Source organism: Simochromis diagramma, unplaced genomic scaffold (assembly GCF_900408965.1).
Source record: "Simochromis diagramma unplaced genomic scaffold, fSimDia1.1 OVJJ01000320.1, whole genome shotgun sequence".
In the NCBI taxonomy this organism is placed as follows: Eukaryota; Metazoa; Chordata; class Actinopteri; order Cichliformes; family Cichlidae; genus Simochromis; species Simochromis diagramma.
The window spans coordinates 1,707,732-1,822,230 of record NW_024386773.1 but is presented as its reverse complement, the minus strand read 5'-3'; the positions used below and the strand labels follow the sequence as shown (position 1 = coordinate 1,822,230).

General features: G+C 40.4%; 1 protein-coding gene and 2 long non-coding RNA genes across 6 annotated transcripts; 2 read left to right on the top strand and 1 right to left on the bottom strand.

Moving 5' to 3' along the window:
• Positions 1-1,246: 1,246 nt before the first annotated feature.
• On the bottom strand, positions 1,247-113,583 carry ca16b (carbonic anhydrase XVI b). 4 transcript variants are annotated; one of them, XM_040002356.1, is made up of 29 exons: positions 113,513-113,583; positions 87,017-87,112; positions 58,069-58,248; positions 44,073-44,221; positions 36,442-36,537; positions 33,867-33,933; positions 31,405-31,562; positions 30,063-30,255; positions 25,445-25,629; positions 22,744-22,852; positions 22,589-22,638; positions 21,745-22,477; positions 20,672-20,810; positions 18,175-18,266; positions 16,418-16,509; positions 14,807-14,903; positions 14,610-14,692; positions 14,058-14,192; positions 13,828-13,962; positions 12,589-12,761; positions 12,325-12,460; positions 10,503-10,649; positions 9,969-10,062; positions 9,483-9,559; positions 4,741-4,869; positions 4,433-4,579; positions 4,125-4,267; positions 2,386-2,521; positions 1,247-1,518 (listed from the first exon to the last, which is right to left on the bottom strand). In XM_040002356.1, exons 2-29 carry the CDS (start codon positions 87,060-87,062, stop codon positions 1,372-1,374), a joined length of 4,068 nt encoding a protein of 1,355 aa, XP_039858290.1. In that variant the 5' UTR covers positions 87,063-87,112; positions 113,513-113,583; the 3' UTR covers positions 1,247-1,371. The 4 variants fall into 4 exon arrangements, with proteins under 4 accessions (XP_039858290.1, XP_039858270.1, XP_039858299.1 ...); XM_040002336.1 differs by lacking the exon at positions 113,513-113,583 and adding an exon at positions 112,406-113,434; XM_040002365.1 differs by lacking the exon at positions 113,513-113,583 and adding an exon at positions 97,617-97,621.
• LOC120715591 lies at positions 67,692-69,986 on the top strand. The gene is made up of 3 exons (XR_005691680.1): positions 67,692-67,877; positions 68,208-68,212; positions 69,975-69,986. It is a non-coding gene; the product is annotated as an uncharacterized LOC120715591 (long non-coding RNA).
• LOC120715594 lies at positions 83,277-103,851 on the top strand. Its single transcript, XR_005691681.1, has 3 exons — positions 83,277-83,287; positions 86,057-86,066; positions 103,753-103,851. It is a non-coding gene; the product is annotated as an uncharacterized LOC120715594 (long non-coding RNA).
• Positions 113,584-114,499: the final 916 nt, after the last annotated feature.

The window sequence follows — 114,499 nt, the reverse complement described above, 5'->3', positions numbered from 1 at the left end:
ATATCTATATGGAGAGAGAGAGAGAGAGAGAGAGAGAGAGAGAGAGAGTGTCCAGATTAAGTCTTGAAAAACTGGCAGTTTGCTCACATCAGCTTGGCAGGATTATAAAGGACAACAAAACTGCAGTATCTTTATCCACAAAACTGATGTGCACATATCCTCAAATGACTCAACCCAACCAACTTATACATGCTGCCAAAGATCCCTCTGTGAATGTGGCCTTGAAGTCCTTGAACGTTTGTGCAGAAAAATGTGGGATTTGGATTTTAAATGTTGAAGACGAATCCGCTGCCAGTTGTTTTCACTTTGACGTGAATTTTATTTATTCATTTATTCAATTTTGGTGTTGATCAGCGTCAAAAATAAATTCTCGTTACATCCACTGCATTGCAAAAACACATGGAAAAAAAAAAATGATGTAGAGCGATTACATTTTGTTGGTACAGATGTTTAACAGCTGAGCTTGGACCTCTTGGGTTAGAAAAGCTCAAAGAAATGCTGAAAAAAAAAAAAAAAAAAGAAAGAAAAAAAAAAAGAAAAACACAGCTGGAGATTTGTAGGCAATACATGACAAGCTACAGATCTCCATTTATTTAAAAAAAAAAAAAAAAAAAAGTAAGTTTACACCAAGGCAGGTGGACAAATAAGAAAAACAAAACAAAAACAATCATTGGCTGGCTATTAGGGATATAATATTTATAGATATATTTATATATATTACAAAACAATTTAACAATATAACAATATAAATCCCTGTAAAAAGCAATAAATGTTCACATTAGATGTTGTAACACACTTTAACAAAATAAGCCATAGGTACATTTTACAAGACAGCAGTGAGATACTGGGGAAATAATATATAGGCAGGTGTGAGTCTCTCACGAGATAAAAAGCTTCACCCCTGTGGAGCGGAGCCTCAAAACAGTTAGTCTGACTGAAGTGATAAAGTGACATAATTCATGCTTGTAAAATGAAGTGAAGTTTTGTTCCGAGACAATCAGGAAGCGGATCGCTTCAGCGCATCCCGGCCTTCGTGCCTCGCGTTTGTCTCAGCGCGGTCCAAGATCCGAGTTTCCTCGCGATGCCAGGATTTAATGATGTCATACTTTTGCTCACTGGATTTTAGGCAGTAACACTGATAGTATAGTGCAAACTGGACAGAGCTGCTTATTCCTCGTGTCAACTTAAAACAGGTGCAAACGCTCAGCAGGATAACATTTAAGACAAGAAATAAAGGACAAAAACATAAATATCAAAAAACTTTTATCAGTATAAAAAGTAATAAGGTTATTCATTTTAATCAATAGTCTGGCAAAAAGGCCTCAGAAATGTTCTCGGATTTTTACAAATTAAGTGCCTGTAAGAATGTCCTCAGACGAGCGACTCCATGCTCTCTGCGGGGTCCGACTCGTCTGCGATCACCACCGCCCCATTAGTGTCCATGTGCATGGGGCTCAGGCCACACTCTCGGTTACTGACCAGGCTGAGCATGGCTTTGTAAAGGTACTGGTACTGCTCCTGTGCACACAAACACAAAAATAGGCACCAAGTTCACTCTAAAGATCACTTATTTTTTTTAATATAATCACAAGCATGTCTACGTACCACCATCAAAGGACGTTTCTGTTACAAACAGTTGAATGAAAGTGACTTTTGCAGTGAGTCACCTAAAAAGTAGAAACATCCAGTTCGCCAGCCTTTTTGCCCAAATGATCCATTTATGTATTCTCACCACATACCATAGAAAGCTTTAAAAAAATAATACTAGATGGTGAACACCATGAGGCATTTAACAGCTAAAGCCGAAGACATTTTGTCAGGAATTGGTGAAGAAAACAGAGCTTAAGGAAAACTGGACAAAGCCAAGAATACTAATGGAGCTCCATCTCTGCTGAATGAAAAGTGTGCTTGATGTGAAGACACCTGGCAATTTGTGTATCTGCCAGCCTGTTTTTCTGCCTGCTGTTGACAAGAAAATAATCAATGCAGCAGTAAATGCAGCTTAAGGCAGTATTAATTGACTTTCTGGCCACTTGGGGGCAGCAGAACAAGCTGTAAACGCAACAATGTCAATCGCAAGCTAATGAAGTTGATATGCAAAAGGTGTTAGCAACCCAATCCAAATCTATTTATACTTCCGGCAGATACAGAGCAACATTTAGCATTAATTCAGAGGCCCATTCGGAGCAGATACTCGTTTTTAGTTGGGTTTTATGGAAAATGGTGACAGTAGACTACACAGTAAAGCACTGTGCAAGGAGATAATCCACTTCAACTTCAAAGGTGTTTGACATGCTTGTTAAAGGGAAAAAAATGATAAAAAATATTTGACAATTGTAACACAAAATTTTAGGCACTCGATGTTTTACCACAGTGTGAACTTACTATGTCAGTGAAGACTCCTGGCCGCATGAGATTGATCATCTTAGCCACCTGATAGATGTCGACAACACCCTCGTTCTCCAGCTGCTGGGACAGCGTGGTGAGGGCACAGAGCATTCCTGCTGACACCGCTCCATACCTGAGAGGAGATACCCAGAATCAGCTCTGCTGGCTGTTTTCCTATTTTTGTGTTATCGCCTTAATGACTGCATATATAGGGCTAATTTCTTGTATGTCGCTTTATAGCTTGAATACAGCTACTACAAATAAGCTGCTGACGTTATGCATAGTCACTGCTGGTTTCTGGACTACTGTTTTGGTTTTGTTTGTTTTTTTTAAACCACAAACACTACACGTTCATTCTGCAGCAACTTATCAAGTAAAATGTTGCCAGGCCTAAAAGTAAACTTTGCTTTCTTATTTATTCAACTCTAATTGGGACAAAATGAACATCATGTTCTATTAAGCAAGACTTGATTGTAGCGCTTGTGACCACAAACTCATACCAAAGGGTTAATTAGGCATGGCAAAATTATTAAGTGTCATAAATTGTTATTTTTGCCCTGCACATGCGTACCAGTGTCCTCTTGGATCATAAGCATTTCTGGTTCAAAGACATCGGAAAGGTTCTTCCTCCCTCCCCCAAAGTTAACTGTTTCACTTTGCCATGTCCCTTTCACATTGAATAGTTCCTTGTGCTTATATCACTCTTAAACTGAGGTTAGATCATTGTGATCTTCATTGTGTGCTCTAAAGACTGACATGTCACAACACAGTATCACTCAAGGTTATCGGACACTGAGAGAAAGGGCTGTCAGCGAGTACACTTGAATCACAATGCCTCGGCAGCCTCTGCACTAGAATCCAGTTGAACTGCATAATGTTTGATTGAATGGTTTAACATTACCAGTTAAGAGTCATGCATGCAGTTGCATATAGAAAGCACTGATGGAGGTCACAACTACATTTGCCACCACTGTAAATAACTGAATAAGTAAAAGTGAGAAAAACGTCAAATTAATTAATATAAAATAAAAGGTACAGTGCCAATTTAAGGGCAAAGTTGTAAGCAAATTAAATTAATTGGGCAGTAAGATATGTTTCCCACTGACCTCTAATACTACTGGGTGTCTTTCTGCAAGACTCACAACAAGTTAATTTATAAAGAAAAAAAATCATCACTGCACTGAATCAAAGAAAGCAGAAACCTGGCTGCATACAGCTTCCTTTGTCAGTCATAAGCATCCCATCATGTTCACACCTAGTATAGAAATGAGTGGGGGAACACTGGGGCTGTTTTTTTGTTCTTTGACAACTACAGGGAGCAAACAGATTTATTTTTCATTGTGAGGACATTGTGCAATGAGAACTATTCTGATAGGCGCTGCTGTTACCAACAGCAGCTAAGGATTTGTACAGACGTCTGGAGGAAAGACATCAGCTGGGAACATGGAAAACGTTTTGGTTGCCTGGTTACTAAAAACACTTCTGGCGTTTTGGTTTATCCTCCAAGTGCACACACTTAAGGACTTTTCAAAGCCCAAGCCATGGAAAGCACTCCATCTGTATCCCACTCGTGAAGACCCTACAATGTCACCACACCTACCAAAATATAATTTAACATCTGAGGAGACCTTCCCTTCTGAACTCTTCACATTTAGATTAACTTAACTTGAACCTTAACCCAAAGATTATTTAGTCTTTTCTCATCACAAAAGCCATAAAGGTAAATATAAACATACTCATCATGCACAATAGTGGGGCCATCTCGAGTCATGGCTTCCTCCTTGATGACACTAATGAGCTCGAAGGTGCTGCTGAGAGGGGCATCAGGGTTTGGCCATTTAGGGCACTGGAAATGCCTCACCTCCAGAACGTAATCGTCCTGTTGGAGAAGAAGAGTGCACACCCATGACATGTTTAATTAGGATTCTACACATTACAGCATTTCCCCACTGAAATAAAATGTAATAAAGACGATGAACTCCTGACGTGATGCGTCATGTAATAATAACCCAACACTGATGTAATGAGGCAGAGGAGCAGCTACCTGTGTGGCCTCTAGAATGAAGTCATGGATGATGATCTGCTCCTCGTTGGAGAGGCACAGTCTGTCCTTACTGATGAGTGTGACAGTGAAGGCGATGCAGTTCATGGCCTCTTCGCGACTCGGCCAGTAAACAAATTCATCCTCAGCCTGCAGGGAAACCATGAAAGAAACCTGGTATTTACTTTTTCACTAATGATTCATTTTCATTCTAAATGTTCACGTACAAACGGCGCACGTCCATCAGAAACTGCGGGACAGACAAATAAGAAACTTCAGAGAAAAATGTATAATCTTCCTCCATTACTTACCAGGCCGTGGTTGTCGGGCAACATGACAATAATTTGAGCGTTATGGTCCCAAATCATTCTCCAGAAGTCTGTGGTGGTATGAGGCAAAGGATGCTGGGTAATGATGAACTCATTGCTCCTGTAGTAGCCCTGAAATGACACAGTGAGCTTTTAGTTTTTCTCAAGGCCACAGCACTCATGCATATAAAATATTTCCCACACCAAAAAAAACCCCCCTTAAACGTAGTTAGTAGGGGTGCAACGATACACAAAATTCACGGTTCGGTTCGATACTTTGGTGTCACGGTTCGATATTTTTTCGATACAAAAAAAATGTTCATTTATTAAAATTATAAATATATATTTTAACTCAAAAGTACAGTTTTTAAATTTAATGTTGCTGAAACAAAAGTAATTAAAAAAATAAATATATCTCAGGGCTCTCAAAATTTCAAAATCCCTGGTAGCCCTTCGGGCAGGGACTCTTCAGTTTTTGGTAGCCCAAAATAAATGTAAGTAGCCCGAATAAAAAAAAGAGAGCAATTTTTTGATTGATGTTTTGTTTCCTGTTTTGTTTCCTTTACAATATTATACATTAAAGTATAATATTGTAAAGGAAACAAAACATTAATCAAAAAATTGTTGAAACACAAATTACAACATTGTATAAAAATTACAATCATCAACTCAAATACTTGGTTCTAATTGAACAGAAATTTCTATGAACTTGTAAGAACTGTGTAGGACATGAATCAGTCTGTGTCAGATCCTGAATTTGAAATTTCCGCTGAAGTCACGGGTAAGAGGCAAGTGGAACCAAGATCTAGGCCATTTGCTTTTTGAAGTTTGCAAAGACTGCTAAATTTTGCCAGTGGTAGTTCACTCTTTGCAACATAGTACGCTGTTCTAAACAGATTTTTCAGGTTTATTTTTAGTATGTTATTTGCAATTGGTGTTTGTTCTGGGAAAGATATTGCAGACTGAGCAATAATGCATTTCTTGCATTTCTCATGGGTTCTAATGGGGGCCTTTCTTAAAATGACTGGTCCCAGTAACAAAGGCGCTTGTCGACTCAGAAATCGAGAGAAAACCAACAACACACCCGGCAGAACATTATGTTATTTACACGGGTGCACATAAGTGGTCCGCATGTGCGCATTCGCTGTCAAAATAAAAGACGCGCACCAGATAAGAAGTTGCAACGCGCGTTTGCGTCCATATAAAAAGCACTGTTTTTGTCCGCTAGAGTGGGATTTTCACGGCACATTCCGCAACACATCTCTGTGCGTTCATCATTTGTTTGAAGCCAGCTCACCTCCTGCAACCACTTTTCCGAGAATACGCGCTTCTTTTGTGGTTCGGACTCTTTCTGACATTTCTTTGGAGGTAGAGGAACACCAAAGTAATTGCTTAAAGGAGCTTCTTCGACATCTTTAAGAGTTTTAAACAAATGTCTGTCCTCCTCCAGAAAATCTTATGTATGCAAACACGCGTTGCAACTTCATATCTTGTGCACGGTTTTTGTCTTTTTTTGACAGCGAATGCGCACCTGCGGACCACTTATGTGCAGCCCTGGTTATATAGCTCGTCATATTGCAGCCACAGAAATTCTTTTGTCCATGAAACCATAAAGCTGCACTTTCTTTTTGCCTTATAGTCTGATTTGTCATAACTTTTCCGTTTTGTGGTAAGCTTTTCTTTGGCTGTCACTTCTTCACCCTGACCTCTCTTATTTGGCTCAGCAGAACTAAAATATATATCCTGCTGCTTTTACACACGCACTCACATAATGGTCAGCGATTCTCTGCGTGATCAACCTCTGTTGTTGGTTTACCAATCAGTACTGTTTCGCCTCTCTCTACACAGTTCGCGCGATTGCAAAGTGAAAGCAAAAACAGCGCAAATTCAAACGCGAATTTCATATGTCACCTATTGACAGTGGCTCACCGATGCCCAATGACATAATTACCCAGTAATTTCCGAAAGCATGCAACAGCCATTGACATATATTTTTCCTTCCTACACTAGCCCGACGGGCGGGGCAGAGATAGATTTCTGGGTAGCGACGACTGGAAAAAAAAATCGCAAGCCCCGGGCGTCGGGGGCTTAGCGATTTTTGCAAGCCCTGTAATCTGATTGCGGGGACATCACTCATCTTTGGAAAAGAGAGTTATTACAGAGAAATGCTCTTTCCAAAGAAAAGCTAATACTATACGCTTCTTCTGGCCTATATTCTCAGCAGCATATTGTAGCGGGTCAGGGCTGTTCGGGGTTCTGTTTGTACAGTTATGTTTTGTTTATGTTGCCATAGTGACGGGTGACGCCCCTCTCGCTGCGACGGTGTGTCCTTCGGGGTCAGAGGGCGCCCTGTGTGTTGTTGTTGTTGCTGTGCGGTTGTCGCGCTGAGCAGTTAGCTAGCGGCAGTGTTCTTCTGCAGATGTCAATAAACTGCTGTGCTCCCTGGCTAGCTCACGGGAAGCAAGACCAAACGACACCTCCGTCTCCTCGTTGTCTGAGCTCGCCACATTGGTGTCAGAAGTGGGATGATGGTGGCACCCCATGTTCTGACCCCAGTGACTTTTCCCCCGCCGGTCGTGACCGGCCGGTGCGCCAAAAGAAGGCACCTGGACATTTGCAGGACTTTGTGTGGGGTAATGGGGTCGTCGGGGACGACTGACCCCTTAGGTGGGGGCTATGTAGCGGGTCAGGGCTGTTCGGGGTTCTGTTTGTACAGTTATGTTTTGTTTATGTTGCCATAGTGACGGGTGACGCCCTCTCGCTGCGACGGTGTGTCCTTCCGGGGTCAGAGGGCGCTCTGTGTGTTGCTGTTGCTGTGCGGTTGCCGGGCTGAGCAGTTAGCTAGCGGCAGTGTTCTTCTGCAGATGTCAATAAACGGCTGTGCTCCCTGGCTAGCTCACGGGAAGCAAGACCAAACGATACCTCCGTCTCCTCCTTGTCTGAGCTCGCCACAATATTAAACATATCAGGTCCCCATAAGGAGAATCATGTGCTAACGGCTGTCTAAATGACTCGGGTAAAGTTTGTAGCATGCATGCTCGTTGTTTTTGTCTGCTTCCACTTGTCTTTGCACTAGGATGATGTCAGCGTAAATGTGCAGTCATGTTCATTGTGTTCCCACTAGTGCTGTCAGCGTTTATCTCGTTGAAATGACGTTAACGCCACAACACGGCAAATCTCCGTTAACGAGCTACCCCTGCGTGGGGCTAGACGGCCAACACGTTAACGAGCTAACTGTGCTAACACACTAGTTCCCACCCATGTAATTGAGCATTGGGTGGCACATCCAACATACTGTTTTACTTTAGTCCATGACGCGCTTACCTTCAGGGTCATACGTCACATGAAAACCAAAATAATTCCAAACGCCAGATCTGAATGAGGGTGGGGGAGGTTCAATTTGCCATGTTGCAAGGAGAGCTTAACTTCTGTCTCGCTAGCTTGCCCTGCGCTCTTCCTTCTGACGATGCTGTCTGTGTTGAACGCTCAGTGGATCTGCGCTCCTAGGCGGAGTAGTCGAACGCAGATTCACTGAGCGCTCAACACAGACAGCATCATCAGAAGGAAAGTTGATAAAATAAATTACAAATTTTGTATTGTTCAATACATATGCGTACTGAACCGAAAGCACTGTATCGAACGGTTCAATATCGATACGAGTATCGTTGCACCCCTAGTAGTTAGGTCCATAATTTGTGGAAAAAGTAATTTTGCCTCTGTACACCACCACAGGTGATTTTAAATCAAACAACTGAAATGTGAATGAAATGCAGATTTGAGTTCAGCTGAAATTAAATTTCGAATTAAATGTTTAAGAATTCCAGCCATGTTAATACAAGAGATCCAAAATTTAGTAAAGAATTGACTGACGACCACATTTCATGTCCAGGTGAAGCTTTGTACGACAAATGAAGAAGACATAACATCTGAAGCCGATTCAATGTGGTTAGTTTTGCAGTTTTTCCTTGTAATTTGAAATAAACAATCAGGAGATGCTTTCATGAATGTAAATACAGAGGGTTTACGACATGGTGCAAACCACTGGTTACGCTCAGGAACAAGAAGAGCAGATCAGACTTTGTCGGGAAACATTTAAAAGAACTCAGAAACAAAGACTTCAGACCGATGAACCGAGACTAATGTACCAGCATGATGGCGAGAGAGGAATACGGAGAAGGAGAGAAACAAGCATGACACGTCATCTGTCAAACAGGGTGGAGGCAATGTTAATGGCATGGGCATGTATGGCTGGAAATGGAACTCAGTCCCTAGTTCTTATTGATGATGTGACTGCTGATAGAAGCAGCAGGATGAAATGTGACATGTTCAGGGCTATACTCTGCTCAGATTCAGCCAAATGCTGCAGAACTGATCACATAGTAAAGACAATGTGGTGGTTTTGTGAGGTAGAACTATAAAATTCATGTCTCTGCTCAACAAATTATGGACCTACTTGTAACCTCCACATCACAATCACCATCATTGTCATTTAAATATAGATCGCTCTTTCAGAACTAGCCAGGGACACAGCTACAAACTAGTCTATAGCTCCAACTCTGGTTCATTTATAGCTATTTTCTCAGACACTCAGCACTGTCCCTGTCAAACAATTGCAAGACAGGAAACATCAGTCAATAAAATTCTTCAAAAAAAGACCCCCCAAAACACACAAAAAAAAAAAAACAAACCACAATGACAAAGAGTAAACAAACAAAAAAAATCTCTCAGGAGCTATCACACTGTACCATTATGTAGGATGCATTAATGTAATCTGTTCCTTTCATGCCAGGCAGAGTGGCGAGTCCAACCCTTGCTCGCTCCGCTGTTGAGAGGCAGAGATAGAAAAACACATTTTGAATCAGAACCCCGGCCTCTGTAATATTGCACTGACTGATAATGCACACATTTATTACCAGTCCCGACTGTTGCTATAGCAACAAGGACCTCCTTTTCCATCATCAGGGTTTCACCAAGGCATGGAAAGATTAACTTATAGGACTACGGCAACAGATTTTAATGTTGGAAATATGAATAAAGAGAGGCTGCAAAATCTGCCATAAGCAAATCTGAGTCCAATTTTCATTTCCTTTCATTTACAAAATTAACCAACACAAGATTGATACGATTCGTGGAAGATTATTTAAACACGTTCTTGCCGAGAGCTTGTTCGACATGACCTTGGTTCGCCGAAGCCTCGGCTTCATGTCAAGTATGCTGTTGTAAATACTCACAGGGAACCACTGAGGAATTGCGGTTCTTTTCCTTGTTGCAGTCTTTGTGGGCGCTGAAGCACTCCACAAAGCGTGTGTTGCACTGAGTCAGCAGCTGGCGAGAGAGAAGGCAAAATTAGATTTTAGTCCGGAGAGTCGCTGTAAATTAAAATCAAACACATAAAAACTAAGATATAATACTGTTTAAACCCCAAAATTAACAGCAAGTCTTTCACATTAATAACAAGCATGTGAATCTCAGGAGGAAGTGACATTATGTGGGAGCAATTAGTTTGTCTCTCCTGATGTTGAAAGAGCAGGAGCTTAATGAAACATTCATCAAGCTTTGCATAAGGCGGCAGGGGTGACAGACATGACTTTATTAGCATCAACATCAGAGACGCTCTCAATTTATTTCTGTCTGCGAGTGGAAAGCCGCCTGCGTGTTGCTAACAAGCTTCAGAGTCAAAGACCACCTCAAATGCAGCTGATGGAGCCACTGCTGATGCAGACAGCTCGTCTAACGCGACTAGTTAGACTTGCGCGCTTACTAACCCTGAACTGCTTCTCCAGCCGTGTGCGGCCTGTTGAGTTGGGTGTAAGGACGCTGTTGACATAGCTGTGAAGCTGCCAAGCGGGCACCTCCGTCTCTCTGCTCAGGATAGCCTCCATTAAAGCATCGTGGATGAAAACATACTGCTCCTGGTGGGAGACAAAAGGTATACAGCATTCAGAAATGTTTCAATGTATCTTTATATTTTGCTTCCAAGGAGCCAGATTTTTTTTTTAGAGTAGTCTCCAGCAATATCTCTCCAGGCTTTTTGAAGGTGTTTCAAAGTTTTTATTTTGACAACGCTCTCTTTTCGCTCATTTTCAGTCCAGTCGTTTTACCAAAACAGTCTCACAGGAATTTTTTGTTTTGTTTGTTAAGTCACTTGACACTGACCTACGAATCATTCAAACATAAAAAGGCACCAAACTCAAAGGATGAATCAGTGATGTGTCAACACATAAAAGACAACGCAGCAAAGAACTGATTTTAAATTGTATCTTTAGGCACTTTGCTACTGGTAACCTGCTGCAAAAGCACAAAATTTGTTCCCATTTGTTTTGTTGAATATGTGAAAAAAAGCCAGAGACAACAGGCACAAAATAGTGTTTTCCCTCCAACCAGATGATTCCCAAAGAGTTTTTAAAAAAAACAGAGGAAGATGGACATGTGAAGAACAAAGGAGCCATTCAAGGAGCCATTCTTACCAGAAAAAGCTGATGTATCCCAAATTACGTAAGAACTAGACCAGTTATAGCCACCAAGCAGATTTACTTTTATTGACAAAAAGTGAGTTTATTAATTAAAATGCTTATTTAAAATGATTGTTAGGAAAAAAACATTATTATTATTATACATTTTTAATTCCAAGTACTCTTCCATGCCAAGTTTTAGCATTGTTTACTGAAGATAAAAATCAGACATTTACAGACATTATAAAAACAATATATTTAATTAAAATATAAATGATTAGATAATAAATATTGGATTCTGCAGAGTAACTAGTAGAGTCAGTCAAAAGAAATAAAAAAACAAAACAAAACATTTAATCTGAATTTGTCCGATTCCCCTTTAAAAGTTGCTTCCTGGAAATCTTTCACTGCAGACGTCAAACTGACAGCAGGCAGAAACTTCTCTGTCAAACTGAACCTTTCACGGTGAGGATCATCAGTGCTGATCAGAGCTGGGTCTGCCGCTATGAGCCCGATACCAAAAGGCAGTTTTCAGTTTGAAGAGTTTGCAGGTCAGGAGCGTGACCAGGAGTCTGCTTTTTGTTGGACATTCTCAGGGTTGTATGCCGTGAGGTGGGTCAGCCTGTCATTGTGGACTTCTCATGTAACATCCAAATCTTTGACAGTGAAATCAAAACTACAATACCTGCCTCTAACATTTAGTGAGGGTATTAAGATAAAATATGTAATAACTGGTTAAATTAACTGTTTTTTCCAAGGTAAACTGGTACTAAAAAGCTTACATGAAACCGTGGAAGAGACAACAACATCACATTTCCTGACAGTTGTCTGTGAACTGATCTCATAGAAAAGATAGCAGGAATATAAATGGATAGGGGCAGCAGGTAACTATGACCAATCATCCCATAGTTAAAAAATGACTAAAGTGCTGCCAGAGGACAGCCAGTATGGACTCATTCTGGTCTCACCACATCACATTTTGCTCTGCGTGTTGCACTGAAACTGCAGGAAGCGTGACCTTTACCTGAGCTTAGAGTATCAAAGTGAACAGCTTTCATAACTCCCTATCCATCTTTAATCAGAGATGACCTTTAGAGACATTTCCCAGAGTAACTGATTATTTAGTGCTTCTTACCTCAGTCTGGACTAGGTAGTTGCGTTGTGTGCGGATATGTTTGAGAAAATCCAGGACGCTGACTGTGCTTTTGTCCTTGATTTGTTGCAGCATGCTGTCAATGACAATGTATGTTCCGGTGCGCCCCACGCCTGCACTGAAGAGCAGAGTGACAAGCAATATAAGCAAACCCGTACAGGAAGCTTTTGGCCAGGTCAGCAAATATGAGCCTAATGCTAATAAGTAACACTCATCTAGCCCAGGAGCTAAGTAATAATGATGTACCTGCAGTGCACCAGGACAGGGCCCATGTCTGCAGCACGAGCTGCAGACGAGCGGTTGATGAAGGTGAGGACAGGAAGGGTGTACTCCGGTACTCCCATGTCAGGCCACTGAGTGTAGTGATACTGGACCACAATGCGCTCATTTAGTTTCCCTTTCGGGTTCCCCTTCTGCCCCTGAAAGACATCAGAAACAACATTTCTGAGCACGGAACAAAATAGTCGGGAGATAAACAGCATAGCATTTGAAATCTCCCACTCAGCATTTCTAAACAGAAAATAAAGCCTTTATTTGTTCTTTACAACATTATAATGCGTGTCCTAGCGTAAGCATGTACAAAAAACTCTGGATCTCCCCGTGGTTACCCATGAACTGTGTACGGCTGGATACTGAAAGAAAAAATGGGTGATGAATGAATAGAAAAACTCGCACCGTTCACCTTTACACAAGGACATCCTGTGACTGCTCTGCGCTGTTTGGGTCCACATAATCCCTTAGAGGGTAGGGATACTACAAATCAATATTTCTCAGTGATTGCTTTTATTCTGTCCTGACGCAAATTTGGCACGGCCTCCGTTCACAGGACATGAGGGCTCACTAATGGTTTGATGAATATGACATTTTACTCTGTAACCTGCCCACAATCACTTAAAGTTCTATCCCCACAACAAAAACAAGTTCTAATATTAAGAATAGTTGTTACTAAATATTCGTTTCCAGGAAATGACTGGTGCAAGGTAGTCGCTATGGTTACTGAATGTCTGGGAGTGGGGGGGAACCATACCAAAATGAATGATAATGAAAGCTGAGTTAAGATTTAACAGTCAGAGAGAACATGTTGGATAAATGTGACCTGATAAATCTGATTACCCTTATAAATCTGTCCTGATTTCATTTTTTGGGAAGGTTTTTAATTATAATCCACAAACCCCCGCGCCCCCCTCCAAAAAAACATGACGCATCTCATGTTACACATGGATACAACCTTGGCTTGATCCGTTGATCTGTTCAGTGTAATCAGATGTTTCCCATTAATTCCAAATTGGAACAATATTAATAATTTTCAGAGTACACAAAAATTCTCTGCCATTAGAGCAGATTCATATTTACGAAATACATTTCTGAAGCAGGCAGATGTCGACCAGTGTTTTCTTTTGACTGGACCGTGATGTCGATGTTTCAGTATTTCAGCAGGTTCAACCCACTAAGACAAAGTTTATTATAGTGCAAGTGTCTGGTTACCTTTTTAACTTTAGTGTTCCTAATGAGGAAACGGCGCAATGTGTAGCAAGCGTGCACTTTGGTGCTTTTCAGGGTCACCACGATGCTTCCATACTGCTCGCTGTTCTCTGTTGGCCAGTACTGGTCACATTTCCTCTGAAACACACAGCATGCACCGAGTTACATTTGAACCTATCTGAATTACAGTCAAATGTTTGCTTCGATTATGTGATAGATCAAAGTGAACCTACTCTTCCTTTCTCCACAAGGTTCGTGATCATGACTATGACTCCAGTGTTCTGCTCCCACACCATCCTCCAGAAGTCCTCGAATGTAGACTTGAGAGGGCCCTGAGCAGCTATATAAGCTCTGGGCTGGTTGTAGCCCTGAAAACAGGAGAGTGGAGGGAGTGTTGTTTACTGGTAAGATGCAATCACTCCTCTATCAATATTCCTGATATAGCTGATGCAACCGATTTACTGGCGAAACATTTGCCGGTCATGAAATTCACTCCTTGAGCTGACAGTAATGATACGTATTCATGCATGAATACATTTCTCAAATATAAATTTAAAATTTTTTATTACTATCTGTCAGGTTTATGACTTGGACACCTCGATTGATATTTTAAACAAAGCTGTCAGCAAGCTGTTTAGCACTGCCAATAACTCTTTCACATCACACTATTGCTTCATTCAAGTCGCTGTTCAGCTGAAGCGGTTCAGACTCGCAACCTTTCCATTTCAAAAACAAAAAAAAGAAAAGTAAACCTTCGACAATGTTAAGTGGCTGGTTGAACTCACATCCACATAGTTGGCATTAATGTAATCCGAATGTTTGGCATCTTTTCCTGCCAAAGCCCGTAATTTCACCCGGCTGTGGTCGTCTAAGGGGAAGCATTGACATATTTGTGAGAATTATTAAAAAGATGAAAACCCGTTTTATGAACATTATTGGAATCCAAAGCGGCAGACGTAATCAGATTTTACAGCTGACTCACAGGCCACAATGTTGATGTATCTGTTTTTGTGCTTGTTGTCAGGATGATTGGAATGTTCTGCTGTGATTTTCAGGTCGGCTGTGGAGCGTTGGACCTCCTGCAGGGAGGAAAAAAAACAAACAGAAATTGATTTTATTAAGGAGGCTAGATCTAACAGAATTACATTTACTCAAAATCTCAGTGTTCTTTCTGATACTATATTGTTGGGGAAGTTTTATTTTTTTGCACCCTACAGATCTCCCCTGTGCTCAGCTCATAGCCCCCAATTTAAAGCCGAACCTCTAGCATGGATTCTGTGTCTTATTCAAGGACGCTTCAGAGCAGATGCTTGCTGCAACTGGGGCTTGAACTCGAGCCTCTAGTAGAACAGCCTTCTTCTTTTCTACAGCACGATGCATTCAGTCACCCCCCCCCCCCAAAAAAAACCCCAATCACGTCCAAAACGGCATCGTCGTGGTGCATTTGAACATTGCGCACACAGGCATCACATTACATGACCCCAATTAGAAGGAATACACTGGGGGTGAAGCTTTTGCCTCCTTTCTTAACCTAGTTACACAGAGAGTGTTCCCGTCCGGTCAACCGGCAGACAGACCTTCTCTAATTAACCTTCATCACTCTGGTCTCTCTCTCCATCTTTCTCTCAACCATCTGTTCAAAATTAGCAACCCCGCGCACGAGTGTGTGCATGATATAATGTCCAACCATTGTTCAGATTTGGCAGGCCCATTTGGAGAGAGCGTGCACAAAAGATAAATTCTGTGCTCAGTAGTTTAACAGTACCAGCACTAGTTTATGTGCTTTTACGCAAATTTACGTAATTTTTTTCTTTTTCTTTTTTTCTTTTTTTTTTTTTTACTTCAAAGAAAATCTGGAAACTTCTCATTTGGTTTGTTGGGTTTGGACTGGTGTGAAAACCCCTTAGTAGATGCATCTATAAAATAATGGAAAGTGAAGATTGCAGTCACAAGATTTTCATAAAGCTTGACCTCTGACCTTTAGATTGATCGAACTTGCCTGAGATTACATTAGATACAGATACACAGCCTGTCTGACTCGGTGACAACAACATACCATCGGCCTTTTATGGCTGAGCGGTAAACTACACAGAGGAAGACTACGAGGAAAGTTCCTCCCTCGAGCAGAGTGTGGCGAGGTTTGTGGCGTGAAAGCAAAGCAGATCCACTGGATTGGCTCGATTTTATGGTTCTTTGTCTAAGTGAAAGAAATATATAAAATGCAGCAACAACACAGTAATTATTTTAAAAAGCTTTTCGTACCCTTTCCACTCGCTCATCTCCATTCATGATGATGCTCTTTATCAATAAACCTTCAGGACCTTTTCTTTTGTAAATACAAATGAGTAGTAAAGGACTGCAAGACCTGCTGTCAGCACAGAGTTGTCAAAACTGCCCAATCAAAGAGCTGCATGTTGGCATACATGACCTCTTGTTTAGTTTGTAGGTAACGTAAAGCAGAGTAGAACTAAAAGGCAACAATGGATGTTTTAGCTCCTTCATGCAGACCAACAAAACCCAGCTCTGATGTAAAACACCACTCTGTACGCAGCGAGGGTTAACAATGCTTCACAATGTTGTGTCAAAAGAGTACCTCAAACTCCTCAGCAAAACCCTGCATGTTGTTTTTGTAGAGCTCCATGACGTGTTTCACAAACTGCTTAACAGGGATGGCCTCCATGTCATCTGCAGGGGAAGCAGTAAAAACAGCAAGTGCCCATTATGTCATCGCTTTTTTACTCACTAACAGAAATTAAAGAAATTTGTGACTTTGTTTACTTTTATGCGGCATCACTACATCAGTGAGACTGGTAGATTATTTTTAACAAAAGGAAAAGATAAAAAAAAAATAACCAAGTGACCTCTATCACAAACACCTAGATTTTGGCATTTTGAGCTGTACAGGAAGACACATCTGTCTCATCTGAGCCAAATCAGCTCCAAATCACACATGAAAGATCTTTGATAAGGCTGGTCAGCATCACACAGGGACAGTGCAGGAGACCCAGCTGTCAACACTGACGATTCTGGCCAATGTCTTAACTAATACACACTAGCAGCTGCGGCCTCCGAGGCTTTTACTTGCCTCAGTGGCTACAGCATAGAGGTGAATTCTTGCCTATTAATCTGGTCATTTATCAAAGTGTCTTTTTTCCATCTATATTAGTGTCAAGAGACTTATCAGCCTGATCAGTTCATCAGAGTAGCTCTGGGTGAAATGTGGCTTTGTGGCAGCTAGAAAGTGTAATAGACTAAGGCTGATTAGGCCCATTCTTGACAGGACATAAAGCTGAACAAAAGGTGGGCTTAAAGGTCCCACGGCTCCATTTCAAACTTCTGAATCACTACAAATATACACAAATAGATAAGCAGAGGGAAAATATAGTGGGGGAAAAAAGAGAGGAACAAACAAACAAACAACAAGAGAAACAAGGGAAGAAACAAAGAAAGAGCAATAAAAACAGAGTGCATGCAGAGTCAATACTAGCATCATGATTATAGCTCGACTGATGTCACAGCCTTGAAATGTCCCTGAGCTTAAAGCGACTGTGAAAGTAAAGTCTGATATCGACTAGCTGCCACTCCACTGCTGCCTGGGACAATAAGGGCTAAGAAAAGCCAGTCACACAACTTCTACAGTGCTGTTTCCGGAGTCAATTCACATGTAAATGAACAGAAACTGCAAAGCAGACATTAAGGTAATACAGAAAACCCTTTGAAAAGATTTAATGACGCCTTGTAAATGTGCAATACATCAGTAGACATAAATCGATAAAAGTCAGTCAAGATTCCATTAGTCCTCTATTTGTCTTAAAAAAACACTATTTTTAAGGTTAAAGAACAGATTTAATAAACTAAATTTAAGTTTTGTCCTAAATCTTTTTATGGTTAAAGAACAGATTTATTAGATCAGACTCAAAATTTCTGCAATGGGAACATCTGCAACAGTGATTCCTTATATTTGTAGTCTGATAAATTACCTCTTCACTGGCACCATCATGTACCTGAACCATTTATGGATTACCTTTAGCAAACAAATGCTGATCTGCTACTGTTAGCCTAAAGCGGTGGAGAACTTGAGAAAACACTTCAGCCATTACGGTACTTTATTTTTTGGTTCATTTAAATCACTTTTAGCAAACTTCAACTTGCTTGTTGTCCAACTTTTTTTTTTTTTTGCACATTAACTAATACAATACAGTACTTTTGTAAAGCCACAACCTCACATACAAATCGTACCAAACAGGCTTCATGCAAGTCCCGTTTCAGTCTGATGTGTGACAAAGTACACGCTGGCTCGTTAAAACTGATAAATTAAATTTCTGACACAGTATAGAAAACATAGCTCACCTGGTATAGGGATGACTGGGATATTCTCATTGGCCACCACCCGTGGAGAGCTGCTCTCCTCCACATAAAAGTGAGCTGTCTGGAAAAATCTCCTGCAGGGACCCAGAGAGATAAGTATAGTGAATGTGGCACAGTAAACCCACCCACTATCAGCTCAAATGATGCAGCCAAGTGTATTGAGGGAGTCGTTAGCCGGTTGTTCTCAGATCCGGTCCGTCAACATCAGCATAGAAATGTTGAACAGAATGACAACAGCAGAAAACTCCTAATGAAAACCCCAGAGAAGTTAGGACACAGCTGATCGCACACAGAGTGAGTGGCTCCTGGAAACAGAGCCTTCGCTGACTATAGGGACCAGGTAAACAACTCACGGTGACACGCTGCAGCGCCGAGCCGAGTTTGGCTCTTTATGCAAACCGAAGACAACTAATCCAAACACATTTTCTCTTCTCAGGGCCTCTTTCAGGGGACTTTGAGGACAAGGAAATCAACTTCAAGATGCATTTTCTGGAGTAAATACTCATTGTTGGCAGCAGCTGCTGCCTCTGCTGCTGCTCAAAAAGCTGTTTCAAAAAGCCTGGATCTTTGCAAATACTGCCAGGACAATTCAATCAAAATTTTCATACAGCCTGAAGTTCAGAGTTCACAGAGTGACAAACTGCAAGCAGCCATGCTCTTTCGTAAGCATTGAGGTTATTTATCTGGTGATATTAAAACAGATTTGTAAAAAGGTCAGCTGTGCATTAAAAATAATCAGCAGCTCTAGCGTGACTGACAACAACCAGTGAGGAACCGGAACACCTGGTATACCGACTCACATGCAATCTGTCCTATAAGACCCACGTTTCATCCCAGTGCTAACATACCCCAGCTTTAACCCTACCTGTACGCCATGCAGAGGAGGGAGCAGATGCTAGTCATTCTTAGAGAGATGAAACCGAAACAAAAAGGTGGAACTGCATTTAAAAAGAAAATGCACAAAGAGAGGAGCCAAACAGAGACGGTGACAGAGAGAATTGATAGAGAGAAAAGAGAGCGGGAGAGAGGAAAGGTGAAAACAAACGGGGGAGGAGCGCTCCCCCCGGTTTCAGTCGCAGCCTCCCGCTCTAATGGCCTCCTTTGAGGGCAGATGTGGTCCTGCTAACTAATCGGCATCGTCCATGTCGTCTTCCTGACTCTCAGAAGAGCAGCTTGCATTAAGGCCAGTTTAACAGCTTTATTAATGAATTCCAATTAAGAAGAAAAAGAAAAGAGGTGGGACTGGGTTTGTTCTCGGTTTTATATCTGTCAGTTTTCAGCCAACACCTTGAGCCTCACAGGCTTCCAGATGGGCAACACTAGCAATTAACACCAGACTCATAACCTCAGATAAACCCAAACAGGGAAGCTTTAATAGATAATTCACCAGCCACACATTTCTCCATAGACGCCTCTAAAAATCAAATGTATGGTGGAATTAAGTCGATATGATAATAAACAAAACATCTGGAACCAGAGAAACTCACGGGTTTAGCCTCTGTGTCACTAAGAGAGACCACGCAGAGGATGAAGAGTAAACGGCTTGATTTCATCTTTCACCGTAGCCTTTTCCCTAAGGGAAACAGGCATTGTCTGTGAACTGTCTGAGCTGTCACAACAGCAGCTGCGATGGCCATTTCAAATCTCAAAGCTGCCCCTGCTTTTCTACTCAAATACCCAAACTCTCGCTAACCGAATCTGTACAGTCATCTTGCTTTCAGCTCTGGTTTTTTACACCTCTGTGGAGCCAATAACCCTGCTTTTAATTATATCTCACTGTTTTATTATCTGTCACAGCAAGGTGATATAAACATTTGCTGTAGCGATCAAATCAAAAAAAAAAAAAAAAAACCCATTTAAATGCATTTAACACATTTCAAATATTTATTTCTAAAGAGTCTATAAACAAATAAAATCCTTTACAAGTAGCGGCAGTAAATATACACAGGACCAGCTGAGGAAGTAGCCTACAGTGCCATTTGTTACTCATTAACCAGCCGACATGTGCTTGTGGCCTGGCCTGTGTAATTACTCGGGCTCCAATAGCATGGCTGGAAATTAGCCCAGCAGATGAAGACACAGCTGGGACCCATGCTGGCATTGCGGGGCCTTCAGGTCTCCTGCCCCTCACCCAAGTGGGTGATGGGCAAAATGTACAAAGCAAAGGGAAGAAAGCAGCATTAGAACCCTTGCTAAGCCCAAACCATGCTGAGGACACTTAAACGCAGGTGGTTTACTTAGTAGAAAACATGAACAGAGAAAAAAAAAATGCATTCAAGAGGTCCAGTGTGAGTGAGGGGCAGCTGTATTTTTATTTTTATACCTCTAAAGGAGGAATCAGAGACATCATCATCCCCACACCCAGTAAAGATAAGGCTTTTTATTTTTAATAAAAGGCTACAGCACTTCATCATAGCAATTTACTGTTCTAACAAACTAAGATGGAGCCCCGGGAATGAGGTTGTGAACTCTCTCTCACCTCCAGTAGACCATCACAATTAGCAGCATGATGAGGCACAGCAGAGTGAGAGCAGACACCACCACCAAGGGGACAATCCACACCATCCTGCCCATCCCCGGGTGAGGTGGCGGCATCCCATTGGACATGGTGGTTCTGTCTGAAAGACAAAAACACATGTTAACTGTCTAAATATGTCGTACCGACTTATACAGTTTCATCTGTGCTCTTATAAAGTGCCTCCGTGAATATATTTAAAGGCTATTCTGATGTTTTGTTTGCAGATAAAATGGAAATCTTGGAACAGAGTAGGGTTAGTCTTTGCGTCTTCTCTTCAGTTAAACGCTGGGACACTATGCTAGGCTTTTCTCCATTAATTCTTAATGTTCACAAAATAAATTGTTTCCGAAAATTAAAAGCCTAGACAGAAGTCATTATGGAAAAAAACAAAAACAAACAAATCAAGGAGAGAACAAACACATTTTACAAGAGCTCAAGATTAACTCTAATTAGATGATTAAAACAATGTGATTGGGTTGGTTGATCAGATTCAAAAGAAAACCGCAGTGTTGTTTGTTTATATTGTTATTGATAATCACTAATGGCAACTGCCTTTTTGCATTTTTCAGTGCCACTTCTAGTATTTTCATGGTTTGTTGAGGGGGAAATAAGACAAAAAAAAAAAAAAAAGAGGCAAAGACATCTTCATAAATGCTCTCCCTCGAAACAAACTCTTTTAAAACATGCTTAAAGGAATTCCTTGAGGCGCAGTCCCTCTGGCAGACAGCCTACTTCTTCCTTCAGGTCTCTGTGTTGTAGTGACACAAACGCCTGGGGCTCCGTCTTTGACCGAGATGGTAACCAGTGTAGTTAGCGTCTTATATCAAGTTATTTGTTCTGCTAAACTGGTCTCTGTAAGTGCTGGTGGTGTTTACAGAACTGTGCTTTGGAAAGACGTCTTGCCTGGCACAACAGCCGACAACAAGGGAAAAAAGGCTTAACAAGAGTTCAAAAGATTTTTCAGTATGAGGAGGGGAAAAAAAAAAAAAAAGAAATAAAAGACAACAACAGAGGAATCGAAAGGTCCTGCTCACCAGTGTGGACAGAGAAAGGCCAGCTGTTTGCATTTTCGTTTTCAGTGGGGATCTTTGTAGGTAAATTCTTGGGAATTTGCGTCTTTACGCTGCTATTACGCGGCTCCTGAGTGGACACTGGGTTTACACCTGTAGGGTTGCTCTCCACGTCTTCACCAGTGCTCGGAGGTACTGTGGTGCCTTTAACTGTAGGTTTCCCTTCTCCTTTCTCTTTGGCTGTGGATGCGGGGGTGGGGATTAAAGGTTTTTTGGCCAGAGTGCTGTTTGCTTGTTTCTCCCCATTGTCAGTTCCAGTCTTTTCCTTCTTCTTCTTCTGCTCTTCCTCCTCCTCCTTCTCCCCATCTTTCTCGCCTTCCTCCCCCTCCTCTTCACCCTCGTGCGGAGCATTATTCTCCTCAGACGCGTTGTCTGTCTCGGAGCCCTGAGGTGGCGTCTGCTCGTTGTTGGACTTTGCGGGCGCGGTGGATGGACGTGTGGGGTTCTGAGTGGCTTGAGGCGCCTGCGTGGGCCAAACAGAGCTGGGCATGGAGGAGATGACCCCTCCGCCGACACCCAAGCCTGCCAGCAAGGTGCTCGTCACTACAGATGCCACCGTGGCCTGGCTGCCACTAGAAGAGGGGCCCATCCCTGTTGCCATGGAGACAATGGAGAAGTGGATACCAGAGGACGTCCACGTGGAGGAACCAGAACTGATTGGAGCCATGTCTGCTGAGGACGCAGGAGAAACTGTGGGCTGAGGGAGATGGGCAGAGAGGGGGGGGGAAATGGTTACCCAACAGAATATGACATGAACGTCACTGAGATGCAAAAAGAAATGTGCACTGCCATCTTCTGGTCAACTAACCATCCCAGTCTTCACAATTCGAGATCCTTCAAAAATTCTTGTAGTATTAGCTGTGAAACAAAAGAGGGAGGGACATAAAATATTTATATATCCATCTATTAGTGCATTTGAAGAAAGAACAAAGGCCTTAGAGTACAGCTGCTGTGGCCACATACCTCTGAACAACAGTGTTTGGCTAAAATCACTGCGCAGATCATGTTGACACACTGCCTGCACTCTGAACAGGTACAGGATGTCAGGAGAAACGTTAGTGATGACTGCTTTCTGTAAGAGAAAACACACATAAAATACTGTCAATTCTAACTGAAATTGCATCGTAATAGATGAACACATTTGAAAAGGCAGATGCTAATAATTCAAATAGCCTCCAATGAACGCTTTCCATTTTAAACTACTGCTTGGCCAATAGTCTGTGGCCCACAACTTCCAAGCTGTTTAGAAAGGTTATTTTCTGTTTAATTTAATTGTGTTTTTGCAGGTTGCAGATGGCTTAACTTGTATTCAAAGTGCCCTCAGAATAGGTGGGTGATTGCCTCTGGTGTTGCAGAGCCAGTATTTCTCCAAAATAATTCAGATAAAGGTGTCCAGAGATAGAAACTGAAAATTGAAATGGAAATGAAGTGAGCAAAATAAGGACTTTAGTGCAGAGAGGGAGAAGTGGACAGAATAATGTGAGAAAAAGAGGCTGATCGACTGTATTAATGGAGTGTAACTGCACGGACAGAGCACCACACGGACACTATAATCACTCTCTCAGTCAGCCATTTGAAATCAAAGCACAATGCAAATTTACAGGTCTCCCACTTCACCACGACAAATAAATCATGTTATTACATTAATGCATTCCACGCAAAATAGTCACTTAGCCTCACGAGCCCAACATGGTTCACCAGTCACATCATGGGTAATACATCTTCCGTAACAAAGTTTAGATGACACTTGATATCTAAGTAAGCATTTTCACAGTGCAGCGGCCTTTATGGAGAACGCGCTGCTCTTTTGTGGCCACAGAGTACAGAAAATGAAGACTGTAGAGTTATAAGAAGAACATCAGGGTGCAGTAATCACTAACAGAGAGCTAAAAAAAGATGCCAAAATTCACAAATAATGAGAGAAAGCTATGGGTAACATCAGGTATAAATATTGTTGCTGCAAGTGAGATGTGAACGTCTGTCCACAATGAGCGGCAATAATTCAACAAAGGGAATAATATTAACTTATGGTATGTTTTCTGATGAGAATAACAGTTTATTTTGTGGAGGAGTTCTTGACTGCCAGAAGCCTGGTTGCATATTGATTTCAGCTCACTTGTCCATCATTTTCTAAGCTTCAGTAGCTACATTCGAAGCTCAAGTTCTCCTCCAGGCATGTTTTAGGAAACACAGTATTAAAGATAAGCTGCGCGGAATAATAATTTGTGTCTGAAGTGTTTTTACCCTCACAAAGTAGTTCAATTACCTGGTTTAAAATTCTTAAAATTACATCTCCTCCTCCTTTCTCCCAGAATCTATGAATATGCAAATCATTGTTCATTGTGTAACTGCTGAACACAACGCGTCTCCTTATTCACAGAGTGTGTGCGCGCACCGGAGGCATCGAACTCGTGCAAGTTCCACGCTGCAAAATTTGCTTCATAATGTCATGAAATCATCCTGTAGAACGATTGTTTAAAAAAAAATTTCAGTGCCAGACTCTGCAATTGGATCCTTCTGCACAGTGAAGGTTAAACATCAAAGTGAGGCAAACACGCTTGAGTGAAGGGGGTTATTACCTTAAAGGATTAGCCAGCTCTTGCTCTCAGATCTCACCCCTTCTGTGCAGTTACCCACACCAAATAGGAGTCGCTAGTGCAGCAACATTACAAGATCCCTCACGAGCTTCCAGCCCATGACAACTGTGTTTATTGGAATGCGCCAAGCTGGAGGTAGCATTGCCACCAGGGAACTGATCCCAGGTCTCTGAACTGGTGAGATGAGATTTTTCTCCTCTGCACTGTTTATATCAAAAAGCCAGTCATGCAGACTATAAAAACAGCTGGGGGTCAGTGGGCTTTAAAGAGATGCACAGCTGGGTGTTGGATTTCCACAAATGCAAAAATATGTGACCAGAGAGAAGAATATATAGAGTGAAAAAGAACAGCCCTGTAGGTGCAACCTCCTGCAGAGGGAGGATATATCTGTGGACACCACTGAATACTCTGCTGAAAAGCTACAGTAAGAACCGAAGTGTGCTAACTCACTGTTTAAGCCAGCGAGATGAATTATATGATCAGTGGAGCAAAGATCTAAAAGGGTACATTTGCTCTGCATATGTTACTAACAGAAGTTTCTGTTGAAAGAGCCGCTTGTACTGCCTGAAAACTGAAGATTTTTTTAAATGATTGCTTTTTAAATTGGGAAAATAAGAGCGAATATATTATTTTGTTTACGCCGCCTCGGTCTGTATGCGTTTTTTTTTTTTTGTTCACCCTGTAATAGAGGTGCCTACTTCTGAGGCTGATTCAAACCTAAATGCAAATAAACAGAGGGGTAAATGCTACACCTGGATAAAGGCCACAGCTGCAATTTTGAACACATTATATATACAGTATCTCAGTGTGACACGTCAAAGTTTGTGACGGGCCTGTGCTTCTATTCTTAGACAGGTGAGTGACAGCAGAGTGTCTGGGCCCTCATATCAGCCAACAGCCACATGCAGAGTTCATCATAACCTGTCACCTCCAATACACACCGTCACTGATCTGGCCAACCTCTGATCCTGACAGATACATCTGAGGCTCTGCACACCAATCGGAGCTGTTTATGCAACATTTATTGTAAAAGAAATAAATAAAAGCTTTTAAACAGCCACACTCACCATGCTCTGATCCCCGGTCTTGGTGAAGGTCTTTTCATCAGCGACATCACGTTTCACCCAGCTGTAGGAGACCATGTAACTGGTGATAGGTGGGTGGTAGACTGTCAGAGGGCGTTCCCAGCTCACCATCAATGCAGTCTGGTTTAGCGGCTGGATCTTCATGCTCACTGGGGCACTGCTGCACACTAAAAAGACCAGAGAGGAAAAAAAGAAAAAAAAGAAGGGTATGAGAACAAGGCAGCATGAAAAGAAAGAAAAGGGGAGGAGGGGGACGAAAAAAAGATTGACAAGGAAGTAAACAGTGGTGTCACTTTTTCACTGACTGAATACAGCTCGGTGAAGATGGAAGACTGTGATTGGGATGACTGCTTGACCACATGTGTTTTTGTCTGTCGACATGTGTGGGTAGAATGAAGGTTGCCTTTTAACGGGCTTATTACAAAATCCCGCTCGCTTTGACTCAAAGCCATTTCCACTTGAGAAACACCCAGAAGTGCACAAAGCTAAAGTAACTCAATAACAAAAATACTCCTGAAGGCTTCAGTTGGGTCACGCACAACCTCCGGCGTGTGCAGATTGTCAATCAGGACACATTGTGCCTTTTTCATGCCAAAAAAAGAAGAAGGGGGAAAAAAAAGCACAGGCAAAATATAAAAGAACCAAGCGCCGCGTGGCGGGCATGTGGTACAGATTATCTAGCAGCAACATGCCCATACCCAATTTGTCAGATTAAACACTACGCACAAAGGAGACAAAAGATAATCTGTAAATCGTCCTCAAGGTGGCAGTGCAGGCTGCAGCAAGGATATTTACACAGGGCTCCATCAGTATGGGTAAGGGACAATCTGGACATGCTTCTCAGCAGATCAGGGCAACAGCAGTCAGGAAATAGTGTCAAATGATTATGTGCTCTCAGAGTTTCTGCCAAATTGAAATTGTCACCACAGTTTTCTCCATTTGCACACTGAAGCTATGACACAAATTATGCACCACGATATGTGAAAGGGAGAAAAGGGAGACAGGGTGGAAAGAAATCAGTCAAGAGAACACGGGGGAAAAAACAAAAGGAAGAAAATCTCGGGGTGTTGATTAGATGTGACAGGTGCGAAATGTATTATAAACCTGTCGGATGTGTGTTGTCAACCTCAACAATGATAATTTAATAGCAGCTGAAGATGTCACTGCGGTTTTACTGCCTGCATCACTTCTGTCATGGCAATCATCATCCTTTTAACAATCAGCACGCACGTATTAGTAACCATCTCAGCTTCTCCCGTTCTGCATATTGCAAAGAAAACTTGAAAAAACAACAAAAAAAAACGATTCTTCTCCTAAAAATGTGTCATCTGAGCAACCTTTTCTTAAATGTAGTCAAGTTATGAGCAAACGCAGCGACCCAGGCACTGATTTCAAACTTAGATGTGCACGTGTTCGTTTTATGAAAGCTGCACTTGGTAAAAACCGGCGCAGAGCAGGATCGAGTGGAAACAAAACCTTAAGCTGACAATAAAATGTACATACTGTTTTAAAAGTGGAGGAATTCTTTTAAACGCTGTAACCTTCAAAATTCGTTTTTCATAGAGGTTCCACCTCGGTCTACAACACCACTCAGCACAGAGCATGAATCTTTCTCCCGACACTGTCTACCGAGCGGTGATGAATCGACGGTTGTCAACAAACAGCAGTTCCAAAGCGTCTCACTTCTAAAGCCTTTACAGTATTTTTTTAAAAGAAGCTGTTTGCAGCGTTGAATGATCGAGGAGACAAGGATTTTACTCTAAACACAAAGAGGGGGGGGGGACAAAACTATTCATTGTGAACTCTGCAGGCGAGCTGAGTAATGAGAGTCATCTCAACCACCAAAAACCAACGCAGTAACTACAATAATCATTTAACGGTGATGCTCACTGTCTATAGCTTTAACCATAATCTTAACACCTACTGATTTTTTTTTAAGACTAATGCTCCTTTAATTAAAATGAAAGGCTGACTGGGTGAAAATCGAGTAACTGCCTACTGTAGGAGTAAAATGCCAAACATTCTTCGGTTATAATTGTTCCGGAACAAGGACATGGCAGCCTTTCTCCACTTCATATCTTTATACATTCATTACTTTTCAGTTCTGTGCTGTAAGTGACAACACAAGAAAGTTTAAAGCATCATTGTGGGTTCTTGGAAACTGTCGCTGTCATTTTCTATAGTTTCGAAACATATTATCGCCAGTTCCCTAACCTGAGAATATAATGAACACAGCAATCTGATAAGACATAAAAAGCATTATCACCATCGTCTCAATTAATTAAATTTTAAATGGAGGGTATGGCTTTGGCAGAGCTGGGGGGGGGGTTGTTGTTGTTTTTTTACACATGCAAAGACACACCAAAGATAAAATAAATTGTGCCCTATATATCTTGGCATTATTACTGGACAAACAATGACAGTGCACCACCACAAACTAATCTGCAATCTCTATTTTGCATCTGAAAGGTTAGCTCTGCATTTGTAATGGCCAAACAAATTCCATTGCCATAAAAGCCACAGCGGTGGAGCATTCAGTGAAGGCGCGGCCCTGGCTCTCATACGCCATTTACAAGCAAAGCCATCATTTATTGTGCGCGGACAAACAGCCCCCGTTGCACAACCTTGACAGATGTCATCCTTGCAGATGAGACTGACAGTGTTTAAACCTCCATTCGCCTATACATTCTTACACAAAAATATTCTTTGATAAAAATGCAGATTAGATTTTGCAAAACGGAAAATAAATAAATAAATAAAAAGACGAGGGAGGGGTAAACAAAAAATTAAAAGACACTGGTTCCCATTCATTCTGCCTACTGACATAATGCCACAAAAGCAATTTCACAACTTAATTTGTATGGGTCTATTTTAGCTGTACCACATATTAATGATGATTGCTGATCGGCCCCGTTAGAGTGCTCCAACTTCATCACAAGCATTCCCAATCAATTCTCCCTGCCAGACACCAACAACACCACTTTAAGGAGCAGCAGCCTTTCTCATTAGTCTCCATAGTTCCTGTACTGTTCGGTTAAAGCCAGCACGGCAAGATGCACACATAAAAGAGAAAGACAAACAAAGATACTCTGATCAAGCACTGCATGAGGTCCGTGCCTGGTATTAATATGTGCTTTGAAGAATCAGTTGTATCAGTGAGAGAATCAAATATGCCAAGTTTTACCCAAAAAGCTCCTGAAATTGGAATTATTACATTAAACTACTGATTTCTCCTCTGTTCGACTTTTATCTAACAAAATACGAGAAAAAAAAACAAAAAAAAAAACCACAATAAAATTGTCCCTTTACTGAGAGACTGATTTTAGCCGAGCTCTATGATTGGTTCCCTATGGCTTCATAGTGTAGCGGTTTAGATATTTGACTAACAAACAAAAGATCACCCGTTTGATCCCGAGAGAAGAGACAAATCCTTTTGGGGGTTGTGTAAGGAAGCGCATCCGGCATATGCCAAATCAGACATGCGGCGCCGCGCGCTATGGCAACACCTTGTGCATAAAATAGCAGCTGAAAAATATTTTTTTCTCTGATTAGTTCCTGATCTCCCAGGATTCATGTTCTCTAAATTCTAACGATGCTAATGTTAGCCTGATTAGCTAGTTAGATACAGCAAATAAAATCTGCCTCTATAATTTCAGTTGGCAAAAATCAACACTTGCCAGCTAACAAACTCTTTTATCCGTTAGAATCTAGGAACAAAATCCAAACAATGCATAAACTAATTTAAATAAAGCACTTTATTCATATTAGTCATTTTATTTACGTGTATGCACCGAGTCTGCTGCCCTCTTTGCACATTTCATTTAATAATATCGATCAGTATAGACAGTTTCACACACGCCCAGGCACACAGGATTGTTAGACTTTAAGTCGAAATCATTATGTAGCTGGGCGGCTATTTCAGTGATTTGGTAGTTTGTGACTTGGTTTCCAATGTGCGTGTGTACACACACACACACACACACACACACACACACACACACACATATAAATTAGGGCCCATATTGCATAGTGAATGGACTCAGTTCTTAAAAATCTGAAAATTAAGTGTTTTTCATTAGCATGTTAACATTTACTGAGCCAATCAAGTATAAAATTAACAGGTTTAGATTAATGCCCACTTATCTTGCCAGTATATATTTAGGTAGACTGTGATTGAAATTAACCCACCGAGATAGTTTAAACACTCATCTCCCATTTAAAAAAAAAAAAAAAAAAAAAAAAAAAAAAGCATAAAAACCCATCATCATATTTAAAACCCTGATAGAAGTCCTTATATTTAGTTTGCCCTTTCTAAGCATTTTCCTGCTTTTCAGTTTTTTTACTTGTATGACTTGTAAGACTGTTTCTATCACAGATCTTGGCCCATGCAACATTGGCTTAATGTCAACACTACTCTGCACAGTGTGCATTTATAACATTAATCCACGCTGCAATATTAGCTACCAATTCAAGCAACTATTCACCGCTGAAAAAGTAAGTAATAATTGTAATTATGGGAGCTCCGTGGATTAAGCAAATCCTTTTATAGTAGTGCTGCAGCTGAGAAAAATCTAAAAATCATAGAGAAAACAAAGCTTACCTTTTGAAGCCTCGGTGCTATGAGGGCTTCCCAGGATCTCGGTCAAATCCCTCTGCCATGCATTTTCTACAGCAGACTTAAAAACTTTGCGATTGCCCAGGTCCTGCAGGGGCCTGAAGTTGTTCCTCAGGTACTCGACAGACTTGACGTGGTCCTGTTGCTCTGTTGTAAAGATGGAGTAGAAAGCCTCCAGCTGGATAGAAAGAAACAAAGAATAGCTATTGAGGCAAATTCAAGTGCTATTGTGCATATGTATATGCGTCTGTCCACGCGCTTTCAATATATCATGCAGAACTGCATTTGTAGCTGCATGCCAGTAGCTGACTCTTCACAACTGGAGTACAGCATTTGCAAGTAACATTCACACCACAGGCACCAGTAGGCACAGACTTCAATCATCACCCTGGGCTGCACGCTGGGCTGTAACTTCTCAATGGGGCAAATTTGTGGCCATTGATTGCCATGAATGATCTCCTGCAGTGTGCTGTAATGACTACACATTACAGATACTGTGGAATCAATGTGTCCTATGCGTGCTTGGAGAAATGAATTACAGGTTCATAAAAGACTATCTGTGAGCGTCACAAACATTGTAAAGGTGGGTCAATATTCTTGCAGGAGAAGTCATTTCTGAACAAAAGATTTGTCCTCTTGCAAGATGATGGAAATTCCACTGAGCCTTGCAAATTTCTACAGCACAGAATTCTCTAGAGGATATGCAGCTGGGTAACCTAAGAATTGTTTGTATAAAAGATGCAGCAAAGGACTGTGTATGGGATCAGCAGAAAGCACTGGGCATGGCTTGGCATATATTATCTCTCAAATCAAAACAGCAAAAACCGTGGGAGGCAAGATGCTGTAAAGCACATAAATGAATAGTTTAGAGGTATTTTTTTCATTACACGTGTCAAACTTTTACTTCAGGTAAATGAGAATTTAAATTGATGAACCTGAACAACTTTAATAATATGATAGCCAGCTTCCACACAGAGCAGTATTCCATTTAGGAGTCTTTAGTCAATGTCTCACACTAACAGCACAATATATGCATAGGTGCTATCTCACACTTACTATCATTCAAATGCCAGTAATTGGCTCTCCCTTCCTGCTTAATCATCCACTATATAGGCAGTGATGGTTTCATATGCAGAGGAGTTGGAGAGGAACGAAGGAAAAGGGAATAAGGAGGGGAGGCAGATGAGGGGAAAAATTGCTTGTGCACTGACACCGTGGGACAGCAAGCGATCCACTGACTGTGCGCAAATGGGATCTGACTGTGCGTGGAGAATAGAGCTGTATGGACAAGTGTGTGTGTGCGTGCGCGTATGTGAACTTGACGCACCTGTGAGTGGGACAGATACACAGGCCTGGAGAAGATGATCCACTCCACTACCTTGCTGCAGGGCGGAGTGGTCAGAGAGCCGGTGTATCTGTAATAACTGTCCACCGACGATGGCAGCAGATCCCTCAAGACAAACGACCTGAGGTAGGTCTCCTTTTCTGTGTAAAGAGATCAAAACCTGTCAATACACAGCGCTGTAAAGCATATCGCTCGGCGCACTAAAACCCTTAATGTGTCAAGTTACAATTACACCAACATTAACAAGGTTGTTTCATTTCATTCCCGGTGTGGCATAATTACTGCTTTCCTGAAACCTCCACGAGTGGAATGGCAGTAGTTAAAAGCCTCACCACTTGTTATCACTCTGGCCAGATCTCTGTACTCAGATGGACTGTGAGAAGAGCAAAGGGAGAGGAGTGTGATAAAATGGCCAGCTCTGACAGCTGATCTGTGGCTGGGTGGTAGCGTGCTCTGCTCTGTGCAGCAACTGTGGCATGGGCCATGGGAATTACGACAGATCATAATGATTGCTGGATCTCTTCAGTCCTCTGATCAGAATCAGGTAAAGCTGTGCAGAAAAACAAACACTCAGCAACAAAAAAAAAAAAAAAAAAAGCAGAAGCATCTTTTAGAGGAAAATTCCTATATGTCCTGCGATTATGTAAAGTGGATTATGCAAGTCGGTTTGATTGTTTTTTTTCTCCTTGAATTATGATGACAAATATCAACATAAAGCCAAACTTAATTCAGATATAATCTCTCGTAGCTCATGGGTTTAGGGTGTGGTTTATATTCAGGCTGGTGAGGTACGGGAAGCTTCGCCCCTGATGCCTCATCTCTACTCCGACTGAAATTCAGCGCGCACAGCCTTTCCTCTCTCCGTCTTCAGACAGTGTACGTGCCCTATCGCTCATGGGCCACCGAGATGTTGATGGATGGATGACTGTGGGATAACGAGCTAGTTGAAAAACCAAGCATCCTAACAGGGGAGAAGGCACGGAGGAAGACAGGCCAAAAACCACCACACCCACACCAGGCTCTCTTTCAGTCAGGAAATGAAATAATGTGGTGCAAGCATGGACATCTGTGCAGTCCAGGCACTTGGAGACTCAAAATAATCAAGTATATGCAACATGTTTGATAATCTGTCTTTATCGAGGTTATATAACAAAAGAAAAAGGGAGCTTAACTACATCTTTGGAAAATAACCACACGCACACACGTTATCCTGGTTTAAGGCTAATCAGAATATAGTTATTTAAAATTTGCCAAAACAAAGTGACCCCTTTCCTGGTTCTGAGGCCAAATTCCATGTGTTCCTGTAGCCTCCAGTGTTTTGCTATGGTCAAATTTTTACCCTTATACATTTATCTTTAGCAAAAAGAAAACCGCTAATATTTTTTTCCCCTCCAACGTGAATGCCAAATGTCATAACCTCGCTAGCCCACAATGCAAAACATCGAAACGCCTATCTCCAGAAAGTTGAGGTTGTTGAATTATAATTAGAATCGATTCAGTGAAGCCCAGCGCTGGTCTTTCAAATCCAGCGTGAGTGAAGAGCAATTATGCTGCGCTTCTATATATCCTCATACTCTTACATGTCCTTGTCTGTTTACGATTATGGTCACAAAAAGACCGTCAGCTGCAGGCTGTAAAACAAGTCAAACGTGTCCGTGTAAACAGAGCTGTTGTGCCCTCATCTGTAGTAAAGGATTACACACTCGTGATAAAACATATGCTTATAGACTGCATAAGCCATGAATCCCGTGACGCCGGCCCAGCAGCAGTAATTTAAAACAATATGCCATGAAGAATTGTGCCATAGCACAAAACACAAGACATTAATAGCTTAAATATGAATATAAGCCTATGCAGGAGCTGCAGTCCATGAGAGCTCATAGATTTACATTTGAGCCTGACTAAAACAAAGGGCTGTCTAATTAAGGCTGAGATGTAATTAATAGTTCTTTCTCTGTGAGTGAAGCTCCTTGGAGGTCTCCTACTGTGGAGCCACAGTAGCACGGCAGAGGCGGGATCTTACAAATTTTATCTCCTTTTGAAGTTAAACTCTGCTCATAGCTTGTGTTTAGACTCATTTGGAATTTTTAAAATAATAGTGCTTAAGCAGCTGGATGCAAGAGCGTTGACAGTTTGTTCCTGGAGGAGGAGGAACGGCACCATATCTGCAATGGCAAAAGGATTTTACCTCTGCGGATAAATCAAAACATCTATTACGAAAACATCAGAGGGATTTTGTAAGGGTCAATTGCTTTTCGAAGATCCCATTAGAACTTTATTTCCCCAAATGTAATGTTTTTTTTGCGAGATTGAGAGATTATGGAATTAAAGTTAAAACTATATGAAATAAACAAAAGCATCGCAGCTCAACAAAGAATGACGAGCACTCATGGGCATGAAAACTATTCTTCTACGGAAAGTAGAGTGTGTCAGGGGTTACTTACCATGATGCACTACTCCCTTCAATCCCTGGATGATGGGGTCCACAGCTGGGTTGTCTTTTTGCCCCAGCTGCAGGAAACATCCAGAGACAAAGGATTAGAAAAGGGATTAACAGACTTCTATAATAATCCAAATAAAATACCAAAAGACAATCGACATCAGCGGACTAAACTGCAGCACCAGAAGCCATCTTTTTCCATTCTGCTTCTTGTAATGGTTTTTGTTTCGCGGTTTGATTGTTCTGGTTTACTTGGAAAATAACCACCAAAAATCTGAACCTATCATCACACAGTTTTAAAAATGTGTTACAAAATAACCTCGATGTTTATGTGCAGTACCCACTCGCCAACATAACCATAAACTAAGTCTCCAATTCCTATGTACAGTAAAACCTGCACTACTTTAAAAGACAGTCACATCTGCTGCAAACGTGATTTAAAGCAAACTAAATTAAATCTCAGCTACAAAACATGCTTTCAACAAAGTTTCATACGTCTGTTACTAAGGTTCTTTGGATTGAACTTTTCTAATTAAAAAGTATTCACAGCACAGGTCTGATAGAGTGACTTCATATCAAATGTCTTTGCTCATCTGATAGGATTTTCATTATGATGTAGATGCATGAAAATCATTTTTAATAGTGTACATTTTACAGATGAAGGTAGGGAGGATGAGCTCACGAGTGTGCTTCCTAATGCTACGAAACTCAATAGAACGAAATGGTGGCAAAAATAACTCAATATCTGTCTGCTGAGGCACAGGTTTGCCGAGGACTCGGTGCTTTTACAGTCGAGTCGCAGAGTATACGGATAAATTCTGTGTGAGAGAGCTGTCTCATCCATTTTCCCAAATGCCAAATATTTTTCCAAACAAATGCACATTTTCTGGTCTTTGCAGATCTACGGGTAGTATCCATGTGTGGCCTGTGACCTAGAATGTAGATCACACACAAAAGGGGGAAAATGGGAAAAAGAAAACTAGAGATGAACATTGTGATGTTCACTGAGCAACATTCAGGGAGACACTTTCTGAAACTTTTTCCGATTTTTGAAAAATCCACATCTGAATTTCTTTTTTTCCAGATGATTTAAAATGTTTTAATGACCACAGCAGTTCTCCTCCTGTGCCGTCTCCAGAGGACTGGTGATGATGCCTTCTTTATCTGTTGGGCTGGCAGTTCATTGTTTGAAATGACAAAAGATGAGCAATATTGCTCAGTCCAACGCTTTTAAATATTCCCAGCGTCCCACTTAAGAGACAAGACTGGACAAAAACAGTGTTGGGATGCGGGGACCAATAATACCTTGCTCGACATTAATTCAGGTCAGTCAGAGGAGAGTAATTGTTTGGAGTTGAATGCTGAATGTGGATAATATGCACACCTTAGAGGCCATTAATAGGCCTTTGGGGAGCAGAGGAAGAATACTTTTCATTGATTAGAAATAGTAAATCTGAGCCAGTGTGTGCATGCCCGCTTAAAAACCTTCACACTGTAAACTGTTTTTCCAACAAATTGTGTATGGTGGTGCTAATTGCAGTAAGCAATAGGGCTGTCAGGACCCAGCGGAGCCATTTAGGTCCTCGTGCACACGCGGTTCATCATTGTCTAAGAGCAGACCTACATTGCAAACACCTGTGTCCCGATTCCAGCCTACCTCAGTCGAAGAACAGAACCTTTTCTATAAACTATTAAGGTGAAGGTTCGCAGATATTCATCAGCTGCTACCAACTGTAAAGTTGCCGCTAATAGAAATTAGTCTAACAGAGATAGAAACCGCGGCGTTCTCAGTGCTGCTGCTTAAATCTTGGAGGTGTTTGCACACCTAATAGAAATTAGGACCATTGTTGCCCATTAAGAGCTTACGTGCTCAGATCTTCAGGGGACAATTTGTAGTATCTCAGCAAACAATCTGCTGTGTGCCACAGAACAAGAAATACAATCAGCAACCAGCTGGAGAGGAAATTTCCTATCGCAACGTAGGTGCCAAAGATCATTCCTAATAAATATTTATCATTTACGGACTTGAAAAATTTACATGATTACCTTTCTCAAAATTGGACCAAAAACAATCCCAATCTTAAATCCATAGTTCCAATGCCCCGTTTTAATCCTCTTTGACTCCTACAGGCAGCTTCCTTTTATCTATTCCATTTATTCACTCATCTCCTTGGTTTTGTAAATGATCTCTTACAGCTGGCAGTAAGTCATTTCATACAACAGTGAAAAAGGATATTTTCCATCAATATTTCCAGCAACTACACCCAGAGCTACTACAATGAGGTTTTACTCTTCTGAGACCTCCGATGAGGAAACTAAGCTGTGCTATGAAGGATGCACACTCATAAGGCTGATAGTAATGTCAGTAACTTTTACTGATATCTGCTCATAAAACACCAATGATGCCATCCATCACAGTTCAGCTGAGAGGAACTTGAATGTGTATTAAATTTCATGGTAGGTCATCAATTGGGTATTTAGTCTGGACCTAAACGGTTGCCCAGTCCAAAAGACAAGTGCTGCAGTGCATTGTTGGATTTTCTTGTGCACCTCAAACTCCAACTCTGCTGATACTTTACCTCGAAGAAGATGGCCATGGCAGCAACGATGCGTCTTTCCTTAATGGCAGCACTGAGGCTGTCAAAGTCATCCGGATTGTAAAGGTAGATCTGCATCTGGGGTGGGAAACAGAGCATAAACAGCTTAAGGAGTGGACAAGGAGAGCGAACAGTCCTGTCATCAATCACTTGGACACACTGCTGAGGAGCTGATGAAAAGCTGTTTTGAGGGGCATAAAAGAGGGTGTATTTATCACTCCTATAAATCTCCCATAATCTGTGTCATTCCTTTTTGTGTGCTGCCACTCCTGGAGGATGTTAGAGAAATACAGCATCCCATTCCTCAGGGTGACTGTCCTAACAGACAGTCACGAGCAGAGAGGAGAAACTGGAGGAACGTGATCCCCCTTGTGCTGAGATCTAACAGAATGGCATTCTTCTGATCACTGCTTAAATTACCTTAAATCACCCACAAACACCGCTTCGGATTTCAAAACAAAGCTTTGGGCGTGTGGGTTGTAACGGAAAACCAGCATACAGAGAATACACCATATATAGCATGTACCATGCCTTGGGTTTTCAATTAAAAAGAAAAAAAAAAAAAACCCTCTTCTTTTCATATTTCAAAGCAGACATAACCGTAATGCTGACCAGAATCAGCAAATGATTCTAAAAGTAGCAATTGGAGCTGTCTATCATCGCACATTCAAGCCTCTTTAAATTGAAAAACCCTTTCATGTCACTGAACCGAGTTAATTGGCAATAAGAAAAAGGTCCTAGATGTTGATTTAATTAAAGGGTATGCACGTCTTTTTTCTTTTCAAAGGAAAATTACGAGAAGCCACAAACCACACGTGGCTGTGCTGACAACAGATTCAAAAAGTCAAAGTAAATAAGTGTATAAATCCATTAATGCTAACCATCAGCTTTAACCAGGTACAAAATTACTCAGATAATTTAAGTTAATCAGTTTCCTTCAGAGTTCCTTTAACTGCAGCCTTTAATGGAACTAATTTGTTGTCTGAGAACTCAGCAAGAAAGAGCACCGGCCATTCATCACCCTTCAGATGTTATTAACTACTTTACCCAATTAAGCTCACCCCCTTAGGCTTCATTTACTCAGAGAGACTGGCTCATGTGACCTGCTCTTGTTAACAGCACACTTTGGAAAACTGGATTCTTCATCGCAGTGAAAACCGTAAAGGAATTTCAATTATTTGATTGCAGAATTACAACATTTTGTTTTTAGGTTTGTCAGAATCCCTGCTCTTTAGAGTGAGCTTTATCCACGCTTACAGATGGCGCTCAAAGTCGTTGAAAAAGGAGCAGATGTGGGGTCTGACCAATCTTTAAGCTATGAGTAATGCATAGAGATATGCTGTCCACATACTCTGAGCCTCCATCTATAGCAACCCATTTTTTTTCGCCACCAAGTGAGTGTGAACACAAGTGCTGAAAGCTGTTCTGCAATCCCGAATTCCATTTAGGCGCACACAGGTGAAAAACAAAGTCATGTTTGGCGTGATTTCCCAAGACGGCAAAATATTGAGGCAAGACACAAAATCTACAAGAAATAAGTTTGTTGGCGGAGGGAGCTTAGATGTTATCACAGTATCACAAATGCATTTCTTCTTTCCTTTACAACAAGTGTGCTACCGCAGCATTTTGTCATTAACAGATAAATCTCTCCATTCTTGCACTCAAATTGCACATGATCATCTACGTTATCATTTTACTTGGGCACCTACAAAGTGCTAGAGATTTCATTTTCAAGACGAATAAAGTGTCAATAAAGTGTTAATTTGCACAGTAGGTGCTGCTGAACAACTAAATTAAACTTAGTATTTCACATTACAAATGACTGACAGAACTTTATAGACAAAGTAAAAGACAGCACATGATGGAAATCTGTGAACTGTATCTAAAAGATGGAAGTGTCAACTATGACGCCGTTTCACATAACTTGTTACTGACAAATAGTCAGCGAGCCAGCACACCCCGTTTGACTCTAATAATGACCGTGACATACAAAATAAATTGAATTTTAGTCAATATGACCTGAAAATAGTGATTTAGACTATAAAGTCAACAGAAAAATGTTTACTGAGGTTATAAATCATAGAAACTGGGTGCAACTTTTCATAAGCATCTATAAAAATTAAGCACCTTGGCAACCAGCAGCTTCTCAGCCAGAGAAGCTAAGCTCATCCAGTCTATGTAACTAATGCTGTGTCTCAAATTGCGCATTTCCATGCTTAACACAGTGCTAATAGTGAGCGTAAGTGTATTCACACTGACAAATACAACTACATGAGGGACCTGTAGAGGTACCCAAATGAAATGATGCAACTCATAATGGCCATATAACTGTGTGTGCTTTGCCCCTTTAACTCACCCATCTCGGCTGTGAAGCAGAAGGGAAGGGACCAGCCAGGAGGGGGAGAAGCTGCTGTCAGCGACAATACTGAATCCAATGCTAAGCAAGCGGCTAACTTTTTATCTCCATCCATTAAAGTAACATTTGTGGTGGTGTTGCTTGGTGTTTATGCGTGTTGAAAGGTAGTCTTCGTTGTAGGAAAATCTACTATTATACGAGTAGTCAGACGACTGAACAAGATGCTCACGAAATGCAGCAGCCATGGAGCAAATGAGTCGAGTCGGCACTATCCTGTCAGAATTTGTTTCGTAAGAATGCGTGTTGTGTAGTTAGTCTCTTGAGTTATTCAAAACAAGACAATATGTGTGTCAGTAAGTGCAGGCATCACTGATGTACATTTAAAACGACAGCAACTGAACTAATTGTTTGCTAGAGTAAGAGTGGAACAAATATATCTCCACTTCAATGTAAAAGACTTACCAAGTACATACAGTACAATCTATACTATAGCTAGCTATCTAGCTCTCTATTTCTAAACTTTATTCACATATAAATATACACACATCCATATTCTTTTCTTGTAACACTATCTGGATTTGTTTGCAATTTTTGTAATTGGGTGTGTGTGTGTGTGTGTGTGTGTGTGTGTGTGTGTGTGTGTGTGTGTGTGTCCTCTTTTAAACATCTTTTGCTTATTTGAGTTATCTCAGTGGTGCAGTACACTGAGATTTCAGGCTCAGCATACATCGGCTGGCCAATATTATCGACTGTTTCTGGCCTATTGAGGGGCTTTACTTGGCCCAGAAGATAATTCAGCAAAATATGCTCAAGGAAACGTTGCATCAGAGATTGTTAAGCAAAACACGCTCTGACTGCATTATTTCTGATCATCTCAGCACTGTCTGCAGCACAGAGTACCAGAGTAGGATCCATTTAGAGTCACTGTAAGTTACTTTTTCTTTTTTTTTTCTTTTTTCTTTTTTTATTAATACGCATATTGCTGTAAAGCAATTAACTGTGATCCTTTTAGTATAACATCCAACCACTAAAAACAAACTTTTCTTTTCAGGAAATTGGCATCTTAATCAAAATCTAAATAAATAATGCCAGCCAATATCTGGACCGGCCCCATCCTTAAATCTTTTCCAGTAGTTATTAGGGAGCTGAGGATATCTAATGGAGTGGCCCTTCGCTCGTTGGACACTCATCTTTACTCAACTTCTCCCTTTCTTACTGTACACTCACCTCAACACTTTTCATACATCCCTAGTACTGTGTGCAAACGCATACCCTTCGAAGGTGTGATTTGTAATCCATGTATAATTAATCTAACCTTGGTGACACCCTCATATATTATTAGAAAAGATCTCCCTATGGTACCCTGAGGGAGAAAAAAAATTCCAGTTTCATTTTTCACTCCGCTGTTTGAGCGAACAGGTGGTCCATCTATCGATTTCCCCACTTCACTCCCACGAAAAAGACCGCGGTTAGATTAATGTCAAGCTCAGGAGCCCATTGTTTTGTTTCCCCCCTTTACTTTTTTAAAATAACCATGGTACAAAGCCAGACCTGCTCTATAATACAGCTCGTTGAATTCAAATTTTGTGTTTCGACCCTCTGGACACATGTGAACTACATTTGTATACACTTTAGAGCTTCTGGGCAGGTGGGACAGTAAATCTCCCCCCCCCTCCTTTTTTAACACTGAAAAAGCAAAAGCTTTATGCACAGTGTTATATGTGAGTCAGAGCTCAAAGTGACGCATTTGTGGAGAGATAATTAGACGACAGCAGATTGGAAAACTGTCTCTGTTTAGCAGAGACAAATAAGCCCTGGAGCTCAACCTCCAAGGTCATACTGTTCAACTCTTGAAGAACAAAAACATATACACAACAAAAGCCAGCCTCTGCTATAAACGATCACTGGGTACATCAAGCACAAACATTTATACATAGGCTGTAACACGCAGGGATTGGCTGCACACATCGTGTCAGGTTTGATATCATCGTAAATACATCAAATTCTGCCAAGTCATATTAAAAAAAAAAGGAAAAAAAGAAAAAGGAAATGGCTAAGGGCTATATCCTACACAACCTCATTTCCCTTCAAAACATATCATTTTATTTCATGTTTGCTTTCTGGTATCTGAGGTAATCTATCATTTCTGATGTACAGTATGCCAGCTGACTTTTTGATAAGAGGGGGGAAAAAACAAAAGACCTCCAACTCAGAGCCGCTTTTGTGCTGCACCTTGTACATACATTTCCTTTTCCTATACAGATGGATGTATTTGCTGATGTCTGGAATATTCCTTTTTGTACTTCCTATAGGAAATGTCATCGGGAACAGCACATTCTGATACAATACAGTCACTATTTGTAGTTACGAGTGGCTTTTGGTGAGCCTACACCCCCCAACACACACACACACACACTCCCCATTATACTGTGCCAAGTCAGTCCTATCTGGGTTGCATGTTCTTGACATGCTTGTTCAAAGAAGACATGGCACAAGAAGAGGGTCACCCATTATTTAAGTTGCAGTGCCCATCCAGAGAGAGCTTCTTTTGAATGAGCCGACAGCACACTTGCTCTGATAAAACCACTGCAGTGATAAAATAGAAAACAGAAAGTAGGACAGCTGATAGCTACAAAGATTTGAGTTCAGAAAAAAAAAAAAAATTGCAAACAGTGTACATATATCACATTCACAATCAAATATGAGAGAGCCCTCCTTTCTACTGCCGTGCCCAACTTTTCTACAGTTTTATTATGTCTGTGAAGGTTCTCGGTCATCCAGGTCATCGTAGTCAAAGGAGCTTGTAAAGAAAAGCAGGAATTCGCATGATAAGGTGGGGCCAGGTTTCACAATGAGCTCACCCGAAACCCTGGCTTATTGGGACCCACACCCATTTTCACACCTTGGCTCAGGCGATTAGAGGATCATCAGGGGGTCCTTTTGTCCCTCTTTGGGGGGACACTCCCACTAGGTTTAAATCTGGGACTCCCCACCATTTCACCTCAGAACTGAAGAAGCTTCTCGGATGAGAGGTGAAACGTCTTCAAGCAACTTAAGTCCAGACGCTTTTCTTTACAAGCTCCTTTGACTACAGTTTTATTAATTAACCTCTGCTGTTGGGTGGTGCGTCATCAGTCACATGTGGCACCACCTATCAGCAGAGGTTAATTAATAAGCATACCCTAGATGTAGCTACAGTTTTTAAATCTAAATAGCCTTACATGCCTGTTGGTAGACACTACAATGTTGGGACTATCAGTGTTCAATAATGCAATCTATCAGTACAAGCTACAATTAACTGAAGTTCCTGAAATACTTCACATGCAGATGGTAACAGAAAACAACTGACAGCCACTTTACATTCAACACCCCACTTCCTTTCATCCCCAGCAGTGTGAAATAGACTGTAAGAAGATTTGCTGAGAAATACAAAGGACCCGCATGCACACATACAGAGACTCCTTCATTTATTAGTGAGATAAAGGCTATAGCAGATGTCCTTTGCAAATGGCAAGAGTTTCATTCTTGATTGCTGCCACACATTAAGGAGCATTCAGTCTAGGGTGCCAGTACCATACCCACATTTTTGCAATTTCACTGTCGGCAGACAATTATTCAGTAATTGTAGATGTTTAGCTTTATTTTCCGCGTGTTTGATGATGGATGTGTGTGCTGGCATTACAGCAGAAGTTTATCTGGTGCAGCTGTAACAATATTTTTTTAACCTCTGTATGCATGTATATATTTCTATGACTTTGGAATTTTTCCACTTAATTATTATATCATTTATGTGTATTTAACTGGTTCCAAGGCTGGTATGCTTTATGCTTATTTATAAAGGGAAACACATATTAGCTTTGGAATCCATGTTCTTTGACAGAGGATTCAATGCAAAACCTTGGCGTACAAAAAAAAAAAAAAAGTATACTAAGCTACAAATCTATATTTCTCATCTATAAATTGTATTACTGAAAGAAATGCTTTGTTTTCCAACAGCTGTTCAAATTGGCTATTAAAGTAAATTCTTCAGTCTTATTAGGTAGCACACCATCAAAGGAGCCATATGCACAACAGCTTTATAATGGCTGTACATTATCCGGTGCCCTTTAACACTACACTGAACACAAAATTATGTGGCAAAAATAAATCTAATTACCCAGCCATTCAGCATCAAAAGCTGTGCCTGCAGAGATGGCTCCAAAGAGGAGGGCCAAGAAACAAACACAGGAGGCTTCTAGCTGTGTGTTTGGAGATAGGACAGAAAGGCTCACTAACAGCCACTTCCTGTTTTCATATGCTGCTAAATTTAAACTAATTATCAACAATTTGACATAAGAGGGGGTAAAAACCGTATTCTATGACCCCACTCTGCAAGAAGAGCATTACACAACTGCAATTCCAATTTTAGACGGCGACTAGGAATGGCTGGCATAAATGATGCATTCAAAGTCACTAATACCTCAATCTATGCACGATATTAAACGTGAAATTTGTGCTTTAATACGTGGAGACAATCAATAATTCAGAGGGGCGTCAGTCTTTACAGCCATGTTACAGGAACTGAACCACTTCCAGTCAGTTTTCTCATGTTAAGCCAGTTCCGTAATGCGATCGTAAGACGCTCCCTATCGCATAAAATCCCATGTGTTTTGAACAACATAATCCCAATTTATTAAAAAGCCTTTCTGTATTACAAATGTCATAGGCTGTCAAAATGAGGCAAGACACAGATTTCTATCATCAGGGGTACTTTCTCACCAATTATGGCATACGGCTATTTTCTAGTAGACGTGTGAAGACAATCTGTAGCAATGTGGCAGCTAGCAAAAGATTATTTAAATAAATGCAAACTAAAGACGATGCACTGTTTCTCATTTTCCTTGGATCCAGAATTTACTTTAAAATATGAAGAGGATTTACTTTGATCCAATGATCTGCCTCAAACTAGTATCGTGTCTTGACTTGAAAACTAATGTTTTTGTGCATCAATATGTTCCCTTAGCTCAGTACAAAGGCTTATGACAGAAATACCTGCAAATTTTTTTAAAGAACTACCAAATCCTTGTCATAAATAATTTGGATAAATATGGGGGGGGGGGACTTAGATGCTGGTGTTTATGGATAAAAAAAAAAATGCTATAAAAATAGTTCAAGCATAAACTTAAATTCACTAATCTCTCTCCAACATTCATTGTTGACCTTCAACACTCCATATCGCACATTTATCAGATTGCATGGTAGCAACATGGCGTTTTACCTCTACAGGGAATCTTCTGCCATTTATGCTGTGTTCTGAGCCTGCTGATCCATTACTCTGGCCCCAGTGAAACTCCATCTTCTCAGCCTTAAAGCGCCCTGGCAGTCCAGCCCCAGCTACAAAGTACTCATCCTTCAGGAGTATAGCAACTGGAGAAAAAAAGAAAAGAGGTAGAAAAAAAAAAAGAGAGAATCGAATCAAACAAGGGAAGAAAATAAGCACACTTGTGTTAAGGCAGGGCAAAGCAGATTACTCATCAAAGAACATGGTCTACAGAAGCTCAGATGGGCAGTCTAAAGTTAGAAAAATAATTTCTGTGCCTATTATTATTACCCGAATCCTGATTTGTCTTTTATTTTATTTTTTCCCCCAATGACAACTAACTCAGTGGCGAGACCAATGTGACAAATCAAACTTGCAAAGAGTAGCTAAGTAGCTGTGATTTGCTTTAATGATTAATGCTCGGATGAACTGTCCAAACTCAACAATTCTTTTCTACAACTTGCATTTATTAAACGGATTAACTAAGCTGCGTAGACTGCAGACTTATTCTGAAATAATTAAACTAAAAAAATATATATTCATTAAAAACTAAACTATCTGGCAATAAGAAATGTAAAAACCTCAAAGTATCTTAATCCTTTGGGGAGTGACTGATGCAGGAGACATTTTCTAACAGTCAGCTCATAAATTGTCATGATTTGTTTTTGTAAGACCTGTAATGCATTTATTAGTGTTCAGACCCTTTCACATTTTCCACAATTTCAAATTTATTACACAAAAAACACATTTTGAGACTATTTTTAAAATATTAAAGATATAAGAATGAAATTTTCAATTTCCTTAACATAATTAGCAAGTGTAGACACCGCTCTATACAGTGTGCCATAGTGAAATGGATGTATAAGAATGAAAACAAATAATTGAGGGTAGGAGAACTCCACGGGTTTGACAGGATTGTGAAAAGGTACAGATCTAGAGAAAGACATCATATTTCTGCAGCAGTGAAAGTGCCACAGAGCTCTGTATCCTCAAATCATCTTCAAGTTTTGCAGCCACCAGTCATCCTCAGTGTGAGTTTTGCAGGCTAACAGGAACACAACAGTAACTCTTTTGTGCAGACTGGAGAACCTTAATGAACAACAACCATCAGTGCAGCACTCAGCTAATCAGGCATTAATGGTAAAGTGGCCAGAAGGAATCCATACTTCACTAAAAGGTAGACTGAACTCCCAACGTGCGCAGAAGAAGCCAGGCACTGAGCACCGCCTCATTAATACATTCCCTACAGTCAAACACGGTGGTGACAGGATCGTGCAAGGAGCGGGAGACTAATCAGGATGGAAGTAAAGATATATGCAGCAATCTTAAGTGAAAATCGTTTCCAGAAGCAGTCGTGATCTCGGACCGAGCGAAAGCTCTAGAAAAAGTTGTACCCAGCTAGATCTCAAACATTAACCTGCCAAAGCATCTGTAGAAAGAACAGCAGTGCATCGATGCTGCCCCTCCAGCATTGTTGAGCTTTATCAATTGTGCCAAGAAGAATGAGAAAAACTTGCAAAAGAAAAGTCTGCCAACCTTGTACAATCATTCCAAGAACACTGCTACTTAAAGCAAAAAAAAAAAAAAAAAAAAAAAAAAAAAATCAACCCTATGATTAATTATCTAAATACTATGTCAACTCCATGCTAATAAACAAAAACTTGTTTTTCCATTGAGCATTGTGTGTATGCAGATTAATAAGAAAAAACTCTGCCTCTATAGAATGATTCATAAATGAATCTGCAGAATTCGGTGGTGAGCAGATGAGCAATGATCACAATGACGCATCTCAGAGAAAGCTTGCACCGGCCGCCTCCGCTGACCTCGACATTCCACTAATCGACTCCAAGACGCCGCTTTAAAAGTAAAAGCCAGAGTTTCTTTAAGTTGTTGCATGACTCGCTAAAAGACACAACAGCCTTCTCTCGCATTGTGAGCTTCTTCCATGCGCTAGCTTTTCACAAGGCTTTAATGCCATTGCCTTTTCTTAATAGCAGCCATTATTGCATTCTCTCTCAAAGGATTATAAACAGTTTCTGCAAGCAAACTTTAATTACATTTTGTGGGGAAAATTAAGCTTTTTGTAGCATTTTAAATCGTTCTATATTAGATAAGTTCATTACAATACTATTTAAGTAAAAGAATTTAATTAGCTTACATACATTGATGTGACTTTAACAGGTCTACAATTATAAATTCCCCCCCCCCCAAAAAGAAAAATCAGTTAATCTATTTCTAGAAGCTCATCTGAATGTTGCTGCTACCTCTTTGAATTTACATCTGAACTTGTGATTTTATTGCAGAATGAACTAGCACATTCCCTACAAGCCTGCCATTTCTATCAGGGTTTTCATGCAGGATGTAATTAACTCACAGCGGTATTCAATACAGACATTTTTTTTTGCCTCAGTTCTCTGAACTGAGTATCAAAAGCCTAAGAGACAGAAAATGAAGCAGTATAAAAATATTTCCAGCTTGAGAACTTTATGCAAAGTTAAACTATGTAGAAAATTACTTAAACATCGAGAATATCATACTCAAAAACTGATACTTATGGACCATGTTGGTATTTGAGAGAGAAAAAAAAGAAAGCTGGTTGTATCAAAAGTCTCACACGGGTAGCCCACCAAAAATTTTCAATGTGGAAATTCTACACCTTTTAACAAACTACTTGTCAATAAGGTCATGTGACACAGTTGCTGTAGATTTGTTGGAGCCACATCCATGAATCCTTTGTTCCGCCAAATCTCAAAGGTGCTCTGTCAGATTGAGATCTGGCGATTGTGGATGGCATTTGTGGACAGTGATGTTCATGTTCAAGAAACTAGTGTGAGATCATTTAAACTTGGTGAATGCCGTTTTATCCTGCTGGATGCAAGGTCATGAACACAGTTACCAACAATACTCAGGTAAGTGTTTAAATCATGTTCAGTTGGTACCAAGGGTCCGGAAACGTGTGCCAAGAAAACATCCCACACACTATTACACCATCGTCCTCAGCCTCCATCCATGCTTTTATGTCGTTTATGCCGCATTCTGACCCCACCATCCGAATGTTACGGCTGAAATCCAGACTCATCATCAACGTTTTTCCTATTTTCTATTGTCCAATTTTGGTGAGCATGTACAAATTGTAGCCTCAGTTTCATATTCGCAGAGACGCTCTTCTGCATACCCTGGTTGTTATGACTGGTTATTTGAGTTGCTGTTACCGTCCTTTCAGCTTGAAGCAGCCCGTCCATTCTCCTCTGACCTCAGCAAGCCATTTTCAAACTGCCGCTCACTGGATATTTTCTCTTTTTCGCACCATTTTCTGTAAACTCTAGAAATAGTCAGACCACCCCATCTACCACCAACAACCATGATGAATTTAAAGTGACTTAAATCACCTTTCTTCCTCAATCTGCACAGTTTAATGTTCAGCAGGTCATCCTCTCCATGTCCACATGCCTAAATGCATTGAGCTGCAGATGTGTGATTGGCCGATTCATTCAATTCAATTTTATTCATATGGCACCAAATTACAGTCGTCTCAAGGCACCTTATATTGTGAGGTAAAGACCCTACAGAAGAAAATGAACCTAATGAAGTGACTGGAAAGTACAGATTGCTCAGATTATAACCTTACGCATCAATGGAAACGTTAAATATGTAACTCAAAGGCTGATGTGCGAGTGGAAGATCTGCAACCCTTCTTCAGAAGTTAAAAAAATGTTCTTATGTTTTCATACATCCGCAGCTACTGGGATTCACCTTAAAAATTCAGACTATCTGCCCGCTGTTACACTCAGAAAGATCGTGTAATGTTGAGTTTAAGCTGTGTTAAATTTCCACAGCATCTGAAACACCATGGCACAGCAGATTATCATCCCTCCCACTGTCCTGGCTGAGGTTATATGCTAATGCTTCTACAGCCCTTTACCACATCTATGTTTGACATCATTAGCCAGATTAGACCTGATGCTCCGTCAGTTGATCCCTCTAGTTACAGAGGATTTAGTCAGCCTGTGAATAAGAAAAGCCCACTTTTAATCATTTCACAAAGCAAACTAGGAGGATGAGCATCTGAACAAGCAAACACAGACTGTCAGTAAACAGATAACATGGCGAACAAGTTGTCCTGAGCGAATGAATGGAATCAAAGTAAGTCAAACAGACCAGTGACAGGTAGCAGGAAGAAAAGGAGTACGAGATCTTGAGAAAAAGAACCAAGAGACAAGACGATCTGAAGAGAGGAGAACATTGTGTGATGAGGGATGATCCGAGCCCCTGTCGTGAGGCAAGAAAGAATCTGCCAGCAGCATTAACGTGCCAGTGCCGCTTAAGCTGAAGGCCCACAGCATGAAGGAGAAGAAATGATGCCGGAGATTTCCAAGACTGAAAGCATCAGGTCAAAGTGAAGGATCAATCTGCACAGGAAATAACTACCCACGGCATTATCATAATAGTGCAACTGCTTTGCAAAACCGCAAAAAACATTTACATAGATGGTAATAAATCCCTGTTACTGCCGTTGTTGAAGTAGTGTAATCCTGTGTGCAACACAAGAAAGCCAAGAAAAGGGGTTGCTGGCTGGCCTTGGGAGTTTCATTAAAAATGCGGCCCTGCGTGTGTTTGAACCCTCCAACAGCAGAGGAGGAATTAGAAGCTAAGCCAAAAAGACCTTGAATCACAGCCTGTGAAAGAAGGGGAGTGTGTGTGAAAGTAAATCCTTGATCAATGCAAATGTCTCTGGGGCCTTCCGATTCCCCATGAATTTGGTTGGGAGTTGTTTGAAATTTTACTGAGAAATGTTTTGTTGAGGAATACTGCTTGAATGGCAGCCAATCAGCCCGATCTCAAAGCAGGTCAAGGCACAAGGGAATGCCATGAAATCAATCGCAATGAACTTTTAAGATCTATTCACTTACTTCTTAATTACAACACTGACTTTTAAATAGTGTAACGTTAAAGCCACTCCCTGGAGGAACTCAGCACTTTGATTCCAGCACCTCCTGGTGGCGATGATGGGTTGAAAAACGCAACGCTCGAAAGAGTCGGGCCATCGATCTCGAGAAAAATGCTAAAATTGCTCGAATACTTTGCACAAGTATTGGATTTTAAACGCCAATTTCAAAACTTAAGGTATTTGTGCCATTAAATCAATTATAATGTGTCAAATAACACAAAAGCCAAACATGACAACATGAAGAGTCAATAAAAATGACAAACGTGCCTGAAATCTGCAGCTGCCTTTCCCTTCACAGAGCTCTATACAAAGTGTCAGCTTTTGTTGAGCTTTCATTCTTGAGACTTTAATGTTTTGTTCAGTTTTCAGCATCAGCAGGCAACTGCTTTCAGCAAAAACACTGTGAAACATACTACACTCCACCAGCTCAGCTCCAAATGACAGGAACAGTTAGCGGCTAGCTGATGAACATGGTGGAACAATCGGCTCCTAAGAACAAGATATTTCTTTTAGAGGGAAAATAAAACAAGTTTGGCCAATTTGAAAACGCTCCAACTTCAGGATGTCTTCGCATGGACAGAGATGGAGCAGACTTGGTGTATAGACCTAATGTAGTTATAATCCATGATATCAACAACTAGGATGACAAAAAGGGAAATGTAAAGAGGTTATCACGGATCAAAATGATGATTTAGAACATCTTAACCTTCATGAGAACATAGCAAAAAAAAAAAAAAAAAGTTTGCCAATCTCACCTTCGTTCACAAAAAGCAGTTGAAGACTGCAGCACGGCCAAAATTACGCTAACTGTTTGTGATAATGCAGCTATTAAATGTGATAAATCAGCTAAAAATCGCAAATCTGTAGCAGTCTGTTCCAAATGTATTGCCAACTACACATACAGAAATTCACATTACCTTGCTTTTATCTTGGAATATAACCAGAAGACAACTAGCTGCGACCAGTTGAGTCCAATCCCCGATTGCAAGGAGACGTGTCAGACAAGTCGTGCTCATTGGTACAGGCTGAATTTGATGGTGACTATTTGCAGACCTTTGCCAATGTCAGTGAGTGTGACCACAGGCAGTCTGAGTCGGACCACGATTACAGTGGTCCCTCGCTATAAGGTGGTCTCGCTGTTTCGCTGATTTTTATTTATTTATTTTTTGGTGCAATTTTGCTTTTTAGCTTTTTGTTTTTAAACACCACATTGTGTTCTGCGTCCTGATTGGCTGTAGACCAGCGGTCCTCAACCCCCGGGCCTCGGACCGGTACCAGTCCGTGAGTCGTTTGGTACTGGGCCAGGAGAGTTGAGGCTCAGGTGTGAAATTAATAGTTTTCAGGGTTTTTATCGGTTTTCAGCGTTATTTTGTTATCGTTTACTCTGTTTTTCTTGGTCTTTTCACGTGTGTTATGAATAAATTCTTTTTTTCGGTACCGGTACTAGTTTTATTTTGTTGTATTTATTCGCGACACCTTAAAGGCCGGTCCGTGAAAATATTGTCGGGCATAAACCGGTCCGTGGCGCAAAAAAGGTTGGGGACCGCTGCTGTAGACCATTGTCAATCAATCTCGTGCCGTGTCTCCTGTACAGTACAGAAACCGTTCAGCTTGTCAAATTTACATAAATCTTCGATCGCTAGCAGTGTGACTTTGAAGTGCTGTACTGTATATTGTAAGTTATCTCCCCAACAAACACAATGTCCACGAAACGTTTTGCACTGTCAGAGGCAGCTGCAGTAGCACCAAAGAGTGTTTAAACAACAGAGAAAAGTGTCAACAACAACAACAACAACAACAACAATCTTTATTTATAGAGCACATTAAAAGCCAGGGGCATGCCAAAGTGCTTTAAATAAAACAATAAAATGATTTACACTAAAACATCGGAGTCATATAAGTGTGGGATTATGTTCACAGGTAAAAACCACTAATAGGAATAATCTATAGCACACAGCTATAGCAAAGTAGAACTGTACCATCATACACAGTGATAGAGAACATAGACAACGCAACAATAAAATAATTAGCACTATAACGTCAGAGTCATATAAGTGTGAGATTATGTTCACAGGTAAAGACCACTAATAAGAATACACTATAGCACACAGCTATAGCAGAGTAAAGCTGTACCATCAAACACAGTGATAGAAAACATTGACAGCGCAGGACAACGCAAAACAACCAGACACATTAATAGAATAACTCACTAGAAGCCAGGCGAGAATTTAACTAGTAGAAAAAGCAAGTTCAAACAAATATGTTTTAAGCCGTGATTTAAAAGATTGAATAGAATCAGACGCCCGGATGCCAATCGGGAGATTGTTCCACAGCTCAGGTGCAGCTAGAGCAAACGCTCGATCACCTCTAGACTTCAAGCGAGATCTGGGCTGAACCAACAATGACTATGAGGAAGATCTTAAGGCCCTCGTAGGAAGATATGAATTTAAGAGTTCCTTAAGATAACTTGGCCCTGTGTTATTAGTAATTTTAAAAGTAAACAACAGAATTTTAAATTGAATACGAAATTTCACAGGCAACCAGTGCAGATCAGCAAGGACGGGAGTGATGTGTGTGAAGGTGTTCATGCCTGTCTGAGAAAAGTGTATAAAGTGTTTAGTGAGGGGTTTCACAGCCTTAAAACAGCTATAATAATTGTAAAAAATAAAGTTGACTACTTTTCGGATTTCACCGATAACAGGTTATTGTTAGAACTTAACTCCCGAGGGGCCACTGTATTTGTTAGGTTGCCTCCCAAAAGACGACCTGTCCAACTGCCTTGCTATCAAAGGTGATCAACAGTGTTGCGGGCTCAGCCTCTGGGCAACCAGTTGGTCGACTGGCTATCCGTCTCTGACGGTCTCCATTTTATTTTTAAATAAATAAAAACAAAATACATATGATCACAAGGAAACCATTGAGTTTTCCTAGTTGCAAGGAGGCTGACGTTCTGTTTTTACACTAGTGTGACTGAGCCATAAGCAAAGAGGATGAAACTATCAAAAATTAACAACACAGTAAAAAGCTATCGCTAAAGATCAAAGGTCCTAAGCAGAGGTTACAACTTTATAGTAGTTTCATTTAGTGCGTGTCTATATGCCAAATGTAAATGCTAAAAAGGAAAATTTTAAAGTTACTTGAAACACTGACAAAAAAAATGAATGGAATTGACGATATTTTTATTTGCTCATTAAAAAAAAATAAATATCCATGTTAACATAAAACTGCTATGACTATTGCGTATTGTGTTAGCTTTATGTTCAAAATTTGTTTCCGTTGATAAAACTGGCTAAGAAAAAGCAGAACTAACAAAATTAGAAGTAGATCATTTAAAAAAAAATCGTATTAATACAAGCCTTTTTTTTTTTTTTACTGGCGTTAAACATCACTTATTCACACAAAATGGCCATATGGTAATGCACTTTTGACTGAAGGTTATTCCACTGAGACTAATGATTTGACAATAATGCTACCTCCTGCTTTAGTCTTTTGAAGCAGACCTTGAAAACTGAAGCGCCTCGAATAAAAACTGTGATAATCTAACAGGCAAAAAGAAATGTCATATTGCAGCCAAGCGGAGAAGGGATACAAAATACGAACATTTGACACAGGTCAGGAATAAAGGACCGCTCTACTTATTAAGATGAGTTAGTGGCAATAACAAGAAACCAAGACCCACAGCACCATTACAATCAATGCACTTGATAAACTTTGTCATCTTAGGCATAGGCTGAATTGAGAACCATCAAAAGAACAAAAAATTGTATTCCTGCTATTCTGTTGACTGAACTAGACCGAGTAAACAACAAATCAAGGATGCAACAAGTAATGATGTGGAAAACAAAAGATGATGAATGTGAAGGCCAAAAAGTAATCTTCATGCACAGCTTTGCTGAATAGTTGGATCAATAAAGTATTAACAACCTCACCCTGTGAAAATATTTCAAGTGATGATTTCAAGGCCTCTGAGAAGCTAATAAAAGTTTACACACTGATTTTAAACATGCTCTGAGCTTCTCTTTTATTTATTTATTTATTTATTTATTTATCTCTCTCTATATATATATTTTAGGGTTGAAAGAAATCTATACCTCCATCCATACAAATCTGATTTTCACACATTTCAAAAGAAAAATCATGTACAGTGCTATTCAAAAGTCTTGAGCTGCTCTTCATTTCTTTAAATTTGGTAGGAAAAATAGGAAATTGGTGCAGCAATTATTCAAAAATGTGGTAAATGTTAATACAATTTATGAGACAAAAAAAAAAAAAAAAAAAAAAAACAGTAACGAAGAGAAGATATAATTTAAAATTGGTTCTTTGCTAAGTTTTCTGTTATGTGTAAACACAACACTTGTTCATCCATTGAGTCAGGTGGGGGGTTTTATGTTTGAGTGTTTCATGGGTCACTGTTAAGTGGCTTAACAAACAAAAAAAAAAAAAACCAAGAAAAAAAAAACCCACAGTCCTCTTAATATGGTCAGGAACAAGGACTCGACTGAAAATGAGTGAAACTTTTTCTTTGGAACTTGACTATCTTTTCAAAGACCTTCAGAAAGTCTATTGATGAGACTATTTAAAAAAATAAATAAATAATACAAGAGTGTGGTGCCTTGAAAACAAAATATAAAGAAATGAGTGGCTTTAGATACTGGCATAGTACTATATCTATATTTCATCTTGGAAATGTAATATTTTCAGTAATTCATCAGTCAAGTCAACCTGTCCTCTCACTAAAAATCCAAAAACCTCCATTCAAGTGAAACTGATTAAATCAAATTTCATGAGACAATGACATGAATTTGCTAAAAAAAAAAAAAAATTAAGTAGACCTCATCCAACTAGCTTTTGCACTGTAATATTCTGTGGCAGTATAGTTTCATTTTCCTGATTTGGACAGTGCTTTAACAATGCAAAATACCCTTTGTACTGTAAACGTCCAAAAATTGCACTCAGCCGTGTTAGTTCCATTTTTGTAAATAAGCACCCCGCAGCCCTGCTCAGCTGTGTCAGTGGCCTTGGTTGTCATGGAGGCTAAAAACTCTTATTATGATCAAATGCAAAGGATGACATTACTCGCAGAGAGAAACCGTGCCAAAAGCGCAGATATCAATTAGGGTCAAGGTTTTCACACCAGTGGTCCACGGATTTGCTCAGTGGGGGGATAAAAAAAAAAATTAAGTTCACGGTTTGAAGTAGCAGTCAACAAGTAAACTTCAAAATGCATCTGTAAACAAGGCACTGAACACAAAGAGAATGAGCAGAGCAGAGGAGGAGGACAGTAGAGCCAATAACAAAGAAATCTCTGGATCCACTGATAGATGTACAGAAATCTTGGCAGATACTACTGAGCGTAATTTCAGTGTTTGTGCTGCTGTGGTTTGAAATTTGACATTTCAAGTATAAAATCTCTGAAATCCACATGCTTAAATTCCTGTGCATGTACATATGCAATTTTTTTAATCACTTAAAGATTTACATTTTGATATCATATTGGATAACTTCAGTCTTGCATCACATCAGTGAAATTATATTTTAAAGCAGTTTCCAGACATAATGACCACATTTTGACTAATCTAGTGATTACATGCAAAGTGAAGCTACATGATTACAATGATCCTACAAATCAGAGTCCCATATTTCCAGATGAGGATTTTCCTGCTGTATGAGAGTAGCATCACTCCCAATGGTCATAAACAACTACAGATAAAACACATTAAAGCAATCTTAAGTCATGTTGTATAATATAACCGTAGTATGGAAAACTCTGGGTTTCCCTGGTCAGTAATTCCCGTTACTGTAAAGAGCTAAGTGAGTAGAAGATGAATGATTTCCACATACTGTAAAGTAAAAGATAATTTGCATTTTTTTAAGCACAGGAGAGAGAAAAAAATAGAGCCCCACATAACCGTCTCTACACCCTGAGAGATTTGAGCTCTCCGATATCTTTTATCAAGGTCTCGGAGATAAATTAGCTTTTTAGGGATTTGGCTTTTTCACAATCATCCTTAGGAAAGGCCAGGTGATTTAAATATCAAAGCTTTAACTATACAGCGACTCTTCAAACCTTGTCCCAACAATCAGAAGCAATTGGCTCCTCCAAGCAGCGTTTTAGTATGCTAAAAGCTAAAATCCTCCACAAAGCAGGAGAAGGAAAGAAACAAAGGGTTTTCATGTAGCCACTTCCTCAGTTCATGATATAATTAAGAAATAGCAGTGAACAGGAACCGTAGGGTCAATATAAGTTCAGAAAACTTTTTTTTTTTTTCCCCCCCAGAAAGAACTGCTATAAGAATGTGAGCTTTATGGAAATGTCAGGTGGGAAAAATAAACTTTCATGCATCATTATCAGAAAAGTCAGCTTTGGAAATCTGCAAATAAACAGCTAAACAAGCATTTTAGAGACGAGTTCTGTGGACTGGAAAAGTAAAAAAAAAAAAAAAAAAATCATTTTGAGGCTGCAATAAGCAAAGCTGTTTTGTGCAGGATTTCATAAAAAAAAATGCACTACAGTAGCAACTGCTAAGCAAGGGGATAGATCGATCATACTTTTGGCTTGCGTTTCAGCCAGTGGCACGGGAAACATTTCGGTGGTAGAGAGAAGAATGGATTCAATGAAATACCAGCAAATTCTGCAAGCAAACATGAGACCATCTGTATAGATGCTGTAGTAGGAAAGAGGATGGCTTCTACAACAGGATAATGATCCTAAACACACTTTAAAATCCGCAGTGGAGTATCTCAAGAAGCACAGGCCCTGACAGCCACCCCAACTGTGGATCACAAAAGAAAAGACGGTCAAAGACTCTCACAGAACTTTTGTAAAGAAAAGGGTTGAAAAAGCACACCTAAAATGAAAGACTCTAAGCTGGCTGAAAAATGTGTTTACAAACTACGATACTTGCCAGAAGGGGTGTTACTAAGAGCTGACCGTGCTCAGTCTCATGCTTCAGGTTCGTGTTTCTCCTCTATTTTGAACAATAGATGATGGAAATGATTAAATAATCCTGCCCAAATTATCAAAGAAATGTATCTGGTTTGAAAATCAGGTCATCTATTACTCACTTTGTGTATTCACGGGAAGAGAAATTTTAACCAGGGGTACCAAAATCTGCAAGCCACTGTATATAGTCAGGGATTCAATTATTTCAACTCCAGCTGATTTTGTAGGTCAGTCTAGAATTTCAATGGAAGGTTTATTTGAACAGTGAGAGACAGGAACAATACCACCCCCTCAAAAAAAAACAAAAATCCAGAAAAATGCATTTCAAAAAGTTCCATGAACAAAATAAGTATTTGATCAATCAGCAAGATTTATGGCTCCTAGGTGTATTTTATACAGGTAACGAGCTGACATTGGGAGCCTTCCCAACTCGTTACCTGCATAAAAGACAGCCGTCCATAGAAGCAATCATTCTATCTAGATTCCAAACTCTGCACCATAGCCAAGGCCAGAGAGCATTCCAAGCATGTCAGAGACAAGATTGTGAACCAACGCAAGGCTGGAATGGGCTACAAGACCATCACAAAGCAGCTGGGTGAGAAGGTGAAAACAGATGGCGCGATTATTCGCAGATGGAAGAACCATAAAATAACTGCAGACTTCCCTCAGTCTGGAGCTCCATGCAAGATCTCACACGTTTCAATGATAATGAGAACGGTGAGGAACCAGGCCAGAACTACTTGGGAGGAACTTGTCAATGATCTCAAGGCTGCTGGGACCATAGTCACCAACACACTACGCCGAGAAGGACTGAAATCGTGCAGTGCCCGCACAGTCCCCCTGCTCAACAAAGCACACGTACAAGCCTGTTTGAAGTTTTCCACTGAACATCTCGATGATTCAGAGGAGGACTGGGTGAAATTGTTGTGGTCAGATGAGACCAAAATTGAGCTATTTTGGCCTCAACTCAACTTGCCGTGTTTGGAGGAGGAAGAAAGCTGCATATGACTCCAAGAACACAGTACCCACCGTCGAACACGGAGGTGGAAACATTATGCTTTGGGGGTGTTTTTCTGCCAAGGGGACAGGACAACTGCACCGCATCAAAGGGAGAATGGATGGGGCCATGTCAGCTCTTGAGTGAGAACCTCCTTCCCTCAGCCAAGGCATTGTAAATGGGTCGTGGGTCAGTATTCCACCATGACAGTGACACACGGCCAAGGCAACAAAATATTGGCTCAAGAAGAAGCATATTAAGGTCTTGTAGTGGCCAAGTCAGTCCCCAGACCTTAATATGGTAAATGGCCTGTATTTGTACAGCGCTTTACTTAGTCCCCATGGACCACAAAGCGCTTTACACTACATTCAGTCATCTACCCATTCACACACACATTCACACACTGGTGATGGCAAGCTACATTGTAGCCACAGCCACCCTGGGGCGCACTGACAGAGGCGAGGCTGCCGGACACTGGCGACCAAGACTGTCGGAGCCGGGGCTCGAACCGGCAACCTTCCGATTACAAGACGAACTGCCAACTCTTGAGCCACGATCGCCCCATCAAATACCATCAAAAATCTGTGGAGGGGGCTTCGAGTTGTCAAACATCAGCCACGAAACATTGATGACCAAGTCATGGAGAGGATCCGCAAAGAGGAGTGGGACAAAATCCCCCCTGAGATGTGAGCAAGACTTGTGACCAACTGTAAGACTGGTCCGACCTCTATGATTACCAACAATTGTTTTTCCACCAAGTACTACAGCATGTTTTGCAAATACTTATTTCACTCATGCAAATGCAAATTAATTTATAACCTTTCTGAAATGCATTTTTCTGGATTTTATGGTTATTGTTTAAATAAACCCACATCTGAAATCATAGACTGATCATTTGTTAGTGGGCAAACTTACAAAATCAGCTGGGGTTCAAATCGTTTTTTTCCCTGACTGTGTAACCATCACATGTCATGTCTCAAAATAGCAGTCGTGGAAATTAAAGGTGATTGGTATTGCTGCTGCATTGCTTTTCGAATGAGGGATAAACAAATTCTCTACTGCAAACCTGTCTTTCCAGTGTTCTTCATCGTGGTCTGGTTGGAGGACTCTGTGTTGAACTTGTCAAGCTCCAGCTTCAGGTACTCCTGAGAAATCTGAGCTTGTTCATCTGCAATGTCCACAGGTGATTGGTTGTTTCCGGCACATTCTGGGTATAAGGCTGCCCAGCCTCGAGGTCCATGGCTTCCTGCAGAAATAAAAGACACAAGATGTATGATGATTATGCACAATGCAGACTAGCCCCTAGAAATCACATCTGTCTAAGCATACTGGCTCTGACACACACATAGAAACCCTGACAATATTACTGGAACAGCAGCAATAAGAGTTCTGTGCTATATTCACCGAGCTGCAGTGCCTTCAAAATCTGTTCGCACCCCACCCTGCCACTGCAGGGAAAACATGTAAACATTATGAAAATTCATCATCTGGGTAAAGGCAATTCCAGTCTTAATTGTCTATGTATATGATATACATATCCATAGGAAGCATAATCCCATCGTGCTGCACTAATTGAAATTGAGCCTACAGTGGGCACAGAATTGATGGGTGCCCCATCTCTCCTTCCATCCTTAAAACAAAGCAAAATATAGAAGAAAATGGGGGGGGGGGACCAACAACAAATATTTAAACATATTCAACAGAAAATACTTCAGATTAACCATTAATCTGCTGTGTGTGCTGAAAACGAACTTCCTGTAACATCATCATCCACTGTCTGCACTTTTCTAATCCTCTATCCCCTACAGTGGCGGCGCTACAAAGGAATAATCCACAACCGACAGGGGTCCCCTTGATCTCTTCTCGGGTACAATTGGCCAATGCAACAACAAAAGCTGAGGGGATCAAGGGAACAAGGAAGCATGCATGGATTTTAACTTTTCTGGGTTAACACAATATTCATGATCCCATTCCCCACAGTCATAGGGCAACTTTGCTACAGGCTTATGAAAAAGATATAAGAACTCCCCTTCATGAGAAGACGCCGAATCAAGGGTGGCTTTAGGGCTTGCTGCATTGAAATACCTTGCAGCCAATGAGGCTGTTCTCAAGTCTCTTAAAATGATAGTGTGACATTTAAGATTATTTGGAAATAATCAGTGTTTTAACATATCGACCAGAGGACAAATATGCACTTGAAGTGTGTGCAGATCCAGAAAGAGAAGTTGCTTTATTAATCGCTCAAATAAAAAGGGCCAGGTTCTTAAAAGTGCACTAAAATCAAGGAAATATCTTTGATTTGTCCACCAAATTCACAAGACCACCTACAAGAGTATAGAATAATAAGGTCTGAATAATAGTGAAATATTTAAATGGATTGGAGCTACATTTCTAACTAATGAGTACATCTACAGAGCGGGATTATATTTATCAGTCATGATTGTAGACTCACCAATATATTTGTACCAATATCAAGCCTAATATTTCATAAAATGAAAGGGGACTCCATTATGAAAAACCAGTAATACTATGAAGCAAGTGAAAGCTGCTTGCCAAACAAATCCCGAAAGGATTTGCATAAAATGGGAGCAAATGTCGACCATGATGCAATACAATGTTACGTGCACAGAAGTTTGTTAAGCCTTTGTGTAAAAATGTACATTTTTCCCTTATCATGTTTAACTTGTATTTTAAGGTAGTTACTACCTTGCTATCTAAATGGAAAGTGTATCAAGACCAATGTTTTTAAAAAGCTAATTTTTAAATGAAAGTTCTGTAATTATTAAATTTCCCATCAACAATGAAACAACTGCTTCCTAAAAGCTCCTTGTTACTAAGGCAAACCACCAAATATCTAGCAATTCAAAGTGATTTTATACAGCAACCACAGCAAAAACATCCTCGGGATCACAAAGCAGTTGGATTCTCATATTGCTTCATTTTAAAAAAGAAAACAAAAAAAATTCTAATGCTTAGAATCAAAAAATTATTTCACTGGTTAAACAAAATCCATCTAACTCAATCTAAATCAAGACAACCTTTCAAGTAGGTAATCTCGTTCAAAATTCTAACAATCACTTCCAAGAAGGTGCAAACCACTGGTTACACTCAAGAACAGGAAGGACAGATTAGACTTAGACAACTTGTAGCTTCTGTCAGAATGATAGGAAGAGAAAAGAACGGAGAAGCAAAAGAACAGCTCATGATTGAAAGCATAACACATCAATCTGTCAATCATATTGGAGGCAATGTTATGGCACTGGCATGCATGACTGCCAACAAAACCAGTCTGTTAACAGAAGTAGAAGGATGAATTCTGAAGTGTACAGGGCTATGCTCTCTGCTCAGATTCATCCAAAAGCTACAAAAACTGATTGGACAGAGCTTCACGGGGTAAATGGATAAGACCCAAAAGACACTGCAAAACCAACCCAAGAGCTTCTCTGTGCATAAAAAAAAAGTCATGATATTCTTCAGCAGCCAAGTCAGTCACGTGATGTCAACCCAACAGAGCTCGCTTTTCAGTTAGTGAAGACAAGTTGAAGGCAGAGAGATGTTCAAACAACCATCAACTGAAGGTGGCTGCAGTGAAAGCCTAACAGAGCATCTCAAGGAGGTTCACTGACAGTCACTGAAAGCTAAGAATTTTCATCCAAGTATTAAAAACAATTCCTACATTTAAAATGGGTAATTTTGTCCATTTAAGCTGCCGGAAATGGAAATGTATCAAAATTGTACCGTGCAATTTCTAAATAGTTCCAGTAATGTTTTGTTTAAACCTCCTAAGTTAAAGCTGAAAATCTACAGTTCAATCACATCTTGGCTGTTTGATTTTAAAATCAACTGTGGTTGTCTGCAGAGGTGTAATTATAAATGGTTTTCAGATTGAAAATTTGTTTGGTTACCAATGTTGCTGATAAAATTACACATTACACACACAATTACACAAGTACACATTTGAGGTAGTCGTACAGTTGGCTACGACTTGCTTCAGTCTCATTTGTGTTTGCAGAAAATGTATGTTTTCTTTGGCAGAGCGGTCTCCAAAGAAAATGTCTCCAACTGCTCTGAATGCTTACCATTTCCCTAACTGATAAAAGCGAGCTATGGGGGCTAGCAAAGCTACAGATAAAAAAAAAATTAAATAAAAAAATCCATCACCCTAAAAACTGCTCTGGTTCTGCAGTGGGCAATTTCAACCCTCATTCTCTTGCTTTCCCATTCTCCCCCTTTAGTGAATCGTTTCAAACGACAACAAATTTCAGATGTTACTGAGATCCACAAGGCTTCACAGACCTTGATAACATATTTCAAAATGAGTAAGTCACGGAATATAAAAACAACTTTGAATTATTGTTGGTAAGCAATATGATATTCAGTCATAAAGTTCAGGTGTAAATGTTATTAAACTAGCACATTGGATTGACTGTTGTTTCACAGGTTTCTTTCATTTGAAGTGTAAAACTGTGTAATCTTTTGCTAATTTTCCAGTGAAACAAACATTACATCCCATTTACTGCAAGAGAAATAATTCAGCCTTTCAAGAAGAGAAAGGGAGGAGCAGTGCTAAAATCAGATAAGTGCGGGTTACACAGCAGTCGATTAATCTGTCTCATCACCATCCATCAGAATGACTATAATCCTAGTGGTTAAGCCTTTCTCATTGCAGCCTTGCCTCTCTATAAGGCTGAGGTGAAGAAATTTTAAAAAAAAGGTACTGGTTCCAAAATGCGGTGAAATGATTTATCTGAAACATTACACACTATAGGTATTTTCAACTACACCGAGTACGTGGCTGTGAGAAGAGCTCCTGCAATATGCTACATGTCACATTTATTCTACTGAAAATCTTTTGTGCCGTCAGGTAGTTCAATGAGTATGCTGGATTTTATGAGCATATATTTGACAAACAAAAATAAATGACTTGCGCTTATGTAAAAGCTCCTATCTCAGGAATATCTCCAGCTTAAACGGAAAATCACAGCATGGTTCAACAGCTATGAATCACCGCTCACATTTACAGTTCGCCGTGGGATTCAAGAAGGGGGAAAGAATGAAACTAAATGGCAGTTCAGCTGGTAACTGCAGGCGTGATTAGAAGCATGGTTGTGTGACTTTTCGAGACCAGTTGCAAGTTAGAAATATCAAGTTCTTCAGTTCTACAGAATAAGCTAGACGCTGCTCAGATGCTGCGCTGATACTAAATTAATAAATACCCAGTGGTATCAAAACAAAAGCTCACAAACGTGATCATATGGTAAAAAAGAAAGAAAGAAAGAAAGAAAGTAGAAGCTAAATCATCAAAAAAAAAATGTTTTATTTGGTCAGCTATTTCTAATTCTTTGCAAGAAAAGGGATGGTGATGAGTGACAAGTGGCTCATTTATGCAGTTTGGGGTCTTTGAGGGATTTGCAACACACTGCATTCTTAGGGGGCATATTGTATGCAATAACTGCTTAACAATTAACTAATGATTATAGGTTATTATAAGGTGTAATCTTGGTTCAGAAAATTCAATGCACACAGCAGCAAACAAAACCTCTGACAAGAAAGAATAAATAGCCGAACAGCAATCAGCTCAAAACATGCTGAAAAAGCCTCACCAAGGTAAAACTATTTTTATTCCTGCAGGTTTAATGCTAAAATGTCTATATGCCGACATTTTTTTCTGATGGGTTAAAATGCAGGCTTACTGCTAAAACATCACCTCTAAATATGGATTTTATGTAATCAAGCCTTCATCGGGCTACTTACAATCTTCGCTAGACGTAAGATGGGTGAGGCCTATAACATTCTTCACTCATTTTTGTTAATCCGAGCTGTTCCGGGCTTAGCTCTGTGTGATGTGACTCCGCTCTCTGCTATCTACTTGTTTTTAAGTAAAACAGGCACATGTTTCTCTCAATCTGGCACTTTCAGTTCCAGGCGTCATCCCATTAACCTTGGGATAAACAGCCGTGCCTGTGCTACCATGGCAATGCTGACAGAATGGCGATTGCCTTGTCATTTCCGTTTTGTCCCCTGCAGTGAAAGCACGCATGCTGTATGCCGGCTGGCAGACCTCCCAGAATTGGCACACTAGCACTTGCAAAAATCTACGCCGATCAGTCCATATGCATGAGTACCACTGACAACAAAACATGGCCAGAAGATAGAAGGCACAGTGTCAGCAGTAAGGAGGGTCACAGCGGTTGTATAGATGGAGAAGCGCAAAAGAAGATCATCCTATGTGTGTGCTGCCTAATCTGTTCAGTGAATGCAGGCGCATCGGATAACATTTCGAACAACGCTCCTGCTGTCAGTTTCAATATGCTGATAACACTCCAGAGGGTGGAGCCGCACATGCTGCAGCACTCAGGAGTATCAAATGTCCAGGTTAGACAAGCGATGAGCTCACGGCTTGTATGATGTTCAGACAAGCCAAAGGAACAGACCGAGTCGCTAATCAGACAACGGCTGCCAAGGATGATTTCTTTTTTTTCCTTGTGCCCTCACAAAATAATGGTGTGGTAACATTAACGTTGTTTAATGTAATATCGTACTGTGTGAGATTAGACCCAACACAGTAAAATCGTGCACATGGTGTACACGTTAAACTAGATTATTTTGGCAACATATTAAACTAACTGAAGCTAAAACATAAAGTATATCATTACCAAATACCTAAAAGGTTATGGACCAGCCAATGGACTTGCTCAATATTGCCATTTACAGAATGGTGTCATCAGCACAGCTCATGTATATATACTTGTTTGTTTTTTTTAACCTTCAAATTAAGATACTGATTCACAGTGAGGTTAATCTAATTATACATAGCTTTTGAAGCCTGGATGGGGCCCTCGCTGAGGATGCAGAGCGTTTAAGGGTTTCTATATTAAAAATGAACTTTTAGGCACGGCAAGTAAAAAGCACTAGTCTGTCACACTACGTGCATTTTACAGTCCTATCTTCAGTAAACTGCTAAGCCGGAGCTCCTTTGCATAAAACAAACCGACAGACTTTATCCCTTTGTTCCACTTTCCCTGTGTCAGGCAGATCTCCTTACATGCTTCCTGGCAGCTCTGTGACCTAATGGCTGGGATGTGATGTGATGAAGGAAAGAGAGCGAGTTCAGAGCAAAAGCTGAAACAACTGAGGGAAGGGTGGGGGGCAAAAAAAAAACAAAAAAAACAAAAAAACAATTCAGTTTACTGAATGATGCTGATTGTGAGTGTTTAGCAATTAAGATACAAACTCCCACTGCACCAACTATAAGCTGCCAGGAACGGTCTGCAGTTCATTGTCATTTCTTGGATTTGCTACAGTGGGGCTCGGCCTAACACCTTTATTTTCTATGCAATGTGGGATTTTGGTATCATTGTAAAACACAAGAGGCTTCTTTGAAAGAAAGAGAACAGAGGGGAAGATCTACCATAAAGCTCTGATTGCAAATGAGTCTGAATACATTTGAAACTGTATCAGACAGCATGCAACTACAATCAAAGTGAGGAAACTCATTCTGGCAAAACTGGGGCAGCCAATTTTGGTGACTGACTGTTCCAGTCTAAATGGGGTCATGCTGCCAAAACTACCAATGTTACACCACAGTGAAACAACATTTCAAGCGGAGACAGAGTCCTTTTTGCTGGTGTTCAACAAGAGAAATGTAATGAATAAAAACGGGTACTCTTAGAAGTTTCAATACGTCCACAGATGTCTTACCCAGACATATAATGGAAACTTTCAGGTAACTGGAAAGGTGTTTATCAAAGTGAATCATTAGTTGCAACAATTAAGATTTGCATTTCCTGTACTCTCAAAAGGAGTTTCTTGTCAGAATCCTTTACTGGCTAATCTGCATAAGACGACTCAATTATCAGTGAACCATGAAGGTACAAACCATAATGCCCTCAGTGGACGTCGGGATGCTTCAAAGAAAAGTGAAGAAATACGTGAATAAGAACAGTCAACCCAGGAATTGCAAAACAAGAAAATAATTGCAGTCGGCCTACCCACTTTTAAAACATTTTTCTCAGCGTTCTCAACCAATATCCACTTCTTAGTGAGATCTAGTACTTGTATATCAGTGCAGTTGGCGAGAATGGGGGAAAAAAAGGCGTCTGGGGGTCACTGTAGGGGTACGTAGAGGGTGAAGCATGAGTGAGTCTTCAGTTACACTTCACCAAATTAAATGTGCATTTGCTTGACCTTGTCAATTCTGTGATGAACAAAGAGGTAGAGGAAAGCAAGTACACCAAAAATGTCTCTGTTCACAGTACTGTAGTGGCACTGGCTCAACTAGGAGAATTAGAAAGCCTCAGAAAGCTAATACAATATGGCAACAATTGGGCCTCCAGGAAGAAGGGGAAAAAAAGAATCAGCAACAAAGCATGCATCTTTAAACTTTAGTTTACATTTTCACAAATGATCACCAGATTTTTATTTTGCGTTTATATGTAGGGCTGTGCGATATGACAAAAATCTCATATCGCGATATAAGACATTTATCGTCCTGACAACGATATAAATCACAAAAAATGTAACATTTTCTGTCAATTCTGTGAATCTCGGGCAGCTCGACTTGAGTGAAGTTTTTCCAGCTGGGCGTCCTTTACCTGGATTCGAGTGTTTTAACCGATGCATGAAACAAGACATTTTTAGACATAAGTTGTAACGGCCGCCATTTTCTTTCAAAGTTTAAGGTTTATTTTTTAGCACCTGACGGCTCTTTCCCCCCCCTTCTTCTTTTCATCTCATCCGTAAACTGCATACTCTTTCACGTGATTCAGTTTATTTTGAAAAGTCTCAATAGGATCTTGAGCTTTATTGTGAAAGGTTTATGTGGAAAACAAACAAGCGGACAGCGGAGCCACACGATGGTTTTACCGTCATTGTTACTAACGACAACCCATAAAAACAGGCGCTTGTCCGTCCATAGTGTGGTTATATTTAATATAAGAGAAAGAGAGAACTTTAAGAAATTAATACAGTGACCATCAAAACGATGAAAAAAATATTGCCGTAAACAGTTTATTTTACGACACCACGAAACAAACGATAGCGTAATAGGAAACGATAGATGTTTTCATATCGTCATCCGATATATATCGTTATATCAAACAACCCTATTTACATACACCGTATTTAATGCAGGTGATAGTTGTACATGTTGGTACATGCAGACTCTGAGGATCTCTATGTAAAAAACTAAAATAAAAGTTGAGTCGTTTTATAACAGATTAGTGCAACAACAACATTTGCAACTGGTAATTGAACATCACAGGGCTGCGTTATTTTAATCTGAATTTTAAATGTTCAAATGTTAAGATTCTGCAGACGCTACAGAGGAGGATTTTTTTTTTCAAGCTTGTCAAAAGGAAGAAAAAAGTAATCAAAAAGCAAATAAAAGTAAATTAAGCAAGCAAGCAATTACATTTTTTATTACAGATTAAATCATACCAGGTTTGGTTCCTTCTCATGATACGTTCACAGCTATTAGATTTCTGTAAGTTCAATATATGCAGTGTTTTAAAATGTATAAAAGTAATGTGAAATGTAACATTTACTTGTAATAGAAGCTTTATTATGAAATAAACCAAATTCAATTGTGTATGTGCCTACATAAATAATTCATTCAACTCTATACTTTGTTTCCATGTTAAATAGATTTACATTTTTAACAATAACACTGTAAAAGTAACAACTTACAGGCTTAAAATGATCTAATTAACTGTAGAAATGCATTTTAGCAGATAAGACAAAGTTAAATTGTGCTGCTACCCCCTAGAAAGCATTTGAAAATATTCAACTAACAGACACAGTAAACATTTTTTTTCCCTCTGTGAGAGAAATATTTCATCACTCATTCCAATGACTTACTCAGTTTCAGGTGACTGCAGGTTTCTCCAACCTTATAAACAGTACTTTAACATAACGACCAAAAACTAGCACCACTGACTAACAATGAGCTGAATTCAATTTTATGATCATTAATATGCAAATTGTCATGACCACTGATCAATGGCCCAGAGTGCCATTCACAGAATGTTAGGAAATAGCTGCAATCACAGCATCGTAAGATGGTAAAAGATGTACCCTTAGGCCCCCTCCTCAGTTAATGGCTTCCTTGACTCCCTGCTCAAACCAGTGATCCTCCCTATCCAGGATATCTACATCCTCAATACTGAAAGAGTGGCCACTGGACATTAGGTGTAATAAGACTGCGGAGTCCTGGACTGATAAGGAAGCTCTTCTGTGCTCCACCATCTTCTTAGCCAGAGGTTGTTTGGTTTCCCCCATGTATAATTCACGGCAATCCTCCTGGCACTTAACCGCGTACACTGTATTACTCTGTTTGTGTCGGGAGACCCGATCCTTGGAGTGCACCAATTTTTGGTGTAGCATGTTTTGGGGTTTGAAAGCCACAGAGATGTGGTGTTTTTAGAAAAAGCGTCTCAGTTGTTCTGATACTCCCACACATAAGGGATCACACTAAAGGTTTTCGCTTAGGCAGCGGTTGTCCTTCTCTGCTGGATTGCCTGGAGCATTCTTTAGATGCCTTTCCAGCTTTGACAAATGTCCAACTGGGATAACCACATTTATTCAGGGCATTTTTTGATATGATGTTACTCTGTTCCCTGACAGCTGTGTCTGTGGGAATAGGGCTGGGCCATATCATACCATTCACAGTAATACCGGTATAATGTTGGGCAACGATAAGAAAATGAAATATCGCGATAGAATCTGGGTAAAACGCGCATGCGCAGTGCCTTTGTTTTCATACGCACACGACGGAAAAAGCATGGTGGCGACGGAGAATGAGAATGGCGAAAGCAGATCATTGAATCAAACTGATGAACCAGAATTGGTTTGTAAAAATGCTGCAACTTTAATGGTGTGGAACTGGTTAGGCTTTCGTCCGTCAGATACACAACAAAGCACTATTTTTGGTAGAGCATGCTAGCGGGCCGTCGTTATTACCGTGTTTTTTGAAAAACATTTACTGACCTCGAAAAAAATTGTATGTCGTACACGGCGCTCGAAAATCTGTCAAATGTTTTAGTACGACTTTGCTAAGCTACGAACCCGCACCGCTTGATGGATTACGGCTATTGTAGGCAGGAGCCTCGCGGAGTGATACGTACTGTGCTTCAACATAATATTACCGTATTGTGTGTGTATAACCTCTTTTTAAGTTTTGTGGATGTTATACATGGTTATGCTGAGGATATGTCGGCCAATTTCCACTGGAAATGCCTTTTGGTTAAACTGTCAGCAAGGAATTTGCACTGTTACATTTTTATATAACTTTAATGCACTTAAAAAACAGCACTAACAAAGTTGTGGAGTTGTAAAGTATTTTGTCTAGTGTCAATTATATCAGTTATCGCAAATTTTCAAATGTATATCGTGATAAATATTTTTGGTCATATCGCCCTGCTCTTTGTGGGAATCGTGTCTGCTCTGTGGTGTCATCCACATACCTGAACCAATGGCTCAGTGGTGTTCCAGGTTATGATAACAGAGCCCGCTTTTCCACTTCCTCCACATACAAACTGCCCACAACGGGTTAAACTTGGGAACACATGACACACCCACACACACATTTCTGCCTGCAGTACTGACCCTTGAAAGTAAAATACGTACATTGAAGACCGTTCCAAGAGCAGACACACTTAGTCAGTGCTTAGGGTGGGGTCATCCTGTAATCTGTTATGGACTGCACTGCTTCACTAATCGGAACATGAGTGAGGGAAGATGAAACGTCACACGAGACACATTCTGAACGTGGCGTTTTGAGCTGCCTACCAACCCTGCCTTAAGACCAAAGCTAGAAAAATTTGTAATCAAGTCAGCTGAGACTGAAGAGTTAACTTGGATGTTTGACAAAATGCATTTCCTACTGAAAACGCTACAAAATGAACAATATCAACTTTTTGGAATTTCCTTACTTTGATGATTGAGCATGCATCAAGACATGCTTGGACACATTACAAAAGTTAGCACTTGAAATTGAAAAATACCGTGTTAAACAAAATATCAGCCCGCTGGGTCATGAAAACATTTTTTTCAATTTGTGAAAAACTTTTTTTTTTTTTTTTTAAAAAAACTTAAAATTACACAATTCACTAAACTCAATTCATATTTTTAATAACAAAATTTAAGCCATCAGACTGGACTTTTCTGGAAAGTAAGAGATGAATCAAGCATAACATTTGACAATTAAAACTAATGTGCTTTACTTTTTTGCTGCTTTTTGGAAAACAGTAAATTGGAAAATTCATGGATAAGCTCACACACTCATTGTCTAACCCATACCAAACCATAAACAATGATTTTGCTCATTACTAGTACAGCTGTGGCATAAACCTTTCATTGGGTGGTGGTAATGTGATTTGTAATGTGATGCAGACATTTGTGCATCGCATTACAAAAAGAACTATTTCCTGGTTATTGTAGCAGAACAGCAAATGGACTTGGGCTACATATGATCCTGTAGCCAGTAATTGTTTTGCCATCATTTGGAATTTTAGCAAGAAAAAAAAAAAAACAACATCCAATGAAACATTAGATCCAGCGGGTCATTAATCCATGGCCAACTTAGCCATCATATACAAGTGCTTAAGATTCATTTTGAAGTTGCCTTTTATCTATGCTGCAGGTCATATACTGACCCATTTTTAAAATAACAGGAGGCCAGTTGCTTTAGAATTTAGCGATGACTGACATGATAAGACATAGGTTTCATTAAGAGATTGTCCTTTCAGTTTCAATCACACGCTTTCCTCTGACTGCTTCTTGGGTTGGTACGACATGGTAGCTGCTTGCCAAGTCTGGAAGATCAGCATTCATATATCATCCTCGACAACTACAGCCAAAGTCACCACTATGCCTCTAACAGACTCTACCGAAGGCTTTCCTCTGCTGCTATCCATCTGCCATGGAGGTTGTAGGCCAAATTAATTTCTTGTACAGTCCTCAAGCACAAACAAGTTTTCTGCCACTGAATTAGACACAGAGTGCTTTGGGTTTAGCTTGACTTCTTAAAAGCTTTGCCTTCTTCAGAACAGTCAGCTTTTCTAAAATGTGAACAAGCTTGCTGGCTCATCCGAAAAGGATCAAGCAGTATGGTCATCACAAGAAAAGGGAAAAAAAAAGAAAAAAAAAAAAAAAAAACGCAATGAAGTTAACCTGTGTCAAGAAAAAGCTTTTCTCCTGCGGGGGGCTTCCCTGCGTCCAATTAGCGGGACTGAAACCAAATGTTCCAGAGAGAGAAGTGCAGGTCAAACGCATTATCCCCAGGGAAGTAATAATCACAAGCTAGAAAGTGATGAACCCATAATATGGAACTATGATAGGAATGGGCTCTTTGAAAGCCCGTTCATAAGTCCGACCAATCTGCCTTTTCCATTGGAAAGTTACTGTTGGAGAGCGGCGATTCTGAGGGCAGCGCTGACACTGGAATAAACTCACTCTTATAAAAGTAACTTGCCAAATTAAATCATTTAGAATCAAGCCAAATAAGAAGGTTCCTCATACACTGAAGATCAGTGACTGGAAGTAATGCACATTAATGTTACTGACTGGCCCTTAATTGGTCTACTGAATTTACTGCTACTGTCCCTTTAGTCACAGTCTAGAAAGCCACAGCTTCACAAGAGTAGGCAGGAAAAAAAGAGAGAGAGTCTTGTAAGTCAATAGACCTTTCAAGAAAGTCACTAAGCTGGCAAAAAAAATTTCCACCACCCCCTTTCTGCGATAAAGAACAAAATACTCGTGTCGTACATGATTTCACATTGATCCGATCATTACAAAAAGAGAATTAAAACCCAGGAAAAGTCTATACACAACCTAGCCAGATGAGTACTTTTTATTCCGCTTTCTTGTAAAGAGCCATTAGCATCCTGTGACATGTTAAAGGAACTGACACTAATTGACAGGTAACACTGAGGGCCCAACCACTACTAGACACTGGAATCTCATTTACCTTGAAGCGAGCCACTTTGTGTTTGCAGTAAAACATGTGTTGTGTGACTAAAATCTGGAGACTTCGCCTGTTTGCGGAGCAGACAGGTTAGGAGGAGGAGCAGTAGCGGGAGATTTTATTTGATTGGCTTAATGGCTGAGAAAATGACACTGTTTTTCCAGAAGTAACAAAGAGATCTGTAAACTCGGCCGTAAAGGAAAACTGCACGTTTTCATCTAAATTTAAGTCCGTGCTGCTTTTAGGTTACATAACAGTTTCTTTGAAGCATTATCTTAACCCAGACACGTCTCATTATGCAATTAGCAGCGTGACCTCATACCCCTCACTCCACCCAAACATTCAAGATCTCAGCTTCGCCTCCAGCCCGCGTCTGCAGTAGAGGGTGGAGGAAAAGACAAACAATGCATTCGTCTCTGCCCATAAAACAATGTGCCCCACTAAGCACTTTGAAAGACAAAGGGCCGCTAATGTTTATCTACGGAATCGTTCAGCGATATTAGGCTTCAAATTATTAACAATATTATACATTTTCAGGTCATTTAGATCAGAGTTTAGAGTTTCATCTGCCTTTTAGAACTAATAATAGAAAGCAATAACTTTTAAAACCCCACATAAACACGAAGCATTGAAACGAGATTGTCCATTAGACGCCTACATGAAGCCCAAAAGTCTATTCAAGATCCAAGACCTCTGTCATTATGGCAGCACAACAAAATTACAATTACACCAATCTCACCTGGTGCATGACATTGAAAAGAAAAGAAAAAAAAAAAAAGGTATAAAAATATTCACTCTGTAGTATAATGTGGTTTTAAAAAAAAAAAAAAAAAAAAAAAAAGTCCTGTTAACAAGGATACGAGCCCGAGAAACATTCCCATTGCCATGAATTGCTTTCTACAAAACTGACAATATTCAAATCAAAATCTAAATATGCTCATTGTCTCACTGCGTCAGTGTGAGACTATACACGCATTGATTTCAGGTGGTCTTGCTGAGTTCTGAGAAGAAGGCATCTGATAAGAATGGCGCCACAGCCGTCTCAGAGCCTGAGCTCAATCTTTAATCAGAGGTCATTGTGTTCCACACAGCAGCCCCAAACACATAAAAGCAGGTAGAGGAAGTGCTAAATCATACAGGCATTGGGGTCTAATTGGCCACCAGAATGAGCTCCAGCCAAAATATTGTTTTCCCTTGGCGCTATCTGCTTCCATCTCGTGGGCTTTCATAGAAACTGTGGCTTCCTGTTCTTGGGTGTTGGCCACTGCATAAGTACAACATCCCCTAGTCTGTAAAAATAATCTCCAGGACCTTGTGTAAAGAATGAGAGGGACAGAAATACATTCTGTCCCGCGAGGAAGAGCTTCCCTTACAATTCAAAAGCTCTAACAGTTTCCCCTTTAATTTGGCCAAAAGCCAGCAAGCCAACAAATGCTTTGGTCACTCTGAAAGAATCTGGATGGTCAGCACGTAACCAACTATACTAGATTTCTTTTTTTTTTTTTAAATTAATTACAAAAGCATTACTCAAGCTTGTTGGCATGCCACATACAGATACTGAGAACAGTACCTTCAAAACACATTTCAGATGTGCTGTGCTACAGCGTGTGGTGTGAGTAAAAGATGATGCAAGACAATGAATCATTGCAAACTTAGCATTTACACCGCACACTTAACTTAACCTTTAACCCCAGCATGAAAAATTCCCAAAATAATCAGTCCATATTTACACACTCGAGGCCGATTAAACTCACTCTGGGTTACATTTCCCTACTCTTGAATAAAGTGAGCGTTACACAACTAACACGACTAGCGAGGAGATCGGTGAAATGTCTGCCTGTTTGTTTCCAAAGCAGCTCAGTGCACAAGAATTAGCTCACCTCTGTGCTTCGTAACAACATGCTAGTGGGAAGCTGTTACAATTTTACGCATTAGTGTCCATTTTATGTAATTTATTGACTGTAAATTGCAATTTGAATTCATCTATATTGTGTTGTAATAAAGACAATATATTGTTAAATGCAAGGACATGTGACAGAAACTCATGCTTTGTTGACATTGGCTACTGAAGTTAATTCAGTTACAATTTTTTGCTTTGTGGTTTAAATATTTGTATAAAAAACAAATAAAAAAGTCATTGTACCAAAAACTTATGAGTGTAACATGTAACATCAAGTCCAGATAGATGCTTTATTGTGAAATACACATAGAATTAAACCTCCTGTGTGCCGATGTAAAATAAAGCATTTTTTAAAAGAGCATATATCCAAGAAGAGACATGCTCATTATTCTTGTGCATTCACCTCATCAAAACAGGAGATAAATGGGGGAAAAAAAATATTGTTAACATTATGACAAGCTTTACAAAGGTTCATGTGTATAATTTAACGTAGGTGTTAAAAACTGACCAGCAACATAATCTGGGCGCAAAAAAAAAAAAAAAAAAAAAAGTTGCTTAAATGCCGTATTGTAAAGTACTGTGCTGGAAAGGTTGACAGCATTTCTAGCTCCAGGGTATTTATACATCTAGCTATGCAATTTAAATGAGTTTAGCTTTTTTATTATAAATTTAGTGCGAATTGTGAATTTGGAAGTACCATACTTTATGTAGATTTCTTATAACACGCTTCCAGCTAATTTACGTCATTTAGCTAAGGATTACAAGCCTTATGATTGCCTGGATAATGAGTAGGTTTGAGAGAGTAGGGCAGCGCATAACTAAAATAAATAAACCGAATGATTAAAAGTCTTTTCCTCTTCACTTTATGGTTGTTTTTCCTGCACATTTAAGTTGTTTTTTTCCACACAAAGACCAAGTGTTTTCTCTCTGGGTTTTGCCCTCTGTGTATCAGTGCACACTGAAAGCAATCCAACACTGCATCACTGTAAGGAAGCCTCCTGCTAATTGTAAACAGGAGAGGGTGGTGAGCACTCTGTTGAGCAGAACGCAGATCTCCTCTGTAGAGCTGCAAAGTGAAACACTGATTAGTGATGCTACATTACTCTGCTTTGTCCAAGGGCAACTGTTCCATATCAGCCAACTCTGGGAAACGCAGACGCTAACCTCAGCACTCATAAATGCCCTGCAGCTGCGTGTGATGGACGTTTTAATATAAGAGAGAGTGATTGTATTCAAATCACAGTCAAAATTACACTGAGGGATAATTAGCATTTCAGGAGTAGTAGTAGTAAATGGCGATGAAGATGAAGCACTGAGGCTGAAGTATATAGATACGCTAATGTGGCACGCCATCTGTGCTATATGCATTTATGTTAGTGACGGTCCTCAGAGCAAACACTAAATAATCATTCCTGCATACTCTTACTGCAGAGGGAGCGCTGGTAGATGCCTGCCACAGGGTCCTAATTCCATGGACGAAATGGTATGAGGCTGAGATGACTGTGGGTCACTGTGCAGCGATAAACCAGAACAAGCATAAGGAGGCTGCCGCCTCTCAGGGGCAGAGAGGTTGTGAGACAAGCAGAAACCTCTCACTTACCTGCCTGTCTGTGCATCGGGGATGACCCCACAGTATGAGGTCAGGACTAAGCAGACCATTAGCCACAGTCTGCAGGTGGAGGTGAAAGATCTCCACCCACACAGTGCCCCACTCCAGATGACATGTTATCTGGAATTATATTTCACCAGCTTGTATTATTTTGTAAGAGCTCCTATTTTAAGCCTTTGGTCATGCAGTGCCATTTTTACGGTGTGAAAACCAGAAAATGTCTGGCAGTTAGAGTCAGTGTGAGTCGTTGCAAAATGTACGGGGAAAAAAACAGAACTCGTTTCTAACACTAGTCAAAGTTTCAATATAGATTGTGGAAGAAAAAGAGAAAAGCATGAATGACAGTGAGGAATTTTGACTTTAATCGCACAGCAGAGATCAGCACTGCGAATCACTTGTATACAAGCTGCCTGGGACTGAGATCCATTGTTTACCCTTGTATAACAACCTCCTACAGGCTTATGCCCTCTTCTGTTAATCCACCAGTATTAACAGAAATAATAAATGTGCAAAAACACGGGAGAGTCACTGGTCAAAACGAAAGAGAAAAGTAAAGGACAGTTACTCTAAGTAATGGCAAGAATTATTTGTACTAGTTTAGAAAGAAGCAAGGCCAAAAAAAAGAAAAAAAAGAAAAAAAAAAAAAAAAAAAAAGAAAGAAAGAAGAAGAAGCCTTAAATCGCTCCACAGTTCCTAAACATTTTCCGAGGCTGCTGATACTACTTCAGTGTCTGGGTAATGAATGCAGTAGAATGGCTGGTTATAGCCAAAGTTTGTGACCTTCCCCAGACAATCACCCAAAGTCTCCACTTTTAATAAGCGCCTTCCTCTTTGGTTCATGAACTCCCTAAAGAGATACATCCAGCAAACTCCGAGCGAACTCAGCCATAATTGCAAGATATTTAGGTAACAGAGCAAAACAGACCGCGGTGGGCCATCTCTAAGACCTTCTTGGCACAGGTAAACATCACCTTTAGCCAAATTATCTTTTCGATTTGCTCCGGTAAAGTTTGACCTGAACTAAACACACGTTTTCATCTGCTCCACGCTGCACGGAGAAGCCTCCACAGAGCCGAACCGTTATTTTCTCAGCTTATTCACACGGATCCAGTCATTCTTTGCCCGGATTTTTCCTTTGCCAGGTCGAGAGCTAAGGCAGAGGTGGGTTTTCAGCGTTTTACTGTCTTAGCGTCTGTCAGAAAGCCTTCGTAAAAACTAACACACCAGATTTCCTGAAACTTGGTGGGGTTGTGGAGCATGGCTTAAGCAACTCATTAAGTTTTGGTATGAATCCAGACCACTTTATTTAAATTTGCAAAATGTGGCATTTGCCTTGGCACAGGATAGGCTCTCTCCAAGTGCCCTTTCAGTTAAAGCTCAGCAGAGCAGAAAATCTGTCCATGTGTAGTTACAAGTGCGTCAGTCAGTAGATGCAGAGATGGAGGGAGAGAAAAAAAGTGGCAGAAATGAAAACTGAGGGAAGATGAGAGAGCAACAGTGGAGTTTTTTTAGCCTTGGGTACCCCGAAACCGCTAATTAGGCCACAAACTCCCAAGATTGCACATGACCACATCCCAAGACGAGTGTTAAGCTGAGCACAGCGAGCAGCCATTTTAAATCAAGCCGTAATCCAGTCCACGTCTCCCCCTCCTTACTACCCCACGGCACCCACAAGCAAAGTGCTGCTCGGAACTGAGATGTGGTCAGCATTAGGAGCGATGGATGGGGAGGGGAATTTAAGAACAGAAACGAGGCGGGCGCTCACATAAAGAGGCAGAAAATTGATTCCCGGGGAGAAGAGAACGCTGCTGAAAACCAGCTACGTTCATTTCAAAATAAAGTTGCTGTAGGCAAAATAAGAGTTTGGAAAAACAAGTTCTCTATTCCCCGTCACAGACTCGAGTTATTCCGTCTCCACTACACCTCACAGATACATGCATTAAGCGATCAATAAGACGTCCATCTTGTTGTGAGTCCCAACTCACTCAAATTAATACAAGATTGGTGACGTCAGCAAAGTGGCTAATGGATAGCACTAAAGATGCTCGTGTTCTCATGGATGACTGATAAACTGGTCCTTTGCAGTCTGGTTTTAAAGTGGAATTTTTCCTGAAATGTATTGTGTGAAAATAAATGGCTTTATTTATATTCTCAGCAAAGTGTAGACATTAGCCCACTCGCTCCCCCTCCAACATATGAGTTTTTATTTTTCCTCAATTCAAACAAAGGTCCTTTTATAAACCCTACTTACCGCGGGAGTATCATTTTCACCTTTCAGCTTTAAACCTACTGAAAATAAGCGGAAATCAGAGAGGATGTTTGGGTACTGCACAAAAGGTTTAGACTACCACACATTTTGGAATGCAAAGAACAGCTTCTACTCCAATAATTTCATGATACATCTACATTATTTATTATCCCTCGCAGGTATATGAGCTCCAGCTTAAATCAGTCATGAGACTCTGCAAGACAAAGGATGACAGGCCTGAGTGATCTTCTTTTTTCTCCTACTTGCTACCGTGAGAATATGAAGCTGGGTCACCCTAAATTAAAATAAATGTCTTTGTGTTTGCAGAATGATAATGATACCGATTGTTGGAATTTCATCGCAGCACTTCTCAGGGACTATATTTAGTTTTCTTGAATCAGCAATACAAGAGTAGTTATAATTCATAAAGCAAAATTACAGACATTAACCCAGTCACCAAAATCTCATACATGCATTTTAATTACAGAAAAAAAGAAGACAAAACAAGATATCGCACATCCCACAGGCACAATTAGCTCAGAAAATACAGTATTAAAAAAAAAGGCCTGAACCACTCTGAGCTACAGCCCTCTGTGCTCAGCTCACATCCTCAGCAGCTATTACTCTTGGAGTTGTTCTGCAAGCTAAGCAGGGACAACAATGGCTACATGTTTACACAGCAAGTGTCCTTATAATTTAGACTCTAGACAGAAATCAGTGTAACTCAGTAAAGTAGAGGTAGTAGCGCGGCATAAACAATCTAACAAGCCGGGGAAAGTCAGCGAACTGGAAGCAGTGCTAGACCTCATCAGCTACTTCCATTCAGTTACTCACTGGTTTGAAGGTCTAAGTAGAATTTTATGCCAACATACCTCACTGCACTTGAACAAATGATCATAAATCAAACGTTGTTTTAGAATCCGAGGGAAGCATTACACGTCTTCCAAAATTGTGCCATTATGCCACTATTATAGCCTTGCCCCCTATAGTTAACTCCTCACCTCTAGGGGGATGTGCGCTCATTACAAAGTAAGTCATCATGATTATGAGTTTAAAAATTTGCTGAACCGCAATCTAGCTCATTCTAGCTCATCAGCATAACCATATTAGTGAGGAAACCTGTGGGCTGGCAATCTCACACTTCCTCAATATTGCAGTCCCAGCAGGCCGAGCATGTCCGCATCCATTAAGTTGGACCTGAGCCACCCACTAAGCCTAATATGGTGCCACGAGGCACACTAACACTATGTGACGTCTGAAATTTAATTAATTAGGTTTACACAACAAACATGTCAGTCCAACGCATCAATCTGCTCTAAACAAGGAAACCAGGAAATTTGGCTGCGCTTATCGCAGATGTTGGACTTTGGACTTTTCGCTTTATGCGTCAAGGTGGTGGCGGCCGAAGACGCTGTTCTCCGGACATATCCGCGTATAAACGCAAGCAATTAAGTTCTGCAAAACCTCACTCATACAGCATTAACTCAGGGTGCAGGAATCCCTAATTTATTTCAATTCTTAATATATTTACCTCATCTAGAAAAAGGAAACAGATTGTCAGAGGCAGTGGGAAGTAAGATGATTTGGAGCTCAATTCTGCTAAATTGGTTGCTGCCAGTGTGATACATCATGGAGAATTAAGATGCCTCTCCCCCAGCACAGAACTTCGGCAGCCATATTGGCACATCTGTCAAGGGCCCACCCTTGACAGAGACAAATAGACCAATTCTGGCACAGAAAGGCTGATCCAAACTGCTAGCAATAACCAAGATGAATAATGAGCCAGCTTGGTCCCCTCGCAAAATTCATTTTTAATAATTAGTGTTCTTGCACCTCTCATTTTCTCTCAAAATGAGTGCAGGTACATCTACAGGTTGATACACACAGCAGCAAGACTGGAGGAATATAGATGATGTTGTGTTAAGCTTCCATCATCACGTAGAATGCCTGCGACTATAAATGCAGGGTGTAAGACAGATGAATCTCTCTCTGTACTCCTAGGAGGAGGAAATTAATCAAGTCGCTCTGTGGGTAGGCAGTAAAGGAATCTCACAGGATGAGCACAACAAAGTTCAGGAGGACCTTTCGTTTCACAAACTGAATACTGTAAAGGAGCGCAGTCGCTACTGTGGAAACAAAGAGAAAAGTGGAGGAGGCGCTGAAGAGCAGAGAAAACTGATTCCTACTTTTCTGGACAATCAACACTTGTCGTTGGAGAATAATCTTTGTCAGGAAGCTACCAGTATGCACGTATAACTAGAAAACACTGCAGCCACACACTGTCCGCGCGTTTCCCTCAAATCCTGGAATTCTGATAAAAGCTCCTCTGACTCGTTGCTTCAGGATCTAATTTGTATTTAATATTTTTCTTTCCCCAAAACAATTCTTTGAGTTATTAGTCTGCGCACACTCTACCAACCAGGGCTGATCGAGCATGCTCAGGCCCTTAGGGAGGATTCACACATATGTTCAGCTTCAGTGCTTGACAGTGAGCATGCCTGACGTTTGGTGGGGGAGCAATCTTTGCTGGCGCTATTGTTGTAAGCTAACAGAGCTTTGATCGGCAGCTAGGGTAAACCAAGCTAGCTCGAAAGCAACGTGGTGGTTGCTAACATAAAAGATCAACTTCTCCTTCACGCTTCACGCACAAGCAGCTACCGCGCTCTCACGGGATGCCCTCATGTCGCGAGCTGATTAGGCAGCAGCTGCGGCGTTCTTCGTTCACATTGGGCAAAAGTTAAACTTCTTCCAACTATTCATCACGAGCAGCATCAGTAAATACACGACTCAGCCGAGCAAGAGTTAGGACGGCATCCTGTTTAACATGAAAGAGCTGACGCTTCAAGCCTGCCTTATAGACGTGTGACTCTTTCCTTTGTTTAGCAAGCAAGGAGAATCAGCGCGGACACTTCAACAGTCTGGAATATGTGAGCGGCCTCTGGGTGAGTGCGTGCAGCAGTTAGGTGACAGATCTGTTTAAAGTGTAATGACTCACTAATGCACATTTTTGCATGGTTAGTACAAACATATTGGATTGTAATATCAGTCATTCTGATTGGAAACTCAAACGACATCGCGTCTATCTAAAAATATCATTTGACTTTACTTTCATTGGAAATTAAATCTAACTGTAATTTCTAGCTTACATTCAAAATATTTCATCCTTGGGGGGAAAAAAGGATCAAACAAATTTTTTTGTGTTAATTCGGAGAGCAAAATGATTCGTTCTACATCATGATTCAAAACAATCAGGGGAAAATCACCTCCATTTATCATGAAAAACTTGTTTCATCACTTGGAGCATGGTGAGCCGCTTCTTTCATCGGGGAATGAGAGAGAGCAGGAGGGGGGAAAAAGTCATCTTCATCCCTGAAGATTACGTCCTGAAGGCTATGCCCCGTACATTACCCTCTATGCCTACTCATAGAACATCCATATAGCGAGGGACCTTTACTTTAAACTCAAGTGCTTCTTATACACGGAAGTCTACTGGGAGCAATCCTCCTCTCGATTCATTACCTCCAAGAGGCAGAGCTCCTTCTGTTGGGCACCATGACAACATGGCATTGCTCTTTTCCCTCCAGCAGTTGTAAGGGGGTGTCAAAACGCAGGAGAAAAACTGCACTGCCTTCAAAAGCACCGAGCCAATTTAAGGTTACATGAATCACAGGGTTTAACATTTAACCTAACTAAGCAACCGGAGAGGAATAGACACATTTTTGAAACCAACCCAATCACTGGGCTCTAAAAATCAATCCTGCGGCGTGTTGTTTAAACAAATGTGTGTCTTAATAAAGATTTATTTATAGTAAGATCAATTATACAGCGGCAGAGTAATTTGCAATTGACAAGTTTATCTTAAAAGCTAGGCAACAATTTTTTGCTTATTAGCTACGAGGGAATAACGCAATACATCTCAAGAGGTGAAGCCAAAAAATAAAAAAAAATTAAGAAACTCAAATCGCTCGCAGTGCCAGAGCCGAGGGTTAATTCAAAACCAAAATAAACAGCCCTGGCAATCAAGAACAGTGAGTTACCTAATCTTGTTCTGTATCCTCTAAAGTACTAATTAAGTTGGATCAACATAGCAGTTGATTGAAAATGACACTTCATTCACTTCATTATGTGAGACATGAGTGGAAAGATTGCTAATGATCATGGGCAACCTCAGTGAAGTGGAATAAAACAGTTAGGCTGAGGGGAAACATAATCCACACATATCAGACAATCCCAGGCTCTTCCAGTTGCTACAACTGCTTGTCGGGGTGGCTTTCATCCAAACACCCATAACCGCTGCATGAAAGACAGTAGGAGCTCTATTCATATGAAGCACTGAGCTATTAGTGAGTTATTACTGTGAAAAATTACTGAAATGCAGAGCCCTTAGCTATGTTATTAATTTGCGGAGGTGGACTACTAGATCATCTGAAGGATTATGGTTTCAGCGTGTGCCCTTTACAGCATTTTTAATTTCACCAATTTTGCAGAGTCATTTTTTCCCCCAAACCAAAATCATAAGTTCCTACAGTGATCAATGGAAGAACCGTTTAAAAAAGAAATAATTAAACAACGACTGCTTCAACAGTCTGAAATGACATGCGAGATAATTCAGCGACTACAGAAAATCTCATAATACAACGGGGGGGGGGGGGGGGTGACAATTTTCTTTGGGACGCTGATCTATAATTTTCCCCAACATCTAGAGCTGGTATTTCTTCACTGTGTTTTTCTTTTCCGTTTCTCATTCTACACACTGTTACAGGGGATCAGGCGTAATGCTTCTGCAAATGCACGTTAAGGTACTCCAACTGTTGTGCTGTAATTAAACTAGAACAATAAATCCACAAGAGACCAATCAAAAGCAAACTACTGCATATATTGGCCAAAAACATAAAACTTATGATGAAGGAAGCCAAAGAAACTAACAGAGATGATGTGAAAACCTGCAGAGATATAAAAAGGGGAAAAATGATGCATAGCTATGTTCCTGTGGGAGTCTTACAGTGAGTATGATATCATCCCTCTTATGAAAAATGCCTCCATGAACACTACACGAACACCCCCCACCACCACCACACACACACACACACACACACACACACACACACACACACACACACACACACACACACACACACACACACACACACACACACACACACACACACACACACACACACACACACCATGCCTTAAATAACTTTTAATCAAATTTCAGGGTGCAGGTTTCGAGGCTACTTTTACTGAGGTTCATAATCCAAGCACACAGGAAGGTGATGTGTCATGTGCTTCACTCCTCAATGCACTAGACTAATATGTACAAAGTAAGGGGTTAGCACCCTCTTATGGAAAATATGAAGCAATAATGAATATTATTAAAAGCCAACTCACATCACTGTCACGTGTAGCCAGATTTTTTAGAGAAAAACAAAAACTGCGCAAAAATCAGTCGTCTTATTGATAACGCAGGCGAGTTTAAAGAAAAAAAAAGATCTGATCATCAAAAATTACATTTTTTTTTTTCATCACTATGTTTTATTTTTGCCTGAGAAACATCATTTCACATTCTTGGAACGCCCTCACTCCTAAAGTAATCACACTGGTGGCACAATGCTCCTCTATAGGTTACGTTCAGTACTCGTGTGTCTCGCTCACAGTGCTAGTCTATCTATGCAGTTGCTTCTAGCTTCAGGCTAGCCCGACTGTGTGCGTTTCTTTTTACACTCACTTGCACAGAGCAAATGCCTTTAATAACCATTTAGCTGCTAAGGCACGCTCCTCTGTCCTCCATTCACAGCCTTAGCCGCTAATTACCTTCCCCAAGTAATGGCCATTTCTGTATTCCCTCAGTTCTTTCCTTTTATTTTTTTGTACAATCAGCCAGCTGTCTTGACTGGTAGGAACTGGTGGTCTACACGGACCTGAAATGAATGTCCAAAAATCAAATCGTGTCAGCCAGTTGCCTATCTTGATAGTTTTTGGTTTTTTTTCCTTATTTGTTTTATTTTATTTTTTGGCCACCATCCCAGCATAGAAAAACCCAGATACCCAATTACCGGCCCTTCTCTTGCCAACCATGAACAAACAGCATATCAAAATGAGAACTTAGCAAGATAGTTATAAAAAGAAGTATGTCAATGGTGCTGCAGGCTGTTTATTAACGATACCTAACATACTGTCAAAAAACAAAGCCCTAGAATTTAATTGACCAAAGACGCATGCCAACCCAAGCCTGATGTTCTAATTAGAAAATAAGAAGGACCTCAGCATGAATATCAAGATTGTGTCCCACAGGAGTGTGGACTCAGGTGTGGTCAAAAGATGTTCCTGGCAAATAATTTATAAGTCTTTTAAATGGGAGGGGGGGATGGCGGGAGAAGGATCAGACTAGCTGCATAGCCTAAAAGTAAGAAATCATTATCATCTCATTTATAACTGATATTAGCCATTTGCAAAGTGCCGTCATCAGTATTCACAGCAGCTGATAAGAGATGGGAGAAACACCTCAGTTATGTTGTTGAGTCTTGACATTGTACAGTTTCCATCAGAGGGCAGTCTGCAACAAGTAATCTATAGCACTGAGATTGTTAGTAACGACTCAAACAACTACACATGACAAATGTTACTGAAATCTGTTATTGTGTCTCAACGAAAAAAAGAATATGAGCGATATATCAGCTTTATAAAATCATCAAATATTCACATTTGACTTAAAAATCCTATATCACTCGTGCTCCATGTACAAGGTTAAACAAACTGGCAACACAAACATTTCAGTTTTCATTCAAAAATACTTTCAATGTCACTGTGAATATAATTTACCCATTACCAGGCATTGCTAGCAGCAGCTAGCACTTGTTTCCCTGCAGGTTAACGTCCGTACAGGAAGAATGTGGTTACGCATCATTTGGGTCAACTGGTTATTTCACTTTAAACCCGTGCAGCAGACACTTTTCATTTTCTACATCCAAGTACTGCAGACATGTGTTGATTAGCATGACTAATACATGTTTACATTTGGTCCTGAAGAAAACAAACAAACAAACAAACAAACAATATCATTATTGGAAAAAGCTTAAATGTTCTAAGGCTTTTCAGCTTTTTATTCATGTCTATCGCTGAACATTTAACCAGTGTAAAATTGATGTGTGACCCAAAACAAAAAGAAGCAAAAAAACGGTTGCTCTCATCAGTATTTTGTCACTTCATTTGCTAAAAGGCAAATTTCAAATTTTGGTCGATGAATGCATGACAGGACAGAAATACCAATGAAGCGCAAGACACAGTTACAGTGTTTTACAAGAGTGGTGGACCATCTAAACTAAATCAATTATTACAACCACTAACATCATTGGAAAAAAGAAACACACACTCTGACCTTTAGGGGAAAAGAGCAGAAGCACCATTTCATGCAGCAAATGCCATATATTTGGAGTGTGGCCATTACTGAAGGTACAAATTAAAGTCATGTCAGGTATTTGTGATGTACCGCCTCACTTAATCCTTGCTACAGGTGATTTTTCACCAGGCTTACTGAGCCTACTGCCATTACACATTGGCACAAACACAAAATACTAAGTGGGCTAGAGCTGTGCCACATCATCTCGTCTATGATAATCCTGATATAAATGTATTGTTGCTATGGCGATGCCATGCATTCACACCGCCTTGCACGCAACAATGAGACAAGCCCAGGCATGTCTGACAGCAAGACCTTCTGATGACAATTTCGCACCTATAAAGGAAGCCACTTCAACAACCTCGCACAGAAACGCAGTCGTTTTTAAATTATGCACAAAAATTGTTTCCAGCATTAGTGGGAACAAAGTCGTTTCAGCGCTTGAAGCGAAAAAAAGAAAAAAAAAAAGCACACCGTCAAGCACGACCAGGCTATGAAGGAGAAGACACTAGCAGCTGGTGATGTGTGACCCAAAAGTAAACAAATGAGTCAACCAAGCAACACTTGCTGCACTCGCTAGTTGCATTCCATATGACAGGAAGAGCAAACGGTGGATGGAAATTACTGATGTGAAAAGCAAAGCTTTAAGCAGCGAAGCTCAGCCCAAGACAAAACATCACAGGTAGAAAATATTTCTCCGTTTTATTATGTGACAATACTATATAAGAGTTTAGTTTAACAATAAAGTAACTCAAGTGTTAAGTAGTCATGTTGTATTTGTACTTAAGATTTCCATGGAAAACATCATTTAGGCTACTTTTGTGCTTCCATGTGACTTGAGCTGTGTCACTGGATATAATGCTGTGTCACTGCCACCACACTAATGCTGCTGCTGGAACCTCTTTTCACTAGATTCACACTTCAAACTAGGAAGTGTGTCAAAAGATGGAAAATGCCCTGTATTTGCCTACATTTAAAAAAAGCTGCTGCATGTAAGCTGCGAGCAATAAGTCTAATTCTTTATTTCTTTCTTAATCAGAAGTATCACGATATAATTTTGAGGCTATGATGCCCACCGCTAAAGCAGACCAATGCCAAAAACACTGTATATGGCATAATGTTGCATCATTATCTAATTAAAGAACCAAAGTTGTTTATATGATCACAGTTAAAATGTGATCAGGGCTTCCGTTTTTGTAGGCTGCACAGAAAACAATGGCATATCTGAAGTGACCAGAACTACTAAAACAGGCACCACACACCTTGTGGCGAAAGAGCAATCGCGCTTGGATAGTCAAAGCGGGCATTCTTTTCACTGCCTTTACTCGACAACTGGGAGAGACGAGGGCCACAATCAGGAGTGACATGAATACCAAACAAACTTGACTCCAAAGTAGCCACAGTTTGTTTTTGTTTTTTGTGTTTTTATTTGCACAATTTTCTTGCCTAAAACCACAAGAGTCTAGGTTCACAACTGGAGCGCCGAGGACAAAATATTCCATCAGTATATTCATTTTCAGAGCCATGATGCACTCCACCGGCAGAGGGGCCGAGTTAGTTATTTGCAAGGTGGTGTTTTTGGAACTTGGAACCTGTAAATACGATTTTACCGAGTGCTCCTCCCTTCCTGAGCTCTTCCAGTAAAGTGCCCTCCATCAAATCACATAACCCCTATTTCCCATCGGAGCTGCTTGATGGCCTACAGAGGGCTATGTTTGCGCCGGGGTGTGGACGTGTACAGCTGAATGAGAATGAATGCTTTGAAGGAACAAACTGGATATGCTTATCAATTCACCACCACAAAAACATCTTCTGCTCTGCATACAACTGTGCACACGTTTTGCATCCGAGCCCAATAAACAGGAAATTTAAAGACTTTTACCATTACAAGCAGTGCCAAATGTTGCGTGCTATAAAAAGAAAACAAATACCAAGTGCTCAGCAGGTACTCAGATACATTAACTCATGGTCTTGTAAAGTGCTGCTGATGAGTCAAATAATGAGCCATGCCATTATAAATGCATAGAGCCCACTGCTTTTATACTTTTTTTTTCTCCCCTTACAGCAAATTTAGATACCAGAAAATGGGAAAAATTAAACTCTTAAAGCATTTAAATACAGCTTTAGCTTAGAAGTTGATAAAATATGCTTCTGATAGTTTAAAATATTATACCGTAACATACGGTTTTAAATATTTTGATACATTATTTGAGCTCAGCTTCTTTCCTTATTTACAGGTTTATAACTCTAAAAACTTTCCTCCAAGACTACCACCCAAAAAGATGTGATATGCAAATTTATACCCAACTGTGAGATTATTTACAAGCATAAGAGTGCACAGAATGAATCATTCATTAAAGTATACATCAGACAGTTCACTGAGGGCTGCTATATTCATCCATCTTCCAAATGTGTTAAGGTAAACAGCTAAGAGATTGCAATACAGAGTAAGCAAGTCTTCTCAAAAACATTTATTTAGATTAAAAGCAAAGCACCAATAACGCGGTTAGGAATTAAACAATTACATTTTCATAGTACTGCTGACAGCATCCATCAGTCCTAATCTATACTTTTACAAATGAGATAGTTAACTCATTATTTCCTGTTATGAATCTGAACACAGACTCGCTCCACAATATGTCAGTGCTGTTCACTCCAGAGTGCATTTGTTTAATTGCTCTTATTAAAAGCATACATCACAGGTATGCCATTATATGAATCATAAATGCTTTATTAAACCCATTTTGCTATAGCGAGGAGGGGGTGGGGGGTAGGGGGGTGGGAGCTTGATGGCGAAACAGCAGGAAATAAAATGGAAAATGGTGGGTAAGGCAGAAAAGGTAAGCAATTTCCCCTCCTACTTAGGCTCCAGCCACAGCATAAATGAGAGTTCACCTGAATAGGACCAGTAGGGGTCATCAACTGTCCTCCTCTCCCTCATTACGCCTGTGCCTCCATAATGGTTGCCTCCAGTGTGGTGACCCGACGCGACTGTGGGAGGGAGAGATACAGGTCAGAAAACTCAACAGGGAAAAGAAACATTTCTTTTGCAATGCAAACACATACTATGACAAAGCTCCTGTCCCTGCAGCAATTCAGTCTGGATTTTTACTAGTTCACAAACTACTGAAAGGATTTCACGCATAATCAGCCGAACACAGATAATTGCAATAAAATCTCCTGGTTTTCGATTTGAATACGATTTGATGGATATTAATCAGAAGGCTTGTCAGTCGATGTTAGCCAATCAAAGATATATTCATATCTGCGTATCTTGCTGGTAGACGCATTTGTGTGTGTGTGCAGCAATATTACTAAAATGATAAAAACCACATCGTTTTCTTTTTCCTCACATAAATTGTTGGAGGGACACATAGAGCACAAAGAACACAATTAATAAACCGGCACAGAGCAAAGCCAGTATTCCCCCATGCATGAGATTTACTTGGCCACCCAAGAATATTACATGCCACCAAAATATAAGTGGCCTGTCATTTTAGCATTTCTCCATTTTTTTTTTTTGACAGAACTGGAATAATGTGCTCTTATTTGTGCACTAAATTTTCACACTGTCCATCCCTGGCTTTTCTAGTCTTGTGGTCCCCTGTCAGCAGGCTGACCAATCATCGCTGTGGCAGTCCTTGACATAACTCAGCTACCTCGCCAAAGAAGTGTTGCATGCAGACGGACTCCAGCTCCACTGTTTTAGACCACAGCCGGAGAAGGTAGTCCTGTTTCTCCTCTGCTGTGAGCTGGAGGGTCACTAACCAGAACTGGATTAATCCAAGCTCACAGAGGCTCCAGAGCAGAACAAGGACTACCATGGCCAGATGAAGCACATAGTAGTGCAGTGGGGACCCTGTACATGTGATAAGAACCTCGCTGAAGAGGCAGACACACACACACACACACACACACACACACACCTACCCCTACTGAAAATGCTGTTTTACTTTGTGTTTTTGCCTGAGATATCTAAAATCCTTTTTTCAATCACTGTTGATACACACATCAGGTCAGACTGCCTTGAATGTGTGTTTCAGATTGCAGCTACTCTAATCATTTGAGTTTGGTAATGATCACCATCACCAAGTTTATCCTACAACCCACTCTGGTGCCTCCTACACTCTTGCAGTTAACATTAATCACACCCTTTACAGTAGCAGTTGGTCTAGAAAAGAAACAGTCTAATTAGGCTGGACTGTCATTATGCTAACAACATATGCATGGATCTAACAGTATCACAGCAGCTTTTGAGCTAAGCTCCAGTATGTTCAGACTGCCACATTGTTAGGAGTGCAGACAATTGGTCCCATGTCTTTCAGGCCACAACTGTCTTTCACTTGCGGAAAATTACCAGCAAGAAATCAAAAACACTCAAAACACAATGGTACAACAACGTTAGGGGGACAGATTGTTCTTAAGCATACCTGCTCCCTAAAGCATGAAACCCCAAACTACAACAACCAAACTCATTGGGGAAAAGAAATGCTCCAAAACAGATGCAGCCGGAGGGCTAGGGTGGAGGGAAAAAGATTGTCTAGTTGAAGCTATTGTGGGATGAGCACACCTAAAAATAAGAATGTTTTGTGTTGCTTTAAGGATTCAAAACCCGCTGTAGGTTTCAAAAGGTGGAGACGTGGTAATTCTGGTTCGCTGTTGCTTCAAAGATGCAAGAAAGTGGGTGAGCAGATCGTTTCTGTGTAGGAACAGCAGGGCGAACTAAAAACAAAACCAGAGACGACAATCTGCTCGACTGAAAATGGAAGAAGCCACTGTTACTTCTTTCAACATACTTTCTGAATCCACTGAGATTATCCATGTTGTATTAGTTTTTGTACAACTGGTTGGTATGTTGAGTATTGTGTTCTCACCACTTTACATTCAATTGGACACAACAGCCGTTAATATCACTTTTCAAATGCAAAAAAAATCTATTCATGTGGGTTTAATCATCACTTCATTCTCACACAACACTTACTAAAGAGTAAAAAACAAAACAAAAAACATTTAGCACTTAGATCACAACTTAAAGTGGGCATCATTTGCTCACTTGTACATCCCTAGTCTCGTTTGGTCTGGGATTTTATTTGATTGTTAGGCAGTGATAAAATGACAATGTTTGGATAAAGCTTTTTCTTTTGGATGAAATTATAAATGCTACAAATGGGTAATTTTAGCCTATTCATAGGCTGCTGCTAGGTAACATGATGACATCATATTGTAATAGGGACAGGAACCTTCAGGGGCCTAAGCTGTACCTGAGCGCAAGGTCTGACTGTGTTCACAGATACTATAATAGACCATCAGACAGCATTTGTGTAAGGTTTTTTGTTTTGGTTTGGTTTTTAAGCAGACACTTTTCCCCTCAAACAGTGCTTTGTTGAAGCACCTCTTCAACAATTTTAGTTTCAGCCTCTCTAAGGTCTCTCTCTCATGAAAAACCTGGTGGTGGGGGAGGCTGGGGACAGTGCCACTCTAGCCCCACCCCTGAACCCTGACTAAAGGGTGTTTTTTGACCATAAAGTCCATCTCCCAAGAGCGACTCCCGGTCCCCGCCGGCATGCCTACACCACAGGATCTCTGCGGCTGCATGCAGGAGTGAAGAGAAGCCCAGAGGCAACAGACTCACTTGCCTCAGGGGGCCTGTAGAGCAGCTACAGGAAGGGAGATGAAGAGCAAAAGCCGACAGCCAAATGTCACGTGCCACTGAAAGCGGCTGGTTGAGAGACCCTGACCGATTTGGAGACAAGGGCGGCTGGAGGTTATCATTAATAATCCTTTCACAGGTTGAACTGCAGAAATCCTATGACTTTTAATTCTTCTGTATGGATCGTGTTGACCAAGTGACTCTCCCCCCCAAAAAGTCAACTTGGCTGGAGCTGAACAAAACAGGTTGGGCTTTCAGGGAGCGGCAGAAGTGCACCACTGTAAAGAAAAGCACTTGCTTTCCAACACAAGAAATTATCTTGTTATTACAATAATCGTAAATTAAGTGAAAATTCCATGAATCGCTCAGCCGTATAAGAGCTAGTGCAAAGGAAGAACCCAGATATTTCAGCACAGATCTGGATTACACAACTGGCCTTGTTGGCAACTGTGCTCTTTTAGCTGGTCCATGTGTGCCACGCCAGTGAATGCAAAAACGAAAAGCTGGTTATAATAAAGCAAGAAGTCAAAGACAAGAAAACATAGCAACCCACACCCAGTTTATTGGTTTAAATAAAAATCAGTCTGAAATGACACAATTTCTGACTGTCCACTACCATTACACTTCAGACAAAGCTCTGGCCTGTGGACATGGTATGCGATCAAAGCCAATAGTAACATAAGCCATGAGCCATGCAACATGCCAACAGTTAGAATTTTTTTCTTTTGTTGAGGGGACATTACCATCAAAAATAAAAAATAATCCACTGTGTCTTCAGTTCCTCAGATGCTGAGAGTGCACTAAGACTCAATTGCATTTGCTACTGAAGCCAACAAAGAACATTTGGCGTGCTCCGCTCGTGGCAGAGACATTTTAGAGTTAGCAGAAGCGGCTCTGGCAAGTAAATAAAGGGGCAGCCTATAAGGCAGCTGCTAATCCTTTGAGGTTGAGCCAAACTAGCCGCAAGGTGGGCATTATGCAAATGTGTAACATAGTGACTTAGATAGGTCTCAAAAACAAAATAATATGGACACTTTAAAAACTCTGTGCATTAGCTGCCTAGCATTGTTTACTAAAAGACTGAGAAACAGATCATATTTGTTTTAATTAATTTTCTCACAAAAATCAAAACATAAATAAAGCTTTAATGTCTCAATTTGCAACACAAATGTGACAGGATTTCCCGGCTCTTACTGTATTAAAAGACGCAACACTGCATCAGGATGTCGTAACAATAGCTATTTCATATCACACTTGTTAGTGTTCTCATGAGGTTAAAGGAAACTTTGAAACAATAGCAGAACTCCCCGGAGTCCTGAAGCCGAACCACATTTAGACAGTGAGTTGTAGTTGGCTTGATCAGCATCGCCGCTCATCGAATGAACACACACACACACACACACACACACACACCCCTCCAGCCACTTAAGACAAGCGGAGCTCTTACTAATAGTTGCATCATTACTGAGGATTAATTAAACTAAGCACAACTTCAAGCCAAATCTTTCTTGCACTTAAAGCCAGTGCATTACTGTCTCCAAAATTGGTTTCCACTAAGGCGTGAGCTACATACACACCATTTTCCAAATCAAATTCATTGCTTGGAGGGAGGTCACAGAGGCTACATAAGGAAAGGCATAAACAGCTTCTTTGTCTTTGTCAGATGTAGCGATTTACCACGGGGAGTCACGGGTTAATAACAAGTGTGAAACAGAGAGGCAGGGAGTCTGTGAGACTTGGAGCATATTTGAAGGCAGGTTGTGAAACAGGAGGGCTGCACCGTCTTTGATCAGAGAGCATAGGAGACAGCACCATGTCAACAGTTTACACACATCCATGTCAGCCGTCCCCTGTGGGCAAAGGATTAAAGCCACAGCATCTCTGATAGAGCAGAGCAGACAACACAGTCGGTGCTGGGCCTGAAGGAGACTGAGGAGAACCGTGCTGCAATTAAACAACATACTTAAATGTGGAAAGCACATGTGGAACACAGGTAGTCAAATAAGATATTTTATACCATATATTTTTGGCCTGCATCGCCCCACCCCCCACCGTGTGGAATCTCACAAAATAAAGGCTTCCAAACAACTACATAACAACAGTACACTGTGTAGCCTACAGAAACAATTTTTTCCCCCCTTTTTCATCGCCCCGAGGGCAGTTAAATCATCTACACCACCATTAAGCCCTACTATTTGTTCCATAATATCACACTCAACAACAAGCCAAGAACCCCTGAGAGCTCTTGAAAAACAGGAGCCTAACAACAACCACAGGAGCATTTAACTTGCATTAGTCATTGGGGACAGAGATAAAAATTCAATCTCATCACCAGCATTAGTATCAGGTATGTGAAGGATAGTCGGGCTAGCACATCTATGTCACCAAGAGGATTATTTGAGGATGGATTAAGCTATCAAATACATCCTGAGTTGCAATGTCTGTGTAATTTGGATAAACCGTGACAGAGCGCTGGTGTGTTTAATGAGGTAAATTCTATCATCTATGACTGAAATGCACAGCGAAACTATCTCAGTTTATTACTGTAAATTACTTAATGCAGTCAATTAATAAACTGACAAATTCTCTGCACAGATAGTTTTTGTCCTTTGCCTGTTATCAAGGCAATTACACATTGTATGGAGAACCAAAAGTGCCAAAATAAAATAATAATCTTTTTTTTTAAATCATTAATTTTCTCATATTAATTAAAATATCAGTGCATTAAAAACATGTTTCACTATTTAATAAATTATTTCATGGTTCCTGTACAACATGAAATAATTTCAACTGTCACTGCAGCTCGTCAGCAGACCCAAAAGACTGCATAGCAAGTAAAGACAGACCATTCCCACATTCCCAGATAACGGTCTGATACAGTGGGTATCCCAGTGGTATAGACAAGTTTGAAATACTACTGTTTGTGTCATCAAATACACTTGGGATCTTTTTTTAAGGTCAGAATCTAGTGGCTTAATCTTTAAATATCTAAGCCTTTATTCAAAAGTGCTGCGTTTTCAAAGGTATCAGGTCTCATCAGCCTAACAGCCAGCTCGCCTCTCAGCTGACCAGGTGGTCAGACCTCATGATACCCACCAAGAAAAGCCTCCTCCTGGCACACTGTTTTCACAACCCAAACACTCACTCAGCTCTCAGTGGAGGGTGAACACGGCATATAATTCACTTCAATGGGGAATTATACTTTCCGTGTCCGTGAGTCCGCTAGGGGCCATTCAGGTGCTGGTGTCATAAATTACATCATTAGACAGCGCGAGGGTCCGTGTGCCGGCCTGTTTTATGTGATCGCGCAGACTAATCTGCGGATAATTGACTTTACAGTGCAGCAATTATGCGCGATCCTCAGGCGGCACTGTTGCTGCAGATGTCGGACTATAATCGGAATGACTACTCGGCCTTCAGGTCTCCAGCCACAACAGAGTATTATCTAGGCTTTCAGATGACATCTAACAGGTGATGTATGGATTATTGCAGTGTTTTATTTATTCCACAATAATTACATTTGGCCGAGTTAATCATAATGTTTCTCCAGAGTGCTCTCAGTACATTATTTCATTAAGTTCAGATGTGTTATATTTGTTTATAACAGTTTACTTTCAATTAAAAAGTGACAGTAAACATATTTTAAATACAAGGAGGAAAGAGTATTTTTCACCAGGAGCACAAACATCCGGACCAGGATGTTAACGCTGCATGTGGATATTCTGATGACAAGCCTGCTCAATAAATAATTATATTATCTCTTTTTATTATTTATTCAACTGCATTCTAAACACCAGCTGTCTGTTAAAAGTTTTTCTACTAGAGGTAAAATAAATAAATTGTTCTTTGTTTTTTTTTTCTTCAATGAGCATTGAGAGTTATGTAAAAAAAAAAAAAAAAAAAAAAAAAAAAGTTTTTAATGAATCTGCTGTTGATTAATCAGAAACACTGAATTTAACATACCAGTGTACTCCAGTCCAGTGTTTGACCTTTCAAAATAATTTCATATTAACCGGCCATTTATAGTTGAGCATTTTGCTAAAAGCTTTACAAAAACATATATACATTTTAAAAGAACACAGGTAATTAGATCTCTTATGTGCCATTTTCACTGTAAAAATTAGTCAAGTCAAGTAGAAACTAGAAAGCATGCAAATACAAACTCTGTACTTGATATTGAGAAACTTAAATTAACTAAAAGGCATAGTGTCCACTTGATTCCCCGGCAAAGTCCCCCAACTTTGATAGCTGACCCATGAAATAGATTCATGAAGCAATGCAGCACAGCAGGCATAACATATATTTTTAAATATTGGAAATTCTTAATTTATGTATTTATTATTAGTATTACTTTAATTTTTTTTATTTATTAAAAATAAAATATCAATATTTTAATTGGTCAATGGTTCATTAACCAATTTTAATTCATTAACAGCATATTTAATTATGAAATTATTTAATTTTGAGACTCTTAGCTATCCATAACAGAAAACCCTGCCAGATGATATTTAAAAACAAAATCCACACAAACCCAAGTCATGCAGTTTCATTTAGTGCTCAAAAAAAAAAAAAAAGGAGGATAATGCTTCATAATCTAAAAATGGATTTCCAGAAATAGACGACCAGGCCCGTTTTTCATGATGTGTTTTGGTTTCATCTAACGTAAAAATAAAGATCAATTGTACTTGTACTAGTACATGGAGAGCCTTCGGGTAGTCTATCATTTGTTTCGAACCTCAGTGGCAGCATTTGGCTTTAAAATATAAACCTGTCAATATTCTATATTTTAGCCATTAAAGGCAAATCCCATAAAAACACCAAACCCTCTAAAGCACCGACTCTGTATGTTAGCATTTCAGGCTTTACCTGCTGAGAACAAACCAATTACACAAAACACCTCAAGTTTTTCAGCAAACTTGAGTCATTAACAGGAGGAAACAGCATATTAGTCCAGAGCTATTTTCAGTCACAGATTTTGTTCGCTAATATTTACTCCAGCAGGACAGTGTATGTGGGTCTGACGTAAAATAAACTGCCCATGTTCGTGGTAATAATGAGAATAAGTCACGAAACAACAACAGTGCGGCTTATTGATGTATTTTTAATTAGTTTTGACAAAACTATGCTGCAATATGCAACATCATGCTTTGAAAGCTGAGACTATATTTGCTAGTAGGATCAATTTAACACTGGCACTGGCCTCTCCATGGAATTTCTTGAACATAAGAGAAACAAATTATCAGTCTTCAAGGGCTGCAGCGATTTAAGCACTCTCTTACCAACAACTTAACCTTAAAGGGACAGTTCATAACAAAAATTTAATTTACTTAATTTTCCCTGTAGCCTACGGTGCCATATATCCTGCTAAATCCTTTTACATCGAACAGTTTGGGAGCAGGTTATCAGGTGATGGGAAGAAAACAGCACTAGCTCGGTAGATTGTTTGAGTAACCAGGTCATTATTTCTGGAAAGCGATTGCTGCTGAGTTTTTACTGCTCCGAGCATTACGAGGCATTTAGTTCCTTTATATTCAAGAGAAATAATCTCTGCAGCTGATCTCTCCGAAGCTGGGGAACTTGCATTGTCACAATCTAAATGGATAACTAGCATCACAGGCTAGGGGGGAAAGATATGCATTTTATTATGGGGAGAATTGTTGCTTTAAAAACTGAGAAAGGCTTGTTCCAATCCCTGTAGCATCCCCGATGTTACCCTACCCTAATATGCCTGTTTATTTCAACTTAATTATCAAAGGAAAAACAACTTGGCTCACTTGCACCATTTCATTAACATAGTGCATGTCTGCCTCACCATTTCACCAGGAGCTTTTTAAAGAAAGAAAGAAAGAAAAAGAAAAAGAAAAAGAGAGAGCGATAAGAAAAACACCTTTTGGCAACAATAACATCCCAGAAAAGTGTGCACTTTGAGCAAGGTATTTTGCATCACCGTCATAGCCCCTAATGGATGTGCCCATGTGTTTGAATGAAGTGGATACTGTCCAACGAGTGCGTCAGCACTGATCCATTTTTCATATTCTCCTCCACATTTGTCCTGCTTTAGATTCACACGGCGGCATACAGACATTTTGACAGTAGTTGTTGTGGGAGAGGGAAGCTTCACTTCACCCGCCCCCATTTTCTCAGCCATCCCCCTAATTAGAGGGAGAGAGAATGCATATAATTAAATGTACTAATTAGACAAACTACAGTCTAAACAACTTTTACATTATTCTGCCTGAATTCAGACTCACGAGAAGCGAGCAGCGTTTTTACAGGCATCATGAGTGTCTAAAGGCTAGACTCGCGCATGCAAAATCTCTATCTATATAAAAAGGAAATGTGTATTCTGAAGGAGACAGCTGCTGTCAAATGGAAGGACATCTGCTTCACTTTCTGTTTAACGGATATCTTTTCGCCAAACACACGTACATTTCAAATGGCCCTTTTTTATTTGATATGCCAAGTACCTCAGTCTATCCGCAGCGCACGGTGCATAGTTCCACATCAAGCCACAGTGGTAAAAACAAGGTCGGCAATCTGACTGTGAAGCAGAGAAAAATAAGTGGAGTTTGATCTTGTGAGATCATGTGTTTCTCATTCCTCGGGAAGCGGTCACACCAAGACCTCGGGAACACGAGAACTGCCAAGATCAGCCAAAGATATGGCGCACGGGGAGCCAGGCCTTAGGGCTAAGACATCAAACTCAGAAATAATAAAACAACAAATATAATCCCAATGCAGATATTTAGAGCTACACAGCTAAAAGCAAATGAGCAGCTTCAGCAACAAGGACACAGACATCCTTGGGCAAGAGAAATGTAGTTGTAGTACAGTAAAATTAAGCCCATTAGTCCGGTGCTAAAATTGTTCCGCGACTGAAATTTCCAAAATTTCCCTTGACACCTCTTTTTTTTTTTTAAATGCATATTAGCATATCTGTTAACATGTCCAGATCCATCTAGCTTCGTGTTCATCATGTTAATTGACAGGAAGTGCAGCCGCACATTCAGTACATGGCTGTTTTGTCAATGCCACACAGAGTGCTGAAAGCCTAAAACGCGGCTCCACGCCGAGTTGGAGAGACGGGCAGAGATGGCGAAGAGACAAAAACTCGCAGCTCGCACGAGTATACGAATGCTATCAAAACACACACGACGGTGAGCATTGTGTGCATTATGGACCGCCTCCCAAACAGAAAACATTTTTTGTTTGTGTTTCATTAGGAAACCTGTACAACAAAGCAAGCTGAATAGGACGAAGGGCAAAGGAGGCCTACTCGACTTTCTCATTATGCCACACTTGCTCTGCAGTTTTTTCTGTAAACTTCTCAGGCGAAAACTGGGTAAGGCCATCTCATTATAATCAAATCCAAACGTGTCACCCAGCCTCCCCACTCGCAGTTTATGCGCATGCATTCCCAGCAGTTTTTCGCCAATTAGAAAGATATACTGTGAACATCTGTGTCACTTGCGTTTTAATATTATATAAGTTAGAGGTGATGAGGCCTGAGCAGTGCAGTGTGTCATGTGTTAAACCTTTTACCACAAGAAATAAGTGAGAAACGCAGTACATCAAATGTCAGACTTTGATAACGCATGTGGGCGAAAAGGTCTAGATGAAAGTCTCCAGTGTATTTAGGCTTCCTTGAAAATGGAAAAAAAAAAAAAAAGGGGAAAAAAAAGAAAAAAAAAAAGAACAAAGTACACATCCTGACATTTATTCTCTACTCATTAGATGCCGGTAAAGAATAGAACTGTTCTATTGTCTGACCAAAGCCAGCTCTTGTGAATTAAAATTGGACGGCTTCCTGTGGGGGATTCGGTGTTTAACATTGCCACTTACAACCAGGCTGAATCTACAAGGCAAATCTATAGGGCAACGCTAGTACAGTGAATTAAGTGCATTAAGAAGCCAGAGTGTTCACTGATTGAGTGCATCAGGGCTTCTGATGAAAACCATTAAAAAGATTAAAACAAATTCAGGCCTGCGACCTTTACTAGACCAGCTATAGCTTGTTCCTTTCACGGACTACAATAAAGCATCCTCAAATGTGCCTCCACACACAGTGGCAGGACTGGACATAACAGCTCTGACAGTGTCAAGAAAATTTACTGTGTAAAGTGAGTTTTCAATTTTCAATATGTGGCAATTGGATCACTTAAGTGCCAAGAGCTTATGAGGTCATTCCTCAGGACACAGTGTGCAGCCCTGCATGAATTGTCTAGTTATTGATTCTGAAATAAATTCAGCTGGCTCTGGTGGATGCATTACACTCCTCGCACATTACTGGTGTTCCTGAATGGTGATGCTTGATTACTGGTAATATAAATGGGTCCATCTAGGAGCATGACACCGACACCACCAGGCCAGATATTTGATCGCAGTGACTGTAGGACAACCTAGCATGAAAATGTATGTTGGCATAGCTTCACGGGGATGATTTAAAGACAAGCATCTACAAAACAATTGTCAAGTTGAAAAATATTGCCCGAAATTCATTAAATAGTTTGGAACCAAATCAAATACCTGTAGAAATGTGCCTAGCACCGATGAAAAATACCCAACCTTCGAGTTGCTAGCCAAATGACTCAATGTTAACCATAAATAATAGCAACTGCATAGGGCCTTGCATCACTTCCAAACAGACTTTGTATGCCTGCCTGGGGCCATACAAGCAGTCAGACCTCCTCCTTTCCCCTTTAAATGCTTTTTGATGTTGGGCTCTAATCAATACTTGAAGGCTGAATTTAGAAACGATAAATAAAACCATGAAGTGCAATGCACTTGATACATCTCCAACGCTCTCTCCAGTAGCCTCGCTAGTATGCAGTGTCGACTATTTGCAGTTCATTAGGTTTTTACCCCACCCTGCATGCGGTGTACAACAACCATCGTGCACTTCCTCAAATATTCAGTGTATCAGTCTGCTGCTGCGCTACAATGTATTCTTTATATAGTAAAATAATCCTAATGATAAACTTTGGTTTGCTACAGCAGGAAGTGTGCATTAGCCCATTCACTGACGAGTCCATGCAGCCATTGAACAGCATTTCCAATTACAAGTTCTCTTACTTAAACTTCCTGCATGATAGGATCAGACTTGTCCCGTAGATTTCGTGATGCATGCTTTGGTCACATTCATCTAATGTCACTTTTTAATGCGCTAATTTCCAAGAAATAACATGCTTTAGAAAATTTAATTTTTCCCCTCACATTGAGACGTCCTCAGTTCTCTGTTCCCATTGTTACCATTTAACTGCAAAACTGCAGTGCTTGTTTCCAGTAATTACAAACTGATTGATTTTGGCTTTGAAATTAAATTTTTTAAATTTCTAAGATAATTTCAGAAAAATAAAAATAAAAAGATACCCTTAGAACTACCTGTAGTTTTATTGGGAATAGCAATAAAGCTAATGAATTCTAAAGTGGCCCCTTACTGGCTCAGCATCCAAAGCAGTTTATTTTTTATCCGCGATCTTAAATCTTAAATTTAAAGCATAACGGGTCCAAACAATATATAAATGCTGATTAACTTGGGAGGTATTACACAGGAATCCGAGTGGCATGCTGCAATAGGGTGGCCGCTAATTAGCCAAAAGGGATTACAAGACTGTTAAAGCACCAGTCATCTATGCCAACATATCAATCATGACAAATGAGGACATCTGCTCATAACAGCTCCTCGACATTCACTCTTTTTTTTGGCCTTGTTTTCATATACACCAGCTTGGTGATTTTGGTGCCTAATCATTGGCACTTTTCTGTTCATTCAATGTTAGTCTATCAAAAGACCGCCATAGACTTTTTACAGCAGACTCACTAAAACCAACATGGCACGGATGTAATCTACATGTAGAAAAAGCTATTTAAGGCTGATAAACAAGAGATTCAGAGCACAAAAGAGCAGGCAAAAACAAACAGCATTCAATTGAGAGGTACTTGGCTGTGACTCAAGGTAATGATTCTAATCAAACAGCATTAGAGCCAGCTCGCACAGGCATTTAGTTGCAGTTCTTATGACCGAATGATATGGTCCAGAAAGTGGCTGCATGTGCCAAATTCCAAGTTAACATAATCTAAAGATGTCAAGATATATTTCATCAGCATCCCTTAAGCACGAATGACAACCATCCTAGTATATTTATAAAGCTGGAAACTGGGCAGTGTTTGCCATCATCTCTCTAAATATTGTCATAATAATTTCCATCTATTGACAAATTTATGAAGCAACTAATTGCTCCTCCACCACCACTACACTGCTACCCTTCAAATATGGTGGTGGAGTTCAGCAAAATGGTGAGCCTTGCAAGTAGTAAGCTGAATACCCCCTAAGTGCCATCATCCTTATTGGAAAAAGTACTTTAGTCAGTCTATTCAGAGAATATTCACATGCTTAAATACATGATTAACCTTTTATCTCAAAGCGGCAACTTCCACTTTAACAAGAAGACACTCAGTAATGTTACTGGTACCATAAGGCCTATTCAAAGCATTTAATTCTAAACATTACAGCAACACAGATGATTGTCTTGAGATCTGAGAGGCTGAAGCAGCAGAGTGGTTGCTAGCTCCCACCTGCTTGACGCTGGCTGTTAAGCGTGGGGACAGATGATCTCTGCAATCCCTGAGTGATTAGTGGTTACCTTGGGATGGATCTGCTCTGCTTCAGTAAACACATGTGTTGTTAGGTTTAGATTAGCTGTGACAATAACATGGAGCAGCTATCACACTTTCAGTTTATGCCGGTGTTTGACAGATAAGCGGACACACGAGAATTTGTGCGACAGCGCAGCTCAAACTATCCAGGGATAAAACAGAAGGACTTTTTTTTTTTTTTCTTCCTCCTTTTTTGGTTTTGATAAATGTTCGATAAATTCAGCTGTTTACTGTGTTGTCATAAAATTTCACCGTCTGGTGAATATGAGAGTTGTCTTTGTTGTGGAAGTATAAAACAATATCTTTCTGAAATATGGAAATGTCAAACGTAAAGGCCACGGTATTCAAATCCCTAGTTAATTAGGGTCCTACTACCAGGAGTGTTTGTGTTGAAGTACAGAAACATTTGCATTCCCCAAAGGGAAGCGTGTCAACAGGATCGATAGCGTAGACTCCAAACTCCTGGTCTGACTTAAAAAGCCTCCAACTCAGCAGATCTTCTCCCCAGGAATCCCCTGAAATTAACCAACACCAAATTTTCCCCACTAGCAGCCTATGGTACTTATTTACAATATCCATTTTGTGAATGAGTGAAACATCCAAAAGGAAGCCATGAATAATGATATATTATGTACCTAAAAGTGGCTTAGGACCACCACAGTAGAAGATGGTTAAAAACCCAATTACCCTGAACCTTTTACCTGTTGGTTTCTGGCTGAAAAGAACATCGATCTCATTCTCAACCCAAAGGAAAGAGCCTTGGGACTCATCTGTTAAGGTGTTAACTTAAGGAGTTTAATCATCATTACAACAATGGTGATTGTCTGCCCAAAAAGATTTGGGTCAGATGAAAGCACAAGGGGCGCCGAGCCAGCTCAAACTCCTTAAACAAATAGGTTTCCGGGAGTCAACATTGTAAAAACGGGGCAAAATAAACAATACCAAAATTTTACGTCATAAATCAAGAATGCCCACAATTACGTGTAACAGTTTGTGTTGCCTCTAATGGCATCGTTTTCATTAAGTTATTTACTTATGGCTTTGATTTTTGTAGTCGTGGTGCTCCATAAAAGCAATCATGAAAATGAAGGCATAAATACAATCAGACTAACGTGGCACCATGTCAAGCTTATGTTAATGTTCATTTGCTCTTCCATTCAAATAAAACACTTTCCCATCTCGTTGAAGGTCAAAGCCTGAATGATGCGTACAATTTCATACACAAGTCCTGCCGTGACCTAAATTTGAACTAGCAAAAAAAGAAAAGAAAAATGTCGCGCTGGCTTTCTATAGTTGCTCAAGATAACAAGAATATAATTTATGTAAAGGTTAAAATGTAATTCATCACACACACACACACACACACCTTGACTCTCATTCAACAAGCTTATTTTGCATTCTGCCAAGCACTCTGAGCTTGATAAAACATGCACCGCCTAATCCTATATCTTCAGTGATTGTCGCCATAATTCATGACAGGGAAAATGAGCCTCGTGGAGGAGATAGCCTACTTTTGAATTTGTTTTTTCCTCGCCTCGGAAAAAGACAATCTTGAATGTAACCCACATTTAAAAAAAATAATAAAAAAAATTTTAAAAAAAAAAAAAAGAGCAGAGAAACACACCAAGTGTGCACAAAGGAAATACGTATGGTCTGTTGACACACAACACTAAACAGCACAAAAAAAAAAAAAAAAAAAAAAAAAGCCCCATTGTTTCCATTTTCCACAGGGCAACACTGACAGACAGTTCAGCTGTAAGTAAAGCCGACACGGTATCACGTCGAGGGAAGATTTTTTTTTTTTTTTTTTAAAGGGGAAAGAGGACACGGCGACGGAAGGACACAGGACATTTATTGATATAGCCAAGTCCTCCAGTGCAGCAGTAGATGTCCTTCGGTGAGAGTGCGTTATTGCCTGGACATTAATCACTATTGTCACGAAGCACAGGAAATAAGTACACGAGTTTCCCCGGCAGCATTTTCCCCCCTTTCTTTTAAACCCGCCTGGTCCGTTCCAGTGCGCGCGTGTGTATGCGTGCATATGTGTATGCGCGTGCATCGTCGGGTGTTGCTAGGACAAATGAAATGATTTGGAGTGAAGTGGCCGTGAGTCATTCTAAATGATTAAAATGCTACTGTGACCAGCTCCGAGTATCTTGGCTGAAAGAGTGAGGGAAGTCAACCATACACGCACCAAGTAATGAAGTGATGACTGATTGCCTTGATTAACATAAGTTACACAAATAAACAGTTTAATCACCATTAATATCAAATTACAGTAATTATCTTATAAAATAAACACTCTTCCCAGAACGTTGAGCTCATATTGAAATTCTCCACTTCAATATTAATTCCTGCAATTTCAGGCAGGGCAATCTCACCCTCAATGTCAATGGAAGCCAGTGAGCTCAAATACACAAGGCCTTTTCGCTGTGTTTTTACACCAGATCAGTCTTTGCCAGACAGAAAATGTTGGGGGGGGGGGGGGGGAGAGATGCCTATATTTATAAGAAACAATTAAATTCATACTTAATGACGCTTCTCTTTTCTTATTAATTTTCCTCCGGTTTTTGTGGGAGGAGAAGGAACGCTGCAGTCACACTTCCAATTAAAGGAGTGGAAGTAATAAATAGAAGTAAAACAGTCACAAATTGTCTCCAGCCACATCAATTTTAAATGAGCTGCAAATGTGTCTTCAATACGCCTGTAAAACAAAAGGAAATCCCAAAGCAACTGACAACAATATTGGAAATGCAGTTGCTAAGAACAGAGTGCTCGATGATGCTCCATTTCTGAAACTTACATTAAGCACTACAGAGACATAAAAGAGCCGTGGCACAACTGCAAATCGATGAAGCTGTATCGAGTGGACAAGAGTTGGCCTTGGCACTCAGATCTACAGTCAGACACTTTATTAGGTACACCTTTCTAGAAACGGGTTGCACGCCCTTTTGCCTTCAGAACTGCCTCAATTCTTCATGGCACAGATTCAACGATGTGCTTGGAAACATTCCTCGGAGATTTTGGCCCACATTCATGTGATAGCATCACAGAGTTGCTGCACATTTGTCGGCTGCACATTTGTCGGCTGCACATTTGTCGGCTGCACATTCACGATGCAAATCTCCTGCTTCACCACATCCCAAAGGTGCCTTATTGGATTCGGATCTGGTGACTGTGGAGGCCATTAGAATACAGTGAACTCATTGTCATGTTCAAGAAACTAGTCTGAGACAATACCGGCTTTGTTACATGGCGTGCTAGAAGCAGCCATCACAAGATGGGCATAAAAGGATGGACATTGTCACCAATACAACTTAGGTAGGGCTGTGCTATTTAAATGATGCTCAGCTGGTACTAAAGTGGCCAAAGTGTGCCAGAAAAATATCCCTCACAGCACCAGAAGCTTGAACCGTTGATACAAATCCATAACGGTTCAGGCTTTTATGCTGTTTAGATTAAATTCTGACTCTACACATTTAAATGTTGCAGCACTAACTGAGACCTGTCAGACCCATTCCTCTATTCTTCACTGTTGTAACACATCCTTTCCTGCCCTTAGCTGACCGGGACAGCACCCAGTGTGGTCTTCTGCTGGTGTAGCCCAACTACATCAAGATTCGATTTGCTGTGCATTCAGAGATGCTCTGCAGTGTGGCAATTCTCCTCTGAGTTTTAGCTAACTAACATCAAACAATGGTATACCAAGTCGTGACTAAAGGATTTCTTTTTCAAAAAAACAAACAGCAAATGTATATGGCACTTGTTAAACAGAGCAATGAAGACGGTGAACTAAAAACAGTGTTATTTAAAGGGTTAGCGAATTTGGTCCAGTTGAAATAATGATCTGCTACCTGCTGGCTATCATATTTATATTAGCCTGAGAAAAACACAGGATGAGGATTAATACAGTCTCAACGAAAGCACACGTTGATTCCTGATTGACAGAGACAATTAACATCATATGGCAAGAAGAATAAAATCAAAAATTCAGACAAGAAAACTGAGACGACCCCATTCACAACACAAGGTTAGTCATTAATACGATGCTGCATGGTTTGGATTACTTGCTATATAAAAGTTCTGATCCTAAGCTTAATGTCATCTTAGTTTGGCGAGAGTGATTCTTTCCTAAAGATTAAAAGGAAAACGTGTGCGCATGGGACACTGAGAGAACACAGGCTGTGGTGTACACCCTGTGTTTTTAAAAAATTTAGCTTAAAGACATGCTGCGCATGAAGAGTGCTAATAAAAAGCTGTAGAGGCTGAGAATGACAACTGAGTAGTTTTGGAGGGCTCGTGTCTACTCAAAACACAAGAGACAAAGCACTGCAGCACACTAAAAAAAAAAAATCCAACATTAAAAAGCCTCCAACTCAGAAGCAGCTTGGACCCAGAAACGAGGTCAATAAGTCATCACTTAATGAGCAGATTCCACAGATTGACAGCTGGTAGTTAATCAACAATAACGTCCCTAAAAAAGGCAGGGAAGAGAAACACCCCAGCTACCAGGAATGCAGATAATGCGGGCTTTGAAACCCACATTATCTTTTTATTAAACAAACCAGTTTGCTTAATAAACCATAAGTAAGGAAACACATTCAATATGTTTGATTAAACAATGTGTAGAGGGGGGGGGAAAGCTCTAAAAGTAAATATGTCTTTTGTTTGCTCGTTCTTTGAGAAGAAGCTAAGCTTCTCTGCTTCAGAATGCACACAGTGTGTTAGTGCTGGTACTTTTCCACAGGAGAAAGCACACTTTAACATAAAAATGTTGGTAATCTGTCAGCACTGATAGTTTAGACAGCCAGTATTTGCAAACCTTCTACAATCTCAGAGTGATTGCAGTCAGTCCAAGTGAGATGGCAACTGTTTGCAGAAATATCGTCTCCTTTCAGGCGACCTGGTCGACCAGCTTGCAATCAAAAGTGGTTGTGAGTGTGCAACATCAACAAACTCTGGACAACCATTATAGTCCTCACAATTTTCAAGTGGTCAGAGAACGGGAAATATTTTTAACTTAATACAATCACCATCCAACCATTTATTATTTTTATTTTTACTTTTTTTGTAGATGCAACAAGGATGCTGTCCTCCCAGTTTTACTCATAGGACTGAGTCATTAGCTTCCTCTGAATAGCTTTGTCAAGATTAGCATGTCCAGTGTTGGATGGGGTTTTTTGGATTGAGCCAATTTAACATAAACCTAGTTACATGTGTGCATCAGGACAGGGTCACCCCAGCTTAAAATGCACAAGCACCAGGTGGTGATTAAACACTTCAGCATGACTGCTCAGCATATAGTTATGGTAATGAGCCTGGAGTACCTTACAAAAAAACAAAAAAAAAAAAAAAAAACGCATGGTTGAAATAGTTTTCATCCCAGTTCTTGGTGTGGGCTTTTTTTTTTTTGTTTGTTTGTTTGTTTGTTTTTTTGGTACAAGGACAAAACCTCTTTGGTGGGTGCTCGTATGTTTTTGTTGTTGCCGTTTTCCTATGCAGGAAAAACCCTGGATAATCTTAGGCCTGTTTGGTGCTTCTCTGGCACTGACAGCTACAGCGCTTGTCACTGTGGTTATTCTTCACTAGCTCAGTTGGCCTCTCCCTACCGGCCCTCTCCCTGCCTACACTTTCATAACCAGTGTGAGCACACTGACACAATGACACACGAAACAGTGCATTTAGCTGTTACGGTGTTCAAAAGATGAAGCGGTCAATAGCCATTTAAGTTTAAAAGGAAAGGAAAAAAAAAAAAAAGAGGTGTACAATAAGAAGTAGAACACGAGAGAGAGAGAAGGATGTAGAAATCGAAAGGGAGGCCTGACTTATAAAATTTGGGGGTTTATAAAACTGACCGGGTGCAGGGGCTGGCAGCAAGACACCCCTGAGCCACTGAAGAAGAAAATAATCACAAGTGGTAGCAAAGTAGTTGCGAAGCAGTGTGCAAGTGGAATGCCATGTGTCTATACATACTGCCTGTCCATTGCAGGCAACTCTAAATTTTTAACCATGAGCTGACACACTCTCGTGAGGTGAAACGGGGAGCAAGAAGTACATCCTCTCACACTGAGCTGAAACACACCATGGACTCCACACTGCCATTTTGCTCTTGTCTTCACTTTCTTCTCTTATAAATCTGAGGAGTTTCAGTTTCAAAGGGAGGGATTCAAATGCACTACTATGCAGGCTCACGGGACCAGCTGCCAAAACATGGAACCAAAAACCTCAGGCTACAACTGCACCTTTACATAAAATCTCACTTTTAAATGGCTCAAAACACCGAGCTCCACCCAATCCCTCTCAATGGTTACTAAAGTACACGCTTCGTTTTATATGCATCTAAATGTAACAATTTATATAATAGAAAATGACCAATTTTGCCCGCCAGTGCTCGTGGCACTGAAACCTAGCCCAGAGATTAAAGTGCTTCGCAAATATCAAGTCCTGAGTCACTGTCAGTCTTTACATCAGTGAAAAATTAGACCAATTAGGACAGCACATAAGGCTGACTAACCACACTGCACCAAATGAAATCACGCGCAGGGGCGACTCACTGAAAGTTGGCAGCACCAGTGCTAGGACGGGGAAAGTTCATCTTGTGCCCTGATTGGATTTTCAGCATTTCTTGGAATTATTTTCACATATGAGAATATGATGGAGTGCCTTTCAATTTCATTTCACAATGACTATTCCAGGCGCACAGAAAACTTATGTCTGGTATTTTCAGTACATGACCAAACGCTTCTAAAATAGAAAACAGAACAGAATCGAAATAGAACAGAGAACAGGCACAAAATGTGTGTGTGCAACATTAGCACTAAAACTGAAAAGTATATATATAATATATTCATGCATAAGAAAAATTCATCTTAAAACCGACACGATTCCTCAAATGTTTGTGAAAGTCAGTCTCATTTGTCCTCACATCCCTTTAAAGTAACAGCTTCTTTTAAAAAAAAAAAAAGTAAATGTCCTTTAAATGTCCTGCATTTAACATAATTGTCCTATTATTCCAACTGTGCTGCCGCATAAACAAAACTGACTCTCTTAATAGCAAGTACAAATTCTACATGAAACTGTGGAATAATAAAAAGGTAGCTCATTTCACAGGTAAATGAGGAACATTTTTCACAGATGATCAGTTAGAGGTTACACGCTGGGGTGCTTTCTGCACACCACAATGGTTGCCGGTTGCTAAGTTGGCTCCCTCGTAGTTCAAACAATCACGGTTCAAATACTTTTACCAACAATACTGCGTTTATGTTTTAAGGTCCCCCCCCCCCCAACTCTAATTAGAATGACAGATAAGCTAGTCATTAAATTTAAAAGCAATAAGCAAAGGATGAGCATCACTAGCAAAGGGATAAACAGCGAGTTATCTGCACGCTGCACACAAGTGAAAAGTGATTACAGTTGCAATGTTTCCCCATCGGAGCATTTAGTGGGTGGCACAGGCAGCTGGTGGAGAGACAACAGATAACACTGCGCTGAGCCCATCAAAGATTGAGAATGAGCATATGTTACTGATGCTATTTAAAAACCACGAGAGTCCGTTTTGAGACGCGGTGTCAGTACTGTACATATTGAACCAGCTAGCTAGAAAAAAATATTAAAAATACCGAGGACCTTGATGATAATGATGCTGTTGCCTGCTTCAGTGATGTCCAGACAGCTGGCATCCTGCTGGCCCAGCGGTATATCAGGACCTCATTAATTAGATTAATAATTTGTTTGCTCGGTACTATTCTATTTGCAGCCGGCAACAATGATGTTATTTGAAAAGGGTCATTTTTACAATTCAATACCTTTGAAAACATCCATTAAGCCGCACATGGTTATTTTTTAAAATCTTTTAAAAGGTCCTTTCTCCTCTCCCCCCCCGTGTAACCAATTATTCCACAGCTGCATCGCAAGGCTGTATTACACACATATTTAAGTGAATTTCTATAATTACCAGTGAGCAATTCCTATGATGGATGCAGAGGTGCAAGTCCAACCACACACCATACAGTTTCTTTTTTAAAAACACAATAGTAAATAATCTTCTTATAAGTCTTTATATACACCGTTTTACTGAAGAGAATTAAATTTTGGGTGGAGGTGGAATCATGGTGCTTGCATTAGTGAGAAAAGACATGCATAACTGCCTCTGTATCCAAAGGAAAAAAAAAACCGCATAGGTTATCATGAAAATAAATCGGCCCTGACAGCCATTTGTTTAAATCTTGTATCCTTTTTTTTTTTTTAAGCAAATAGTTTCTCTTAACCTTTTAAAATTCATACTTTCACGTTAACTTCGGCAGTAACGTCTTTGTAAACCAGCCTAAGAATAGCAGAAGAACACAGATGAGAGAAACTGGAGGACTTATCCTCCCCCAACTTCAGGTGGTTTCTCAGTAAGCCGGTGCGGTCTTAATGCCGTCTTTTGAAACAACAGTGTTGTCACGACACAGGAACTGATATTCAAAGCCATTTGTAAAACCACGGGGCTGATGATGGCAAAGGACTTTTGAATTTCAATGAATGATATATACATAAAGATGTAGAGGCCGGTGAGTAAGGGAGAGGAGGTGGGACTGTGTGGACACTATGGTGTATGTGTCAACTCCCTGTTGGAGGGAGAAGAGAGGAAGAAAATGCAGCTGGTACCGGTGTATGGCTATTGCCAAAACACAAGAAACCGTTTTAACTATTTAGAAATGATGTATCCTGATGGCATTCCATATTCAAGACACTGAAAATTGGAGCCTTTTTAGCCTACTACTTAATAAAACAGCTAACTGAGCACATGAGGATATGGAAGTGTGGAACTGAAGGATCTTGGGGCAAGAGGGGGGGGGGGGGGGGGGCAGAGAGGAACCATTCTCAAGTGTTACATCACTGCTACTTTCCTATAGAGGGTGATTGGTGCCACAGGAGCGGATCCATTAAACAGTATCAGACACTAATATGCTTGTACAGCGAAGCCATTTTCATGCACGCACAGCAGCTTTGACCTTTGACATCACCAAGGGAGCCGAATGCAAATGTCCAAATCATTAAACGGTTTTTACCCTGCCAGTTTAAAGAATTTCCATAAATCGTTGGTTGTCATGTGTCCTGCCTCAAGTATGCTCTATCCTTGACAAAAATCTAACTGTGCATTTTCCACTACTGGGAATAAATCTGATGTAGAGAACGTCCTTTTGAGTGTTACATATATTTAAAAGTTCACACCTGTCCCTGATTTTTCCACATTTTCTGGAGGACATGTGTGTAAACAGCTTAAGTATTACAGCACAGATGATGGTGGAATCTATAAAAATGTGTCTGTTTGTGGGTTTTTAAATCTCTGAATAGCTGTTTACGAACCACATCTGTAAAGACAGAACAGGGATGTCACCAGAACCAATACTTAACATCTTTAAATAATTCTGAAAAGGCAACGCTACTCATTGGTTTTGTTTTGGGGTTGTTTTTTTTAAGTAACATAGGTACCAAGGCTGCAATTCTTCTGGAACTGATGGGGGCAGAATCCACCTGCAACTGTTCTAACCCATTGTTTCATATTGAAGAAGAAGGAGACACCCCCAGCCCAACAAGCACACCAAAAACCACCTGTGAAAGATGGCAACTAGTGTGCTCTACCTCTAGCTAGTTTGCTGATAAGAAAGGCAGTATCCGTGTTTGTGTAGCGATCCTGAAATGTTCGAGGCTGATGGCATTCCCGTTGTGAAATCTGCCACATTTCATAAGACTGAACTGTTTGCAATGGCTAACATTAAAGAAATGCTTAAGCTAATGTAACTATTGTTGTAACTCATCGTGATGCTACTAGGCTACCCGGCAACGATCCTAAAATTTCAGTCTGTATCCCATCAAATAAAATATAATGTTAATATTTTTTAAATAAACAGTCTTCGACCACCATCTTATTGATTTGAAATTATTTTAAAATAAAGGAGTTAATGTTTAATGACAAGGGATATTCATTTTGTTTGTCTCTTTTTTTTGTCCATGGTATCAAATTGGGCAATGAGAATCATATAACTCCACTAGCACTAAAAACTACATTTCGGATATATGACACCTAGTACTGTGTCTTTAGATACCTTGAAGTATGGGAATAAAAGGGTAACAATGCTCACAATATCATACAGTAGAAAAATTATCCAATTATCCTCATGATGAAAGCTGAGTAACTGAAGAAAAAAAAAAAAAAAAACATTTGAAAGGGGGAAAAAGGGGAATGGTGTTCATTTATGTGGTTAGTCATTCAATACTATTGTGTTAACCTTATTAACATGCCAATTAGCCGATTCGTTTGCCCCGCTAGCTGCCACTATCTGGTGAATTTCGTTCACTTTACATTTATCCACTTGTTAATGCACTAACAACAGAAGTGATGAAGAAGTGATGCTCATAAATCAAATTGCCAGGAAACTGAAATGTTGGTGTCAGCTTACAGATGCATTCTTTGTCCAATACCTACTTCTAGTCCAGTCAGTTCATTTATGAGCAGCTGTCTTGGCATATGTTGGCTTACAGGTGCCAAACAATTGCAATGCACCACTCCCAGCTGTTGTTAAGAAACATATTTTCATGTTGCAGTTTGACCACTGAAAAATCAGATTTTAGTTAACCCCCTACCCATCACAATTTAATGGAGCGTAATAAAAAATTAAAACATAAGACATGTGTTTAAAACTTACATCAGCTGTTTTAACTGTAAAATCCACGTCACTCTTGGCCTGGTATACAATACAGATATCATCCTTACCCTATCAATAAATCTCAGGGGTCATGAAGCGAAAAGGGGAAAAAAAACCTTCAATATCTTAAAGTGTGTCATTCCACTGATTGTTTTGATCCATCTTAAAGGGGATATAAATCAAAACCTAATCACAATCCCTTTGACATTTGACCTCAAACCCAGCATTAGCCTTCACTCCGGCCTCCTCTGTGATTCCTGAATCTAAATGAAGTCCAACCTCCCCCCCAACCACAAAGAGCACTTCGAGTGGGAAAACAACATTTAAAAAAAAGGGACACAGGCTTCACCACAAGACCCAGTGTTGCACCACACTCAGCAACCCATGACATTTTGTCATTTTTCCCACATTTAATAAAACATACTGAACGGGTGGCTGAAACAGCTGTGGCAACGGATACAACTCCTTAAACGCTTAAAAACGTCAATATTTAGTCATCCCTGTCTCTTTTCCTTTTATTTTTTGCACAGGACAAGCAGCCTACAGTCCAGACCTGCATTCGTACTCCAGTGGCATTAATCGCCTCTCATACATGCACATCCATCCACGAACCAACAGCGCTAACTATCGTCCTCATCCTCGCCTCTACCTACGCACATGACAGCGAGGAAAAGCACACAATATACCGCCACATAAACTAAAAGCACAACTACTGTGCGTCTGTAAAATAACTTATTAACCCCGCGATAAAACTGCAGGGCACCCGGATAAATCAATCTTCGTAACCCAACGTTAGAAGGGGGGGAAAAAAACACCAACGTGGAAACACCGGGCATAAAGTATAGCCACAAGAGTGCCTCCAGGAATGTTATTGTGCATTTCCATACATTCATATACCCCGAATCGCTCTGTGCGACTAGCCAGCTAACGAGGGAAAAGGGTCAAACGGCAGCTCGGAGACTAGAACCGGCTCTGCTTGAGTGTTCAGTGTGGCGTTAACGCAGGGATACTTTGCGCCATAGTCTCGCTGCTTAATCAATAACATGCACACAAATCACGCAGGCTAAACGTCTCGGCGGCTGGACGTTGAACTCGGCCCTGAAACCGTTAAGCTAAACGTTACCCTTCATTTCCACAAGCAAAACCTTTATCCGTTTACCCTTGAAAATATAAGGGGAGGGGGTAAAAAAGAAAAGGGGGGAGCTAAACTAACACTGTAGCGCGAGGCACCGGAGGAGTTGGGCTGAATAAAAATGATAGCTAACGCGTGTGTTTGCGAGTACTTACCAGGCTGACAGTCTTTGTGTTTGGGCAAGGTTAAAAACATTAAGGATAAAATCCACCAGTAACTCGGTTCCCGTATTCTCCGCATGTTAGTCTACTCATCGAGAGCAGCAAGAAGGCAACGGGTGACAAAGTTTGTCTTTTTCTTCTTCTTTAAAAAAAAAAGAGAACAACCAGAGAAAGCGAGAGAGAGACAGAAATCACTCACACGCACACCACCTAAGCTAAAACGAAGTTGGCACAGTGGCCACGAAGGCAGAGCATCAAAGTAATGGTTGGCGGTCAGGACACAGTCACTGCTTTTTCTTCCTCCCCCCTTTTTTCCTTTTTTAAAAAGACAAAAATTTTCGCCTCCGGTCTGAGCACAGGCTGCTCTTAGCTTCGAGGAATAAAACGTTACGCACGCTATGGCTGTGCAAAAACAGTTCAAAATCTGTTGTTGGACTCCTCCGTGTGTGCAGCTGCGGGCTTCCAGATAGCGACATTCCCGAAGTGTAGCGAGGTCAATCGGCGATCAATCGCGGTATTTAACTACAGGAGGAAGAAGCAAGGGGGGAGAGAAAAAAAAGTGATCGAATAATATTGACTACATGCGGTCATTATTAAGTGATTATCCGCGGCGTCAGCGAGACGAAGCCCGAAGCAGAAAAGTGGTGCTGGAAATGTCCCATTCTTCCATCCAGGAAGTAGACTAGCGGTCAGGCGTGCACGGATATGTGGCTACTGGTCTGGTCCCATCCTACCGGACAGGCTGCGTGTGTGCAAAAGAGAGCGAGAGAGGGAGAGGGAGTCTGCACGGGGCGGGAGCTGCGAAGGGAGAGGAGAAGACGCGGGGGGGAGGCGGTTCTTGGATTTGCTGAATGCAAAATGACTTCTAACGGACCCAGAAGCTGGTTTCTGTCTAGGGTGGCTGTGATAAGAAAGACTTCAGAAATCGAGAGCTTATGTCCACCATCCACGCGACACTCCACTGCCTCTTATTAAAAACAAAAACAAACGTGTTTCATCAAAACATGTTGCATCAAACAGAAATGTTGTTAGATATCTATCTGAAGCGCGGAGGCGGAAAACATAATAGCCAACCGGCTAATTCCACTGATTGCACCCCACCAATGCTGTCCTCTCGCAGTTTCGTTGCTTCCTCTCAGGTCCTATTATTAAAATGACCCCTCTGTGGCCGCGCAGTGAGGGCCCCCTTACCTCCTGCTGGCAGAACTGTGAATGGAATACTTTAGCAGCAATCATCACCTGGAATATCCTCTTGTGCAAGTGTGTACTGATTGGAGAATTATGCATCCACTGGTGATACTCCCTTAGGTAAATGTGTAGTCAGTGGTGTTCTTGCAGAACTATCCAGCTGGACATTTAATTTGAGGAATCTGATTAAATTTCTCATTTAATTACCCAGTTCTCTGCAGGGCCATTGAGGACAGTCACAAGGGCCCTTTGCTTTTAATGTGGGCCATCTGCTTCCTCTCCAAAATGCCTACCTTTTCAAAGCCCCCACAGCCTCCTGGGCATCCTCGCATGATCCTCCAGGCTGCACTACCTCCACGTGAACAGCAAAACACCATCGTGGTTGACAGTTACTCCAGACCCTACTGTATTCTCACTGATCAGGTGCAGTTAACCTGAACAGAAGTTTACGAATAAATTTTTTTCCTCCCCTTTCTTGTTCTGGCACATCACGCAACAGTTCCCTTGCCTCTTTGGTTTTCTCATGCAATCTCCAAAAAAAAAAAAAAAAAACCCTTCTGCAATAGATCCAGCACACTGACCCTTATGTGAAGAGGTCAATCTTCTTAAACCAAAAGAACATCACACAGTATACTAAATAGGGATGATGCTAACTGTGGCTCACATTAGTGTGAATGTATAAACGTCAAGCCATCCATCCTCTTAACAGCTTATCCAGTTCAGGGTCTTGGATAGGGCGTGGGGCGGAGGATAGGTTGCCAGCCTATCAAAGGGCTAACACAGAGATATATAGAGAAAATTCATGCTCACATTCACACTTACAGCCCAACCTAGCATGCACGTCCTTTACCCAGAGGGTATACCCTGGGAGAACATGCTTACTCCACAAAGAGAGGCCCC

What these genes read in the sequence shown, in the direction of transcription:
- ca16b (XM_040002336.1), bottom strand. Translation starts at nt 112,490, where the DNA reads ATGCGGAGAATACGGGAACCGAGTTACTGGTGGATTTTATCCTTAATG. An exon ending in ACACAAAGACTGTCAGCCTG is followed by an intron (nt 87,113 to 112,405) that starts GTAAGTACTCGC and finishes TCCCTCCCACAG; the next exon opens with TCGCGTCGGGTCACCACACT. An exon ending in TTAATGCCAACTATGTGGAT is followed by an intron (nt 14,193 to 14,609) that starts GTGAGTTCAACC and finishes TCCTGTTTTCAG; the next exon opens with GGCTACAACCAGCCCAGAGC.